The following is a 125,105-nucleotide window of genomic DNA, read 5'->3' on the forward strand; positions in this document are numbered from 1 at the left end:
TTTAGTATATTTACAGGGTTGTACAACCTACACCAGTATCTGGTTCCAGAACGTTTTCATCACCACCAGAAGAAGCCTTGTACACAGTAGCAGTCATTCCCATTCAGCTGCCCCCATTCCTTAAGCCCCTGGCAGCCGCTAGTCTTCTGCCTATTCTGGACATTTCATATGAATGAAGTCATACGATGTGTGGCCTTTTGTGACTGGCTGCTTTGACCTAGCATAATATTTTCAAGGTTCATTCAGGTTGTAGCATGGATGTATCAGTATTTCATTTCTTTTTATGGCTGAATAATATTCCTCGCATGGGTAGATAAGACATTTTGTTTATCTGCTCATCAGCGGATAGATATATGAGTTGTTTCCACTTTTTGGCTACTATAAATAATGTTGCTATGAATATGTACAAGTTTTTATGTAGATATACGATTTCACTTTTTTTTTTTAGAGACAGAGTCTCACTTTGTCACCCTCGGTAGAGTGTCGTGGCGTCACAGCTCACAACAACCTCCAGCTCTTGGGCTTAGATGATTCTCTTGCCTCAGCTTCCTGAGTAGCTGGGACTACAGGGACCCACCACGACACCCAGCTATTTTCTTTTTGTTGCAGTTTGGCTGGGGTCGAGTTTGAACCCGCCACCCTCGGTATATGGGGCTGGCGCCCTAGTCCCTGAGCTACTCTTTTGGATATATATATATATATATATATATATATATGTATATATATATATATATATACTTAGGAATGGAATTGCAGTGTCATAAGATAATTTTATGTTTATCTTGAGGATCTGCCAAACTATTTTTCAAAATGGCCGTACCACTTTACATTTTATCCAGCAATCTTTCCCCACTCTGTCCAACCTTTCTATGATTTGCCTTCTTTTATTACAACCAAATGGGTATGGAGTGGTATCTCATTGTGGGTATTGTTTGTTTGGTGGGAGTTTTGAGACAGTCTCTCTCTGTCACCCTGGCTACAGTGCAGTGGCATCTTCATAGCTCACTGTAACCTTAGACTTCTAGATTCAAGAGATCCTCCTGCCTCGTCCTCCTAAGTAACTACGACTATAGGTGCCCACCAACACACCTGAATAATTTTTCTATTTTTGTAGAGATGGGGGTCTCACTCTTGCTCAGGCTGGTCTCTAAGTCCTGACTTCTAGTGATCCTCCCACCTCAGCCTGGCAGAGTGTTAGGATTCAGGCATGAGCCACCCCATCCGGCCTGTAATAAGTTTTGATATAGGAATGTGTGAATCTCCCTACTTTATTCTTCCTTTTCAGGATTATTTTCACAATTCTGGGTCCTTTGTAATTCCATATGAATTTTAGGTAGCATCAGCTTTATTTATTTATTTTTAAATATATAAGTCTCACTTTATCACCCTCGGTAGAGTGCTGTGGCATCACAGCTCACAGCAACCTCCAGCTCTTGGGCTTAGGCAATTCTCTTGCCTCAGCCTCCCCAGTAGCTGGGACTACGGGCACCTGCCACAAGGCCTGGCTATTTTTTGTTGCAGTTTGGCTGGGGCCGGTTTGAACCCGCCACCCTCGGTATATGGGGCCGGTGCCCTGCTCACTGAGCCACAGGTACCACCCATAGCATCAGCTTTAAATTTCTTTTAAAAAGGCTGCTGGATTTTTTTTTTTTTTTGAGATAGTATCTCATTCCATGCTCTGGGTAGAGTGCTGTGGCATCATAGCCACAGTAACCTTAAACTCCTAGGCTCAAGTGATCCTCTTGCCTCAACCTCCTGAGTAGCTGGAGTTGTGTGCACCACAACACTTGGTTAGTCTTTAGTCTTTTTTCTATTTTTGGTAGAGATGGGGTCTCACCTTTGCTCAGGCTGGTCTCAAACTCCTGAGCTCAAGCAATCCACCCACCTTGGCTTTCCAGAGTGCTGGGATTACAGATGTGAGCCACCAAGCCCAGCCAGCCAGCTGGATTTTAATAGGGATTACGAATCTGTAGATCATTTTCAGGAATATTGCCATTTTTACAATGTCTTCCAATCTATGAACACAGGTGTCCTTCCATTTACTTACATCTTTAACTCCTTTTAATGATGTTTGTAGTTTGCAATATACAAGTGTCGAACTGCTTTCGTTACATTTACTCCTAAGTATTTTCTTTTTTCAATATAATTGTAAATAAAATTGTTTCTTTAATTTTTGTGTGATTATACTGTTTGAGGGAAATTAATTGATGAAAGTCTGCAAGCACAACTCTGGAATTGCTTAATTCCTGAAGTAAGCCCGAAGCAGCAGCAGGAAACAGGCTGCTAAAGCTGGACGCTAACCCCCCTAGATGGGCATATTTTCCAGAGGCCTCTTCAGATGTGCCCTGGAGGACAACAGATTAGGAAGAACTCACTAGAAGGCAGAACCAGGGGCCACAGAGAATGATGGGTAAAGGAAATACACCCTTCCCATTGGTCCCTAGGGACTTAGTACCTCGGAGGACAAGGAACCTTTGGAATTCTTGCCAGTGGGATCTGCAGATTGCTCTGTTCCTGTTCCATTCCTCCTTTCCAAATGGCAGTTTTAATTGTTGTCATCCTGTTCCTATCCCCTGTTGTATATTGCACGTGTATTGTTGGCTGGTGGAGGGGGGAAAATAGGTGACTTGTGTTTTAGTTTATATGTCACTGGACCATTATCTGACCTTCATATAAAGATCAGACCATCACCAAGAAGGCCTGGACTTTTATCTGGCTGCAGTAATAGATAGGACCTTGTGGGCTTCAGGCTTGGGAAAGGTATTAGCATGTTCCATGCATAGGAAGAGAGTGGGCATTTATTTGGGTGGGCAAAGGTTCAGTCTGTGGCAGAGATCACTAGCTTTTCCTCAATGTCCATTCTGTTCTTGCTCCAAAATGGTGGAATATTTACCTGGACACAGTTAACTGGCCAGTTAAAGACTCTACTTCCTCACTTCCCTTGCAATTAGGTATATGTTATGACCAAGTCTGAGGAAATGGAATGTGAGTGGATACGATGTATGCAACTTCCAGGCCAGGCCCTTCACTGGATGCTGACACATCTTCTTCCTCTTTTTCCTTTTCCTTTGGCCAGAAGATGAAAGTGCTGCCCCGGGCTGGCATAGAGGGAAGCCACAAGTTAAGGCTGGGAGAGCAACAGGTAGAGGCACCTGCTGCGTCACTTCTGTACTGCTGTCCTAGAATTCTCACGCAGGGGTTAATCTTCTACTTATTTGGAACACTGTGTTTGGGGAGCTCTTCATTCTAGCAGCCTAACTTTCATCCTAACTAATCAAAGTTAGTTTGTTTTTTGGATGGGCAAGACTAGCAGGGGTGTCCAACTTTTTTTCTTGTCTTCCATAAATTGGAAGAAGTGTTGCCTTGGGTTACACATTAAATACACAAACAATAATGAAAACTAATGAAGCAAAAGAAAAGGTCCATGCATACTTTTCCCAATATCCAACACCACAGATAAACAGAGCAGTCCTCAAATAATCAATATGTGACCCATGGGCCACAGGTTGGACAACCCTGATACAGCATGCTTATGTGCTAATGGAAACGAACCAGGACAGAGAGAGATTGAGGAGAAAAGAGAGCAAGGGGACAGCCAAGGGTACAAAGTCCTTGAGAAGACGAGAACAGATGGGAACTTTGACTGAAGAAACTGGGACACTTCTCCCATGGCGGGGGGAAGAATAAGACAAAATGAGTGTGGTCAGCAGGGAGAGTGTGCACTCCACCCTGGGACAGTGAGGGAGGGTCAGTGTATTTGCAAGAGAGTGATTTAATGGTAACTCACAGAATCTTTATTTTATTAGAACCCTCCCCCCAAATTGGTTCCCTGACACACTTCTTATTGATCCATGCATGGTTTCCTATTATTTAATTAGTTATTTGGGGTCTTTAATGATGTAATAGATACCTACAAAACCACCATCCAAACAAAAGCCTTGACAATGACCCACGTCTCCCACATGGTTTCTCCTCCCCCCGCCCCCGCCTCCTTTCACTCAAGGTGGCCTTAATCCTGAATTCCATGCATAACAGCCACAGTGGCGCCTGTGGCTCAAGGAGTAGGGTGCTGGTCCCATATGCCGGAGGTGGTGGGTTCAAACCCAGCCCTGGCCAAAAGAAAAAAAAAATATATATATATAGTTTTATTGCACCTATATATTTACCCAAAATTTATGTGTGTGTGTATATATATATATTCATATTAGTTGTTTTTACCCTCATTGAAAAAGTGTCACTCTATATATGATCTTTTAGGATTTACTGTGGCCAGGGAAGAGCAGACGAGGCAAGAAGCATATTATACAATCTTCTGGGACTTACAATTTTCACTTAACTGTACTTTGCTAAGATTCATCCACATCGTTTGAAATTACTGTGGCTTGTTTATTGGAGCTGCCTATAGATATTCCACTGTGTGAATATATCACAGTTTTTTCATTCATGAGCCACGAAATCTGCACTGGGAAAGGAGAGAAGTAAATGCAGAAGGGTTGATGGATGGAGAGAAACTGAAGGAACAAATGACTGGAGAATTCCATGAGGCCGGAGAGCTGCTGCCGGGACACTGGGGTCGTCAGGGAGCAGAAGGCTTGGAAGTGATGGATGGATAGTTGGAGGTGAGAACTTCTGATTTCAGAAGTGGTGAGGCTTTTTGGTGACCAGAAATTCTTATGGGATACAAACGGTAATGAATGAAGGCCAGAATTATTATTATTTATTTATTTTTTTTTTTTTTTTGAGATAGAGACTCACTATGTTGCCCTGGGTAGAGTGCCATGGTGTCACAGCTCACAGCAACTTCCAACTCTTGGGCTTAAGTGATTCTCTTGCCTCAGCCTCCCAAATAGTTGGGACTACAGGCATCAGTCACAATGCCTGGCTATTGTTTTTTTCTGGTTGTAGTTGTCGTTGTTTGGCAGGCCTGGGCTGGATTCGAACCCACCAGCTTTGGTGTATGTGGCTGGAGCTCTAGCCGCTGAGCTACAGGTGCCAAGAGGTGTGGTGAGGAAAAAGATGATGGGCCTAGAGCTGGAGTCTTCAGTCGGTGAGAGGCATGTCTAAGGGGCTGGTAGATGACAGCGACAAGGAGGTAAGTAGCATGGCTGGAAGCAGGAGTGTCAATGGTGCAGGGTTTTATAAATGGATGGGAGTAATGGGCTGGAAATGACATTGAGTAAGAACAAGGACAAAACTCCACCTTTTAGCCCTGAGGTGCAGAGAATGTGAGAGTCAACCGTCTCTGCTGGAGAGGACTGCAGGGTGGTGGGGTGGGGTTCAAGCCTGGAGGAAGAGGAAACCTTCCAAAAAGAGACAGAAAATACAAGGGAGTATATGGACAGTGGCGCAAGAGCTCCAGAGGGCATTGCTCAAGAGAAGAGGTGACACAGACCAGGTGAAGCAAGAAGCACATCAGGACTCAGCTGAGGCAGGCAAGCGAGCCAGGGCTGTCGTGGGCAAGCAGGTGATGGGAGGTCTCATGGATGGTCAAGCTGGGAGCCGCTGCATGTGTCTCAAAGTGGCCTGGGTGTGGGAGGGGTCACCTCTCAGCACCTTGCCCCCATGCTCCCATGTCACTAGCCCTGTTTGTCCCTTGGGCTTGATGTACCTCATGGGAAGGGGAACCAAAAAGTCCCAGTGCTGGTCTCAGGGAAAACCAGTGTGGAGAAAACTGTCTTGGTTAGAGGTGGGAACAGAAGTCAAGCCTGGGAACCCAACATGCTGGGTTAGTGGTGCTATTGGCTCCCATGGCCTGGGCTAGCCCAAAATGCCCTGTGAGAAGTCTTCTGACCTGAGTCTGAGAATAAAGACACCATCTTGGCTCTTAGGGAAGCCCCATCTCCAGCCCAGCCTCCTCCAGGGCAGAGCTTTGGAGGTAAAGAAGAAGGAGTGGAGCCAGTCACTTGGGAGCCAAGGAAGGCTCTAAGAGAGACTTGGGCCTGCCTGCCATTGTTCTGAAACACAATCAGCACAGAAAGAAAGGAAGAGCCCAGCCCAGCCTCAGCCTGTGCTTCTGTGGGCCAGGGCAATGCTTCCTTCTGCACTTCCCTAGTTGGGCTCCACTCAGTTTGGCTTCCTTAATTATGAAAGCTTGAGGGTGGGGAGTCATTAGACATAAGGTCATTCCGTCATTTTCAGTGCTCATCTCCTACACTGGCCTCTAACATGATACAGACAGTGCCTGTCCCTCACCCTAGGACCCACCAGGCTGTTGCTCTCACGGCCTCTGGTCCTTTATTTCCCCTCCTTCAGGACCACAGGCCATAGAAGATCTGGGTAGAAGCCTGGGAATGGAACATTTCCAGGTGTCAAGAGAAGAGCAGTTTCTCCTGAGTCCTTGGTTGCTCAGCTCTCAGTAACTACAGGCCTCCACTTTCCCGTCTCATGGGGAGATGGGCTGTTCACTGTGCTTGCCGGGACACTAACAAGAGGGGCACATTTGTGTCCTCAGGGGAGGAAGGAGCAATGGCTTTATATTTCTCTATGGCTCCAGCACCTAGGAGCCTCCAGCGTGATGAGAGAGCCACACCCTGCACTCCATGGGAACTCCTGAGCTGAAACAAGGACGGCTCTAACCTACATGCAAGATGCTTTGAATGCACCCAGTGAGATTGAGTCAGGACTTAGGGGGAAAAAATGAATTAACTTCTCAGGTTAAGGAGAGCAGATCCAGATCTGTGATGCGACTTCTCACAGTTTCAGCAGAGGGTGGGCTGGTCATAGGCAGGATTTTTCTGGGTTTTAATGTAAATATACACAGGCAAGGAACACATTTTGTCTTCGTACATAAAAGAGTTTTTAGCCTACACCAGTGGGTTCCAAGAGAAGCTTGGGTTAGTTGAAAGATATACTACTTAGGGTATAGAATGTGGCCGAAATAACAGGGACCTAAAATAAAAGTGGCTCAAACAAGATAGATGTTTCTTTCTTCTTGTGTGATAATCCAGACATAAATAACTTGGGGCCAAAATAGTTTCAGACACTGAGTCTTCTAACTTGCTGCTATGCCATCCCTATGGTCCTGTCCTCGCCAAGGTGATCCATGACTCAACCATCACCTAGGCTTCCTGTCCACACCAAGTGAAGGAAGGACGGCCATGGAGGCTGATTTCCTATGTTCAAGGGCACCATGAAGAAATCGCACACATAGCTTTTGCTCTCATCCCATTGGCCAGAACTCTCAGATACATAGCCATCCTTAGCTGCAAGGGAGCCTGGGAAATGTACTTTTTATTCCAGTAAACATCTTTTGGTGTATGAACAAAAAGAGAAAATTGGCTCGGCACCCGTAGCACTGTAGTTACGGTGCCAGCCACACACACCAAAGCTGGTGGGTTTGGGTTCAAGCCTGGCCTGGGCCACCTAACTGACAATGACAACTGCAACAAAAAAGTAGCCAGGCATTGTGGCAGGCGCCTGTAGTCCCAGCTAGAAAGAAAGAAAGAAAAGAGAAAATTGTTACCAGGCCAGGGGAAGGGCAGGGTGGGTGCACTTAGAAGTTCTGCCACCTGATACCCCCAGCAAATCAAGAGCTGTATTTCTCTGCCCTGAACCCCATTTCCCTTGGCCACGGGGTTGGGCAAGGAACTCAGTCTGGGAAGATTATAGTATCACATCTCTCTGGCCACTGCAATTGCCCAGAACTGGGCACAAATTTAAATGGACCCAATCACAGCTCTTCCTCAGAACTTTTTCTAACCAGACCTGGTAGTAGATGGCCATGAGACTATGTGGATGTAACCCTGAACTGACTATGGTTATTTTCCCTGCAGGAGAATAGGAAGGGGGTAGGGACACAAAGCCCATCTGTGGAAGAAAGGATGCTGCCAGCCTCTGAGAGGTGCAGAGCAGAGAGAGAAGACAGTCTGACTGATGAGTAGGCCTCCTTCCACACCCCTCTGGGACCTGCTCTATCCTTGACCTGGTTGAGCCAATAGCCGACAACCCCTTTTCACCAAGCTGCTTCACGCTGAGTTGGAGCCATTTGCAGTCCAGAATCCTGACTTAGTACCGCAAGTGTGTTTTCTTCTCTCTGGGGAAATAAGTGTGTTGCAAAGAATGCAGGAGGACACAGCTGAGATTGAAAACCTGAAAGAGAAGCCCAGGAGATCTCGTTGAGCTGTCTCTTTCTCCTGCAGTTTGCCCTGCGTCACCTCAAAGTTCCCACACAGCACCTCCTAGTGGAGGCTGCCGGGTTCCTCACACTCCCCCAGGTAGCCCCGTTGCCTCCTCTCAGGCTTGCTCCAGCCAGCCCAGCTGTGAGGAGGGGGCCGGAGGAGGGCCAGCCCTCACAAAGGACCCATTCTCAGCTCGTGGGGGCTGTTTGTTATCAGCCAAACCTAACTCTGAGTCACCTGCCTCTGTGGGCAGCGCTGTGGGTGAGGCCACTTGATTGGCCTCTGGGCCTCCCTTTGCCAGGACCTGTGAGTGGGGGTGGACTCTCAAAGGTTCATTGTTTTCCATCCCCTCAGCTGTCAAGATTCTCCTCAAGGCCTCCAAGAGCCCCATCCTCACCTCTTCTCTCAGCCTCCTCCTGGGCCCTGGATCTCTGGGCTCAATCCCCACCTTAACCTTGTCTATCAGCACTAGCTCCTCAGGGGAGCCAGCTGGTGGCTGGGAAGGTAGAACGTGGCCTGGGCTGTGCTTCCTGAGTGCAGGTGGGTGAAGAAGAATCTGAATCTCTGGCTGGCTCCTCCCTTCCCCAAACCTTCTCAGCCCCCTCCACCTACTGCAGATAGCAACCAACCTGGCCTATGCCAGGCCCACTGTATCTCCTGGTGGCCAGCCTTGGAACTTTCTGGGAGGTGGGGATCACATTCTAAGTTGGACAATTAAGTTCATGAACTCATCCTAGAAAAAGTGCTACATACCTCATTGTTGAATATCATTACAGTCACTTTCGAAATACTCCCTTTGGGAAGCTATGCACTAACACAAGTCCACCTTTCAAAGCAATTTTGAAACTCTTTTTCTGGAATGGCCATCAGAGCTGTCATCCTATTACTCTTAATATCCTGAATGTCATCAAAATGTCTTCCTTTCAATATTTCCTTTATGTCTGGGTAAAGAAAAAAGTCACTGGGGGACAGATCAGGTGAGTAGGGAGGGTATTCCAATACAGTTATTTGTTTACTGGCTAAAAACTCCCTCAGAGACAGTGCTGTGTGAGCTGGTGCATTGTCATGATGCAAGAGCCATGAATTGTTGGCCAAGATTTTCAGTTAAGATTTTCCCCCTAACTTTCTCTATCAATGTTTACCTGGTCTGCTATGCTTCTCACAGTCAGATGATGATTTTGAGTGCAGGTGAGTTTTGTGTTTTTGATGCACAATTTGACAAGTTTTTGCTATGTTTTTGTCAGTTCTGCTCTTTACTGGTTGTCCTGATTTCTCTCCATCAGTGCCGTTTTCTGTCCCCTCAGAAAATTTCTTCATCGTATTATTCCTGTAAACTTGGACTAACATGTCCCTGATTTCACTTCCACTCTTGCCAAGTTTAACAAGAAATTTAATGTTTGTTTGTTGCTCTAATTCAAGCTCTGATATTCTCACAAAAGCACACAAAAACATGGAACAACAATAATGAATGTCACTCAGCAAGACACTGCCACACATTGACATGAATACAGCTGTAAGACACTGATAGACCAAGGTAAAGAGACCTCACGGAGCTGTTTGTACCGTGCTGCCAACAAAAGTACATGGTGGCAAGTTCACAGACCTCATACATCCCATAATCCTCCCTTCTCCTCCCCTCTCCTCCTCTCCCATCTTCTCCCCTCTCCTTCCCTTCCCTCTCCTCCTCTCTCATCACCTCCCATCTCCTCCTCACCCCTCTCCTCCTCTCCCCACACCACCCCTCTCTCTTGTCAACTATGATTTATGGTAGTTCAGCTCATTCTTCCTCTTCATTCTTGCCATCTTGAAAACACAAATTACAAATCCTTGAACCTACTTCCTTCATTTCCATTCTTACAACTCTACCCTATTACCTCAGGAGGTCCTTTCCCCATGGTTTGTTTTGTCTACCCAACCAATATGGTGACTGAGATGGAGCCAGTCCTGCCCTGTGTCAAGAAAAAGGCAGACTGAAAGTCAGAGAGATAATTACAGTGGTGAAGAATAAAGGCTCTCAATCTGGGGAGCCCTTGGAAAGCACTGCGAGGTTTCCTTCAGGACGTACCACCCATTTCCACATACTCCTGTTGAGAAATCTGCTATCCTTCAGATTTGGTGGATAATTTCATACCCTACCAAACCAGCTTTCAAGAGAAAACAGTTTCTTCTAGATTGGCATTATTATTTTTCATTTCTACATATTTCTCTTGCAAGAGTTGGTTTGTTTTTTTTCTTCCGACATTGGTGTGTGGCAGCCCCAAGTCAAGATGGGTTTAATGGGCATTTATGGCCCAGTCTGGAAAACTGAGCCCCATTTATAACACCGAATTCTTGATTTTCTACTGGCTCATTGTGTGGAATACCAAACCGTGTCATAGAAACAATTTTGAAATATGACCCATGGGTAGGTCAGGACAGCCTGATTGTGAATATTTAAAGAAAAGGTGAGGACATACTTTCCAGGACAAGATGGTGGCTGCTTCTGCTGCTACTGCTGTTGTTGTTTTAAACAGGCCAGTATATAAGAACTGATTTCCCAAGAAATGAAAATTCTGATCCCTTCTAAAAGTATCAAGGCTTTCAAAACAAGGTGGGCCAGTGGCCTGAGGTTGGGGGTGTGTGTGGAGTGAAGAACATAGTGATACTGTAGGCACAAAGACTGGACAGAGAGGATGTGAAAGGGACAAGTTGAAGGGAGGGTCAGGACAGAAGTCTTAGGACTGAGAACTGGAGAGGCATACCCAACTGACACTTACTGAGCACCTTCGTCATGCCAGGAGGGGCACAAAGGAAACATGTGGGTTCCTCCAGGCAGGCAAATAGCTTTATATCCCACCGAACCAATATGTTTTTACCATGCTTCCACTTTAGTGTGGTGGCAATTGATCTCCGAGGAGGAATGAGTGAACAGAGAAGAAGATCCCCACTAGCGACCACTCCATCTCCTCTGAACAGTTCAGCTCTGACCCCAAACTTGCATCCCCCAATTAGGCCTCTCCCCACCCTCCTTAGAGACCAATTATTATTTTTTTTTTGAGACAGAGCCTCAAGCTGTTGCCCTGGGTAGAGTGCTGTGGCATCACAGCTCACAGTAACCTCCACCTCCTGGGCTTAAGCGATTCTCCTGCCTCCACCTCCCAAGTAGCTGGGACTACAGGCGCCTGCCACAACGCCTGGCTATTTTTTGGTTGCAGCCATTGTTTTTGTTTGGCGGGCCTGGGCTGGATTCGAACCCGCCAGCTCAGGTGTATGTGGCTGGCACCTTAGCCGCTTGAGCCACAGGTGCTGAGCCAGAGACCAACTATTATAATGCTATCCTGATCTTTTGGGGGTACACCTACCACCCTATTGCAAGTAGTTCATTAAAACATAACATACAAGGCTCAGCACCCGAAGCTTAGTGAGTAGGGCGCCAGCCACATACACCAAGGCTGGCGAGGCTGGAGGGTTCGAGACCGACCTGAGCCTGCTAAACAACAAAGACCATTGCAGCCAAAAATAGCCAGGCATTGTGGTGGGTGCCTGTAGTCCCAGCTACTTGGGAGGCTGAGGCAAGAGGATTGCTTAAACTCACGAGTTTGAGGTTGCTATGAGATGTGATACCACAGCACTCTACTGAGGGCAATATAATGACACTCTGTCTCAAAAAAAAAAAAAAAAAAACAAAACTTAACATGCAAGTAATTTGCAAGTAATTGTCCCTTAGAGGGGCTGTGGACATGGATTTTTTTGTCTCCTTTTATTTACATGATGTTGGAGTAGCTTGTAAAGATGGTACTCCCGGCAGCTGCCTGGTGCCAGGCACTGAGTGTGTTATGCCATGTAATCACCCTGCCATAGAAGTATCATGATCTCCATTTTACCTGCTGAAACTGAGACTGAGAGCAGTCAGGTCAGCTGCCCCAGAGGTCCAGAGCTGGCAAGTCAATCCCACTGTGAGCTGAGATCTGAATTCATCGTTATCTATCTTATTCCAAAGATCTTCATGTCTTCCTCCTCCTGCAGGAACAAAAGAAAGAACATGCCCTTGAGTGCAGGAGGGTAGGACCTGTGAGGGCTCATAGGAGGTGGAGGTTCAAACAGTGCTCAGCAGAGCTGCAAGTCAGCCCTATGGGGGTGAGGAGGTGAGAAGGAGCCAGTGGGAATAGTGGGGGGGGGCAGTCCTCCCTCCTCAGCAGGCATACTGGGAATGTCCACTGATGGGATAGGGTGTCCCAGGTCTCCCAAAAAGCCCGACGGAGATCTTTGCAGGAGAAATCTCTCCTTCCAGCTGGATTGGAGGCCTCAGAGAGTCCTGCGGGCCGGATGGAGGCATCAGTGCTGAGTTCTGCGAAGCTAGCCCCGGCTGGTCCCCTTCTGTCCTCATCTCCCTTCCCTCCAACCCCAGCGCGGTGGGCTCAGCTCCAGGGCAGAGGGCCTGACCACCCATTCCGGGCTTCACCAGCAGAGGTCCCCAGAGCAAAGCACAGGAGGGTTTGGGGTGGGGGAAGGAAAAGAAGGTTGTGTGGGGCCTTCTGCCCTGCTCCCCAGCTGGCCAGCATCCATGGCAGTCTTTACTCTTGCATAGGGGTATCTATATTTGTATGCATCTGTGTGGGTGTATGCGGTGCGTGAAGTGGACTTGTCTGCATTTGTGGATGCACAGATGTCTGGGTGTGTGTGCACGTTTGTGAGTGTGTTGGGTGACAGCTGTGCATCATTTTCTCTTTGCACACTTTGGCACTGTTTGTGGCTTTGTGTATACCGTGCATGCATGTGCCTGTGTGATCTGTGCATAGGTATGCTTGGGCTCATAAGGAAAGAGGAGAAAAATAAGTGACATGGGGCTGAGAAGAGGAGCTTTGAATCTCTACATACTCAGAGATAGGGATAGGGCACTCCCTGAAATGCCTTTTGTCCACACACACTGACCCTGCCTGGCCACCTCCTGCCCCTCACTCAGCACAGTCCCTGAGCTTGTTTCTTAAAACCCCATTTACTGCAGATGTTGCTGACTTCCAGTTCCCAGGGAGCAAGGCCTTCCGGAGCTCCGCGTGTGACTATGTTCTGATTCTCTTATTTGCAGCTTGTAAACATTATTCTTTCTGTTGAGAGGTAGGGGTGGCTAGAGAGTGGCAGTGGAGGGACAACATGCCTACGACTGGCTCATCCATGACCAAGGAAGGGCAATGGCCATGGGGAAAGGCCCTGGAAAGGCTTAGCTTGGCCCTGGCTGGAGGCCTTAGTTGGTGGGTGGCAGCTCCTCTTTGCCTCCTGGCTGTGGTCTGACTGGTGGTCAGCCAGGGGATGGGGGCAGCCAGACAGCAGGTTACTAACCCTGGTATCATGTTAAGAGTGCTTGCCGCAGGGAGCTGGAGCCCCCCCATGCAACTGGAAAACATGTTTATTTCCTGTGGCTGCTATAACAAATCACCATAAACTTAGTGGTTTAAAATAACACACATTTATTATTCTATAGCTCTGGAGGCCAGAAGTCCAAAATCAGCACCTCTGGACTAAAAACAAGGTGTTGGCAGGGCTGTGTTCCTTCCAGAGGCTCTAGGGCAGTGGTTCTCAACCCGTGGGTCACGACCCACAGGAACTGTATTAAAGAGCTATTGGGAAGGTTAAGAACCACTGCTCTAGGGGAAAATCCATTTCCTTGCCTTTTCTAGCTCCTAGAGGTCTCCCGCATTCCTTGGCTTGTGGTCCCTCCCTCCATCTTTCAAGTCAGCTGCAAGGAGCATCCTCACATCTCTCTTTGGACTGATCCCATCTGCCTTTTCTACTGCCTTTGACCTTCTTGTCTCCTTCTTACTTATGAAGACTCTTGTGATGACACTGAGTCCTCCCACATAATCCAGAATAATCTCCCCATCTCGAGATCTTTAACACAATCGCATCTAAGTTTCTTTACCTATAAGATAACGTATATACAGATCTGGGGATTAAGATGTAGACATCTTTAGGGGGCCATTATTCTGTCTAATAAAGAAGGCAAACACAGCTGGCAGAAGAGGGTGACATTCTCAGTTCTCTCACAGTCTCACTGAGGCTCTCAGTGGGGTCCCTCATCCTGCTGAGGAGACCTCTGTCCTGGCAGTCCTGTCAGAAGAATTGAACAATTCTAGGCCCCAGGAACTTGGGCTTGCTGGCTGGGTAAAGGGCCTTCCCTTCTTCCCACCCTCCCAGCAGCCCCTGGCCAGGCACCAGCTGTTGTACTAAGCTCAGACTGCCCCCAGGTTTCCTGAGCCTCCCTCACCCCCTCCCAGCTTGCTCCACATCCAGCCCTGGCCAGGCCTCAGGCCTAGGTCCTCTCTCCTCACCAGCTCTCTCTTATTGACTCCTAGATTCCTGTCCTGTCAGGGGACCCCACTCTCAGGCCCAGGGCAGTCTGCCACCTCCTGACTTTGGGCTCCAGCCTGCCAGCTTCAGCACCACCCTAGCCCTCTCCATATATGTGAGAACCACATCTCCCCACGGAAAGCCCAACCACAGGACCCAGAGTGAGTAGGACATGCACGCCGGCCAGGCCAGCGCTGGGGGTCGGAGGGGACTGCTGGCCTCCCAGATGCTTTCCAAGGCCACACTCCCCATTACCGTCAGCCCCACATCTGAGATTAGGCTAGAAATTCCAATTGCTCTCCACTGCTGAGAAATGTGTCAAATCCTCTCAGAGATTGGACGTGGGAAGCACTGTAGGGTGGGAGTGGGAGCACTCCCAGAGCTTTGGGGAAACCCAGATGTCACAACATGTTCACAGTGCTCTGGCTGCAGTTGGCCCCCCCGCTCCCCAGCCCAGAAGGACACCCACAGCCAGCAGTGCAGTTTGTCTCTCACTGGGACCTGCAAGTCTGTCTGTGCGTGTGAAACTCTTTTTTGATGGAGACTGAGTTATTTTTTCCTGGAGAGAAAAATGTTGACATGCCTTAGGAGGATTGTCTGCCAGGAAAATCCCCCGAAGCATGAAGAAGAGTGCTCCGTTCTCTCCACACACTCATGTTTCCTCAGGGCCTCGCCTGCGCTCCGTCTGCCCCAGCCCCATCCTGCGTGGGACGGGGCTGCAGAGAGCTGGGGCTTGGTGTCCCAGAGCAGACTCAGCCCCAGTGAATTCCGCCTTTCTAGGTAAGGGCATGCATTCCCTGCAGCTGCTGGGAAAGAGGGGCTTAAACAACAAATTTATTCTCTTAGGATTCAGGAAGCTCCAGGGGGGCACCCATGTCCTTGCCTTTTCCAGCTTTTAGTGGCCGCCTGTGTTACTTGCCTTGCAGCCTTGCTTCTGTCTTCAAAGGGCATCACTCTGATCCCTGCTTCCTTCATTACACCACCTTCTCTGGTTCTGACGGCTCCGCATCCCTCTTCTGGGGCTGTGATTAGATTGGGCCCACCTGGAAGACTCATAGCGCAAGATCCTTAACTTAATCATATTTACAGAATCCCTTTTTTTCATATTAAGATGACATGTTCACAGGTTCTGGGGACTAGGATGTGACCATATATGGGGGCTGCTGTTCAGCCTACCCCAGAAAGTGTCCCTCCCTGGGCCTCAACTTGTCCTCTGTAGCTTCAGAGCATCAGTCTTCCTGGCCAATCCCAGCTCTGATGCTAAGCTGTCACAAGGGTGGGTCCATTTGCCTTTTTTTTATCTCTCAGATGCTGCTGCTGCCAAGATGCTAAGGGTCCTGGGAGGTAGCAGTAGGCTTACTCTGCCCACCAGACCTCAGGCTAGGACAGAGCCAGAGCCAGCTGCATGCAGCTGGAATCCTTGTTTTCTCTCGTCAGATCATCTTGCAAGAGCTCAGGATCTTACCAAGACCCCCCGTAGGTGACTCCTTCTATGTTCCTTCTACCCACTCCCCACCAAAATGACTTTTCCCAGCCAGAACCTGGACTACAAATCCTGAAGTCCTGTTCCCAGCGATAATGGCATTTCAAGGGTTTCACATAGTGCTGAAGGTGAAGGTCAAAGATGGGGCAGAAGGATGTGTCAGCAAGGACCACGTGCTAGAATGCAGGCACCCAGGCAGTTGAGTGATCATGTCCTGCTTTAAGTGTGAATGAGCCCCCAGAGATCACCCAGTCCGGTCCCCATTTTGCACAGAAAGAGCACTGAGAACTCTGGGTGGTGGAGCTGAAACCAGAAGGCCGTCTCCTGTTTCCAGCTCCACCCCCTTTCCATGAATCACCTGCCCTGATGGTGGCTATGTCCTGATCACCTGTGTCCCCAGGCACATGGCCTCTGAAGGGGACTGAGCAGAGGGCCTCTGAAGCCCTGAAACAGAGAATCCCCCAGAGAAGAGTGTCCAGAAAGCAGAATGTGCTGGTGCCACGACCGGGTCATATACTGGCCTGACTCTCAAGTGGGGCCAGGGCTTCACATTATCCCTTCCATGGCAGAATAAAGAAAGAGCTGGGCCTGAATCCTCACTCTGCCTCCTCCTGGCTGAGTGTGTGGCCAGCTCATGTGCCCGTGACTGGTGACTGTCTTACTCTTCATCACTGCAGCCTCTCCCATCTCCTGCTCTCATCCTATGAGTGCAACCTTCTGGAATCAGGAAAGCAATCTGATTAATCGAATTCACACTGATTCCAGCCTAGCCGACCCAAAGAGATTCTGATTGATTAGGTCTATGAAGAGTTTGAAAACTCTTTGTTTTTATTAATATTTATCTTTAAATAAACATCCTGGGTGATCTTAACGTTTAATCAGGTTTCTGAGCCACTAGAAGAAGTGATGTTGGGATTTTAAAAAATAAAATCTAGCTTGTGGTATTGAAAATGGAGGTACAGTTTAAAGGTACCTTCCCATGGTGCCTGGAGCAAACCACAGCAGGTGGGGCCCTCTCCCTTCCCATGGGCAGCTCTAATGGAAGGGGTGGGGCTAGCACCAGCTGTGTCCCCTCCTGCAGCTGTTTCAGTGCCATGGCCCAGTGGAAAGCACCAAGAAATTAATTCTCCACATCTCCCAAAGCTGGGCCAGGTGGTAACTGGCTGGAGGAGCTGATCCCACCAGACATGAGGCTTCTGCGAGCCAAGGAAATATACTCTCCTGCCTCCATGCAGCACAAGGCTCCCCCAAATCCTGCCTTCCTGGGCAACGACTACCTTTTGTCCCAGATCAGTTCAACCCCCTTGACAGAGGGATGTCTTTGTCTGGCATCAGGAACAGCTCTTGCGCTTCTGCATGCTACTTGGGCTGTTGGTTTTAGGAGGTGGTCGGGGTACAGAGATGCTTTGGGAAAATGCAGTGGAGGAGGAAGTGAAGCTGTGGATTGGGACTTCACCCATCCCTAAGGATGACCGTGGGTGCGGCTTTCCTTGCTTTAGGTAACTCGACCTTTTTTTTTTTTTTTTTTTTGTAGAGACAGAGTCTCACTTTATGGCCCATGGTAGAGTGCGGTGGCCTCACACAGCTCACAGCAACCTCCAACTCCTGGGCTTAAGCGATTCTCTTGCCTCAGCCTCCCGAGTAGCTGGGACTACAGGTGCCCGCCACAACGCCCGGCTATTGGTAACTCGACCTTTTTATTAGCTGATGGGAGGTGCAGAAGCAGGAGTTTGGTGGAGGAAGAAGGGAAAGGCACAGAATGAGAGCACTGTCCTTTGCCAAGGACACAGGACTGTTGACATGGGAGAGATGGACACAGCCTCTGGACCTACTCCACCGTGAGGAGGAAATGGTTTTCACTGAAAAACAAAGTTGAAAAACAGTTTACCAAAGGGAAGAGAAAGAGGAGAGGGGAGAAAAACTAGCTGCCTCAAACTGTCTAATCATCAAAATCACCTGGGTAGCTTGTTAAAAATACAGATTCCAAAACTTGTTCCAAGTCAATAAAATATTATGCTTGGTAGTTTGGGGCTTCTTTTCCTTATGGTTTAAAAATGTAGATCCCAACTCACCCAGCTTGGGAGACCACTGGGCAAGTAGGTGCCAGGGCTGAGGGGAAGCAACACTTTACGAGATCAACACACCACATTGTGTTTCCAGTTTTCTAATTGGGTTTGGGGAATGTGGGAGGAAAGCAGACATTGGGGAATAAAAAATCCTAAAATCCACTTCCCTAGGGCCAGTCAAGATGGGTCTTGAATCCGCTTTCCTTTCTCATTCAAGTTTGCTGGGGGAATCCTGTCCACCCACCCTCTCCATGTCCTCTCCTTTCCCACCATCTGCCCTTTACCACTTGTGGAAGCCTGAATGCTGCTCCCCCTGCAACATTCATGTTTTAATCCCCAGAATCTATCTTTGTTACCTTACAGAGGATGTTCATCTGTGATTAAATTAAGGAACTTGCAATGCGGACAGTGTCGTGGCTTATCCAGGTGGGCCTAATGTAATCGCAGGGGTCCTTTTAAGAGGGGCACAGGAGTCAGAATTAGAGAAGGAGGTGATGTGATGAAGGAAGCATCACATCATTCCAATGAACGCTGAAGTGAGGATGCTCATTGAAAATGGAAGCTGGCGGTGGTGGCTCATGCCTGTAATCGTAGCATTCTGGGAGGCCAAAGCAGGTGGATCTCTTGAGCTCAGGACTTTGAGACCAGCCTGGGAAAGAGCAACACAATCATCTTAAAAAACAAACAAACAACAACAACAAAAAAAACTAGCTGGTCATTGTGGTAGACACATGTAGTCCTAGCCACTTAAGAAGCTGAGGCAAGAGGATCACTTGAACCTTAGAGTTTGAGGTTGCTGCATAGCACTCTACCCAGGGCAACAAAGTGAGACTCAGGAAAGAAAGGAAGAAAGGAAGAAAGAAAGAAAAAGAAAGAAAGAAAGAAAGAAAGAAAGAAAGAAAGAAAGAAAGAAAGAAAGAAAGAAAGAAAGAAAGAAAGAAAGAAAGAAAGAAAGAAAGAAAGAAAAGTGGAAGGGGCCACAAGCCAAGGAACACAGGCAGCACTTAGAAGCTGAAAAAGGATTCTCTCCATGAAGTCTAAAGAAGAAACCAGCCCGGCTGACACCTTGACCAAGGCCCCTTGAGAATGACTTTTGGACTTAGGCCTTCTAGTAAGAGAATAAATTTGTGGTATTTTAAGCCCTCATTTGGTGGTGATTTGTTACAGAAGCCACAGGCAACAAATACATCCCCAACCTCTACCCTCCCCAGTCCATGAACCCCCCTTCTTGGAAAGTATCCCCTCATGGAGCATCCGGTAATACAATTTAGCAATTATATATTGATCCCAGACATCAAGAACTTTGCGGGGATTCACACCCTTTTACTTGGTAATTTCATTCCTAGGACTTTAAGAAACAATGAGAGATGTATACAAATATGTATGTGTAAAGGTGTTTATTAAATTCTTTCTTAAACTAGCAAACAATTTGGAAACAGTCTATATGTCTAACACTAGGATACTGGCTTGATAATTAGCGTGCCATACAATGGGATACTATGCAGCCATTTAAAATTGTATTTTTAAAGAATAATTTAATGACCCAGAAAATTCTTATGATGTAATTTATATAGAAAAAATCATAATTTTATATGTAAGGTGTGTATATGCACACACATTATCTCAATTTTATTTAAATGTGTATGTATATGCTAACAGTGGTTGTCTCTATTGAATGTGATGATTATGGTACATTTTTATTGTATTCTTTAAACTTTTCTAGATTTTTTTCACACCTTTTTTTTTTTTTTTTGAGGCAGAGTCTCACTCTGTCACCCTGGGTGGAGTGCTATGACATCATAGCTCACAGTAACCCCAAACTTTCCTCCTGCCTCAGCCTCCCATTAGTTGGGACTACAGGTGCCTGCCACAACACCTGGCTAGTTTGATATTTCATACTTTTTGCAATGAGTGTATATTCCTTTTACAATCATTAAATGTTGCCAAATCAGAAGGTAATTCATTGATTACCCATTAGGTCTTCATTGAGGCGGAACATAGATGGAATAGGTGAAGAAAAGCTTGGGGATATCAAGCCAACTCATCTACTCTTAAAGTCTGGAGGCTTCTTGGGTCCTAAGAACCTCCTTATGTGTGAGGTGTCAGTCCTCTGAATTGAGTGCCTTGGCTTAAGGGTGTGCTGGAATATTTTTAATTATAATCCTGGACCAAGGGCTAGAGAACTGAAAGAGGAGGTCATTCTCATGATCAGGTACCTGAGGAAGAAATAAGTCTTTGAAAGTGGAAAGTGGACCTGGCAAGAAGATGGCAGAGGTTACAATGGGATAGAGAACTCAGTGGGGTCTCTGTCCCCTCATGGATCCCTGCATAGAATAGAACAGGAGCTGGGAGCTTTTGGAGGGAGCGTGGCTAAAGTAGGACCAGCCACCCTGCCTAAGGAGTCTGGTTGGTTTTATAGCTCTTCCAGACACTGTGTTCATGATCCTGTTGCCTTCGCTTCGGGTTTATAAATGCCATTAGGATGGTCTTCCCAGGTTTCTTAGTTATGCTCTGGTAAAAGAAGCCAAAGACTGGGTTTCTAGCTATGTTTGCTCCAAAGAATTGAAAAGGCAGTGGCTTCCCTGGGACCAGCCACAGAAAGGCCGTGGGGATGAAGAGAAGTGCCCAGAAAAGCAGAGCAAGGAGAGGAAGATGAAGTTAGGGCTGTTTGATCCAGCTGCTCTTCCCGCCTGGGGATTCTCACTCCTGCACTAAATCTTGGAGGTTCTGGTTTATGAAACAATAGCTTTTATTATTTTTGTCCTTTGTGCATAAATAAGTACATGGTTAGTCTAGTAAAAAATTAAAAATTCAAATAAGCAAAACGAAAATAAAAGCAAAGGAAAAGTAGGAATCTAAAATTATAACCTATTTCACCACCAATGTTTCACTATACAGCCTTCCAATGATTTTAGTAAATCAGTGTTTTTCAAATCAGATGATTTTATATAGTTATCAGTTTTTTATTTTTCTGCTCACTATGCTATAAACTTATTTCTGTGTCACTAAATATTCTTCTATAACACCCTGTTTTAAAGGCTGGATTGCATTTTATTTTCTACATGTTTGATAATTTAGTTAGTCAATCCCCAGTCATTGGACATTTATGTTGTTTTCAGTTTTTTAGGCTTATAAACAACACAGTGAAGAATCGCTTTGTAGCTAAATCTTTGTATGACATATATACATATGTATATATATATTCCCTTAGAAAAAGTCCCTGAAATCCACTCCTTGAATTAAAGGAACCTAGGCTTTGTTTCTATCCCTGAATAGGCCCCGAGGAAGGCTGGGTTATTCCAGAGGTCTTGGTGCTGAGGTCTGCACATCAAGCTCCAGGACCTAGCTGAGCCCCAAGTCTACATGTCCACACACCCCAAACCATCCTGCCTCTCCTCCCTCCACCTTCCCTCAGGCTTTGGACTCACCCAGGAGAATGAATTACACCTCCCAGCTGCACATGAAGCCATTTGTCTTGTGCTCTGGAATTCTGATTAGATAAAATCTGGACAGAACACGTTTATTTATTTAGTGTACTCCTGGGCGGGCAAGTCCTATACCCTGGGGATCACCGTCTCCAGATGGAGGTTAAGAGTTTAGAGGCAGGAGGAGCAGGTTGTATGGAGCAGAGCCCCCAGCTCAAGATCTGTGTGGGCCACGGCACCCCACTTTGCTCCACTCAGGCCCACCCAATCCCAGTTCCAGCCTCTGAAATCCTACCTCCCAACTTCAGGTGCAGGAAGCCTTAGGAGCTCGTTTCTCACATGGGGGAAGATAGCAGAAAGGACTCTGCTCCCCAGGTAAGGATTTGGGTATCTATGGATGTGCCCAAATCTCTCCTCTGGCGAGAGGTGGACTCTGTCTGACCCCAGTCTGGGGATTCTGGCTACTTCTGTAAGGCCTCTGTTCAGGTCTGAGCACAGCCAGCCCTGCCCTTCTCTGAGACTCTATCCCTTATTTTAGGCTCAAACTGTGCAAATGCCCCTTGAGATTCCCTGAGGATCCAGGGTTCTCTTGTCCTCAGATCACTGGACACATGTCCGAACCCCACCTCCACCTGTCCTATGTGGCCCCCATTTGATTCTCCTCAAGTATGGATAGTGTGCCCAGAGTGTGTCTGACCTCTATGCCACGGCATCCCAAATCTCATCCAATCAGCCGGGGAGCTCTGCAAACAGGCAGGTCCAGGGCTTCTCCCCCAGAGACACTCTGTAGGTCTGGAGAGATGCTTAGGACCTCATATTTTCTGAAAGGGTGGTCTTCCTGCCCCTTCCCAGAGAGCTACCTTCTTGTCCCTGACTCTGCTGATGTGGGGGAGTGGGGGGACAAGGTATTTGATCCCTCAAGACAAGCAGGCCCAAGGCAAGTGAGGCAATGAGAAATGGGCCAGGGGACCGACCTGCTTCCGCAGGTAACCTAAGTTCAGTAGCTTTGGGGACCAAACTGGCCTCTCTTGGCAGTGGGACTTGGCCAGGGGCAATTTGAGCAGCTGCACAAAGCCGTCCTCACAGCCTCTCTGGACAAGTCCCAGGATGCTTGCTTGCCAGGGATGTGCAGGCACGCCTCAGGTCTGCAGGGGGTTGTGGCTCAGCTGCAGAGAACACTTCTGCTAGAAGGCTCTGGTAACAGCACTCCCAGTTGGAGGAGAAAGGGCCTCTGTGGGCCAGAGGTGGTTCTATGTGGACAGAGGCCCACACACCAACTCCTGTCCTAACACCATCCCCGCCTGGCCCTAGGTCTCCAGCCAGCCCAGAAGTCTCAGGTAGGCCACACCCTTTCGTGGTGCTACCTCATGTCCTACACCGTAGGCAGGAAGCTGGATCTGCTGGGACGGCAGGACAGGGGTGGGCACTGTGATGGGCCCTAGGTCTCTGCAGGCAGTAACCCTCAGTAACCCTGAGCCCTGCTCAGTTCCAGGTGTGCCTGCTTTCCAGACTTTTAGCAACAAAATCCATTGCCTTTCTCAGTTAGTGGCAGCCCCCTCTTTTCAGTTGCTCAGGCCAAAACCCTAGAAAGTTGTCCTTGAGTCTGGTCTCTCCGACTCCACACCCAATCCATCAGGGAATCCCGTCAGCTGGAGTCTGACTTTCCCAGAGCCCACCACCTCTCACCACTTCTGCTCCGTCACCCAGATTATTGCTATAGTCCCTGCCTGTGCTCCCATTCTGTGGGGCTGCCAGTGGGGAGAACACCTGCTCTAGAAGGTTCTGATGGAGTAGGTGGTGATGGGAGGAGAGCTATGCCAGTGACCTGTCATGTGCTCAGGATACACCTGTCCGGACTATATTTCATCCTGGTTGTTCCTGTCAAGACAAGCAGTTCATTAGACATGACAAAATAAGATTCCTTTTGTATACCTTTACACGGTATCACAAATGCCAAAATTTCTTTTTCAGATCTCATGCCCTAATTTGAGGTCTATGAAATCCATCAATTGTGATAGGGACACCCCCTGGCATGGTGACTTTGGGCTGTGATTCAGAGCAAGATACTCAGCTACCTGGAGGCCCCTCTGAAAATGCTGAGACCAGGGCCAGGGGAGCCCCAGTGCTACAAGGCCCTCCTGGAATCTGCTAGGGGTGATCCTGCAGCAGATATGATGATGCAGCAGATGTCTGTGACTGACATGGGAAAGCTGGGCCCATCGCCTGTGGGGACTTACCCACCATGCTCTGTCAGCAGGAGAGGGGCTGTCTGGGAGCTGTGTTAGGACCCATCTTTGCGTGGGAATCCAGGCCCAGAGCTGGGTGGTGTGGGCAGAAATAGTTTTCTTGGACGTGTGTTTAGGGGTGTGTTTGTGTGTGTGTGTGTGCGATTACACACCCTGCCCCGCCTTCTTCAACACGGAGGTGAGTCTCTGGGCTCAGCCCATCTCCATTCAGGGCCAAGTCCTGTGGAGGCCCTGGTGGCTAGCGGGTGGAGGGGAGGATAGTTCTACCATGCTTGCTTTTGCATCACCTTGATTTCCAGACGACCCATCAGACTGGACTCCCAGGCTGCACCTGAATATCCCCAAATTAGTGAGGCTGTCTTGTTCAAGTGAGGATTGGAAGCTCAAAGAGAAGGCACCAAGCCTGTGCTACCTAGCAGCTCCATGCAGGAGGGTTACCGGAATCCACATCTGCTTTTCAGCCCTGGCCCAGCCTGCTGAAAAAGAGTGAGGGTCAGGGAAGACAGGAGTTGCAAGTGGCTCCTAGGTTGGATGCCACAGCCAGCAGCTCTCTTTACTCTGGGTTAGCCCTGAGGCCAGCTGGAGCCCACCCCTGCCAGCCTGAGCCTCTCTCTCCACGGCCCCCGGTGTCTGTTCCCCTTCTGCCATGTTACGTCTGTTCCCCTGCAATTCCTTCCCTCTCCTGGCTGCTTCTCTGCAGGCTCCGGGCAAGGGGAAAGGCTGATGGGGAGAAGGGTCTGTGCCGGGCTTGGCCAGACTTGCTCCCAGCCCTTGTGCCTGCCCCCTCCCCTCAGCAGACTGCCTGGAGACCAGGGAGCCCTCCACCCCACCCCCTACTGCCATGGGCTCTGACTCAGCCCATAAATTACCTAGGAATGATCTCGCTGACTCAGCCAGGAAGCCCAGAGCCCCCATCCCCACCCCCAGGCCTCAACTCCACAGCTGGCTCTCATTCCAGTGTGCTTGGCTCCACCTCTCAGGAAATTCCTGGAAAATATCAGGCTTCTTGGAGGGGAGCTCCAACCACAGCCCCAGCAGGGAAGGCAGCCACTATAGCCTCATCCATCACTCTGCCCACCTCCCCAAACTTGTGCGTTTGTACAGTGCCGAGCATGGAGATGTCAGACCCCATAAAGTGATGGGCACATGGCCCTGAGGTGAACGCAGGGGAGGGCGAAGGGAGAAGCGGCAGTGTGGAGTGGGGCATCATGTGGGCTACTGGGAGGTGAGGACAAGTCTTGGGCCAGGAAGGATAATGAAATGGGTACGTAGGTTGAGAAAAGGATGCTCCAGGCTCAGAGAATGGCATTAGCAGAGGCAGGGAGGTGAAACACAACAGTTTCTGTGTGGGGTGGGAAGGAATTTGGGAGTAAGAAGAGGGAGTGGGCTGCTGGACAGGAGAGCCTGGGCACATGAGGCCAGAGGGTCGGGGCCAGGGCAGGCTTGGGCTGTGCAGTGGGTCTCCAAAGCAAAGGCCTGAGAGACCCAGGCAGACCTGGAGCATTAAAGGGACAATGGGGAGGGCCCATGTATAGTTGAGGAGATGGACCTGGGACAAGATAAACCTTGGCCAGCAAGTCCCAAGGAACACTGTCCCTGCAATACCCTTGGAGCACCGTGGGCTTCCAGGCCCTCTGCGTCACCACTCCAGACAGATGAAGAGGCAGGCTCCCGCCTTCCACGAGCCAGAATGAGGGACATGGCCATGCCCCAGGGAGCTCCCAGTCCCAGGGGGAGACACAAAACCCAGACCTGTCCAGCCCCCCTGAGCTCCTCTGAGCCCCTTCCTCAGAAATCCCACTGGTTTATAAAGGAAGGCCAAATTCAGTCTTCAGATAAAACACATCTTTCCTTTTTGGCATCTTCCCCTCAGACAGTAAAAACTGTTTAAGGTATGAAAATTCCTGCCCCACCTGTCCCCAGGAAGGATGGCTGGGCGATCAGCTGTAGCCATAGCAACAGAGACACTGAACACAGAAACAGGGTGAACAAGCCGATCCAGGCGAGGCTGGGGGTGGGATACCAAGTCGGGGTGCTGCATTTCTAGGGGACACTCACCCTTCCTGGGAGCAGTGATCCTGCAGGGCTCAAGGAGAGGTGGGGTGGAGAAAGAGAGGAGCGTGGGGACACAACCAGCCAGACAAAGGGAAAAGAGAAAGAGGTGGAGAGGGAACAACACAGAATGGAAATTCCTTGAAAGCAAGGTTTCCCCATCCCCTGCCCCGGAGCCAGACAAACTGTTTAATAAACTGGTGTCCCCCGCAGGTGTTGCTCACCCCCAGGCAGGAGGGAGTGCATTTGCAGCCCTGGTGTCTGTCAAACTCCTTAAAACATTGTACTGAGAATTCTGGTTTGCATCTGGGACCCTGACGCCATCCTGGAGGCCCACAGACACCTGGTGGGGGCCCTGCCCTCACTGTCTGCTCAAGGTAAGAAAGAGAGAGGGCAGGACTGGCCAGAAGGTCTAGCCTCTGGAAAGACTCACCATCCTTTCCTGTCCTGCTCTAGTAGCCCAAGTTGTAGAGGGTAGGCCTGCCCTCCCCTCTGTGACAGGGCAGGAGGGTTACCTTAGTGGGCCTCAGCCCCTGAGGGGAGGTGAAAAGGGGAGGGCATCCTGCCCCATTGTCAGTGGCCAGCAGCATTTCCAGAAATTCTTCCTGCCAGTAAGAAGAGGAAAGAGAGTTGCCTCGCCAATTGGGAATAAGGTTTCCTGGAGCTCTCACGGCCTAGCCTGAGCTCAGGGGCCTCCTGCCTGAGCCAAAGGGCTGGCTCAGTCCTGCAACAGAGATGGGCCAGGAAGGACTGACCAGTGGAACTGGGGCTTGCTACTGTTATGCTGGGCTAGGCCATGTTTGTGTCTGCAGAACAGAGACAGGAAGAAAAGACCTAGAAATTACTAGACTTCCCAGAGGACTTATTTAACTCTGGCATCAGGACAGACTAAAGCTTGCATTCAATCCAGAGCATTTATTGCCTCCCCCCATTTTAGTGTCTTGCCTACTACTAGGTCTATCAGGGAGAGACGAAGGAAAAATAATGATAATAATTATTATTCTCCAATAAAACATTTCCCCAGTGCTGCTCTGCACAGCATCAGCCCACATGAATGATCATTCATGTAATAGGTAAGTCTATGGAACTTAGCACATCAGCTACCCTTTTAAAGACTCCTGATGCGAATACGCATGATATGACTATTAAAGCCTCCAAGAATCCTGAAGCAATTCCTTTTCCTGGTCCAGTGAAGGGTCTAGGCTGGCAAAGGCCTGGGCCCAGATAACAGCTAAACAACTGGCAGCAGAAGTCCGAGGCCAGGGCGTGAGAACCACCCAAGGTTATGGATAGAGGGGCCGGAAAAGGGAGGAGGAAATGGGGCAACTGGACAGGCAGACACATGGTCCCCAGCCCTGCCCTGGAAGCCCCACTCAGAGGTTGGTGGAAATCAGGCTGTTTCTCTTGGATGGTCCCTGCTGGGCCACTCATTCATTCAATAGCTATTTACTGGATACCTACTAGGTACTGGGCCCTGTGCCAGGAACAATTTTGGCCCTGGGGACTGTCACTTCCACTCTGCAAAAACATTCAGGGCTGTTGTCTCTGGACTCACCCCACACTCCTGTGTGGCAAGAAGGGCTGAAATCAATAATCTCTCTTGACAAATCAGAAGCTGATGTTCAACAAGCTGCTATGACTTCTGCAAGGGCACACAGCAAAATGGGCCTAGCCCCTCGGTCCCGGAGGCCCCTCTGCCTGGGAGTAAAATCCTCTAAACATCTTTCTTGAAGGTGGTTAATAGAGATCTCTCTGCCCCTCTCTCTCTTTCTCTGTCATTCTGTGGCCTCCAATGTGCTGGTGGAGACAGCCCTTACTGTGAACAGTTGTTCTGGAAGCTCCTGTTGCCTTTCAGCTAATTATCGCTTTTCTTAAACCTTCTTCACTATCACCAATGAAGTACTCCAAATCCACCATGGAAATTGCTCAACTTCCCAGTCAAAGGCCATTGGGAACATTTTCCCATCTTTGCTGAAGGGGATAAAAGGTCTGGAAAGTTTGATGAGCAATTTTTCTTGGAAACCGGAGTTTGCAAACGTTTTAATCAGGCTCTGAGAGCTTGCAGCTGGGTTTCCAGCGGACTCATGTCGCTTTCTGCGCGTGGGATTTCACAGAGTGTGTGAGGCAGCCCTCAGAAACTCCCGCCTTCCTCCTGAAAGAGCAAGACCAGAAACAGTGACAGGGCTCCACTGGGCGCTGTTACTTCACATCACTGCAGACCCCCCTCAAGGCCAGTGCCTCACAGAGCAAGGATACCACGTGCTTAGCAAAAGGATAGGCTTAAGTCTCCTGAGAGCGCATGTTGCGGCTCACCTGCACGTACGTGATCCACGCACATCCAACATACATTCGTGCCATGGCTACTTTTCTCTGTGTTTGCTGCATACGATAGGCACACCGTGTGTGCCCACACCACATGCAAGCATGCACTGCCCTGCTTCTTCCTACTGCATACCATGTTTACGTACTGAATGTTCACTCCGCATGCTACGTTCACACACACACACATGGACAGACACCCCCGAGACACACACATTTTTTATTTTCCAATTAAAGTTCTTCTCAAGACTTTAGGTTTAGATTTAAGCCCAACTATATACTCAACAATTTCCCTGGTTCTATTCTTTTCTTTCTTGACAATACTTACAGATTTTTCTCCCGTTTCAGTAAAAACCAAACAACCATCAAACTTTCCTTCTTATTAGCTATAAATAAATGCAGGTGGATACAAATTTCTCCACAGGTCAGAAAAAGAAATGGACCAAGAACTCTGATCTGGGGAAGTTTACTCTCCCTGCTTGTCCTTATGAAACCACGGCTCTGCCTGTGTCTCCATGAGACCAAGTGTTAGATGCTTAGAGACATTGGCCTTCCATCTTGATGTTTGGCCCTAGGGAAACACACCTAAGGTTTGTCACAAGTACTGGGAGAACCACTTCTCATAGAAGTTTGGTCCTCTGCCCACTCACGGAGCTCAGGATGTCACAAAGGATATTATAAAGATGGAAGAAAGGAGGCACAGATACCACTAGCCCACCACAGAAGGCCGCAGCAAACATCACTAATCCATCACAGCACCTTTCTCTCTGAGCCTGGCCTGGGCTCCAGCCAATGCTCCACCCAGACCTCCAGCCTTGCCAGTTAAGTTAATAAGGGCTGCCAAGTGAGGCAGGAACTATTTGTGATCCCACAGAACCCAGCTCCCTCAACCTGAAGCCCAGAGAGGGAAGCTGAGTTGTGTGAGGTCACACAGCACAATTCAAGCTGCTTAGTCACAATGAGGTGACCCTTCCACTCACCTCTGTGCTCCACAGATGTAGCTTGTGTGAGGGAAGAAGTTCCCTGGGAGCTGAAGAGGAGCCAAAGGGAGGATGGGCTTAAGTCTCCTGAGATGCACAGAGCCCCCAGTTTTCTGGTCCAAGCTAAGGCCATCTTTGCTGGGACAAGCTGTGGTCCCCTCTGGCCCCCAGCCCCTGGGCATCCGGCCATCATGATTAAGTGGGCATAAATGCCCATTCCACTGCTCTCCCCTCCTGTCCTTTCTCAGACCTCTCTGCCTCCCGAAGTCTTCCCAGCCCACCAGTCCTCATGAAGTTCCTCCCCCATAACTGCCATACCTCTCAAACAGATGTTTGTCCACGTGATGGCACACACTGGCCTCTTACCTGGGCACCAGCTTTGGTCCCCAAAATAAACCAGAAGTGCTTTAGGGTCATCACGCCCTTGCTTGTGCTGTACCTCTGCTGAGATTTCTCTCCCCACTTTCTTCTCTGCTTACCCCATCCTTTAACGTCCATCTCAGGTGTCACCCTGCCTCCCTGCCTGCTGAAAGCACAAATGTGTCTCACTCTGAACCACCGACTGTGTTCTCCAGCTTTTCCCCCAACCCTGATGAGGTCCTATGCGCCGTGGTCATGAGAGTTCACAGTGTCTGCTTTTTTTTTCTTTTTTTAAGAGACAGAGTCTTATTTTGTTACCCTCAATAGAGTGCTGTGGCATCACACAGCTCACAGCAACCTCCAGCTCTTGGGCTTAGGTGATTCTCTTGTCTCAGCCTCCAAGTAGCTGGGACTACAGGCACCCGCCACAAAGCCCGGCTATTTTTTTTTTTGTAGAGACAGAGTCTCACTTTATGGCCCTCAGTAGAGTGCCGTGGCGTCACACAGCTCACAGCAACCTCCAACTCCTGGGCTTAAGCTATTCTCTTGCCTCAGCCTCCCGAGTAGCTGGGACTACAGGCGCCCGCCACAACGCCCGGCTAAAAGCCCGGCTATTTTTTTTTTGCAGTTTGGCTGGGGCCAGGTTCGAACCTGCCACCCTTGATATATGGGACCAGTGCCCTAGTCACTGAGCCACAGGCGCCACCCACAGTGTCTGCTTTTTATCTTTTTAGTGCAGTGTGTTTAGGATTTCTAAGAGCCACAATATCCTTCAAGCAACACCAGACCACTTGAGTCTAGCATGGGAACCTCTGCACTGAAAACTCATTGGCTGGGCCCCAAATCTTATGTAGATGCTGAGGACATAATTATTGATGGGGTGCCTGCCTCCCAGGGGTTCCCAGCTAACCCCACTCCCCAGGACTGGGCCTGAGGCAGGACCCAACATGGGCTCCCACTATGCCTGCCCTCTAGGCACTTCCTCTTGGGTCAATTCTGTTCCTCATGATGACAGCTGCCACAGGCAGCAGTGATGGGGATTCTGGGGGGAGCTGTCCCAGGGCCAGCTGGACATGGTGCCTCCACCTATGTCACTGCTTCCAGCCTGGGGTGGGCATGGCAGCTGCCAGGAACATTCTTTCCCTGAGTGGGGGGGATACAGCTGCTGCTAGAGGGAGGGTTGGCGGGGGTGGGGGTGGTGAAGAAATGTGAGCCTCAGTATTTGAGTCACATCACACCCAGACAGATGCTTGCTTCACAGACAGGCAGACAGACAGATGTGACATGATGTGTACACACACACACACAGATATCCCCCTATGTGGTTAGACACCACACTGTGTCACCCTGCACAGCCACCTCCACCAGGAATTTGGGCACATCCAACACTGGGAGAGGCTGAAATTGTTTCAGACAAAAAAGGACGATGACACGTCAATCCAAGGCAGAATAGGGAACACTGTAGCTTGACCAGTGGGATAAACCTCAGATCCTGTTGTTTTCATCTCAGCTCAAACGCAAAGATTATAAAGATAGTCTTTATCTTCTCTGGACCCCAAAGCCCAAAGTCCAGAGCTCAGCTCAGCAGCAGCTCCATGACACACTCACGTGATGGGGACACAGGAAGTCTCAGTTCTCCAGGCCTAGTGAGGAGCAACCTTGGACCAGTCCCTTGATGTTTCTGCTTCCTGGTCTCTGAGCAAAGAGCAATTCCAAAGTCATTTTAGCCTTGAAGTTATCCAAAAGGGGGAGTGGGGTAGAGTGAGAAGAGGGGACAGTGGGGTCTGAGAGCCTAGAAAGGAGATCTTTTGATTGTGAAGCCTGGAAATCACTGAGTACATCATTGAAGACCCTTGAAGATCTCCTACAGAGAGGACAGGTGAGGATGGATGGAGGTTATGGGCTGAGAAGTCAACAACCTCTCAGTCCAGGGACAGAGGGTTGGATAGTGTGGCCTAAGAAAACATGCCCTCCCTCCACAATTGCCCTAAGAGGCCACTTCCTGCCTCTACCCTTCACAAGCCTCAGCTTAGATGAGCCACAGCATCAGTTCTTCCAGTGGGCATGTCTCTGTTTTAGAACCAGACTCCAAAACTTGTTACAATAATCGAATGAGATAATACATAGAGAGGGCTGAGGTGTGCAACTGGCGAGGTAATGTTAGCAATCATCACTGTTGCTATCATTGTTCTTACACCAGTTATTACGTGTCTCTCTTTTGTATTTCTGAGAACTTGCCTGTCCCTAACCAAAGCTGAGAATATCCTTATTTTAAAAACATGTCACTAATTAATACTAATTTCTTGCTTCTAGAATCTTTGAAATGAATGGTTTTTATGACCATTTTATCAGAAAACATATCTTCCCTGTGGCTCAGTGAGTAGGGCACTGGCCCCATATACCGAGGGTGGCGGGTTCAAACCCAGCCCCAGCCAAACTGCAACAAAAAATAGCCAGGCATTGTGGAAGGTGCCCATAGTCCCAGCTACTCGGAAGGCTGAGGCAAGAGAATCGCCTAGGCCCAGGAGTTGGAGGTTGCTGTGAGCTGTGACGCCACGGCACTCTGCCAAGGGTGACAAAGTGAGACTCTGTCTCTAAAAAAAAAAGAAAATATATCTTCCCTTTGTGTAAGTTAGCTTTTACTATCTAACATCCCACTCCAAAACTTAGTGAGTTAAGACAAGCATTTAGTAGCTCATAATTCTGTGCATTGACAATTTGAGTGGCGCTCAGCAGGTTGGTACTTCTGCTGGGCTCACTCATGCAGTTTGAGTCAGCTGGTGGGTCAGTTGGGGGCTGTTTAGGTAGAATGGTCTTACTCACACATCTGAGGCTAGGAACTAGATATAATCTGGTTATCTGCTAAGGTAATTAGAGTAACTGGGCTATGTCTCCAGTAGGCTAGCCTGTGCTTGTCCACATGATCACAATCATAAGAACAGCAAAGGAGGGCAAATGCAGTGTTCAAGCTCTTCAATTCTTTGCTTTCTTTGCACTTGCTAATTGGCCAAAACAAGTGAAGGGCTAAGCTTATATTTAAGGGGTGAGAAAATAAGCTCCACTTTTTTGGTGAGAGTAACTAAAGTCACAGTGGGAAGGGGGACTCTTGCAGGGATAAGAAAAAATATTGCTATTCGTGCTAACAGACACCTTTAACACCCTTTCTAATTTCTCTCCACATGCTTGCCTATAGAACTTCACTGCTAGGGTATAGAATTTAGAATTATACAGTATGTACTCTTGTGCACAATTTGTATGTAATTGTTTTTTGAGGTTCATTTATATAGTTCCATGAATCAGGAATTCATTCTTTTTAACTGGTGTATAGATTTCTATTTTATGAATATATATAATTTGTTTATCCACTTTCCCTATTGGCATAGATTTAGAAATGCAGATTAAAAACACAATGCAACACCTTTACACATTTGCTAGAAGAGCCAAAACAAAACAGGCCAACAATACTAAGTGTTGGCAAAGATGTTGGAGCAATCAGACCTCTCATAAACTAGTGAGTGTTCCTTGGAACAATCATTGTTGTGTGGCATCAATCCATATAAAACATACACAACCTTTGAACCCATCTTAGGTATATATACCCAAGAGAAAGGCATGCTTATGCCTGCAAAAATACATGTACTAGACTGGTCATGGCAGAGCATTATTGATAATTCCATCACTGTGTAAAAAGCTGCCAATCTCCTCTGTGTGAATGTGCCAGTTTCCCATTGACTGATATCAGTTCTAAAGAAGGCTGAGATAAGCAACCTTAAAACATTCTTTGTATGAACTTACTATTATTTCCTTAAGATGAATTCCCAGAAGTGGACTGCTGAGTCAGAATGCATGTACATCTTTAGGATTTGCAATCCACATTGCTAAGCTACCCCCAGGAGGCTTGCATAAGTTCTCCCTCCTGCCATTCACATGTACCTGTGGTTGGAGGCTTTCACAAACCTAAAAGTTATTCTTGTTTAGACGTGCCCTGCCCCCTCCTTGGAGCCCAGAGAGCTACAGCTTTCCTGACGTTGTGTGGAAGGAAGGTTTTGGGAAAACACACTAGACAACACAATGGCCACGATGGTCAGGGCCAGGCTGCTGGGGCTACAGGGCCATCACCCTCCTTCAGGTGGCTACTGGGGTCAGGATGTCCACTGGTGCTGGTGGCCCCTGACTTTGCAGCCTCCCTGCAGACTCAGCACAGGAAGTAGTGGCTGCAGTACATGAGTGACCAGTTGCACTGGCCTGGGGGTGCCAATGCAGGTCTGTCCAACAAGGGAATATGAATGGCTCAGCAAAATACCCAGCACTTCCTCCTCTTCAGCTGGGGCACCCAGCCTCTCCCCTAAGCCTCTTCCATATTTCCCTTCCTCAAATGCCCAGAGTGTGTCCTGCTGTTCAGGGAGACAGGGTTGTGTTCAGGGGTGTGAGGAGTTCTAGATGGCTTGAACTATCAAAGGCCTTCTTCTCCTTTGAGATCAGTGCAGGGTGTGATGTAGTAATGTGAAGGAACCCTGGAAGTCTTCTATTCTAAGAGATTCCCCACCTTCACCAATGAAATGCCTCTAATGTACTCCTGTCTTTGTGCCCAGGGAGGGGCAGAGTCAGCATGAGGAAGGAAATGACAAGGTGCCTACCTCCTAACAGGAAGGGGGAAGAAGGGTGCGGGAAGCCTGCTCCCCAACTTTACAAGCCAGCTGCCCACCGGGTGGATCAGGCCAGCGGCTCCAGCCATTCCAACTTGGCCAGGCCCTTTTCTCACACCAGGGGAAGACCCAGTGCTCAATTTCCCCTGAGTTCTGTCCTGCTGAAGGTCTGCCTTCTTCCTATGCCCAGGGCAGGGACTGGGTGACTGATCAGGAGCAGTGAGTGGGACATGGACTTTGGAGTCTGGAAGAGGCATTGAATTCACTGGGTCGCCTGAGGTTTAGAGAAGAGATGACTCTTGGCTGCCACATCTGAAAGAGAGGTCTATGATATATGGCTGTTAGAGGCCAGGCTTGGGGTGGGGCCAGAGGGAAAGGAGGAGAAAGGCTGGGAGGCCCGGCCCTCACCTTTTTCCCCAGCCCTGGCCCCAGCTCAGGCTCCCAAGCTCCCTGTCCTTTCCTCACCTACTCTGAGCTCCTGCAGCCAAGGACAATGCGTGTCTTCACCTGTGTCATCCCCAGATACATGCCCCTAAAGCCACATGACTGATCTTATGACCTTATGGGCTGCACCTGCCTTCTCAGGGAGGTTCCTGGAAGCAGAGCCGGAGACGGGGATCCCTGTGAACATGCTTTTGGGGAGTGCTCTCAGAGCAGGGCAGTGAGGGAAGCAGGATGTGGCCTGATCCCAGGGTCCTCTCCAGCACAATGGAATTAGTTTGCTCCAGCTGAAGGCAAAGGGCCTAGACTATGATCTCCTGGGTCAGGCATTAGTTTTGGGGGATGTGGATGGAGTTGGGGAATGGGCACCTAGGAGGGATATTCTCCCAGAATATTGGGCTAGGATAGTTCTCCAGAAAAGCAGGTAACAATGAGCCTTGGCAGCCAACTCCCACACAGAAGCTGGGGTCCTCATGGGAGGCTGGTAAAGGGTACTCATAGCAGCCACTAGACCTACCCACTAAGAGTAGGGAGTCCCCTTACCCATTAGCCAGCTAGGTGCCAGCCCACATGCTCACCCGCAGTCCTGGCTGAGAAGGGCAGGGACCCTGTCTCCAGCTGGGCAAATGGAGGCCCAGGGAACCGGGGATGAGGGAGCAGCCAAGCCAGGACCAGAACCCAGGCTGAACACCCTTGCTAGAGCAGGGCTCTGTCACTCCTGCAGTCTCATCATGGCTGTAGCCTGTGAATAAGGGGGTGATTCTGGGGACATGGTCTACAAGTACCACATACCCTGTTTCCCTGAAAATAAGACAGTGTCTTATTTTAAGGTGTGCTCCCAAAGATGTGCTAGGTCTTATTTTCAGGGTACGTCTTATCTTTCGTGTAAGTAGGTCTTATTTTCGGAGGATGTCTTATTTTCGGGAAAACAGGGTAGTCACAGGGCAAGAGGAACTGAGCACAGTCCTGGGTCTCACCTGGTCAGTACCAAGAATGAATCACTCCCAGGTAGTGTGACGGGGATTCTGGGCTCAAGAAGTACACAGGGAACCTGAGACAGGTTCCATACAGCCCCCATTCTGTCCTCCCCTGCTGGGCTTGGTGGGGGTAGCTTGTCTGAAGTCTTAAGAGTCTGGGAGCTTCTCCTTCTGGCACTTCCTCTCCTTACCTTGGAGGTGGGGCTAGGCAAAGCCAGGGGAACCCACTGCCAGAGACTCTAGGGCCAAACCCACAAGCTGCCAGAAGGCAGCTCAAGCACCTAGCCACCATTTACACACACGACACTTTTGTGCAAATTATAAAAAGGCACCCTCCCGAGGGGAAACAAACCACAAAAAAATACCTGGTCTAAGCCAGTGAACTTCAGAAAGGGCCCTTTCTTCAGGGTGGGCCTGCCCTGGCCCTCCCCACCACCCACTCCCCCCCAGGCCTCAGTGCTGCTAGGATTCAGCCAGCCAGCACTGCTCCCCTCCCACTCCCCATCCTCCTTATGGGGACAGCCCCACCACCCTCCCTGAGCCCCAGAAACTGAAACCTGTTTCCAGGGTGACAGAGAGAGCAAGAAAAGGCCGGGGTGGGTGCCTTAAGGTTCTGAAACCCTGAACTAGGGCAGAGCTGGGGCAGCATCTCAATGAAGCCGCTGACAAAGTCTAGGCTTCATGCCAGCTGCACAGCAGACCTGTGAGAGGGAACCCGGGCTGTGCCAGGCTGACAGAATCAGGGCTAGGAGCACACAAAGGCTCCCCAGCCACCCTGGCCATAGAGGGGCCCCAAAGGAGTGGGGGCTGAGGGACCAGAGGGTCCTGGAAGCAGAAAGCCTGAGCTTCCATTCAGTGCAGGGACATCCACTGAGGCCTGCTGTGGGCAGAGGGAGCTAGAGAGGCATCTGACTCCACCCTGCCCTGAGGGAGCTGGCACCATGTTACCTCCCCCTGTGGCCCCACCTGCCCACCTCAGCACACCTGTTCTGTGGGACTGGGAAAGGCGCTCATGGGGAGGGCACCCTCCATCAGGTGGAATTCCCCATCCTCAATCCTGGCTGCTCATTAGTCATTCGGGCAGCCTCAGAGCCCCACCCAGGTTCCATTAGTCTGCAGCGGGGTCCAGCAGCTTTTTTTTTTTTAAGGTGTGATTCTACAGTGCAGCCAGCCAAGGTAGAGAACTACTGAACTGATCATCAGCATTGAGAGAAGCTCCTCTCTCAATCCAAAAAAAAAAGTGTTCCAGAAGCTGCGGGTGATGGGGTGGGGGGGTTGGGGAACACCTATTTTACTTAGTATAAATGAGACTCAGGAGGTTAAGGAATTTGCCTGCTGTTGTCACCACAATCGAGGGCAGAATATGGATTCAGACACAGGGCTCTCTCCATTTCACTCCCCACAACACACTCAACACATCCTGAACATCTCCAGAAAGGGGATCCTTGCAACTCCTCCTGGGGAGTCATCACAGGCTCCTCTCCCAGCTGGACTGTTGCCTCTCCCGCAGCCGGCTCCCTGTCCCCCTGGGGCAGCCCCTAATTCTTCTTGCCCAGACCCTCTCCATCCCTGCCTCTGTCTCCCCTAAGCAGGTGGAAGGAGGGAAATGGATTCTATTTCCTGCAGGTTAAATGCATCCACGTGGCTTTCCCAGCATGAAGTGGGTCCTTCTTCCAGGGCAGTGCTGAGACTGGAGGCAGCAGGGACGGCTCAGCAAGAACTGCTGCTGCCTGGGTGACCATTTGTAAGTAGCCCTGAAGCTCAGGCTGCTCCTACTGCTCCCCACCTCACTGGGGACTAGCTCCCCATTTAGAAGGCCCCCGTACCCCTGGGGAGTTTCAGTGCCTGCCTGGCTTTGAAACGCTCCAGTGAGGAGGCACGTGTGGGAAAGACTCTTAGAGCATCTTCATTTTTCTGTGGCAACTCTAACTAAGACAAAACTTTAGCTTCCTTGGCGGTGTCTCTGCTTTCTGTGGCAAGACCTACTCGTGTGGTATCCCACACTCTCTGGACCAACAAAATCCACGTCTTCCCACAGGATGTGAGAATGATAAGGTTTCTGTTTCCCAGTGAAGTTTATGAACTAAAGGTTCCCCCCACCCACCCATCAGTGCACTACCCCCCACTGTGGGCTCTCTACCTCCACCTGACAACTATCTCCTAATTCCCTAACAACCCAGCCAAGAGGAAGTCAGAAGGGTAGTCAGAGTCGGAGAGGACAGGGGAGCAGGGCCAGGAGTGTCATGGGAGTGAGCAAAACAGGCGTCATAGGCTGAGCTTGGCACCAGCAGGAAGAAGGGTAGCCTATGGTCTGAGGAGGCAGGCTGCTAGCACCAGGAAGTCTGGCTGGGGCCCCCAGGGGCCAGGTAAGGGTTATCTTCAATGGTTCTTAACTGGTGGGGGTCACCACAACATGAGGAACTGTATTAAAGGGTCACGGCATTAGGAAGGTTGAGAACCACTGTCTTAGATGACAGAGGGCCCAGCAGGCCATGCCCATAGAACCCAGGAGATACGGCCCCTTGGCTTGGCACAATAATCGTGCACATTCTGGGTGCATTTCTACGTGCTTTATTTATTTAATCTTCCCAACAATTCTATAATTATCTACTATCATCTCCATTTTATAGATGTAGTAACTGAGGCACAGAGAGACCTGATAGTTTGCTTAGAGTCATACAATCGATATGTGGTGGAGTCAGGATTTGAACCCAGGCGCCATGGCTCCAGATTCCATGCACTAAACCACAGCACCACACCTACAGCACACAGAGGAGGAGCAGGGTGCTGTGGCTCTGTATTGCCAAACTTGGTGGCTTAAAACATCAATAACCATTGACTTAGCTTACAAATCTACAGTTTGGGCAGGGCATGGTAGGAAAGATGGCAGCTTGGGCACCTCACCTGGAGACCAGAGAACCTACTTGCAAGATGCTTTGCATAGTTGGAGAGAGCTGGCTGCTGGCTGGGAGCAGCCAGGGCTGAGAGCGGGAAGCCTCTGTTGTCCTCCACCTGGGTCTCTTCCACAGATGGCTCAGGCTTCCTTTCAAGATGGTGGTTGGGTTCCAAGAACGAGAATCAAGAGACAGAAAGTAGAAGATGAAGACGTTCTAAAGCCTGGGCCCAGAAACTGGCAACAGCTTCATTTTGCCATATTCTATTGGCTGAAGCAGTCATATCTTCCAGTTTCAACAGGAGCTGATATGGACCTCACCTCTAGATGGAAAGAGTGTCAAATTTGTGGACCATGTTTAAATCTACCACAGTGAGCCTGGGATCCAGAGGCAGGACTGAATCCCACAAATGAGGGATAAGTGGCTGCTGTTAGATCATGCTCACAGATAGACCAAAGGGAAGGGGAATTGACTGGGAATGATCTCAATTCACCTTTGCCACAACCCTCTGACACAAGTTTTCTTTACCACTCATTATAGATGCCCACTTTCTGAGGCTCAGAGAGAGCATCAGCTCTATCCAAGGTCACACAGCTGATGAGTAGCAGAGCTTTTCTGATTCCAGAGCTAACCCATTGCCCTCTCTGCTGGGTTGCCCCAGAGGAGGAGCAGGGCTGACCCAAAGGACTAACAGGAGGACAAGGTGAAAGGCCGTGACTCCCCACCTACTCGCCTCTTCCAGAAGCCCTCCCAGATCAAGACACCCTGTCCTGAGGATACTTTCCCTCTACCACCTCTTCTCGGACTGAGGCATGGACAAAGCTTCCTCCTCAACCCTATATTTCTCAACTCTTGGCACTTGCCAGAATCCTCTCTGAACTTCCTTGAAACCCTCTAAAGCAGTGATTTTCAACCGGTGTGCCGTGAAAACTTTTAAAGACCATTAATTCAATTACTTTTGAAAGAAGTTCAAAGCAAAGTAAGTATATTCTTTTTGTACTCTTTTTTTGATCAACATAATTTAAGTACGCCACGGAAGTTTAACTATAGGTTCAAATGTGCCGTGAGATTAAAAAAAGGTTGAAAAACACTGGTCTAGAGGCGTTCTCCCAATTCCACCTGTCTCGGCCATAAGCTGTACATAATTACCAACATAAGGCCTTCAATTTTTTACTAAAGAATATTTTCATTTTAGAAAAGGTTTAAATTTAAAGAAAAAATTGCAGTGAATGGTATAGACAGTTCCCATATTCTCTATGACCAATTTCCCCTGCTATTGTCTTCTTACATTAGTATGATACAATTGCCTCAATTAATAAGCCAGTATTCAAAGTAGAAGTCCATACTTTACTCAGATTTCCTTAGTTTTCTCCCTCACGTCCTTTTCTGTTCTAGGAACTACATTACATTTAGTCATCAAGTCTCCTTCGGCCTCTCTCGGCTGCGGCAGTTTCTCAGACTTTCCTTGTGTTTGGTGATCTTGACGGTCTTGCGGAGCACTGGTCAGATATTTTGCAGACTGTCCCTCAGTTGGGTGTTGTCTGATATTTTACTCATGGCCAGACTGTAGTTATGGGTTTGGGGGAGGAAGACCGCAGAGGTAAAGTGCCACGTTGATCACTTGGCTGCAGTAGAGTTTGTCAGGTTTCTCCTCCTTAAAGTTACTTCTCGCCCCTTTCCGTAGTGTACTGTTTGGAAGTAAGTCACTGGGCACGGCCCACTTTTAAGGACAGGTGAGCTAGGCGCCTCCTTGAGTATCTACATAAATCATCTGGAATTCCTCTGTACAGTTGAGCCTCTTCTCCCCCACTTCCCTATGTAGTCACTTGTCATTTATTTAAGTATGGACTCATGAATATTTATTTTATACTTTGAGTAATAATCGAATAATCTGCTGTATTTATTTTATTGTTCAAATTGCTTCGGCTTCAGCCGCAGGCGTTCTGTGTCCCTTTGCCGTACTCCCATCATTTCTTAGTGCTTCCTTATTTGCCGGCACTATGGGATGCCCCAGGTTCATCTTGCACATCTCAATCCTGGAATCAGGAAGTTGGAGGATCCCATGATGGAATGCCGATCCTCATTCCAGCCTTCTTTCCTTGCTTCTCTGTACTCCCGCTTCCCCAGGTAGAAACCTGTCTCTTCCTCCATCGTGCATTTGCATAATTGTTCAATTTCAATGTACATGTATTGAACTGGAACTGTTCACCATCCTTCGTGGGAAAGAACTTCATCAACCAGAATAGTCCTTAGGCACAGTTCTTTTGCCTTTAGTCTTATAGACCACTAATTTCCAAAGTTGCTTAGATCAGAAATTCTCCCCCAGCCCACCTCAGTGAGGTTGTTTCAGACATGTGTAATGCAGTTAGACAGTTTTGTCACATTCGGCATTCCATCATGGGATCCTCCAACTTCCTAAAAGACTTTTTTTTTTTTATTTTGCTCTCTTTGTGCTGTGAATTTCTGTGAGCCTTCTCAAACACATAGAATCATACAACCATTATTCTAATACTATACAGAAGAATTTCACCCTCCTAAGAAAACCCCAGGCTTCCCCTACCCTCAAGAACCCTTCAAGTTTGAAGTATTTCAATATATTTAAATGTTTTCTTCAAAATGCTTTTTATGCAAATTATCTCATTTAATCTGCAAAGCAACCCTATGTGTTGGGAAGAGCAGTTTTAAAAGATCATTCTCATTCTATGGAGGAGAAGACTGAGACTCAGAAGTATTAACAGGCTTGCCTTTGATCGCATGGCTGGTGTGTGCAGACTCTCAACTGATCCTGCCGCTCTATTCCTACTCTGCGTAGGCCAGGGATGCTTCCCAGACTCGGGAGGCAGAGGGAAGGGAGGGGTGGGTTTATAGTCAGGCAGAAAATGAGGCTGACAGAGCGATATCTGAGCTTTGGTTCTGATTCTGCCACTTGGGCAAACTTTGAATAAATCACTTTCCTTGGCTGGACCTCAGCTTCCCCTTAACCCAAGTGAGGGACAAAGTGACCCCTATGGTCTCATCCAAGTCTAGCTGGCTATGTATGACCTTTGCATGAGGTTGAATGCGGTCAGTAAGGAGGTTTGAAGGGTGGCAGGGGAAATGGCTGGAGAAGAGGCTCAAGTCAAACACAGAGAAGCAGGTCGGGCCGTGCTGGGGTCAGGGTAGGAATGCCCAGGGTGGCAGCTCCCAAGGCCATCCACATCCTTCTTCCAGAAAGCTCTCCAAGTGGTTAAACCACAAATGCTTTTATTAACATATTTTATTCCATGGTTTATGGCAGTGTTTATGGCAGTGTTTTTCAACTATAGTTTAAGAATCAATGGGTCATGGCCTGCAATTTAAAAAAAAAAAAAAGAATGAAATAGAGTAGGATAGAACAGATCGATGCATTCAACATAATATGATTAGATAAGCATAAACTTTTGTTTCAATTATATGTGTGAGTAATGGGTCAAATTTATAAGTAGTGGTCAATAAAAGCCTGGAAGTCACTGGCTAACAATACATTTTACAACCTTATTTATCCTTACTGTAACCTTGCCAAAAGGAACCATTATTACTATTATCCCTATTCTATAAGTGAGGAAACTGAGGCTAGGAGAGGTCAAATGGGCACTTGTGGTCCCCCAGTTAGTGAAGGGCAGGGTCATAAAGGAAACTCTCTGCTCCCAGACCCAGCTGGGGTGTCCTGCATTTAGCCCTAACAGAATTGTGGCGCTTGTGCGCTTCAAAAGTTCCAAGAAGCACAGCCCATGGAAGAAGGTCTGGGTTTGAGAATGTCTGTCCCCTTTCTGGCAGAATGAGGGGCCACTTAGACTCAGAGGTAGTTCAGCCAGGACCAGGCTTTGCAAGGTGGGGCAATGAGAGCAGAGGAACAAGCTGGTGGGAAAGGTTGAGAAAGGTCACGTGGCCCCCCTCCATCCTCCCACATGCCACACACACCACAGTTACCCAATCCATTCCCAGTAGGACCCCCTGGTTGGGGCTCCCAAGCCCCCCAGAGCCCTAAATCCAGCCCCAAGCAATTGTGGGTCTATGGTGTTCCCATGTGTCCTACCTCTTTAGTTTCCACCTTCTTCTGCTCTGTCGGAGGCCAAGATGAGCCCATTAGCAGGTGTATTTTTCTCTTTTATTTCATCTTTCCCCCCACCTCCAATCTGAATACCAACACCACTGGGTTGTTTTGTGATTTTTTTTTTTTGAGATAGAGTCTCAAGCTATTGTCCTGGTAGGTAGAGTGCCATGGTGTCACAGTTCACAGCGACCTCCAACTCTTGGGCTTAAGCAATTCTCTTGCCTCAGCCTCCCAGGTAGCTGGGACTACAGGAGCCCCCCACAATGCCCAGCTTTTTTTTTTTTTTTTTTTATTGTAGTTGCCATCATTGTTGTTTTGCAGTTCCAGCCAGCTCTGTTGTATGTGGCTGGTGCCCTAGCCGCTTGAGCTACAGGTGCTGAGCCTGTTTTGTGAGCTCACAAAACTCACTAATCCTTTTCCCTCAATTACCTCCATGTAAAAACGTCCTTGGTTTCTCTGCAGGCAGGAGGATCCTACTTCTCCCTGGGACATGGACCACCAGCCCTTGGCCAAGACACTCCCATGGGGCTATGTAGTTTATTTGTGGTCTGTTCATTCAAAGGTCGTTATTGTCAGAAAATCCCTGACAATGGTGAGGAAAAAGCAAGAAAAATGAGGGGTAGGAATTTTCTTGAAGCCCAGATTCAACCAATCTCCTCCTGGTCACTGTGCTGTAGTGAGATGGGTCCCTCCAGCATCTCCCAGGGATTGGGGCCTGAGGACACTGGCAAGAGTCACCTGGCAGCTGTGGGTGGAACTTACCCAGTCACTGCCCTGGAAGAACACCCTGACCTGAACAGGTCTCTCTTCAGGTCTCTGCTCAAATGTCACTGACCCAGGGAAGCCACTTTTGACCCCCTCCCAACATCCCCTCCTGGTTTTGCATTTTTCCTTACACCTTCCCACAACAGTCTGTTTTTTTTTTATCTGTTCACTCAGGGCCTCCCCTCCCAGAATGCAGTGCAAAGATCTTCATTCTGCTAATGGCTTTCTCCTTGCTGCTGAGAATAGCTTCTGAAACATAATAAACATTCAGTAAACATTTGTTGAGAAAATAAATGAATGAGTGGATTTCTTGGGACCTCAAAGTGACCAAAAGGACCTATTCCATGGTCTGCCTGGCACCCTGTGGATGTGTACTCCCAGTGAATTCTAGAAGACAGATGTCCAGGCTCCACTGTGGCTGGTCCATAATCAGCCAAACACAACCTAGACCTCCTCCTTGGGCAACATGTTGAGGCTGGTGGCTATTCCCAAGGCTAAAATGTCTTCAGAGTGCTCCCCTTTCTGGCCTAGCCACGTGATGCCAGGAGCTGACCTGCTACTGGAGACCTCTTTTCCCTGGCCCAGCACTGGACACCTACAGGCACCTTTCACTGCTTTGGAACTGCCCCTAAATGAGTTCAAGAGGCATGGCCTCGCCCCGGAGTTACCTCGGTTTCCTTACAAGGGGCCAGGACCCAGGGGTTCCCAGTAGGGAGAGAAAGCAGGGTCTGGCGTCGCTGGGCCAGGGCCTCTGAGGCTTAGCTTGGCCCAGTGAGGGGCAGGCTGAACCCTGGCTGTAGGAGAGACACACAGACAGAAAGCCTGGAGTAGACAGGCAGAGGACAGAACACTTGGAGAGACAGATTAAAAAGACAGGGAGGGAGAGGGATGGACACGGAAAGAATCAGGGAGAGAGAAATAGCTGGTTGGTGGACGCCCCGGAGACAGGCAGAAGGACCGAGGACCGGACTGCGGAGAGCGGCACAAGTCGCGCCGCAGTCGCACAGGGCGGCAGAGGGGCTGGCGGCCCCGGAGGGCGCGGCCGCTGAATCGCGCTCTGTCCTGGCGCCGCACTGAGGGGCTTTCTTCGCGGCCGTGGGAAAGTGGTGGGCGAGCGCGCGCCGGCCGCCGTGTGGACGGTAATTAGCCGGATTAGGGCGGGGGCCGCGCAGCCCGGACGGGCCTGGCCCGGGAACAAAAGGCCCCTCTTTGCCCGCGCAAACGGCGAGGTCGCGAGGTCACCAGGCAGGGTACCCCAGGAACGGGCCAGGGGTCTCGCGGCAGGAGAATGGGGCCTCTGTGCACCTGGCGGGCACGCGAGGCCGGGGACCCCAGGGAGGCAGCCGGGGTCCAGGCTTGGAGGCGCGGGAGGACAGCAGGGAGGAAGAGGGAGAGGGACAGGGGCCGAGAAGGGAGGCCAGGGACCTAGAGACACCAACTGAGCACACGGGCCTGAGCGGTCTTATTACTAATAGTGCCTGTGACCTGGATAACATCTCTTGAGCGCCTGCTGTATACCGGCTCCATGCCCGCAGGGGAAACATACATTATCTCATTTAATCCTCTGAGTTGATCAGAGGACATCTGGTTAACATCTGGTTTTAAAGATAAATGAGGTGGGTGCAGGGATTGTGGCTTGCCTAAGTTCACACAGTAAGAAGGGGTGCCTCACATTTGCTGGCACACAGTAGGCATCTAAGTATTGTGTGATGAATGAATGACAAAGTTGGTGGTGTGGAAAAGGCAGTCACAGAGAGCCCCCGACCTCTCCCTTAAGACCATCAACAACCTTGGAGAGGTTTGGGAAGTGGTTGCTCCCGGCCTGGCATGGAGGTCCACCCCCTCAAAGGAAGCTGTGCCGGGAGATTTACACAGTGGGGGTACCAGCATTGACACCCCCCCACACACACACACTTAGGGCAGGGCAGGGGACTCTGGTCACCAGGGTCAGGGGCTGGAAGAGTGAGAATGGAATCGTTTTGTTTCTTTTTCAGCAGCTGCAGCAGAACTGCACCTCCCTCAGGGCTCTTGCTTGCTGGCCTGGGTCCTTCCAAAGCATGAGGCAGCCTGAAGGGCTGATGGTGCCTCACAGGAGTGGGAAGAGGAGGACCTGGTGCCTTACCCTGCCCCCAGCTCTCACCAGCCACCTGAGGGTCAGAAATGCTCTTTCAATGAATACCATTTTCAGGCTATAGGTGTCACGCTCCAGCTGACCAAGCATCTCTCCTCATAAGAGAGGTCATTAGAGACTACACACTCCTGCCCACAGCATCCAGCAGGGGATGGGAATGAAAAGAGGGGACAGGTAGGCCTGGTATGGAGTGTTGGGGTCATGGGGCCTTTGGCAAAGCCTGCTGTAAACGTGGCAGTTGCTGGTCATTCTGGCTTCTTAGTGCCATAAGGGTTAAACTGGCCAGGCCTAAGCTTTTGAACAGAATTAAGAAACCCCACTTTTCAATTGGGACTTCCAAGTTTTAAAGCAAGGTGTGGGCCACACTAACACAGGTTCACATTCAGCCCGCAGGCTGGCAGTTCACAACCTTCTTCCTGGTACCCTATACCTCAGGAAGAAGGAATGCCCTGTCCCCTCCCTTCAAACTCTCTTCCTCCAGCTTCTCCAGGGTCAGTGAATGAAGAGAGGGGGCTGGGGTGCATGCTGCTCCAATACCTGTGCCCTGCTCCAGGCTGTGCCTGTCACAGGGACGCTGTACCTGCCCTGGGATCTGCAGGCTACACAGGCTCAGGCAGGAAATCTGCAGGCCACTGGGATCTGGGTGACCAGGCACATAGCCAGGAAATGGAGATTGTCACACCAGCTCAGCTGGGGGAAGCTCAGTAAACCATTAAATGAGAGTTTCCTTCTGGGATCCAGCACAAGAGTGTGAAAGCTGCAGCCCGGGAGGAGAAGAGTCCCTTCCACCCATTGTCTTCACACCTCACCTCCACCTATCCTTACAGGCTTCTTCTCAAGTGTGGGACTAATCTTATCCCACTTCTCATCTGAAAAAACTGAGGAATGGGTGGTGCCTGTGGCTCAAGGAGTAGGGCACCGGGGTGGTGGGTTCAAACCCAGCCCCGGCCAAAAAACTGCAAAAAAACAAGACAAAACAAAAAACTGAAGAACAGAGGGCAGAGGGGTGGGGCAGTGGACCACAAGCAGCTGGGAGCATAGCTTGAAGGCACTGCAAGGTTAAGATTTGTTTGAAAAATGCTATTTTCTTAAAAATCAAAATATATTGTTCCTTTTTCAGTGTAAAAATTATGGTAGTTTTTCTTCCCATTATCTGGTAAATCTGAAGCTTGCAGGGATGAGCCATGTTTGTCCTACGGCACTTCACTTTGGACCCACAGCCGTCCACATCTGTGAAACAGAAGGCAGGCGTGGCCCTCGACTTTCTTGGGGACATGCTATCTGTGAAGGTGGTTCTGCCCATGCTTTTCCTTAGGCTCCCCTTATGGGACATTGGGGAGGGTCCACTCCTGCTTCCAAAGGCCAGGCACCACTGTGACTCCAAGCCTAGTCCCTGAGGAGCTATGCCAGCAAAGCTACCTTTTCTTTTGGCTACCTCCACGCTCTCTCCTTTTTTAGGCCAAAACTTCTACCAAAGCAGCTACTTCTAGCTCCCAAGAGTGGCAAGCCTGTATGACAAGGCACCCCCAACTGCAGCATGGGCTGGAGCATAGGGAGGCCTCAGACTAATGGCCAAGTGGTGAAGAGTGAGAGGTCAGGCTGCTCTCTCCCTGGCCCCCGAAAGAGCAGGCATCAAGGAGTGGACAGCCAGAGAAAGGGAGGCCTGGACTCTCAGGTGGCTGTCCTCTGAGAGTATGAGAGTTCCACTCAGCTTGAACTCAGCACATGAGCTTCAGAGCCAAAGAAGCAGAAAGAACCTTGATTGTTGGCCCTTAGCAGCCCAGTGGCATGGCCTGGGAGACCTGGGGGGTCTTGTACCTTTTTCCGAGGCTCCCCCACTTTTCCCTTCCAGTAGCTGATGCTGGTTTCAGAGACAACCAACCCAGAATCCCTAATGGCATGGTAAATGCTTGCTTCCTGCCTACCAGCCCACCCCGGTAGGGTGGGGGGACAGGCTTAGGGGGAAGGATTACTCAAAAGAAACCCAAGTCCTGGTGCGAAGGCCCTCCAAGAAATGTGGGAAAAGTCTGGAGCTGTTTTAGACCTGGATCAAATTTCCAAGCTCAGGGTTTCCAGCCAGGCCCAGAGCATTTCAGTGGCAGAGTCCCCTCTTCCCTGCTTTTCCCACTTTGCACTCAGCCAGCTCAGGGGTTCAGCTCAGGGGTTCAAATTCCCTCCCGGGAAGCAGAGGCAGCAGCTCAGCCCTTTCCACCAGTGGGAAGGGAGGAATTTCATTCCAAGACTTATGGCCAGAGTTACATTGATCACTCATTCAAACCTCCAGCCTTGAGGAAAACCAAATTCCCACAAGTGTGTCCTCTCCTCCCAACACACACCTCTCTCCATTTTCTGGGTCACGAGTATGTGGACAGGTCTCCTGGCCTAAAGGTTGCCCAACTGTGGTGTGGACACTGAGGAGATCTGATTCTCAGGAAGGGACATAGTGAGAAAACTGCTCTGCCTGGACAGAGCAGTTTTTGATTCTGGACATGCACTGTGAAAAAATGAGCTTGTGCATCAAAGTGCTGTAAGCCATGAGTTCAGGGTCTGATCCAGGTGTCCTGCTGACAGAATGAGGGAGGACTCTGGAATGAGCAGCCCTGTAGCTGGATCTCAGCAGTCCTTTCATTGCATCTTTTCCTATGGACACCTGAATGGTTCAGGTTGAAACACGTGTGAGTGCTTAGGTCATGGACCTCGTGGCCCATGGCAGTGGGGAGAGAGCTTCTGACACAGCCTTGGTCCTGGCTCGTTGGTCCGTGTTTACCAGGGCTTGGATGAAGATGTAGGCAGTAGAATTCTCAAATTTGCAGACCATCACAGCTAAGAAGAGTAGGAAATACACTGAATAATAAAATTGGGGCCCAAAAAGTTTTGGTGGGGCTGGGAGGATAGGCCATATTTAAAGAGATGAGTCTAGTGGGGGCTTCAGTGTAAGGATCTGCTCATGGAATCCAAAAATTAGACTGCCTCCCCACACATTAAAACAAAATCTAAAACTGAAGGATTTTAGGTCTTCAGCTTAGTGCCAAAATACTGCGTGACGAATGTGAACAAAACAGTGGTGTGATCTTTAGATACATTAAGGGAAGTCTCGTTTCATGTTAATTTCTTCTCAGTCCTCTGACCATTCACATCAAAAACGTCGGAGTTTGTTAACAAGTCAGACTTTTGGGCCCACCTCAGACCATTCGGTCAGACTCTATAAGGAAGGGGCCCCAGAATATGCATTTTCAGTAACCTCCTGGGTGATTTTTGAGGATATTTCCCTCTCTTCTTCCACGCTGGGCCCTCTTGCCAAGATTGTCCTCCCTCTCAGCAAAGTGAGAGGGCCCCTGCCCAGCAAAACTCCCCTCCCTGCTAGAAATTCCACTCCAGAGCATTGCTCCGTGGGGTTAGGATCCAGCCCCTACAAATAGCCTTGTCAGCGAAGATTTTAGGAGATAAAGACAGCTGGCTTGTAGCCAAATTGTGGTGGAGGCTCTGGGTGGGGACATAGACTAAACTTCCCAGATGAAGAACAAGGCTTAATCATGTCGCCCAAGGGCCGTGATCCAGCTCAGCCTGGAGCTGTGGAGAGACTGAGAAATAAGCCACTTGTTCCTCACTGGCATGGGAAGAGCTTGAGCTTTGGAGAAGCAGCCTGAACGTTGAAGTGTGACCCTGAATGTTGACTTCAACTTCTCTGAGGCTCAACTTCCTCCTCTGAGATAATGACACATTCCTCACACAGCTGCTGTGAGTAGATGAAATAATAATGTATGTAAAGCTTCCCAGGGCTTTGGCATACAGTAGATGCTCACTGTTGCTTGTTGAATATAAGTAAACAGCAGGCGAACACATGGTTGGATGGACGGACAGACAGCTTCTGAGAATTCTTTCTTACTCCCAATCAGCCTGCGTTTATCCCCACAGTTTCCCCTCTCCAGTGTAACTCCCTGATGGCTCACAGATGTCTTGATTTGGGGTCCAAGTTGCAAGTCCAAGTAAAAGCCCTTTCCCTGTCTGCCTTCTCGCAGCATCCCTCTCTCAGCCTCTATACAACTGTCAGGGCATTCCTGGCTGGCACTCGGTCTCGAATTTAGAGCATGGGCACACCTCAGGCACAAGCCCCTTCCCAGATTCCCCTAAGGCAGGCTTGTAGCACACTACTGATCTAGCTCAGAGCTCCGTCCAGGCGGGCTCCTCACTGCAGGCTGGCTGGGACTAACGGAGGAAAATTAGCTGCGTGGGGCACAGATCCTGTCCTCTTGTTACGTGGAGTCAGGAGGACAAATAAAAGGTGTTAAAAGGTGGTCATTGCTGAGTGTAAGAAAGCTTTTCTAGCTGGCAGAATTATGAAAGATTTCATGAAGGGGCGATGTTTGGGCCTTCAAGAATGGATACATCTGGGCATGCAGAATTAGACAAAGAGCATTCCAAGGAGAAGGACCAGCCTAACAAAGGCAGAGATGGCAAAGGAGAGGGGATGTGGTGTCAGGCAGGAGCACAGGCAAGGGGGAAGTGGAAGAGGAGAACTGAGATCAGTTGGGGAAGACATTGTGCAAGGCCAAGAATGCCAAACTGAGCTGTTTACTTGACTCCCTGGGTGCCAATCCAAGTGGGAGCAGAGGCTGTGGTCTAGACGTGGCCTCTCTCACTCTCCCCTTAAGGATCCAGCCACAACTTCTTTGTGTACTGAGCTACCTGCTGTCCCAGGAGGCATCTGTGAGCTCCAGCCTGGGTGCCCAGGAAAAGGGTCATTCGCTGGGCCTTCAGGGATTCACAGCAGCTTTGTGGGCCTCTCCTGGGGGGCATCTGCATTTATTTACAAAGCTGCACAGACTCTGCCCATCGCTTGTCCTGAAGGAATGATTGGGGGAAGTTCAGGTCTTACCCAGGCTGTGGAGTCTGCTGATACCTGTGTGGGAATGAGGGGCTTCTCAGCCCCAGGCACATGCAGCTGCTGCTCCTTTGGCTGCAGATCACCCCCACCCCCTGCAGCCTGCAAGCGGCAGGTCTGGCCCCTGCATTTTCCCCAGCTAATCCAAGCCACACAGAAAGCAGCCAGCCCGCCAGCCGGTCTTGTTTCACTGGAATGTTGGCATCAAACTTGAGATCGGAAATGAACTCATTATCTGATTATTTTTATTTATGAAAATATAACTGCTCTGGGAGAGGCTGTTCTAGAACAGTCCTCTGAGTGGATGAGTAATTCTCTCCCTTTTGCACACACGCTCAGACCCATATGTTCAGACACTCACACACTCAGAAACTCAGATATTCAGACCTCCATTCAGACACACAGACACACACACACAGGCAGTCATGTGTTCCAGTAGATACATACCTTCAGGTACACCCATCACATGGAGATGTGTATTCTGGGTCTGATAAGCTCCTTTGAGGGCAGGGACTTTGTCTCTTTTATTCACTGTGGAATCCCCAGTGGCACATAGTAGGCGATCAGTAAATATTACAGAATGAATGAATGGCTGAGCAGTGGACACATACATGCACATCACACACGTGTACCAAGCCTCCCTCCCTTCCTGGAACAAAGCTAGAGAACCCCTAATCCCACAGCCCAAAGTCTTCACACCATGAATGTACCATCTAGACTCCTCCAGTGGAAATACCCATGGCCGGTTCCCAGGGGCCAACGCAACTCTCCCACGGCCCACTAAGGCCTCACCAGATGCTCACAGCCATCCCAGGCCTTGCCAACCTGAGACCAAATGTACTAGTCTGGCCAAGAAAGCCTGAGAGGTTACTCAGGACAAACCGTGTTCCAGTAATGGTCTCTGAGAGCTGCCCCCACTCACCCATGGCTGGCTCACTGACAGGTCCTGGCATGGGGTCTTAGGTAATACAAGCCTCCAGGCTGTGTCTCTCTCCTCTAGCTCATGACTCAGGCTGTCCAAGGCCTGGGAATGTCTCCTTAGGAGGGGACTGGGCCAAAGGCAGGGCTAGTATCCAGGTAGGAGTGGGGAGCCCAAGAAACGGTTGCCTGGAGGCTGATCTCAGGGCAGATCCACAGCCCTGAGCACTGGCTGACCCTTCTAGCCTCCCCCATAGACAGGGCAGCCTGATGTGGTAGAAAGAACTCCAAGGTTAGAAGGAGACTCACCTGAGTTGACATCTCTGCTGGCTACCATGTGACTTTGGACAGGTCACTAATGCTGGAGCTTCAGCTGCCTCTGGCACCTCAGGCATCCTTCCTGCACTGCTGCCCTGAGCACACACACTCCTGACCTCCCTTCCTGCCCCAGAGGAAGAGCCCTCAACTCCTTCTGTAGAATTTTAGGCCTCTTCAAGTGTTTTTTAAAGGCAGGGACCCTCCAGGATGGGTCATTCAGTTCCTCCCACCCAGCAATGTGAAAGAGCCACCTAACCTTCCCAAGAAGCTGCACTGGGGTGGGGGAGGGGGGATAGCACTGACAGGTGGGGACAACTGTTTCACCAACATTGTTATGCCCCAAAACCTAGCTAGTGGGAAGGGAGGACTGAGACCTCTAAAACTTCCAAGCTACCCAGTAATTCCACTCCTACCTATCCACCCAAGAGAGACAAATGCACATGTTGGTAACTAAGTATGCGCATGAATGCTTTATTCATAGTTCCCCCAACAGTAGCAACCCAAATACCCATCAACAGGAGAATGGTTAAACAAATCATGGAATGCTCTTATAATGGAACACTGCATTAAACACACTGCATCTAATCACACTGCTTGTGTGATTAAAACGCAAGCAAAAAGCATCTGCTACACACAACTGCATGGGTGAATCTCAACAATTTATGTTGAGCAAAATAAGCCAGACATGAAGAAACTGTGTGATACCACTTGTGTGAAGGTCAAGAATAGGTGAAATGAATCTAGGACAACAGAAGTCAGTCCAGCAGTCGCCGCTGGGGTGGTTTTTACTGGGGAGAGGCACAGAGGGACCGTCTGTAGAGCTGGATGGTGTATAGATGCTTCAGTCTGGTAGTCACAATCACATGGGGACAGACACATGTGTCAATCCATCGAGCTATACACATAAGGTCTGATAACTGTATTGCATGTGAGTTATACAAGGGGAAGGATCCAAGTCACAAAGGATCTAACGGACATAGGTTTGGAGGAGTGAAGCCAAGAATGGAAAAGAGAAGACCAAGAACATTGTCCCCAGATAGGCTGAATGACTTGACCAAGCCTGGGTTGCCAGGAAGGACAGGGCAGGGCCTGACCCTCTAGCAGACCCTGTCTGTGCCAGACCAGGTTTGGCTGCCCTTCAGTAGGTCTCCTGCACAGAGCTGGTGCCGTGGGGCTGGACACCCAAGTAGAGTAGATCTCAGTTGTACACATTCACCTTTCTTCCCTGCCCACAGCTGTGGGGCCGAAAAGGGGCTGAGCCCTGAGTCCCTTCTAGCTCCAGTTAATAGCTAAGCTCAGTCTGCCCAAACATGCTTGAATAAAAAGGGTAAAGAGGAGAGACTTGCTTTAGTCCAAACTGGACTCCCAGACAGAGTCTCTTATGAGCGACTATTCCAGAAACCTGCACACTGGCCCGCCACTCTAAACTGTTTGATGGTGGTCTCTGGGCCTGTGAGTGGGCAAGGATGCCTGCCTAGATATGTAGTGTTTCCTCATGATGGGCAGCTTGGCTTCATCCTCTCATGCCCCAGCCCGCCCCATTCTGCTCTCTCAGCCTTGTTCAACACCCCAGTCCCCGTCCATGGAGACCACCAGTCTTCTGCTGCCCTGGGCTCTCCTGCTTTGACAATGGGGTCTGATGGCCTCTTCACAATCATGCAGAGACCAAACCATTATGCTTCTTAGGCATTTTTTCAAGGAAACTTGGGCATTGCTTTCAAGTGCCATGACAGAAAACTCAAAATTCCATTATGCTGTGGACCCAGCAGGTGGATCATGGGCTGCTGGGGCATTCTGAGGGACTGGGAGTTGAGGGCACTCCCCCACCCTGGAGCTCTCATGAGGGGCAGAATGGCTGGTTCCCTAGTATCTGTATGAGGGACCAGATGAGTCCTGTGAAGAGAGGCTACCAACTGCAGGCAGCTCCGGACAAATCTGCCACATCTGCCTCTCTGGACTGACAAAGGACACCAGGGCTGATAGTCCTAGCCCTGGCGCTCTCTTCCCCTGGCCCACCCTTGTCCTCTGCTTCCCTGGGCAGCCCCTGCTCCAGCCCGGCCTTCTCCTCATTACACCCTCAACTAGCCATCCCCAGACCTCCTCCCTCAATCCCTATCCAGTGACAGACGCATATTGCACATTCATTGTGGTGTGAAGTCGGTCAGGTTCCTATGAGGTAGATGCCTGTGCTCACTCAACACGTGAGGAAACCTCAGTTGAGAAATCGAGTGACTTCCCTGAAGTCACACAGCTGTAATCGGTGGAGTCAGGATTTGAACCCAGGCAGTCAGACTCCAAACTGGGTGCTACCAATCCCTGACAGGCTGCTAACTCCTGCTCTGGAGCCCAGTGCAGCTTACCCTTTCGTGAGAGGCTGTGGAATGTGATGGTCAAAGGCACAACCAAGGAGCCTGGTTGCCTAGGTTCATCTCCCAGCTCCTCTTCCTGTGTGGATGCTTGAGCATGTCACATGTCACCTGACCGCTCTGTACTCACTTCCCTCATCTGTATCAGTGAATGGGGATGGACTGAGTGGTCGCCCTGGCCACTGTACTGAAGGCCACCTGTGGCTCTAGGCCCACACTCGGTCTGGTCTATTGAGGCCAAGAGCAGGTCAATGATACTTAATATGATGTAAGGCCCCCATTTGTCATCCCTGCTCCAAAAAGGGCCATGGGACTCAGGAGGGCTGAGTTAGGAGACTCACAGAGCCCTCCCCAACACAGTAGCCAGCACATATGAAGCCCTGTGCTGAAACTCCGGAGCTCACCACCCACACCCTTCCAGCCCACTCCAAGCACCCTCACCAGTGCAGCTACTGCCCCCTAACATGCCCTGTCTAATACGTTCCCCTGGAACTATTTCCCCAATTAAACTGTGAGTAGCCACACTCTATCTCCCTGAAAGCCCCAGATAAAGGCTGGTGCAGACATCAGGTCCTCGAAACACACTTGAAATGGAGAGAACTGGGCTTGGGGGCTTAGATACTACAGTTTTGGAGCCACTCCTAAATATTCAGTCTTACTAGAGGTGGAAAAAGGAAGAGTAAGAGAGAGTGGAGGTGGACTTGGATGCAAACGTGTGCAAACCACTGTGCAACAATATGCAGATGTGCACCCTGGCTCTGTGGGAAAGAGTCCTTTGCCTTCTGAATCCTGGTTCTGGCGGGCTTCACTCTCCGAGGGCTCTGCGCCTGCTGCCACCTTGCGCGGCAGTGCTGGAGATGACCTCTGCAAGGCATTCTGGCGCCAGCAGAAACCATTTAGGGATCCAGGTCGTCTTCCGATCTCTGTGAAGTTACTCCCCACACCAAGGCAGACCAGCTGAAGGAGGCTGTAAAGACAGAGGCCTGCCCTGAGAAAGCGCTGGGTTGTAGCCAGAGCCAGGGACTCTTGGGAATCAGGCGACACACAGAGTGCTGGACCAGGAAGGAAAGACCACACCTGGTATCATTTCCAGGTTTTCAGACGCTCCCTGCTCTCTGCTGTGACCACCACTGGGGAGCTCCTGCCTGCCACTCCCCACCCCACTCCTGCCCTATGCTGTGCTGCTCGCCAGGCCTTAGCCCATACCCCAATGGTAACTGGGAGACCTAGGGTATCCCCAGTGCTGACAGCCGCGATGTTGAGCACCCTCTCTGGCTGGGCACTGTGACCACACCATTTCACCATATAATACCACTCAGTTTTTGAGAGCCCTACCAGGTAGGCAGTGCAGTTGTAAGCCCTACTTTATGGACAAAGAAACAAAGGTCAAGGTCTCCCAATCTGCAAATGGTAGAGCTGGGGTTCAAACCCAAATCTGTCAGACTCCAAAAGTGGTCCTCTAAACTGCCACTGTCTGCCTCCTCTCCCATGCCACAGTGGTCACTGTGTGCCCAGCTCCCCTGGGGGCACTTGGGGAGGGGAAGAGTCTCGATGGGGAAAGCTGCAGCGGGTTGACTGGAGTACCCACCCCTCAAGGTAAGGCAAGCTGGCTGCCATCTAAGTGAAATGCACACACCTCTCCACACCCAACCCCACCTGGAATGTCTCATTCAGCTACCACAGCACCTGTGGCTCTACTAGCAGAATGTCATGTCTTTGGGACAAGCATTGCTTTCTTTAGTCTCCTATTTTAGAAGATGTATCCTCTTGGAAAGCAGAAGACACAAAGATCAGCAGGGAGGTCCTGGTGCCCATGAATAGTGGGGTGAAATGATACAAAAGGTGGGAGAATCCCAAAGACAGATTCTGTGATCAAATTCAGTGTTGGCTATGCCCCTGGGATGATAATGGCAGTGACCATGACCTGAGGCACCCTTGCCAGAGCACCAACCAGGTGCACATCATATTTCATACTCAGCAGACCCTAAATAAATGTTCTGATTAGTAATGGGAGAGTAGCCCCAAGAAAGGTAGTAGAACTGGAAGTATCACCCCCTTTTACAGTCAAGGAAACTGATGACCAAAGAGATAGTGAGTAGCTCAAAGCTGACAATGGGTCAGAGCAGAAACAGATCAGTACCCAGGTGTCAAGAGCTGGTGAGGGGAGTGAGATGAGAGTCTGAATGGCGGGCCCGGTTGGGGGTGGGGTGTCCCATGTGGCAACGCAGCCCTGGAGGCCCCACCTCCTTCAGAGAAGTCACAGTGAGGAGGTCAAAGGAGACGTGGCAAGGGGGGAGCCAGGTGGCCTGGCAGTCTTCAGGGGCTTTGCGAGGCAGCCCAAAGCTGGGTTTCCCACAGCAGCAGGTGGGCATCGAGCAGGCTGGACAGGGCTGGCACTGACTCGAGCAGGGGTGGAGGTGCCAGCTCTCACCCGCCAGCCGGCCTGCCAGCTGGGGAAGCTTAATTAGAATTCCTCAGCCCTCCAACCCATGTCCTTCCTGGTGAACAGGATAGCTAATGGCTCCTGTCACTGGCTGCCAGGGTGAGGTGGGCCGGCCTGGCAGCTTTAGGCAGGCGGGGGTGGGGGTGACCTCCGACAACCTGGGAAACCTGCCTCTCCTTTGCCTTGGAGTGAGTGGGGAACAGCCCCCAGTGGGACCCCAAATTTCCCTAAGTCAGAGACCATCTGCCTGACTGTCTATTCATCCCCCCAGGGCTCAGAGGGCTGGTGAGTGTGGATGGATAGACACAGGCTGTGAGAAGCCTCACTCAGTGATTACTGGGTGATGAAAACCAGACTCCGTCAGGAAGGGGTGGGAACAGAGAGGCTGTCTGTTTTGTGCTTGGCTCAGCTCTGAGCCCACAGCCCTGGGGAGGAGGGTGGAGGCAGCTGAGGGCAGTGCAGGGCCTTGCCTCAAAGGCTCAGCCTGAGCAGAGGGCCCCACTTCACGGACCCCCACTAGCAGCTCCTTCAGCCTCTGCCCTGGAAGGCAGTCCCGGGAGGAACCAGTTTTACCCCCAACACCCAGGGACTTGGAATAGCCTTCAAATACCCTCCTTCCCAGAACACCCTGAAAGTCTCAGGGAACGGCAGAAAAGACACAGCCTCCCACTCCCACCCTCTATCCTTCTTGCCATGGGGCCAACTGTCCCAACAGTTCCTCTTACATCTCACCCCACCCCCATGCATGACAACTCCCACAGCCTCCACACAACCCCAGTCTCTGTCTTGAAAAAGGTTGAAATCAAGCAGACTCTTCTCATTTGTCAAGGACGGCAAAAGCTACATCTAGCTTAGATCAAACTTCCAGACCTGCAAACACACAGTCAGGAGAAACCCAAGAAGAGGGAGGGAGGCTGCACAGTCGGGTGCTGGGTCCCACGCTGGCCTGTCTGCCCCAGTGCCCGGTGCGCACCCACACGAATGCTGAACTTTAAGAGTCTTCCCCAGGCTTCCCAGTGTCCCCCCACCCCCACCCCACAAGGGCCCTGAGATCTGGCCAGGCAGGGGCTGAAAGAAGGAAACAGGACACAGAAAGAGGAAGTGGCTTGGGGAGGGTGGAGCACAGAGGCAAACTTTGCTGACAGAAGACTTTTGCTGCTGACTGACCGGGCCTGCCTGTCATGAGAAAGATTATTTTCCGGTTATCAGGAAAAAAAAAATCTCCAAGGTAGTTCTTAGTTGTAAGGCTGGCAGATGAGGAAAGCAATAAATACCTTGTGTGTATTTGTTGGCTTACTGTGGTAGCTTAGAGACTGTCTTTCTGAAGAAACCGAGGCTTGGGGAGACTCTTCCCTGCACCCTCCCCCGGGGACAGGTGACATTGCTGAGGTCGCAGGTCCAGCAGATGCCAAACTCTCCTACTTTCTGAATCCCCACCCTGGCCACCATCTGGGAAGAATTAGGGATTTTTAGAAAATCCTCACGTGGGAATGAGAAAATCCTCATTAGAACTTTGTAATCAATAAAGCAGGAACAAAACCTTCCTCCTTGCAAACATTATGGACTCCCAGGAGATACCTAAGTGCCTGAACAAATTATTAAGGAGAGCAAGCATAACATTCAAAAACTCTCCACCCAAACAAGTCGGAGAATACTTTTTACTGGCTGTGGGGGAGGGGAAGCTGAACTTTATTGCTCCTTGGATCCCAGTTCCTGTCTCTTGCCTTAATAGAGCCCAGACTTGTCATCTGAGAGGAAGAGGGAGGCTGAGGTCACTGCCCTTCTCTTGTTTCTGCCCAGAGCTCTGGTCTGCTCCAGGGTGGTGGCTGGGCTGGCAGCTGCGGAGGTGGCCCCAGGAAGGGGCAGTGTGAGATGCAGGCCCCCCACCTCTGGGCTGGGAAGACCAGACACCCTTGGCTAAGGCTGAGTGCCTGTACTTCTCGTGTGACGATTCAGGTGGGAGAAGTGTTTGTGATGCAAAAACTCAGCAGACCCAATCCTGAGCCCCAGCTGGACACACTTGCATGCAGAACACCTCCCCATAGCCGACCCCAACTGCAAAATCGGAGTCATGGCACACCCCCCACCCTTCTCAGGATGAGCTGAGAAAGTGGGAGTGTGGTTTTCTATGGCTGCGTAACAACTCCTCGGAGAGTCAGCAGCTTAAAACAACACCCATTTATTATTTCACTGTTCTGCAGATCGAAAGTCCAGGTGGGCTCAACAGTCTTCTCTGTCTAGGGTCTCACAAGGCCAAAGATCAGAGTGTGAGATGGGTCAGCTCTGGGAAAGAAGCTGCTTGCAAGCTCATTCGGGCTATGGCAGAACTCTGCCTCTGCGGTTGTAGGATTGAGGGGGCCATTTCCCTGCAGGTTGGAAGCTGCTCTCTCAGGTCCTCTTCACATGGTTCCCTCCTTCCTCTGGTTACCAAAGGTACGACAAGTCCTCCCTGATGCTTCCAATCTGACTTAGTCTCCTGCCACCAGCCAGGGAAAACCCTCTGCTGCTAAAGGCTTGGGTGATTAGATCAGGGCCACCTGCCATGTGAACACCCTTTGATTAACTCAGAGTCAGCTGACTCATACCTTGAATATTGTCTTTGAAACTGCTTCTGCCATATAATGTTACAGAACCATGGGCTTGATGTTTCATCATATTCAGGGATTCAGATGAGAAATCTTGGGAGTCATATTTAGAATTCTACCTGCTATGGGGAGCAAAGGTGCTCTGTCACCTCTAAAGTGCTGGACTTGGACTCTGATCACAGGGCTACTCTGCCCAGGAGCACAGTGGAAATAGTGGCTCAGGGCTGGGAAGGCTGCCTGTGACCCTCCCCTTCCTCCTCTCCCCTTCTGTGCCTACCTCTGGGCTTTTCACGGGCTGAGAAGGGACCCTTGGGACTCACCAGAGCTTCAGCATCCCCGCCCATGTCCCTACCCAGAGTCTGCCCCTCCTTAATGCCCTCTTAGCACTGCACCATCACCAAGATCTGTGGTGGCCATCGACACCCACCTGTTCCCTTCTGTGCCCACCAGAATCTGGCCCCAACTGGTCCCTACTCCCTCCATCTGGTCCCACCTTATTCCACTGGGCACCTCCTAGGCTATAGTTCCCAGGCCTTACTGTGGTGGCAACCATGGAGTCTGGCTTGTTCCCTATTGCCAGCACCTGGCTCAGTGCCAGGGGCGTAGCAAACACTCTAACAAACACTTCTGTGGTTTCTCTGCGCTTGTGTAACTATGGGGTCCTCTGCTAAAGTGCTCTTCTTCCTGCCCCAAACTCAAGCATGTGTTCCCGCCTGTCACCCCCTTAGCAAGTGACACCCAAGTTACTTGTGCCCTCAGCCGGAGGGCGTGCCCAAATAGAGGAGTTGAGTGTGTGGGTCTATCAGGATAAAAAGCCACCACTGACTCTGGTCTGTTACACATCCATACACACCTGCACACCCCCACAAACACACACATACATCAGAGGCTGTGCATTCCCCTCAGCCCAGGGCTGGCGAGGGCCAGAGCCACCACCCACATGCTTCGCCCCTCACCATACCTGGGCCTCGGCTCAGCTGACACCTCGAGCAGTTACTTGTGCTGGCCCTAATCTTTTCATTCCGTCCCTGAATTTAGGCCTATGTTCTCTTCCCCCAGGATCCCACCCACTTCCTTTTGGGAGTCCAGCCGAGGACAGTGTGGTTTGAAGAACGTTCTAATCCCAGCCCTGAAGCTCTAAGAGAAAAAATGACTAAAAACCCTGGAATGTGGAGCCTGCTGCTTCCTGCAAAGCATTTTGAATGAAACACGTAACCAACAGCTGCAGCACAGAGAATGGAAACTCTGAGGGACGTCACGGCTCCACGTCCCAAATAGCAGGGTTGCAAGCCGAACAAGCTTTTTATTTTAGACCAACCCAGACACTCTTGGCATCCAGTCCCTCCCTGCCCTCCTTCCAGGAACCAGGCCTGTCATGCCAAGGATGTGCTCCTGTTGCTCACTTATTCCAAATGCCCCTGGCCCCCAACAGCCCCAGGGGCCATCTTTGTGTATGTGGAAACCCCCTTCCCACTCATCAGCCCCCCAAGGCATCCAGGACCCCACAGCTGCTCTGCCCTCCCAGGAACAGGTCAGCACACCCCTAACCCTGCCCCCAGCCTGGAGCTCAGGACCAGCCAGTACATGCAAAGCAGAAAGATCTCAATGCCAAAGGCTGCTCTAGAGCAGACTGGGGTGGGAGGCAGGACAGAGAGCCCAGGGGGAGCAAACAGCCTGGGAATTCCTGAAGATCGCTCCTGCGTGGAAGGAGGACACACTAACATTCCTTCGCCTTCTTTAGGGAGATACAACACACTCAGAAAAGCGCATGCATCATAAGGGTATGGTTGGTTGAAACAGTATGGCTTTTATATACACCACCTGGATGAAACAAAGAACATTTTAATCACCCCCCGAGGTTCTGTGGAGCCAGTCATGTCTACCCACCTCAGAGGTGATGATGCATATAAATTTCTTTCACCATCAATTAATTTTGCTACCTTTTGAACTTCACTTACCTGGAAGCACATATAGATGTGCTGCTGTTACTGGCTCATGGAGCTCCACATCACAAATGTAAGATTCCCCCATGCCGCAGAGAGGCTGGCAGTCCTTCACACCCGCTGTGTTCCAAGGGCTGAAGACTTGATTTTGAACCCATTTTACAGATAAAGAGGTTGGTTAAATCAGCAGTTCATTGCCACATAGTCAGGACATGGAGGGCTGGAATTCAAAACAAGAGAGATCAACTCTACAGCTGATTCTCTCTTCTCTTTTTCACAAACATAATGAGACCTGCTCTCACCACACCAAGAATTGCAAAAACTTTGCCCTAGAGATCCACGGCCTAGAATTTCCTCACAAAAGACACTTTTTTTTCGCACGCTTTTGGGTACTAAAGAGCCCAACAGGAGCATCCTGGGACTGATTGACAATAAATAACAATAAGTTAGTATCATTCATGGTTTCTTCAGGTCAGCTGGGAAGTTCTGACTTGCAGCCCATGAGGGAAGCTGCGTCATCTTAAAGCTTTACTTACATGTCTGGTGCCTAGGCTGGGAGGACGCAACCAAGTCAGAGCTGGAATAGCTGGGGTTTCTCAGGCATCTTTATCTCTATGGGGCCTCTTCACATGACCTCTCCAGAGTGGCAGCCCCCAAACAGCTGGGCTTTATTCACATAGCAATTTAGGGATCTAGAAGTATGGAGCATGAGAGAGAGAGGGAGAAAGACAGAATCTGTGTCACTTTTTCTAGCCCAGCCCAGGAAATTAGGCAGTGTCATTTCTGTCACACTCTGCTGGTGAAGGCAGTTGCAGAGACGTGCCCAGGTACGGGGGTGGGAGGGGAAGCATCAAGTTCACTTCTTGATAGGAAATGTGTCAACAAATTGGAGCCATATTTAAAACCACCACAGTCTATCTTCTGAAGATAAATTATTTACATTCCTCTCACATACAAAATATACTCACCCCTTTCCAGTGATCACCAAAAGTCTCATCTATTGTGGCATCATATTAAGGTTAGAAGAATAGGATCCCATTATTGAAAACATCTAGGTATGGAGACAATTCTTCAGCTGCAATACCTCAGGTATAGCTCCTTAAGTACTATTCCTCCTTATCTATTCCTCCCCCTCGTGAACTAAGGAGACAACTTAACTGCTTCATATACACACAACATATAATGATGAGATAGGTATTAGGATAACCACTATAAACACTTTTGTTCAAAAGGAGGGAAACAGGAAGCAGTCACTGGTCCATAGCAATTTTGAAATCCATCCAGGCACATACTGTGTTACCAATTTCTTGATTAGGACTCAGTCCTAGTGCCTGGGAATGATTCTCCATGGCTCTTGGCTCTGTCCTGTGGACTCTCAGTTCCACCTTCTGAAACATCTTTTCTTTTCTATTAAAAATGAGGGGCTGGCATTTATATCCATGCCTGGTTTTATTTTGCTTCCCTCTCACAGAATTTTGGGGATCTAGAGGCCTTTTTTCATTTTGTAGTATTCTGTCCCTTTTAGAACAAGCAGATGGTACTTCTGACAATGTAATTTTATTAAAAACTTTGTGGGTTTCCCATGGATCCTATTGGGGCTCACTCTATTAGTCAAGAGATATACCCACAAATTGTAGCGGAATATACATTCTCTGCCTTGAGCTTCGTATGAGGTTTTTCTGAGACAATTCACTTAAGATTCTTAGAAACTCTGTTGTTTAATAAAGGGGATCTGTGAGGCACACTCTTGAAACACATAGAAGGCTTTTGCATATCTAAAAGATTTTGTGAAGCCTTGGATATTTTTTAGGTGTTAGCAAAGGTTCTTAGAGTTCCACTCTGGATTTTATCTTAGTTCTGAAGTCCTTTCATACTTTGAGAACTTTTTGCTATCTGGGAAGCAAAGAATGAGAGATTTATTTGCAAACCCAGAAATTCCCTGGGTCTTTTCTATTTTCTATAAAATTTGCTTGAAAGTTAAAATTTCATTTTTAACTCATCTTTCTCTGTCTTTATCGCATGTAGCAGCTAAAATAACCCAGTTGGCCTTTTCAACAGTCTACTTAAAAATCCTCTTAGCCCAAGCCCTTAGTTCATTACCCACTTTTTCCATTGCCCACATAACTTTGAGTAACAATGTTGCTAAACTTTCTTCTACTACATAATAAGGGTCCCTTTTCCTCCTGATAGTATTTTTTCTCTTTCCTTTTTAAACTCTCATCCCCAACCTCCCTGAGGGCCAACAAACTTTCACTAACAATATCCTCAAAGCCCTTATGAATTTTGCCCACAGCCTAAACCTAAAGCCGCACGATTTAGGTTTTTCTAACCACAGCACTCCACCTCCAGGTAATAAAAGAGTCTGTATCCACTATCTATTTTAATTCCAAAACCGTGATCTTAAAACAATAGCTATCTGTTAGTTGCTCATGAATCTGAGGAATTAACAGGACTCACTCAGGATCTCTCAAAAGTCTGCAGTAGGTTGGTGATAGGGGCGGGAGTCCAGCTGGACTGCTTCTTCATTCCCATGTCTGGGGCCTAGGCTAGAAGGCTCCAACAGCGTGGGGCTTGATGGCTGGGGCTCCTCAGGCATCTCCAGTTTGAAGGTGGTCTCTCCACAAGGCAGCCTCATAGTAGCTGAAGGTTCCCAACGTGACTGTCTCAAAAAGAACCAGCATAAGGAGCAGGGTCTTTCCTAATCTAGCCTTGGAAATTACACAGTATCGCTTTTGCCCCATTCTATTTGTCTAGGCACTCCCAAATTCCCACCTAGGTTCACAGGGAGGGGACAGACTCCACCTCTTGAAGAGAGGAAAGTCAAGGATTGTGTACAGGATTTTAAACACATAAGAGGTTAAGTAATATCCTCAAAGCCACAAAGCTGGAAAGTGAGGTTTAAACCCAGGCATCCTGATTCTAAACTCATGTCCTTAACTGCAAGTCTACCCTGCCTCCTGCGGTTCTGGACACAGATGGTCTACATGATGCAGACGCCGAGGCAGGGGGTGAAGGCTGTACCTTGGCTTGGGAAAGCTTCTGACTCGCTTTTCTCGGCTTTGTCTCAGAAAGGTGGTAAAACTCACCTTAGCTGCAAGTACCCAGCAGGTCAGGCTGACTGTGAAATGAATTATCAGAGCTGGAATAGCCTCCTCTCCAGGCATTTTCCTCCTTGAGATCATTTTCTTCCCATGACCATCAGTGCTTCCGATGTGGTTTCCATGTCACTCTTGCTGTGGCCTGCAGACACCGCTTTGTCAACTCCTGTGATCTTGCTCTCATTTTCTCACTAGTTTTGTTCACAGAGGGAAAGAAGAGTCTCCTTTGACATTTCAAGAACATCTGCCGGACTGTTTGGAGGAAGGCTTCCTGAAAGCCTGAAGATTATTCACCAGAAGACAAGGTTTCTGTGGACTTTACCAGGCCACAGAGTTTTTCTAAATTTCCTTTAAGGTTTGACTTTGAACAAATGCACATGCACAGAGAAAGTTATGCCTTTGTCATGTGCGTTAAAATCCTGAACAGGGCTTGCATGATTGACATTTTCGGTCAATCTTATCCAGAATAACACTTCATATTCTGAATGATACCTTGATGCAGAAGATGGATAATCAAAGAAACAGATGGTGGACAAGCACGGCTGCCACAATGGGGATGTAGCCTGTGCAATGCACAAAGGAGCCTGGCCGAGAAAGTGAGTGGCTCAGGGCTGGATCCCAACCCCACATTCCACTGGCCGAACCTTTCACCCTGATGAGGGACTGTGCTGCCCCGAGAAAGAACAGCTTTTTCTAATTTGTCCTCCCAGAGGGCGACACCTTTTTTTAACTCAATAAAGGTATCATACATATTAACGGCAATGCTAGGGGAAGGCTGGAAGATAATAAGATATTAACCTACCCTACAGGACAAGAAAAGAAATTGACACTAAAAAATAATAATAATCACTTAATTAAATTTCACAAAAAGATTGAATGGAGAATTAGGAAAGGCTAGAACCATGGCCGTTCCAAAGACCTAAGTACCTTGAGTCCATGGATCCCCTCACTAGAACATTCCCATTACAGTAACCTCATTCCAAGAATCTGATTGGCCCAGCTTGGTTCAAACATTCCCTCCATAACAATCAGCTGTGGCCAGGCCTGCAATCCCTCCCTTGAGTGTCAGGGTGCCTCCCAGAAAGAGGCTCTAACTGTGAGCTGGGTAGCCCTTCAAGAGTTGTCTACAGCTGTTGTATACAATTGTCTAGGATTTGTCACACCCAGGAAGGACTACAGCTAATTGATGATCTTCCCACAAAGTCCTAGAAGGCAGTTGTAATCAGAATGAGTCTGAACAAAACATTCCTGTAGCTGTTCATCCATTTGACCTCATCCTATACGCATCAGGCAATGCCATTTTCCATTTTCCACGTTTTTCAAAGACTTTATTTATCCATGTTTTTAGCATCAATACAAAGTCAAATTCTTCATATTCTTCTCCTTGTTGGGATTGTGTCACTGAAGACCAGAGCAGTCATTTGGCTGGGGAAAACCATCCAGAGGCCAATCTATCATCAGAAATGAATTCTGACAAAAGTCACAAAGTCACATTGCAACATCTGGTTTCACAATCTCTTAAAAATATTTTTAAAATTACAATAATGTAGTCATGCACCTCATATCTTTCAGTCTTTCAGTCAATAGCAGGCCACGTATACAACAGTGTTCCCATAAGACCATAATACTGTATTTTGATTGTACCACGTACCTCTTCTATGTTTATGTACACACATACTCAGCTTTGAGCTGCACTGCCTATAGTATTCAGTATAGTAGCGTGCTGTACAGGTTTGTAGCCTAGGAGCAGCAGGCTATGCCATATAGCTTTGGTGTTTGTAAGTACACCCTGCAACGGTCACACAATAACAAAATCACCTAACAATGCATTTCTTATGCACTTCTAAGAACTTATGTCTGTCTTTAGGTGCTGTATGACTGTATTTAAAATTTATACAAGATGATTTAGCAGGCTAGACATGGTGGCTCACGCCTATAATTCTAGTACTCTGGGAAGCCGAGGTGGGTAGATTGCCTGAGCTCAGGAGTTCAAGACCAGCCTGAGCAAGAACAAGACCCTCTCTCTCCTAAAACTAGAAAAATCATCCACGCCTGAGCTCAGGAGTTCAGGACCAGACTGAGCAAAAGTGAGGCCCCGTCTCTCCTAAAAATAGAAAAACCAGCCAGGTGTTGTGGCAGGTGCCTGGAGTCCCAGCTACTCAGGAGGCTGAGGCAAAAGGATCGCTAAGCCCAAGAGTTTGAGATTGCTGTGAGCTGTGACGCTATGGTACATTACCCAGGTGACAGAATGAGACTCTGTCTCAGAAAAAACAACAACGGTTTAACAGAAACCCACTAGCCACTCCCCAGATTCAACAGATCTTAACATTTTACTGTTTTGCTTTAGATTACCTTATCTTTTCTAAAGGAATAAAACATTGCAGCTACAATCCCTGCCCTATGTCCCTTCTACCCCCCACCCCACCCCAACCCCCGACACCCACACAGATGTGAGTGCTATCCTAAAGCTGGTAGCATCATTGCCAAGGACGATTTTGGTTTTGACTTCTCTTTTTGTTTGGCCCTCAGGTGCAGGAGTTAATTATTCTCGATGGCACCCTGTCATCACTGCTCTGCCCAAAGGCCCTCTCTTGTTTGTTTATTTGTTCCTTTAATCTCTGTTCTCCACTTCAGCCCCTACCAATCCTGATTTAAGCAACCAATTAATGTGTTTGACATCGCTTCTTTGCATGTGTCTCTGTAAAACATGCGTGGCCTTCCTGTGTGCAAGTATTTTGTGTTTACATAAATGGCGTGCTGTAGATTTCATTCTCTGTCTTGGCTTCTTCAGTCAGCACCATGTTTTTAAGGCTACCTGCATTCTTTAGTGTATATAATGTGGTGTATCGATCCCATTTTACTTATTCCATTCTTGTTGCATTGCCCAGGTGAGAGGGGAGAGAGAGGGGGAAACTGAGAGATGGTTAGAAATGGATTTGTCCTTGAGACTCCATCCCAGGACAGGGATATACCAATATCCCTCCCCAACCCCCCCCCCCCCCACACACACACAACTTCAGCTGGGGACCCAGCAAGGGGTGGGGGAAGAAAGAAACGAAGAGTTTTCTCAGAAGAGGACCTGTCCTAGAGCTCTAGTACTATTAAATCCAAGTCCTTGCCTCCTCCAGGAAGCCTGCCCTGACCATCCACTCCATGCACTTCTCTCCCCATTCTGGGACTGTGTATCTCATTTAATCATATACTAGTCTGTTCTAGTCTTGCTCTTACTATCTCCTGAATCAGACTGAAATACCATTAAAGGAAAAGATCATCGGGCCAGGTGTGGTGGCTCAAGCCTGTCATCCTAGCAGCCTGGGAAGCTGAGGCAGCTGGATTGCCTAAGCTCAGGAGTTTGAGACCAGCCTCAGCCAGAGCCCAAGAGTTTGAGGTTGCTGTGAGTTATGACACTATGGCACTCTACCGAGGGCAACAAAGTAAGACTCTGTCTCAAAAAAAAAAAAAAGACCATCTCTTTTTCCTCTTGTCTCTCTTGCTCAAGGCCTCGCCTAGAGGAAACAAGAGCAAAGAGTGGAAAGTTGAATTTGCTTAATTCAGGCTCTACCCCTCTGTTTTAGGGATATACCATCTTTCAACAAATACTTACATGCCAGGTTCTTAGATGTCTAGAGAGGAAACACACACTGTGCCAGCCTTCAGAGGAAACTTTGTATGAGGACTGCAAATATCTAAATGTGAAGTTGAAGGACAGAGTGGAGAGTACAAAGATCTGAGCATGTATTCAGGGAACTGGGGGAGGTCAGGGAGGACTGCTAACAGAGGTGAAATCCATGCGGACCCTGAGAGAAGAGTTAAGTTTAGAACCAGAAAGGGAGTATATTAACATGGGAGAGTGCAGGAAATGTTGCTGTTATGGCTACATAATAAATTATCATAATATTGGCATAAAACAACCATTTATTATGTTTGGGTTCCATTCAGGGTCAGGAATCCCAACAGGGCACAGCAGGAAGGGCTTATCCCTGCTCTCTGTTGTCTGGGACCTCTGCTGGAAGCATGGAAGGCTGGGGTCTGGAATTGTCTGGGGTTCATTCCCTCAGAAATCTAGTGGTTGGTTCTGGCCATAGGTCGAGGGGCTTAGTTCCCCTCCACATGGATCTTTCCATGTGGGCTAGTTTGGGCTTCTCCACCTCATGGTATCTAGGTTCCTAGGTTGAACATCTCACAAAATAGAGAGAATAGGGAGAAGTTCTATCCTTTATGTAACTTAGCATCAAAAAATCATTACTTCTAGGCCAGGTGCGATGGCTCATGCCTGTAATCCTAGCGCTCTGGGAGGCTGAGGCAGGAGGATAGCTTGAGCTCAGGAGTTCCAAACCAGCCAGAGCAACAGTGAGACCCTGTCTCTACTAAAAAAAGAGAGAGAGAGAGAGAGAGAGAGAGAGAGAGAACTATCCAGGGGCACTGTGGCAAGTGTCTGTAATCCCAGTTACTTGGGAGGCTAAGACAGGAGGATCTCTTGAGCTCAAGAGTTTGAGGTTGCTATGAGCTATGATGATGTCGTGGCACTCTACTCAGGACAACAGAGTGAGACTCTGTCTAAAAAAAAAAACATCACTTCTGCCACTTCTATCTGTGAGTCAGAGGAGCTACAGCCCCCAACCAAATTCTATGAAAGGAAATGTAGACACCACCCCCCACTTCTCAGCAGGAGGAATGTCAGTCACATTGCAAGAAGAGCACGTGGCTCGTGCCTATGTTCCAGCACTTTGAAAGACTGAAGTGGGAGGATCACTTGAGGCCAAGAGTTTGAGACCAGCCTGGGCAACATAGTGAGACCCCAGTCTCTACAGAAAGTAAAGAAATAATTAGCTGAGCATGGTTGTGTGTACCTATACTCCCAGCTACTCACTAGGCTAAGGCAGAAGGATCATTCCAGCCCAGGAATTTGAAGTTTCAGTGAACTATGATCAGGCCACCAATCATCCAGCCTGGACAACGGAGTGAGACCTTGACTCTAAAATAAAAAGAAGAAGAAGAAGAGCACATGGTTTAGGATAAGGGGGTCAACAATAATGGATGCACTAGTGCTAGATGACAGTGGACAAGATAAAGGCAGCCAAATGAAGCTACAAAGATAAGTCAGGCCAGGCTTCCTAGAGAGTCTTAAAAACCACACTTAGGGTAATGCTTATAGGCAGGGAGGACTTTGGAAGCCCCAGGACTTCTGCCCCCTCATTCCTACTTTGCAGCATCCCCTCCATGTTTGATCAGCAAACAGCCAAGGCCCTCTATGGGAAACTGAAACAGAGGTACTCTGAGAGTTGGGTTGGTCGGTGTCTGTAGAGTTAGAGTCATGGGCAGCTGCCCACCAGGTCCTCACCCTCCTGTTTCTATGCATGCACATGCTTGTACCTGGCTGGGCCCCATCTGTCAACCCAACTCCCATAGATGCTGCTGCTTGGGTGGCAAGCAGGGACTCCTCAGAAGTACCCTTCCATGGTCCTAGACAGAGCAAGACCTACGCTTCTTCACACACACACACACACACACACACACACACACACACACACACACACATAGGCTCATGAACTGTAGGCCAAAGGGGCTGCATGATGTCAAGAACAGAGCACTTGGTTGGTAGTCAGGAGACCTGTGTTCTCAACCAGATACTGCCCAACCACTATGGGCCTTAAAGATGACATTACCCCTGCTAGACCTTGCAGGCAAATGCAAGAATTGGCCTAGACAGGAGTTTTCTCCAAGTATAGTCCTTGGAAATCATGCATTAAAATCTTAAAATCACCTGGCCACAGTGAGATACCACCTCACATCTACTGGAATGCTAACATCAAAAAAGTTGATAATACAAAGTGCTGACATGATGTAGAGAAACTAGAACCCTCATACATTCCTGGTGAGGATGCAAAATTTTACAGCTACTTTAGAAAACAGGGTCAGCAGTATCTACTAAAGCTAAATACCTTCCTTATGATCCAGCAGTTCTACTCCTAGATATTTACCCAGAAGACATAAAAACGTATTCACAAAGAAGACTCATACAAAATGATCACAGCAAACCTAAAATGAGAAACAGTCCTGGTGTCCATCAACAGGTGAACAGATTTAAGAAACCGTTTAGTAAAAAGAAATCAACCATTAATATACACAACATGGATGGAATTCAAAAGCATTATGCTGAGTGAACTAAAGTCAAACTAAATCAGTGTATGTGTTCTGTATGATTCCATTTACCATAAAGTCCCCAAAACTTAACGAATGACGATAGAGATCACAGCAGCCCTGGCCTGGAAGGGTGAGAAACAGGGCGGAGGAACTGGAGGGGGGACTCATGGAAGTTTCTAGAGTGATGGAAATGTTCTATATCTTGATGGAATGTGGATGACACAGAGGCATTCACTTGATAAAATGCATGGAATGTACACTTAAGATCTGTGCATTTCATGTCAGTGTTAAACTCCAATTTTTAAAACAAAATATCTAGGCTGTTAAGATGCAGCTTCCTGGGCATCCTGGACCCACTGACTCGGAGTCCTCTGCGGTGGGGCCCAGGAGTCTGCATACTGAAGAGGCTCCGGCTTTGGAGAGAGCAGTGGACTGGAGGGCCTTGTCCCCAGGGGCGACACCCGCACACTCCTTCTCCCACCCCGGGACACCCCCACACCCCCTCACCCCCAGCACTGGGCTCTGCCCCGAGCCCCCGGCCCTCTGCCCAGTAGCCCCTGGTAACCAAGAAAAGGCTTGAAAATCCTCAAAGTGCAGCCGCTCGGGGAGGGGCCGTCCACAGTGTCAGCGAGACAAGGGCATATACAAAATGCAGGGTAATTGCCGGTTTTCTAATTCGCGGCCCTTTGTGCGGCGGCGCGGAGCGGCGGCCGCGCTGCCCAGCCCGGGCCTTTCAGCCGCGCAGGGGGAGCCGGGCGGCCGCGCTCCCGCGCTCCGCCGCGCATAATTAATCGGGCTTCACAGGGCCCGGGACAAAGGCGCCCATTCACCCCGCCGCTCCTCCCCCCGGGGATATTGTTATTTCTGAAAACTGCAGCCAGCTGGGCCGCAGAGAAACGTCAGCTCTGTGGGAGAATGAACGCCCGGCCGGGAGGAGAAGGGAGCTCTGTCTCTGCCCCCCGCGCGGGATTAGAGCGCGGGGAGCCGGGGTGGGCAGGGGGCCCTGGATCTTTTCTGAAGTCTGCACGACTCCTCCGAGGGCCTCGTGATTTCCATGGGGCCCTGGAGAAGGACGCCATGGAAATGGAAATGCAGGGCCTTGAGGCTGGCTCCCCGGGAAGGAGGAGGGGGTGGCCCGGCTCCCGTGGGAGGGGGCGGGGGCGCTGGACGGCCTAGTAGCTCCGGCCGGGGTGCCCCCACCTGCACCAGGCCCTCCCGGACACCAGGGAAAACGCGTCAAGGAATAAACACCTGAGTCTGGGTCTGCGGAAGGGATATGAAGACTCTGGAGTTGCCCAGCTTCTGCTCCAAGGGCCGCCTTGGAGAGCTTGGGATACCTACCCGTGCCTGGGCCTCTCCATAGTCAGGCCGGGGCCCTGGCATACGTATTTTCATAAGCTCCCCAAGCACCTCTCTAGCTCACCAACATTTTATTACCACTCAGCACTGCTCCAGGGAGATGGCTCAGGTGCTGGGCATGACATTCCACAAGTGAGAAAACAGGCCCAAGGAGGAAAACTGACTGTCCAAGGTCACAGTGGAGCTGGAATTGGCTGCTGGTGTGTTGGTGGTGCCTGAAAGCAGAAGGGAGGAAGGGAGAGGATGTTGGGAGAGGAGGCCCAGGCCTTACTTCCTCCCCTAAGCATTCTGTGGCTGTCAAGCTGGGTCTGAGTTCTTTCTTCCATGGCCTGTCCTGGCGGGAGACTGGTTTGCCCCGTTAAATGCCTCCAGTGCCTTCTGTCTCCTGGGTTCACTGGAAGTTCTCCTGCCGGCTCCATCAGCGGTGTGGTTGGGTACAGGTCCAGAAGCCCCGGGGTTTTGTGTCCGGGCACGTGCCCAGATCTGTAGCCAGGGCTCAATGGATAGGGACAGTGTTTATGATTCCAGGGCCCCCTGGCCTTCTAAGTTGTGTTTCTCTTCAAAGCCCAGCATTCTCCTGAAGCCCAGCAGAGGCCCAGGTCCCAAGTCGGCAGTGCTGGGCTTCAACTTTGCCACTGAACCCAAGGAAATGGGCACCCGTCTGTTCCTCCTCCCCAAGCTGGGAGCAGTTCTGAAGAGCCACCATGGATTTCCAAACCTCAGCACCCTGAACACCTCCCAGAACAAGCAGGGGCCTTTCCAGAACCCTGCCCATCCCAACCCATCTCACTGAGACGTTCTGTCCCTCAGCTGTACTCTGGAAAATGTTCCCTCAGTCTAAGACTGCCAGTCCTGAGCAGGACCACAGGCCTCAGAGCCAGACCACAGCACACAGCTCTGCTCCTTTGGGCGAGTCAGGGAAAAGGAAGCCACCTGAATTTTCACAGGAGCCCAGGCTGGCCTCCAAGGCCCAGTGAGGGTGCCCAACCTAACTTATTTCTGCTTCCACACCATGCTGGGCACTGAAAAGCCCATGTCAGGCAACATTCACATCTGTGGGTGGGAGAATGTGTAGAAAACTCCAGGAGAACAGAGTGGAAGGAAAGAGAGCACGGAGTTCAGCCAGTGCCTGGCCAGACCAGCTGTCCAGAAACAAGCAGACTCAAGCATAGCCACTGAAGCCAGCAGAGTTTCCCAGGGGGGACCTGGTGACCTAGTCAGCCCCATCAGCATGGCATCAAACAGAAAAACAATCTAGCTGTCTCCTATTAAATAAGCTTTATTTAAGATACAGAATGATCCAATACCATATGAAAATGAGAGGACTAAGGCTCAGCTAAAAGGAAACCAGACTACTAAAAGAATGCTCTTGAAGTATAAACTAAAGTATTTAGGGGTAAAAAGGCGAGATGTCTCTAACTTTTTCTAAAATGATTTCTGAAGTATACATCTTTTGGTGAACCTGAAAAAAGGTATACAGGAATTCCTTGTACATTCTTACAATTTTTCTGAAGTTTGAAATTTTAAAAATAGAACAATAGGTAGTGCGTACACACACACAAACATAGCATCAATATTCCAACTCCTGTACCTAGGGAAGGGACCCAACTCTCCTGTTCATACACAGACACACACACACACACACACACACCTTTCATTGACGTCTATTAGAGCAATTTGTAACCCAAATTGGTTTAAAGATCCCTAGGGGTAAAGACTTTTGTTTATCTCTGAATCCTACAGCTAGCACTGTGCTTTGCAAATGGTGGGCATTCAATCAAACCTGAATCATTTGCCATGGAAGGTTTCCAAGGTGAAAGAAAGAGGAAAAGAAGAAGGTCAATGGGAAGAAGGAACCAAGAAAGATGGCAGGGTCCATATGGATTTTCTGGTCCAATGCACTCATGTCAGAAGAGCATCTGGGCTCCACAAAGACTCCAGGTGCCACAGGGCAAGAACTGTGTTTGGTTTGTTCTCTCTACAGTCCCAGCACCTAGCATAGCAAATGCTCTGAGAGTCATACTTCTGACCTCAGATGCTGGGCCACAATGTCAGAACTAATGCCAAGCTCCCCTCTCTGCTTTAACTCCCACTTACAGAGCAGGTCCCTCTGACTGCTGATGCTACCATGTCCCTGAGAAAAGGTGGCACTGTGTCTATGGCCAGTATAACAAGATCAGAGTTAGGGTCATATCTCCTGTGCAAGGTTACCTTGGGAAGAGGAGCTTCCTTGAAGCCATTTCTGTGGGGGAGGGCAGGATCTTCTATAAGAGAGCTATGGGTTGAAGTTCTAGTGCCCTCCCCCCACCTCTACCACCCCTCACTCCATCCCCATATACACAGGTAGGGATGAGGCTCAGGGATGGAGGGCAGCAGAGAGTAGCACCCTGCAGGTGCCAGAGATAGGGAGAGCAGCTGGCCTGGGGGAAGCAGAGAGGCTGGGACTCAGAGTGGTTGGCAGAAGCTCCATTTTCCTCCCTGTTGCGTGGGGCACCTGTTACAGTGCAGAGGGCTACTTCTTCCATTTGCCAGCAGGAATAGAAGCCTGAGACATGGGGGCTCTCTGAGACCTTCCACACTTCGGACCCCAGGGCTAGGAGCTTTCCGTAGTAGTCTCCTGCTGCTACTAATGGTCGTGTATGTTCTCTCTATGTGTCTGCATGTATGTGCCTGGACAGGCTCACTCAAAAGGTCCAAGTGAGGCCCCAGCTGCACTGAGTGTGGCCTGTACAGATGCCACTGGGGCCACACCATGTTGTAGAGAAGAGCCTTTGAATCATTCATTAATTCAACAAACATGTATTAGGGGGTGGGGCAGGGAACAAAAAGCCCTGAGCCCCAGGTCAGCCCAGGGGAGAGTTGGATGGATTCCTGGCCCTGGGAGTTAGATACCTCAGGATGCCCAGATGACAATGTCCCCCCAAAATTCATATCTTAAAATCTGCACTCCCAAGGTGATGATGTTCAGAGGTGGAGCCTTTAAGGAATGATTAAATCCTGGGTGTGGAGTCCTCATGAATGAAATTAATACCCTTATAAAAGAGGCCAGAGAGAGCTTCCTGGCCCCTTCTGCCACGTGAAGTTAGCACGAGAAGGTGCGGTCTCTCAAGAAGATGTCCTCACCAGGCACTGAATCTGCAACACTTTCATGTCAGACTTCCAGCCTCCAGAAAAGCAAGAAATGTCTGTTTTTCATAAGCCAGCCAGTCTACAGTATTTTGTTGTAGCAGCCCTCATGCACTAAGGCACCAGAGAAATCGCTGCAAGTCTTGGGGAAGGGGAGCTCCTCCTCTAGCCCCTCTGAGCATGGGGCTGGCCATCATGACAAAGCATCTCCTCCAGTACCCTCACCATTTCCCTGCTCTCCTTTAGAGGAAATCACTTCCTGGGCCTTTGGGCCAGGCTGGGCATGCTCCCAACACGCTCTGTGTTTGCTTCCAACCTAAGAAAAAGCCAAGCAAGCTGGCTGAGAACTCGGTCCTCTCCCCTTTCTTCTCTTTCTGCCTCCCCCTGTCACTCTCCCCTACTCTCCACCTGCCCCAACCCCAAGAGCTTCCAAAGTAACAACATGTGGGCCCAAGGCAAAGCCTTGTCCTTAGCCTGAGTCCCCCCAGGATCACGAACTTCCTCCACCAGCTCCCCAGCCTTACCCCACCCCCGCCATTCCTCTTTGTGGACAACTTTCTAAATACAGCCGTACTTCCCCTTTCAGTCCACAAGGCCTATAAAACAACTGCAGAAAGTCAGCAGCTCTGCGAAAGCTCTTGCCAAGTTTAGCTGAGACCAACCTTTCACTAGCTCTTGCTTCCCCATCCCAGGTGCTGGAAGACCAGGCTCTTCTTCCAATTAAGGGTGGAAGAAGTCTCCCAAACATCCTAATTAAAGGGAATTTGTGAGGGTCCCAGCCAGTGCAGGCAGTGGGAGGAGGCCACCCAGAGACTAACCTGGTTTCTGCCTGACCCTGGGGGACCCGGCAGTCTTCTCTTTCCACACACAGTCCTCTAATTTGGAGCAGGAAGGGATAGCTTGATTGGCTTTCCTATTGCCTTCCAAGTGTAAAATTTCACATATCAGTCATTTCTCCTTGGGGTGCTCCTGCCCAGCGACTAGAGAGAGAAGGGGCTTTGCCCAAGGATGCACCACTACCTGAGGGTTGTCCTGACATGAGCCCAGGTCTCCTGACCTGCCTTCAGTGCTCGCTCTGTGACACTCTGACCTCAGTAAAACAGAAGCTCTCAATCCTGGCCACACAGGATCATCAGAATCACCTAAAGAGATTTTACTCTCCCCACCCCCCAGCCACACTCCAGACTAATGAAAGCAGAATCTGGGGCTGGGACCTGGGAGTCAGTCTGTTCAGAAAATTACCCAGGTGATTCTTTGTGCACTGTCAGGGTTGGGCACCATTGTGGAAAAGGCTTTTAGAAACTGAAGATGAAGCTCTAAGCCAGAGGCAATGCGTTTCTGTCCCACGTACTCTACTGAGAGGATCTTGAGGCTGGTGGGAGGAGATCTCTGAAGAACCAGCATTTTATCAGTCAGGGGTGGGTGGGGAGTGGCTGTGGCCCGTACCAGGCACCTGTCATCCAGCCGTGGGGGCTCAGGGTTGCGAGGATGCAGTGCAGGGCCAGCCTCCAGATGCTGACTCCCTGGCCAGTGGCTCCCTACCAGGGCCCAGAGGTTCCCCCATGGTCTTCAGATGGCCCCAGGGCTGCTGTCCGAACTCGAAACCAACCTCAGCCTGAGACAGGAGGCCCCAGGTCAGTCCCAGATCTCCCAGGGCTTTGTGCAGATTGAGAAAAGGAAAATAGAGAAGGGAAACCAAAGCAGGGCAGAATGCAGTGAAGGAGAACAGGACAAGAGAAAGGGGAAGGGCCCTGAGGTCAGTGAGTCATGCGAATGGCATCTAGAAAACAAAGCCCCCTCCACTGTGCCCGCCCGGCTCCCGCCATCCATCATCCCCTGGGCCTAGAGAGAGGCACAGAGGGTACTGCTGCCCATGGAAGCCCAGGACAGAAAGTCCAAATCCAGAAATTTGCCAATTGTGAGTCTGTGAGCCCTGTGCATCCTCTCCTGAGCACTCCCAGATCCTGCTCTCTGACCAGAGCCAAGGTCTCTTGTTAGACATCAAAGCAAAATCACTTGGTCATTCCTAGACCAAAGGAAATGTTAAATCTGATTCCCAAGACATTTGGCGCTCCATCAAGGTGATCTGATCCAGATGATACTGCTGACAAGGTGTGTGACCTTGAAAAAATCACTTCCCTCTCCAGCCGGAACCGCAGGGCCTGACCTTGTCTGCCTTTCTGTGCAATCGTATTTGGATGGAAGGGTTGCCAACATGGCCCAGGGCCCCAGAACCTGAGCTCTGGAGACAGAGGCCTGGGCCTGGCTCCGTCACTTGCTAGCACCGTGAGTGTTGGCAGTGATAGCTCTGCACCCCTATTTCCCCACTGGACGGCGAGAGTTAGTAGACTGATGGCGGAAAGAGAGAAGACAACACATATCCAAACAACACGGGACTCCTGTCTACAACCCACGGGATCTACCCTTTCTAAATCCAAAAAAGATGGCAACTCCAATAGCAAAGAATGTGTACAGGCAATTAACAGAGCAATAAGGATGTTTGCAAACAGGAAGGTACTCTGCATTCAAGAGTTTTCCATCAGAAGGGGAGAGGAGTGAGGAATGGGATGCACAGGATGGTGGTTCTTAACCTGGGGCAACTTTGCTCCCTCCCCCTGTGGGACATTTGGCAATGTCTGGAGACATTTTTGATTGTCACAGTGAGGGTGGAAAGGTGCTACTGCCATGTAGTGGGAAGAGACCAAGGATGCTGCAGAACACCCTCCAATGTACAGGGCAGCCCCCAGAAAAAGAATGACCTGGCCTGAAATGTCAACAGTGCTAAGAGTGAGAAACTGTGGACCAGAGAGATGAACAGACAAAGGGGCCTGGCAAGGACCAATGATGAACCTGTGCCATGAACTGAGGCATAGGATTAATTTAAATAAAATATAGTCACAGTAATAATGGGTGGTTCTTCAGCAGCACAAGGTAGAAAGCTCAGCTCATATGTTTGCTGCTCTGTTGCTACCCTTTCATTGAGATCCGAACTGCTCTGGCAGCAAAATGGGCCTCGGGCCAGAGGGACTCCCGTCTCACCCAGAGATGGGAAAACAGTCCCAGTGAGCAGCCCAGCTCACACCCCCGTGCTGGCATTCAGATGGAGGGAAGGGGTAAAAGGTGGTTTGTTCAAAAAAACAAAAAAGGGTGGGTGGGGGTGACTGGGTTGGGAGAGAAGAGGAAGAGAAAAGAGACGCTATAAGTTTCAGTGTTTCACAACGTCACAAAAATACCCAGAAAGCCTGGGAGGCTGCGGGGAGAAGTGCAAATTGAGCAATGGCTGAGGTTCTCTTTTCAAATTCATGGAATATCCTCTTTTCACACCCCCTGAGCCAGAGAAGCCAGACTCTCCACCACCAGCACAATGGCCTAGAAAGGGACATTTGTCCTGCAGCCACCAGGGCTCTTACCATGTCTCCCCCTCACTGCTGCCTCCTCCTTCTCCTGCTACTCACCGGCCAATTCCCCATCCCCTCCTCTCCAGGACATAGATTACATTTCCTTACTCCCACTCTGGTCCCATTTGAGCCCTGAAGCGATTGACAAGATACATACAAAATAAGGATTATAACCCCATCTGTTAGAAATCAGCATCTGGAAAGTAATTATCTCCCTCCCTTAAATAACAGGCCAAGAAATCCTCTAAGATTCTTAAAGCTGAGCACCAAATTTGGCCCTGAGCTTCCTGGCAACCCAAGAAAAATGGGAATTGGGGTCAGTTTTGTGAGTCACATTGCCCATAAGTCAGAAGCCCACCGGTTCGTCTGAGGATGCAGAGTTTTGCTGGAAACTGGAAACTAAAATATATTCCGCTCACGGGGCTTCCAGAGAACACTAGCCGAGGCAATGAATAATAACGACAGCAGGTCCCAAAATAAACACAACAGCAGGACTGCTCTGGCTCATTTTCCTTAAAGTCTCCACTGTAAGGGAAGGACATACGATTCTGTGGTGACTAAATACTGTAGTCCAAGCTTCGTGAGAGCGACTTGGTTGGGGGCTAAGTCTCAGCTGGAAGAATGGATGGAATGCATGGCCTTTAAATAACCCCCTTGAACTTTATTTCTCTCAACTGAGCTTTTGATAAAACTCAGGCAGCAAGAGGCAGTTGGAGGTTGTAACCGCTGACAAGGGCCTGGCAGGCGCACCGGGCTGGGTGAGGGTGGAGCTGTGGGTCCCTGGCACCTGCAGAGGCATCATTCATGAATTCAGCTTGTCACAGGCTCCCCTAAAGGCTCAGAACAAGCAGGGCTTTAGTATTTTGCTCTGGACTGGGCTGGAAGGCTGGTGAGAGTGGGAGAGCTGAGAGGCCCTCGCTTCTGTTTATCATGCAGGGCAGTAATAGCTCTCATTTATTTCAGGCCCAGGAATTACATCACTACCTCACTTAATCTTCACAACCAAGCTATGAGGTAGATAGCATGACTATCCTCATTTTACAGATGAATCACCCGAGACTCAGAGGACTTGCCTGCAGGTAACACAGCTAGTGAGAGCAGAGGCTACGAAGCCCACTCCAATCTGTCCGATTCCACCGTTCACACACGTCTAACCTCTGCACTGGGAGACCTTGTGGCACAAGAGAGATAAAACCTGTGGGAAAAGTGAAAAGGCAGTTAATCTGTGGCATGAGACCACAGGAAACACATAACTCTTAAGAAAACACAACTCGGGAGAAAGCCGGAAGCCCACACCAACATTTTGAATGTAAGACTTGGGGGGGTCTTAGGCAGGTCTGTGGACAGAGCCCTCTCAGACACTGAGAGCCTGTGGGGCGGAAAATGTCAGCTGCATCCAAGCTTCTGTAAAAGTCAGGGGGCAAGTAGTCTCGCAGGAAAGGGCCCAGCTTAAACAAAAGCCGCAGGGTAGTGGGTGAGGGCACCCCACAACCAAGCCCAAGATGCTCTCCAGAAGATACTGGGGGTCTCTCCTGATGTCAATGAAAAAGCAGTGCAGAGCCCACCAGTCTCCACCTGAGTACAAGGCCAAGCTGATTTGGGCACAGCCATAAGTGCATCCTGTCACTTCCCCAGGGAGCCAGCAGGCAGGCATATCAGGGACAAAACAGAACCTGTAAACTTATCTTACAGCTGTGCTCCTGAGCACTTCACAGCAGGTCCAGGAGTCCCTGTGACTCTCTCAGCTCAGGACATGGAAGTCCCATTTCCTTTGATTGGGTACACAAAGAAGTTCTCTTTAGAAGGGGGGCAGGAGTGTCTAGACCACACCAATCTTTTCTCATCACAAGCAATGTGCTGCCAAGCAGGACCAGGCTCAGCCCCATGAAATCTGAGGACTCAGGACACAGACAGGTTTAACCGGGCACTGGAGACAAGCTGTCCTGAGTCAGCTGTGCAGGAGAGGAGGGAATCGGGCCCAGACCCTGCCCTCATGGGGCAACAGTCTACAAAAGGCCACAGAGGTGGACACGTCTCCATGTGTCTTTACAATTCCCTTCTAGAAAACCAGGAAAGGAAGGAAGAGAAGGAAGTTTCCTGTTGGCTTTCATGGCTCACCCAGAAGTGGCTCTCCATCAGCCAGTGCACTGGGATCAAGCTAGGCTCTTCAATCTGCTGACCCCAAGGCTGGTCCTCTCCCCTCCTAGAGAAATCCCAGCAGAGCTTGGATAGCCCTTCCTTCCCCTTCCTCTCCCTCCTGACCAAGAGGCATAGTCTCAGATGGACCCTGGGGCCTGCCCTAGAGTAGTCTGTGTTCCTGTCCAGTTGGATGTATCTTTCTTTACCAGAGTATGATATTTGGGGTGTGGAAATCAGCTGTGACCTGTTCTAGCGGGACCAAGTAGCTAGTCACCGAAACTCACTTTCTCCTCTTCTTGGGGCACCCACCCAAGCTACGAGTCCAGCTTCTTTGGCCTCAAGGGTGGCCAGTCCAGCATAAGCAGAAGGCATGTGTCTCATTCTCTTCTCTTTCCCTGTCTGCCATGACCTCATGGCCTGCAGATGGCAAAGCCATGAGATGGAAGGAGCCTGGGTGCCTGAGTGCTCAGAGGAAGGTCCACAGACTAGACCTTCACATGAACGAAAAATAAACTTCATGGGAACCCCAAATGTGGGAACGAAAGGAACTTGGTGTTTTTCTGTTTGTTTGTTTGTTTTTTGAGACAAAGAGTCTCACTATGTTACCCTCAGTAGAGTGCTGTGGCATCACAGCTCACAGCAACCTCAGACTCTTGGGCTCAAACGATTCTCTTGCCTTAGTCTCCCAAGGAGCTGGGAGTACAGGCACCCACCACAACGCCCAGCTATTTTTTGGTTGTAGCTGTCATTGTTGTTTGACAGGCCTGGGCTGGGTTCAAACCTGCCAGCTCTGGTGTATGTGGCTGGCGCCCTAGCAGCTAAGCTGCAGGCGCGGGGCCTGAACTTGGTGTTTAATTTCATCCCCTCCCCGCCCCCCGCCTCCACTCTAACTCTGCTCTGGCCCCTCCTCTAATTGAATTTCCTACCTGGACTATATCTCCTCCTTCCAACCCATACCAGGCCTCCAGTTATGGCTGACCAGCTCATGAGTAAATAATTTCTGCTCTGGGATCTATGAGCTAAAGGCAGCCTGGCAGAGAGGGAAGGCTTCCCACTACCTCCCTGCAGGTCTGGATCCAGCAGTGTGAGGCTTTGGGCAAGACTCCAAACTTACAGAGATTCCACTTCCTCATCCTTTAAGTTAGAACAATAGCATCTGCCCATGCCATCTCACAGAGAAAAAGATTGAAAGCCTTTATATGCAGGGGCAGCTACTCCAAGCTGGACCCTCTACAAATATCACTTCACTGATACCACCTATCTCAGATGGGGAAACTGAAATATACACAGGCTTAAAAGTAAGTTGCCACGTTCACCCAATTAGTAAGTAGCTACTGCCATACAACTCCAAACAACTCTCCTCCTCTCCACATGCTCACCACTCAGCAGCCAGGGGCACCTTTTGGAATTGCAAATCTGACCATACCCACTCCTAGGGTAAGATGGCTCAATGGCTTTCTGTTGCTTTGTGACAAAGCCATACCATGGTCTGTCCAGCCTGTGAGATCCAGCCTGTTCTTGAACCATCCACTCTGCTACTTCTCCCCCTTCCAGTCCTCTGAATGCCCACCAGCTCCCTCCTTGGTGAAAGCATTCTTTGCACATGCCGTTCCCTCTGCATGGAACACAATCTCCCCCCCTTCTGCACCTAGCTTACTCTTAATTACCTTCATATCTCAGGTCTGGTGTCCCTTCTTCAAAAACCTTTCCCTGACCTCTTTGACTAGGTGACATCCTCCATAGCACTTGTCCCTGTTATTAGCTCATGCTATTGAGTGATTATTTGATGAATGTGCATCTCCATTACATGATTTTAAGCTCCTTAAGGATAGCAACCACATCTGTTTTGCTCACCACTGAAATCCAGTGTCTGATGCAGTGTTCAACACATAGTAGAACTAAAATACTGGCTAAACAAATAAATCAGTGAAAGCCAGAATTGAAATCTAAGTCCTCATGTCTTAGCTTCATGACTCCTCACTTACAAATTGTTGTAGGGGAAAAAAAATTAATTAATTAAAAAAAAAGTTATTGTGGAGAATTAGTCTTCTCAGGTTGCCATAACAAAAATACCATGGCTTGGGTGGCTTAAACAACAGGAATTTACTTTCTCACAGTTCTGGAGGCTGGAGGTCCAAGATCAAGAAGCCAACAAGGTTGGTTTCTAATAAGGAGTCTCTCCTTGAATTGCAGATTCACCTCCTTGTGTTGCCACATGGCCTTTTCTCTGCATGCGTGCATGCAGAGAGAGATTGATGGTGCCTCTTCCTCATCTAAAGGGACTCTAGTTTTATTAGATTAGGACCCCATCCTATGAATTCATTTAACCTTAAAGGCCTTAATGCCAAATGTAGTTGGGAGTTACAGCTTCAACATAGGAATTGTGGAGTGGGGGCCACATTTATGTCCATACCATTCAGCCCTCTGGGCCCCCAAAATGTATGTTCTTCTCACATGCAAAATCTGTGGAATTGATGGTTCCAACAGCCCCAGAGGTCTTAACCTATTCTGGCATCAATTCCAAGTCCAAAGTCTAACTAAATGACATCTAAACCAGATGGAGGTGAGACTTGAGCTATGATTCATCCTGAGACAAAATTCCTTCCTAGCTGTGAACCTATAAAACCAGACAAGTTATGTGCTTTCAGAATATGATGGTGAGCCAGGAACAGGATAGACATTCCCATTCCAAAAGGGAGAAATTGGAAGGAGGAAAGGGGCAATGGACCCAAACAAGCCCAAAACCTAGCAAGGCAAATTCCATCAGAATTTAAGACTCAAGAATAATTTAAGGCTCACACCTCTTTGGTGTGATGCTCTGCCCAACAGGGCAGCAGCTTCACTCCCACCACCCTAGGTGGACCCACCTGGAGCTCTGCTGGTCGGCCTTACCCCCTGACGCACTGGGCAGAAGCATTCTGCCCACTGAGACCAGGAGGAGGTGGCCCTACCCTCTGAAAACAGGAGGAAACAACCATCTCACCTGGGCTTTTGATGGATATGGCAGCCTTCCTAGTCTCTGATCAGTCTTAAGGGGTCAACCTTCCCTTTTCTTGAAGGATAACAGGTGTTCAAACCCAGCTAGCTCTGTTGTCCTGCACTGTAGAATTCCAGAAGTCCAACAGCCTTCCTTCATGCCATCCCATTTTTTCTTGCCCCCTTTAGGCCCAGCTGGAAATATTCCTTCTGGAATTCTATACTGGGCTTCAGCTGAGATGGCTGATTCAGTTTGTGAGTGTTCTCTTTGTTCTCTTCATGAGTTGAAAGTCCAGCCACACTACGGTGTTTTCACCAAGCACAAAAACATGTTTTGTTTTTATTTTTTACAATATAGATAAGCTGATAATTTTCAAAATCTTTAAGTTCTGTTTATTTTTTGCTTAACGGTGACTTCAATATATCTCTCTCCTCTGGCATTCTACCATAAGCAATAAAGAGAAACCAGGCCACATTTGCAACACTTTGCTTAGAAATCTACTCTACTGAATACCCAAGGTCATCACTCCCATGTTCTACCTTACACGAAACACTATAACACAATTCAGCCAAGATCTTTGCCACTTTATAACAAGGATAGCCTTTCCTCCAGTTTCTAGTATGTTCCTCGTTTCTGTCTGGGACTTCACCATAAGCACCTCAATGTTCATATTTCTACCAACATTCTGTTCATGATGATATGTGTATTCTCTCAGGAGATAGAAACTTTCTCTTCAGCTCTCCTCTTTTCTTTCTGAGCCTTCACAGGAATTGCCTTTAATGTTCATATTTCTATGAACAGTCTTCAAGGCAATCTAGGCTTCTTGCAGCATACACTACAAAACTCTTCTAGCCTCTGTCCAGTACCCTATTCCAAAGCCACTTTCACATTTTTAGGTATCTGCTACAGAGTCATCCAACTCTCAGTACCAAAATCTGTATTAAGGTTCTCCAGAAAAACAGAACTTATAGGAGATATATATACACACACAATCCCAAACTTATGATGGTTCAATTTGTGATTTTAGACCTTATGATGGTGCAAAAGTGATACACATTTAATAGACATCATACTTCAAGTTTTGGATTTTGAGCTTTTCCTGGGCTAGTGATATGCAGTACAATAATCTGTCCTGACACTGGGCGACAGCAATGAGCTGAAGCTCCCTGTCAGCCACACGATCATGAGGGCAAACAGCTAATATTCTGTAGTGCACTGTGCTGCCAAATGGTTTTGCCTAACTGTGGTCTAATGCAAGAGCTCCAAGCATATTTAAGGTAGGGGAGGCTAAGCCATGATGTTTGGTAAGCTAGGTATACCAAATGCATTTTACACTCACACATACAGAAATATATATATGAGATATTGGGTCAAGCAGTTATGGAGGGTGGCAAACTCAAAATCTAAAGAGCCAATGTCCTAGTTTTTGTCTGAAGGCCAGGGGGCTGCTGCAGGATAAAAAAAATCTTATGTCCCAGTTTGAAGCTTGTGAGCAGGAAAATTCTCTCTTACTCAGGGAAGGGTCCATCTCTTGTTCTGTTTAGACCTTCAACTGATTAGATGAGGCCCACCCACATTATGGAGGGCAGTCTGCTTTACTCAGTCTATAGATATAAATGTTAATCCCATTCAAAAACACCCTCACAGAAACCCTCAGAATAATGTCTGACCAAATATCTTGGCAACCTGTGACCCAGTCAAACTGACATACAAGATTAATCTTCACAGAAATCGTGCTAGAAAGTAGATGTGATGGAGGCTTAATGAGCATACAAGACCAATGTAGGATATTAGCATCAGAACTAGAAATGCGAATTTCCATCACTCATTTCAGGCACATTTATTACACACCTGCTGTAAGTATCCCAGTTATCTATTGCTGTATAACAAACCACTCCAATACTTAGTGGCTTAAAACAGCCATGACGTATTATTTCTCATGATCTTGTGGGTGAGGAATCGGGCGGGACTCAGCTGATTGGTTCTTCTGCTCCAGTGGTATCAGCTAGTGTCACTCATTCATTTGGACTAACCTGGAACGTTCAAGAAGCCTACACTAAGATATCTGATAGCTTCTCTCTCTCCTGTCCTGTCTCATCACTCATGAATCTACATAAGCTTCTTTTCAGCTAGGTGGCTGGCTTCCCTGAGATTATTCTAAGAGTACAAGCCCCAAAAGGAGAAGCCAGTGCCATCAGATCTACATTTCTGCTGTGCTTGCTAATGTTGCTAATGTCACCTTGTCAAAAGCAAGTCATAGGGCAGTGCCTGTGGCTCAGTGGGTAGGGCTCCAGCCCCATACACCGAGGGTGGCAGGTTCGAACCCGGCCCCAGCCAGCTAAAACAGCAGCGGCAACTGCAACAAAAAATAGCTGGGTGTTGTGGTGGGTGCCTGTAGTCCCAGCTACTTGGGAGGCTAAAGAAAGAGAATCACTTAAGCCCAAGAGTTGGAGGTTGCTGTGAGCTATGACACCAACAGCACTCTACCGAGGATGACAGAATGAGACTCTGTCTCAAAAACAAAACAAAACAGAAGCAAGTGATATACCCAAGCCCATGTTTGGTAGAGAACTATACACAAGGGCATGAATACCAGAAGGTGTGGGTTCATGGGGGCCACCCTTAATGATATGGAGGATCAGTGGTCCTGACTCTTCTCCTCAAGATGCTCACAGTCCAATACAGCATTTCTAAAACACATTTGTTCACAGAATCTTAACATCACCCATGCATTGAGCAAGCTCCAATACAAATTCCTGGCATCTTCTGATAGAGTGTCCCACTCTGTAAAGGTAGGTTAAAAATAGATTTTTAAAGAAAAATGTCACTGTTTTTGTATGTTTGTGGAATAATACTTTATTAAATTCCGTGGTATGCTGATGCTGCTCAGAAGATAGTTTTGGAAATGTTGCCCTGGTAACTCATAGTAGGAATTTAAAACTTGATGGAGAAGGCCTATGGGTTTCTCAGGCCACAGATGCAAGTGGCCCACAGTGGATCAAACACAGCTCGTCCCAGAGGAATGGAAAGGCTTGGCTCTCTGTGGGACTACCTGTTTCCCTAATGTCCATTCCCATGAGTCAGAGGAGGTCAGGGTGTATCATTCCTATTCCACTTAAGGAGTGGCTGGGACAGGATGCATCAGCTGACCCCCCAAACCTCATTCTGTGTTACTCTTTACCCTCTGTCATCTGGTACCAGAAGGCATCGTGTGTTTCACACACTGAGCAACACCCATCCCGCCCTACACCACCACACCTCACCCCACGTCAGAATGATTCAGACTGTCAAAAGGCAGTTTTCGAAAGCTCAAAAGTTCAGTCCTGAAGGAGAGTCTCTGAAGCACTGCATGAGAAGCCCCCAACTCCGACTGTCTCCCGGAGCTCACTGAGCAAGCCGCCGGCCAGGGGTAGGCTGCTCAGAGCAGGCCTCAGGGACCATCCCCAGCACCTGCCAGGAGAGGGCAATTCATCGGGGCAGATGGGGCCCAGGAATCTGCATTCTCAGGCTCTACTGTGATGACCCACCGCCACAAGTCACAAGATGTTAGTTCCTCCCCCAAGGTCCCATGTGGTTATTTCTGAAAGATCCCCCATGAGCTAGGGCCACTTTGGGACAGGAAAGAGCAGGGGAGGGACCCTGAGCCTGAGAGGTGGCCCTAGCTAGTGCCCACCACAGGCAGGATGCAGCTGGCCAGCCACCAGAGAAGCAAGTCGCTGTACGTGCCAAGTGGACTTCTTGTTTTCTACGCGTGTGTATACATTCACTTACAACTTCAGAGATAGCGTGCTTCCACAGGTTCTCCGCACAGAACAGTTCTCTAAGATTCGATCTGTTTTGAGTTATAATTTGAACAAAGAGGAAATTGATCCTGGTTTCAGGCAGGAGGAGGGGAGAGACAGAGGAAGTTCAGGAAGGAGGAAAAAGTTACAGATTTCCAGAAAGTTCCTCATGGTTTCATCCCCCATGCATCTCATCCTGTGTACTTCCTGCCCTCCAGACACACCCCAGCTCTGACTTCCATGCAGCACTCCCTCCCTGCCACCCCAGAGCTTCCCATAGCTATTCTCAGAACCAGGGCCTCTGATCTCACCTGGTCACCTGCTGGAGGCCCTCCACTCAGAACCTTCTCTCCAGAACACCCAGGTCCCCAGCCTCAGTGCCCCTGGTGTCTGCTCAGGAAGGACAGAGTGACCACACACTCCATAGCCAGTGGCAAGGACCCTGGAGAGCAGGGCTTCACCCTAGGACCACAGTGCCGGCCCAGGCAGTGGGTGTCTTTCCTCGGATCCTGTCCTGTGGGCAGCCATGGAGTCCACATGTGCCCAGCTGCCATCATGCTCCCATCTGATTTCTCCTTGTGTCTGAGTACAGATGACTCTTGCCTGTACTCATTTATAATCCTCTTATGGGCTGGAGTTCTTCTCTAGAGCAGGTACTCTTATCCTGGAGTCCACAAACTCCCTCTCTGCCCTAGAGATCTGTACAATATATATACTTCCATCGATGTGGATGTTGGAAAAATCTATAGTAGTATTTGCAGAACCTGAAGCTTTGTTGTCAGAAGTATACTCATCACCACTTTAAAACGATCACCATGAACGTGTCAGTACAGAAGCACATCCAGTACTATAACATAGAGCTGTTCCCTGAATTATTTTTTCTTTGTTTGTTTAGAGATAGAGTCTAACTCTTTTGGTCCAGGCTAGAGTGCCAAGGAGTCAGCCTGGCTCGCAGAAACCTCAGACTCATTGGCTCAAGCGATCCTCCTGCTCAGCCTCCCGAGTTGCCGGCACTACAGACGTGCACGGCGATGCCCAGCTAATTTTTCTATCTTTAGTAGAGATGGGTCTTGCTCTTGCTCAGGCTGGTCTCCAACTCCTGAGCTCAAGGGATCCTCTCATCTCGGCTTCCCAGAGTGACAGCATAACAGGCATGAGCCACCTTGCCTGGCCTGTTTCCTCAATGTTCTGATAACTGTGTGAGAGTGTCATTGGTTTCTTTTTACAGTCCTGGGGAATTGATTTTACACATTTGAAAACATCATTCCAAGAGGGAGTCCATAGGCTTCACCAGATGTTCAGGGGGTCCATGGTACGAAAGGTCAAGTCCTAGAATTCTCACACTCTATCAGTATGGAAAGACACACTTCCCAGAATTGTCCCTCTTCACCAGTAATTATATTTTTGGTATTCTCTTGATTGATTAAAAAGCTTTAATAGCCAAAAGCTATTATGTAATGCTTGCCTTGGAACAAATGTGCATTTTATTCATCACAATAGTATCTCTTGATATTTGAAAAACAGCAGCCACATCAGTAGGAAAGCTGTCATAGGCCAGTCTGACTTCCAGAACCCCATGGAGTCATTCCGACCCACCCCTTGAGTCCACCAAGTTAGACCATGTGGAACTACCAGGCAGAGGCTGAGGGCTTCAAGGGAAGTCAACCCTATGCTCCTGGCACAAGGGCAAGTCCCCCATTTTTCCATCAGCCCCTTAGCTTATCTGGCACTAAGTTGCCAGACTGAGCAAATTAAAGCAAGGATGCTCAGTTAAATTTGAATTTTCAGGCAAATACTGAATAATTTTTTAGTATAAGAATGTCACAAGTATTGCATGCAACATATTTATACTAAAAACTTAGTCATTGTTTATTGGGGACCCTGCCTTCCAGGGGCCTGTTCTAGAGAAGTCTGTGCCCAGGCCCAGCTGAAGCCTGTACCTGAGCCTGGATTCTCTGCTGAGGCTTCTACCCCTGTCCAGGGCCTGGCCCAGGAGAGGTACTGTTCAGGGCAGAGAGTCGGGCCGGGGAGTTTCCCAACAGCAGCCAAGGCCATGCCTCAGTCCATTCCCTGTCACTGGCTAGGTCTTGAACCCCCTATATGTAAAATGAGAAAACTAATCTCCCTACTGGCCTGGAGTTTGATGTAATAAGGATACAGCATTCACTGCAGAAGAGAAGAATCCTTAGCTTCCACTTGCATGGAAAGCATGTCTCCAGATGCAGCCCTGGAGACCCCAATCAACTGAAGCTCCCATAAACCAACCTACCAGGACATCTAGAGAGGACCCAATATCCAGGTATTGCACAAACACAGCAGCTAAAGCACAGATGCACTCACATGGGGAACAGTGAGGCAGGGACACCAGAGCACAGACACATAGGGTGACCCTCACTCCCACATGGCACGTGCCCAGCACACACAAACCCCACCCAGAGTACACATACACGCCACACATTCTCTCACACACCCAACCACACTGTGTGCCTTACACACTCACCACACATACATGCTTCCTGAAGGCAGTGCAAACACAGCCAGCTTCAGCTTCGTCCCCAGCCCCCCCACATCTCCGGTCCTCATTCTGTACCCCAAGTATCCAAGGTGTTCCTTGACTCTTGCCTCTGCAAGCTGCTTAAGAAAAAAAAGCCTGACTATGCTTTGTTCTTCGTATCAGGCAGAAGCCATAGTCACCCAAAAGTTGGATTCTGGAAACCAAGATGATGATGACGACAGCAGTGCAAAACCCATCGTTGCCAGCAGTTTTGGGGTGCTGCCTATACCCTAGGAGTTATGCTAAATGCTTTCCACATGTTTCCTATTTGACCTTCACAACAATCTGCAAGGCAGGGACTGTTACTGTGCCCATTTAGAGATGAGCACGCTGAAGCCCAGAGGAGTGAAATGATCGTCTCAGTGGAAATTCCCTACATCTGGCCCAGGGCCAACTCCAAAATGTAGCCTCACCTGCAAAGAGCCACATGGTAAGACCCATGATGCTCCCGCCCTGTCCCCTCACAGTGTACGCGCACACACACCCCACTCTCAGGAAGAGCTGCTGAAATTGGCACAGAGGTTTCCAGATAATTCTGCCTTTTGCTTATTCTCCTCAAAGACCAATCCCTTTCCTGGTTAGGCTTGGACCCTGGGCAGAGGTCACGCTCCGTAAGGCAGTTCTGTGAGGTCTGGAGAAGGAGTTGCTCAGGGTTCCCTCAATAATTAGAGACCAGGGCTCCTCGGGGGTAAAAGGGCTAGCAGGGCTCACTTTCCCGTGCGGGGTTGGGGGGAAGGAGACTTCGTGGACCCCTGCCCAGGGGACTACAGCCAGGCCCCTGGCAGTGAAAGAACACTTCATTAAAGGAGAGCAGTGCCTCTACCCAGCTGCCAAGAGCCCCACCCAAGGAGGACCCAGAGAAAGGTCTTGAAGAGCCCCCAAAGAGAGCTGTCTCAAGGTGACCAGCCTCTGGGACATTCTCAACCCCACCCTTTGTAGCTTCTACCTCTGCACTGGGACTGGCCAACAGCTGCTCCCAACTGTCCCACCCACCCAGTCATTCCCCAGGAGCCATGGAAGAAGCCTTGATGACGCCGATCAAAGCGTTCTTAGTCTTAACAGCTGTCTCTTGGGAGGGCGGCGTGGCCACGGTGACCCCCACGTGGAAGTACTAGAAGCCACAGTGCTCCACCTGCAGTCCTGCTGGAGGGAGCCTGCCCCTAGCAGAGGGGAAATGACGTGCACATCTGAGACACAGTTTTGGACATTTGGCCTTTAGGACTGAAAGACGCCACCCCATCCCCATTTAAGAGAGAACTAAACTGAGGCCAAGCCACCCCCTGCTCCCAAATGGCATCCCACACAGAGGCCACTCCCCACACTCTCTGGGCAGACTCTGGCTCTTCCCTTTCTAGCTCAGGTCTGTCTCCACTTGCACAGACCTCCCAGCACCCTAAAAAAGTTTGGGAGGCAGCTGGGATTGTAAAGGTCAGGTGGAAGGGACGCTGGTGTCTGCTCTGAGGCTCCTGCTCTGCCTCCTTTGGTGGAATGAACAGTCTCCTGCGTGTGCTCTCGCCCTTCTTGACCACTATATGAATGTCCCAACCTATGGGTTCGTTTAAATCAGACTTTCTCAACCTGGGCAATGTTTACATATTGGACAAGTCGGTTTTTTGTTTGAGGGACTGCTCTGCGTGCTGTAAGATGCTATAGCATCCCTGACTTCTACCCACTAGATGCCAGTAGCACCTTCCCCTGCCGGTTGTGACAACCAAAATTAACTCCAGACATTGACAAATGTCCCCTGGGGGCAAAACTGTGCCAAATTGAAACTCACTGACTTAAATGGACTTAAACAAGCATGTACGCACTGTCCCCTGGGTGTTGCTAGGTGTGCAGTGAAGGAGGTGGTGTAGGTCGTTCCTCCTGAGTCCTGGAGCATCAGTGAAGCAGGTAGGACAATGAATGGACCCAGGACAAAGCAAAAGTCTAAAGCTGGGGACATTCAGAGGCTGGGGTCCATCCAGGGAGACATCCTAGAGGAAGAGGAATTCCGTCTGAGAGCGGGAAGGCAGTTGGAGGAGGAGCCAGCTGAGGGGGGCAGGTAGGTGGCCACAGCTGGCTGGCTTTTAATCAGGGACTTGTCTGTTCGCCACAGCTGCCCTCCTCCAGGACAGGCTGCAGAGCCCAAGCAGCAAGAAAGACACAAGGGGTGAAGTGGGGCTAGTGACGATTTGGGGGGACAGTCAGGAGCTTGCTCTTCTCTGAATCCCTAACACCCAACACAGAATGAGGCTAAGGGAAGGCGGAGATAATGAAGCCAGCTGATGCAGAGGAGAGGTCCGGCAGGGAGGAAGGTGGGCCTGGGCTGGGGGGCTGGAGGAACATCACCGGATGCGAGGGGTGCTGATGAGAGGCCCAGCCCAGGGCAAGCAAGCGAGCTGGCCAGCCTCACCCTGATTTCCCAGGGTCTGCTGGTGCCCGATGTCTATGTGGGATGGGCAGGGGGCATAGCCCAAATCCGTGGGCAGCTACTGGGCGTGGAACAGACCACCGGCTTCCTACCGGGCAGACCTTTCTCTCCTGAGAAAGATTTCAGAAGAAGAATGGTGGATCCTTGGCCTAGGAAGCTCCCTTCACAGAAACAAGTCTTGGCTCCCAGCCTGGGCTTCCTAAGGCACGGGTGCAAGTCCACCCTCAGACCAGGCTCCCTGAGGGCAGGGGCGACTCCTTCCCAGTGGACGTGGTGGGAAAGTGTAGAGTGCGAGGCTGGTGCTGCCCACAGGGAGCTTCTGGGCTGACTCCCCAGCAGGGGGTGCTGTGGGCTCAGGCACCGGGCTCCAGCAGCTGCAGGGGAGGTGGCTGTCCTGATACAGCCTTCCTGCGTGGAAAGGGACTACATTATATCCCCTATCCAGGTAGGCTCCTTGCAAGGTCCCAGCCTCACTTCATTCTTCTCCCCGCTTCTCTGGCTGAGGAAGTAAAAGCAATAATCATACCCATTTTTCAGATGAGGAGACTGAGGTCAGAAAGATGTAAAAAAAGGTGGAGCCCAGTAAACAGGCTTAGACCTATAGTCCCAGCTACTTGGGAGGCTTAGTCAGGAGGATCGCTTGAATCCCAGGAATTCCAATCAATGGTCATGCTACTGCACTCCCAACTGGGCAACAGAGCAAGACCCTGTCTCTTAAACTAGCAGTTCTCAACCTGTGGATCAGGACCCCTTTGGGGGTCAAATGACCCTTTCACAGGGGGTCGCCTAAGACCATCGAAAAACATATTCCCCATGGTCTTAGGAACCAAGACACTGCTCCCGTATCTGTCTCCAGGTGGGTCCGCCCACATGCAGATACGCCTACATACCAGTACCCGGTATGATGACATCATCTGTATTAAAGGGTTGCAGCATTAGGAAGGTTGAGAACCACTGTCTTAAACAAAATAATAAATAACTAAATAAAGAGTGGTGGGGCAAAAGGCTAGAGTCTGGGCTTTAGAGCTAGAAGACACAGGTCATCAATGTGCTAAGTGTGCCAGTTCAGCATCTCAGTCCCTGTGTGGTTGGGGACAACCCTGGGGGCCTTGCTAAGGAAAGCGCTGCAACTGCAGTCAGGGAGAGGAGTGTGGTAGCCCACACTGACCCCAGGCTGAGGACAACGATTCTGACACTGGACATTGCAGCCCCACATGAACAGCACTGGGTCCAGGGAGGGGCTGGCAAAGGGGAAGAGACGACTCTGCCCAAGCCTTTGTCTGGGTGGAGAGAGCAGACAATCAGAAAGGGGAAGTATGGACAGGCAAGTACGTACAAGACAGAGGGGTTGAGGAGCTGTGCAGAGCAAGGCCCTGGGCTATCTGCACTTTCTCCTGGGTCCTACCAATTTGTAACAACAGTCGGTGCTATATGGATGCCATTTCTCATAGTGGCCCAGCTACCCATCCTGGGAAGCAGGTAACATTATTATCGCATTTGACAGATGAGGAAAGGAAAGCTCAGATAGACAAAGTAACTTGTCTGGGGTCTCCAGCAGGAAGCAGTAAAACTAGATACCCCCACACTTGCCTGGCACTCAGCCACCACATTTTGGGGGGTCTAGGTGGAGACAGAATGAAGGCCCTGTCTGTGGGCCCCAGTTGGCCGCTGGGGAGGCACTGCGGGGAGGTATAGGCTCAGTGTGGAGTAGACAGAGCATAGGAACCAAGAAAGGGTCTTCAGCTATATATGTCCAGTCAGAGAGGCCTTCTAGAGGAAGAAAATAAGGAGGAAGGGAGAAGGAGGAAGAGGAGGCTCTCCCTGGGCTGACAGGAGGGGAAGAACTGTCACAGCAGCCTGAGCGAATGGACCAAAGCAATCTCAGCCCAGCTATCTCCAGCATGCACACGGCCTTTGTCCAGTAGTGTCAAGGCACAAAATTGGACAGGCAGTCAGGGAGCCACCAAGAAGGGAGCACACCCTGGTGTCCCCAGCAGCTGGTGGGAGGGTGGCCCAGGAGGTCTGATTGGTTTCACTAGCAGCTCTTAAGGAAAGAGATGAGGACCTACACTAGCATAGAAACTGAGGCTGGGGGGATGAAAATAGGGGATGGAACCTTAAGACACTACAGTGTTAGAATCCACCAGATGAGATGGCTAACAGATGTAGTGGACAGAAGGCAGTGGTCAAGCATGACTCAGTCTCTGGCTTGGGTGATGGGGCATGTGACCACAAATTAAGATCTAGCATTCAAGTGGAGGAATGGCTGATGAGTGAAAGTTAAGTTCAGTCTGGGATAAATGAGTGTGAGATACACGTGGGCTATGTGAGTGGAGGTGAGATTTGGGCTCAACCTTAGAAGAGAATAAGGGTTCAAATGATAGCCAAAGTCAGGCTATATGCTCCAACTGAAGAAAACAGTCAGGATTCTAGGAGACTAGAATTTGAACTTAGTCTGTGACTAAGGAGGGAAGTAAACAGCAGAAACATCCATTAGACCTGGCCAGGTTGTCTATTAGAACTTGGAAAAGAAGCCAGGGGTCTGAGCAGACCACAAGCCAAGTTCAGTAATGGTGCCAATCACTTTCAAGGCGTGCACCTCACTAGAAGCATTAATAAGAACTCAACTGACAACTTAAAGGGAGCCTAACAGGTGAAGTGAACTGACCTTAAAGCACGAGATGGGGCCTCTTCTCTGAAATCCTCTCTAACTCCCTTCCCTTCACTATAGGACTCTAGCCTCGTGAATAGTCCAACCACTTTCACACTTGTTATTTTAATGTTTTATCAATAGTTCCTCCATCTGACAGGTAAGGAAACAGACTGGTGTGTGGTACTGAACCCAGGCTTGCTCCTCCAACCAGTGTTTGCATGCAGAATGGCAAAGCAGAACCCTGACGTCTTTCTCCTGGGGAGTGTGGGGCGGAAGAACTTGCCCTGGCCTAGGTGTGCTATCCACTCTCAGGATTTATTTAGCAGTGATGGGGTAATAGGCATGACCTCCATGGTGAGGGGGTTTAGCTTTTGTGGTGGTGTTTTTTTTTTTTTTTTCTTTTTCCTTCTAAGGAACAATTTGTTTTGGTCACATAACTAGAGTAAAAGTGACTGGTGTTTAGAAACCTCCCTCTTCCCTGGCCTCTGGCAGTGATATTTGAGGAACTGTCTACTGCGGGTCACAGAGGGTGTTCAAAGAGTTGGCTCTTCTCCCTGCCCAGCTTCACCCACTTCCCCTCGCTGCCTCCCTCGCATGCCAAGCCCAGGCAGCTTTCTATCCTGGACCGGGGTTAGCCAAGGAGGCCAGGATGGAGCCTTTCCCAGGGGCCTCTTAGTCTCATGCCCTTTACTGACCAGCTTAAATGGGATGGGGGGCAAGCAGGCAGGGTGGGGAGAGGCACTGAATTCCTCCCTCATCCCTCCTGGTTGCAGAGGAGGAGACCAGGCTGAGATGGAATGGCACACATCTCTGGTCACCTTTGTCACTGCTCTACTGATCCCATGGCACCTTCTATGTGCCACTATAGCAGGCGTCCTCAAACTTTTTAAACAGGGGGCCAGTTCACTGTCCTTCAGACCGCTGGAGGGTCAGACTATAGTTTAAAAAAAAAACAAAACTATGAACAAATTCCTATGCACACTGCACATATCTTATTTTGAAGTAAAAAACAAAATGGAAACAAATACAATTCACACCACTTCATGTGGCCCGAGGGCCGCAGTTTGAGGACGCCTGCACTATAGGTCAACATGAAAAAGAATGACAAGGTTGGGGGGGAGGTAAGAGGGAATGCCTGGTGATGACAAAGGGCTGTCTAGCCTCCCAGGAGGTTGCCGGGCCATGGGGGGGGAAGAAAGAGTGCTGGATCCCAGGACAGAGTGGTTGGACAGAGAGGTGGGCAGAAGCCAGCAAGACCCTCAGGCTAACCTGAGGAAGCCTGGGACCCAAAAGCCCATCCCAATGGCTGGGAGGCTGCTGTGCCTGCTCTAGACAGAACTTGGGAGCAATGACCCGGGGTCGTCAGAGGACTGACTTGGTGACTGCAATCCAAGGATACAGATGGACGCACCGAAGGGCAAGCAGTGTGGCCTACGTAAAGGCCTCCGCCCAGCAGGAAACTCCAACTGAACAAGGAGAGAGGGAATGAGTGTGGAGCATGGGTGGGAAAGGATCTCTCAGGACTTGATGCCAAGGAATTTCTCTTGGGAGGTAAACTGAGGACCTGTGTGCAAAACAAGACACCAGGCCAAACCTCTTGGGGCTAAAGGCCAAGCAACTGAAGGTCCCTGTTTTCCTACACTCGTAGTTTCTGGCGAGAGACCTCCACCACCTTCTCTTCCAGGATATGCCGGGCTGCAGGCTACAGTGCCGAGAAGGAGAAGACGGAGGCGGTGGTGATGTCAACCAAGGAATTAAGTAAGCAGGGGAGGCGATAACATCGCCCAGCTAGGCTCGCTGTGGGCAAGGTGACTCATCGGAGACAGGCCGCAATCACAGGGTGATTGTTGTTGTGCCCAGCCTGTTGAACTGGGGAAGAGGAAGGGGACCAGGCTGCCGCAACTGTGACAGGTTCCTCACTCGATTCTCTGCTCGAGGAGAGACCTCAGAACACAGTGTCCTCCGCCTCCAAGCCCGCGGCTGGCTCAGGAAACAGCCCTCCCTCCCCCCTGGTGCGATTATCTTTGTCCACAGTGTTTGGTGTGTGTTTGTGGGGTGTGTCAGGGTGATTTCCCTACCCACGGCCGGCTGGGCGCTCCAGGTACTACAGATTGCTAACAGCAGAACAGCTGCCCCCCACCCCCAGTTGGACAACTGTCTTTGGAGACAACACCGGATAGCAAACTGCTAACCGCGACCACGTGGCGTCCTCATGGAGGGTACAGCCTGTTCCTCCTGCTACAGACACCTGTAGATCTGTCTCACTCATTGCTCCCCTGCTCCCTCAGGCCCTGCCGAGGAGGTCAAACAGCTTGATCCTTCCTCCTCCTGGGAGGTGCCACCCACTGTTGTCAAACTTGAGCACTGTACAACTGGAAGGGGCACCATTTACTTTGCAGTCAGAGTGCCAGACCACGTGGCTGTACATGGGGCCCTGGCTGCCCTTTTCTAAATTACTCTTTACTCTCCTCTTCCACCTAGGATTACCTATTTGGCTTGCACTTAATACATTTATTTTCATACCAAACTTTGCCCCACTTACTCTTGTTCCTTTATCACCTGACTCTACCCACTCATTCATTCATTCTACAAAAATTGAGTTTGTGCCAGGTGCTGTTCTACAAGACAGATCCTCCTTGAACTCACATAGCTCACATTCTAGCTCAGGGAAGAAACGATCAATAAATAATTCGATACATAAAACTGGAAGTGACAGAAAGTGCCATGAAGAAAACTAAAGTCAACCTGGGGTAGGGCTGGGACTTCTAGAAAGACTTCTCTCGGGGAAGGGCCTCTGAGTGCAGAGCTGGAGGCAGTGAAGGAGGAATCCTTCCCAGCAGAACCCCTCCCTTAAAGCCCCCAGTGCCAAGAAAAAAGTTCTAAACCCAGCCTGGTTCTGCCAGGAGCCCACAGCATGGCCCGGGGCACTCGCTTCCCAGTGCTGGGTGTCCACTTCCTCCTTGACAAACAAGAGGCCTAGTCGCACAGGTTCTCCAACAACGACGCTCTTCCAGCACAAATCCACTTATTCACAGGCATGAGGGCCATAGACAGGAACCTGAGCTGGAAGGCTGGCTCAGCTACTTACAAGCTATATAACCTGGAGCAGGTTACACAGACCCTCTGAGCCACTTTTCTGACCTGTGAAATGTCAGGATGTGTGGAGGATTAAATGAAGTTGTGAATATGAAACTAGCACACCATAGGTGCTTAAAAGCTATTTTCTAGGGCTGAACCTGGGTGAGGTGGGGTGTTGGGAGTGGGATGAAGAGGTGTCGTTAGGGAGAGGGCGATGCTGACCTAGGACACGAAGCTCTGTTGGCTGCAGGAATGCAGTGGCATAGCTCACAGTCCAGAGAGCTGGCCCAGACTGGATTGTCTCTCACGCACTCCCCACTGACGTCAGCCAGTGGGGTGGGCAGGGGGCTGTGGCGGGGCCCCGGAGAACTGTCATACCATGGTCTTGCGTTCAGCTTCCTCTGGGGCCGCAGCCGCTCAGCTTGTCCCCTCTTCCTTCCTCCTTCACTCAGGCTGTTTGTGGTGAGCACTGTGCTCCCTCTCAGCTTGCAGGACCCAAAGCATGGAGGCAGAATGTTTACTGGAGCCCACCCTGGTCAACAAGTCTGTCCCAAGACCTGATGTGAATCTGGGCTCATAGACCCTGATGGAAGCCCCAGAAGAAGAGGCAGGTGCTCGCCACATGTGGGGTACAGGCAGTTAAAGGAATGAAAGTCAGCTTGGTGTTGGCTGCAGGCCAGCCACTTTTCATCCATGAGCTCATTGACATTAGTCCTGTGATGTGGGAGTTTTTATGCCCTTTCATACTTGTGGAAACTGAGGCTCCAGGAAGTAGGGGCTTTGGGGGCTCTATGTAGCAGGGCCTGTGGGCATTCTTCCTACAAGAAAGGAGCCTTGCAATGCAGAGGGGCCTTGGAGGGGCAGGAGGAACCAGCCTATGGATGGGACAAGGGACTTGCAGGATAGTCCTGTCCCACAGATGATTGCAGGCTGAGTTGCTAGCCTCCAGCCTACCCCACACCTGCTGTATTAAGACCTGCAGAGTGCCCTAGGACTCTAAGTCTCCGGAAAGCTCCTAGGTGACCTGAGAGCAGCTGGCTCAGTCTGGAAGGGCACAGCTGGGCTACAAAGCCCGGACAAGTCCATTTCTCAGGCCCCTCTAACTCAGAGGCAGGAGACAATAATTGTAGCAGCTAATATTTATTGACAGCTTTCCTCCACAGCAGGTGTTGTGCTAGGTCGTTTGCATATATGAACCTATTTAACCCTCACAGTAGTTCTGCCTGGGAGGAAACTGGGGCACAGAGAGGCTAAATGCCTTGCCTAAGTCATGAAGAGGTGGCACTGAACCTGGGCATCCAGCTCCAGACCACACTCTTCCCTCACCTCAAGCAAACTATCTGGACTGGAGAGGCAGCAGTGATGGCTTGAGGGTGGGCCAGAGGGCTGAGCTGCAACTGGCAGGCCCCGGGCAGCCAGGGCAGGTTCTGAGCAAGGACCCAGCATGTTTCCCAAGGCCAACCACTCTGTGTGCATGAGAGATCACTGGGACAGACAACCCTGACCCCATGATTGCTGAATGTGGCACCTGTCCCCAGGGATGTGGTTCTGACATGGAAGACGAAAGAGAAAGAACTGACAGACGAAGCTGGGTGCCCATGCGTCAGGCACTGAGCACCGAAGGGGAAGTTCAGATGCTAGGAAGAGAGCTGGCAGCCACTTCCTCTGCCTCCGCCTCCCCCAGCCGCCACAGCAAGGCCTAGTACAGACAGCTGCACAGCTCCTGTGCCCGAGGTCTAAGGACAGCCCCCCGGGGAGATACTGGTCCATCTGTCAGTCTGTGTGCACATGTATGTGTGTGCAAGAAGGGTGTGGGGAAGGGGCTCTGCACTTGTTTTCAGTGGGAACCATCCCAGCCCTACCTGCTGCTGCGGCCACAGAAGACACATGCCCTGACTCTAATCTGCACCTCTGGGGCCTCAAAACCACAGCCTCGTCAGCAGCGCGTGCAGAGGAGCTGGGTGGGAGGTGGAGCCACGTATGCAGGGTGCGCGGGTGTGTACCAACATACGTGTGCAGGAAGGGATCACTCCAGGGAGAAGGCAGGTGGGGGAGGAGGGGGCTGGACCTCCCCACCATTGCCATCCATAGGTCCAGAGGTCTAGTGACCACCCTAACCCCTCTCCTTCCCCTGAAGGAGCAGCCATGGTTTGGAGGAGGGGAGGGTTTGGAGGAGGGGAGGACTCTCATCTCTCCCACCAGGTCCCCTCTTCTCTTGGCTCCAGTCACACCAACAACCAAAATAAATATCTATGGAACACCTAAAATGGCCAAACAAGTTCTGGGAAACGTCAGTGGGCAAAGTGATGTCCCTGCCTGCAGAGCCACCTTTCTGTTGGGGAGACACAGGAGCCAGAACATGCACATTCCACAGTGTGTATGCAGGCAGTGGGCAGTGGGGCAGTGCTGTGGGGTGCGGAGTGCTGGGGGACAGCAGGGTCGGTGTGTGGCACAGGCTCAGGCAGATCACAATGGGGTGGTCCAGGTAGGCCCCACTGAGAACGGCATTTCAACAGATGCTTGGAGGTAGGGAGCCAAGCAGGGAGTGAGGGAGAACATTCCAGAAAGAGGAAACAGCTAGAACAAAGGCCCTAAGACAGGAGCAAGCCTGGCCAGGACTGGAGAAGGGTAGGCTGGCCTGGGGATGGGGACCGAGCTGGCCATGACAGGCTAGTGAGATGCTGGACTAAAAGGATTCTAACACTAGCTGGGCAATTCAGGCTAAAAGCAAAGGCTCAATTTCCAATAGGTTAAAGAAATTTCCTCTGGTACCTATAGGAGAGGCCAAAGGGTTCACAGAGGCACCAGTGTCATGGGAAGGAGACAAAAGGCAAAAGGGTTTGCTCTGGGGCCTGAGCTCAGGGAGGAAGCCCCTATCCTGGGGGCTCATGAGAGCAAAGGATGGGCCCCAGGCTGCCAGAGGCCTCTAAGGGGGACAAGTCCCTGGGTGCAGGGCCCCAACAAGCCTGCCCTGGAAGTTGGTGGAGAGAATAGGGCGTTCTCCCCTACTGCTGGAGGCTCAGCTGCCACCCACAGGTAGGGAGGTAGCCTGGGGCACAGCTACCTCTGCCCACTAGACCCTCTGGCACCAGTGCCCCTCCCCCACCAAGCACCCACTAAAGCATCCATGGTAGTTTGTGGGGGGAGGCCGTTGACCTTGGGAGATCGGCTGTGGTTAAATGGGGAGGTGGGTGTGCAGGGGAAGGAAGGGTGCACACATGCTCACCATGCCCTGCAGTTTGTGGGCAGCCAGTGCTCCCTGAGACAGATCCATTCTACAGCAGCTGAAGCCCCGAGTGTGCAGTTCTCACCAACGGGCAGTGGGAGGCTGTCAGGGGAGGACTCTTACCTAGAAAAGTGAGGAAGGAGCCTTCTTGGAGGAGTGGGCTTGACCTGGGCCTTTCAGGATGGAGGCAGATTTGAATGGGTAGAGAGGAGAGCAGATACCTCCATGTACTTACACATTTGCACACACATTCACACACACGTCCAGTCTCTTAAGCTCCTCCATGAGTAGGTGCTCTCAGCCAGTCATATGCACGTACACCTCATACACACACACACACACCCACACACACACACATTGGGGAACACACGCTCCCACAGGCGAGCTGGTGTAACAGTGGTCACACACACACTAACACGCTCTCAGAGTAGATCCCCCAGGCACCAGAAACACTTTAGAAACGGGCTTAGGAGGAGTTGAAGTATCTGCAAATCGTAAGAAGTGGAAGGTGAAAGTTTGGGGTTGGGCGATGGAGATGGGGTGACAGCAGATAAGGAGACCCAGAGCAAGGCAGAACACACAGACGTGCTGCCTGCAGTCAGCCTCAGACAGACCCCGCCATCTTCCTGCCTTCTGAGCGACACCACCTATAACTATAAACACCACGCAAGTCACTCGGCCTTGCCAACATTTGAGGCTCTCTCCTCCATGTATAGAATGAGGATTTGCTAACACCTGCTAAATCAATTCACTGTGAGTTGACAGGACGGTAAACTCTGTGCACTCTAACTCCAAAACGCTGGGAATCCAGCCACTTCTCCCACCTCCTCTGTGGCCCCTGGGCAGGCCACACTCCCTGCCTCCTCTCTTGCTCAGGCTGCAGTATCTGGTCCCCGCCGAGCCTGCTGCTTCCCTCCCTCCTCCATGCCTATGTTTTCATGTCACTCATGCTAAAGTCCTTCTGGGGGCCCACCAAGCCGGCCCTCCCAGCTCCCTTATCTCTCCCCTCCTGCTCCCCTCCAGCCACCTGGGCCCCTCACTATTCCTTAAACGCCTGCAACGTGCTCCCCTCCCAAAGCCTTTGCACCACCCATTCCCCCTCAGGACTCTCCTTCAAGATCCACTCCAATGACATCCTTGGTGGGGCCTTCCCTGGCCACCCTGGGTCATACTGAGCTGCCATGTCAACGTTCTCGAGCCTCCTGCACTGTTTTTCTTCTTAGCACACTTCACGCTCCAACACCCCATGTATGTTATTGGTTGGCCTTAGTTATTGGCCGTCTCTCTTATCAAAATGAACTCTGTGGCAGACAAAACTTTTGTCTGGTCTATTCTCTGATCTCCAGCTCCTAGAATAGTGCCTGGCTCATAGGACTCAGTGAATATTGAACGAATGTATGAAATGAGATAGGAAATCGGTAATTTACATCTATAAGGCAAGGTTAAAGGGTGGAAGGTCAGGGACAAACTTTGAGGGAGACATCACCATGTTCTGGGAATCACAACCATGATATTCCTTTATTCTTGAACAACCTGGGGGTAAATAGAATCATTTCCATTTTATAGATGAGAGGATGAGATCAGAAAGGTTATAACCAAATAGCTGGGCTCCGTGTCTCTCAGCTACTCAGGAGGCTGAGGCAGAAATTTGAGGCTGCCGTGAGCTATGGCGATACCACTGCACTCCAGCCTAGGCAACAGAGTAAGACTCTGTCTAAAAAAGAGAGAGAGAGAGAAAAGAAAGGAAAAGCTTTATATATTTGTACCTCTACAACATTTTTTTTCTTGCTTGCTTTTTGGGGATGTTTTGTTTTGTTTTGAAGAGAAAGTCTCACTCTGTCTCCTAGGCTAGGGTACAGTGACAAAATCATAGCTTACTACAGACTCAAATTCCTGAGCTCAAGTGATCCTCCCTCCTCAGCCTTCTGAGAACCTGGAACTACAGAGGTGTGCCACCATGTCCAGCTAATTTTTTCATTTTTGTAGAGACAGGGTCTTACTGTGTTGCCCAGGCTGGTCTCAAATTTCTAGGCTTAAGCACAATCCTCCTACCTCAGCCTCCCAAAGTGCTAGAATTACAGACATGGGCTACCATACCTGGTCACTTTCTCCTTTCTTTGATAGTCCCTCTCTCAACTTACCGTGGTTTTTTTAATTTGCTATTTAACGTTATTCTAAGAAAAAACTAAAATTTTTAAACATTAGCATGAATTTTATTGTTTAGCCTTATATGGTGCAATGCCAGTTAAAAGAGCATTTAACTCATGTAGCATCACCAAAATTGTGCAATTCATTTTATAGCTCATATATGCCTATATATTTCATTCTTACAAGAACAGTAAAAACACCGTACAAAACTAACTTAATTTTTATTTCTCTTACATACATATGCATACATTTTACCAACACTCTCTACCTTTGGGAGATGAAGGAACATCTACACAGGGACAGGAGGTGAGGGACAGGGTGGACATGCATCTTGCACGATCTCCTCTGCTCATGTCCATACACCACTGTCGTATCAGACTTAACTTAAAAAAAGAAATCACTATGGGCTCAGCGCCCGTAGCACAGTGGTTATGGCGCTGTGGGTTATATATACCAAGGCTAGAGGGTTCAAATCCTGCCCGAGCCTGCTAAACAACAATGACAACTGCAACAAAAAAATAGCCGGGCGTTGTAGTAAGCACCTGTAGTCCAAGCTACTTGGGAGGCTGAGGCAAGAGAATCCCTTAAGCCAAAGAATTTGAGGTTGCTCTGAGTGGTGATGCCATGGCACTCTACTGAGGGCAACATAGTGAGACTCTGTCTCAAAAAAAAAAAAAAAAAATCACTACGCAGAGAATAAATGAGCTGTCCCATCATGCCCTGCCCTAATTTAGAACTGTGAGCAAATCCCAGGTGTCCAACACAGGCCACATGGTAATTCTGTGAGGACTTTTTTGTTTACCTGTGGTGTCAGATATCATGAACTTTATTTTGTTCATCAGCCTTCCTTAGTTAGTGTTTGTGTATTGAACCTGTGGCCCAAGGCAACTCTTATTCTTTCAATGTGTGATTGGGGGTGGGGGGGTTAGACACCTTTAATCAGCACTGTTGTTTTGAGTCCCTAGATTTGCGGTGGCTTGCTCTAGAGCTGTTGGAGGTGGACAACAGCTCCAATGGCTAGTAAGAGACCAGGCTGAGGTTGAACCCACATTGGTGTGTCAAGTCCCCACTCCTCTTTACCCCACACAGGTTTCCTTACAAATAGTCCTCCTGTTCTTCTCCTGGGTGAGCTGGTAAGTTTAGGGTTGAACTAGGAGGTGAAGGTTTCCTACCTACAACTAATCAAAATCGTTGTGAGAACTTGGAGGAAGCCACATCTGGACTTGATGTGGGGAACAGGGGGTTTCATAGACGGGTCAGGTCTGAGAACAGGCCCAGCCCCTGTCCAGGGTGAGCCTGGGCCCAGTGGGGTACTTGGACATCTGTTTTCTATCCTGATTCAGTAAATAAAACTGCCTTCCTCTGCCTACCCCTCTCTCCCTCTCCACTGACCCCACAGGAAATGGGAGTCAGAAGTCTGGCTGGCTGGAGTGGGCTCTCTGATGGGCGCTTTCCACTGACATGTAAGGAGAAGACACAGGGGGGCAGGACTCAGCCCACCCCTGCTTGTGCTTTCTCTTCTTCTCCTCCTGCTCTGAACCAGCAGGGAGAGGAATTTGCAGGGCCTGCCCTGGTCAAGGAATCAGATTTTCCTCAGTTAACTGATGGCTGGTATTCCTGCCTTGCAGTTATAGCATATCAAATTAGTAAAGATGTTTTAGCACAAGAAACAGAGAACCTCTATTCCATTGGGTTAGACAAGAAGGGAAGTGTAGGCTGGGCATGTGGCTCAAGCCTGTAATCCTACCACTTTGGGAGGCCGAGGCGGGTGGATCACCCGAGCTTAGGAGTTCAAGACCATTCCGAGCAAGAGTGAGACACCATCTCTAAAAAATAGCCAGGCGTTGTGGTGGGCGCCTATAGTCCCAGCTACTTGGGAGGCTGAGGCAAGAGAATTGCTTTAGCCCGAGTTTGAAGTTGCTGTGATCTGTGACACCACAGCCTCTACCAAGGGTAACAAAGTGAGACTCTGTCTCAAAAAAAAAAAAAGAAGGGAAGTTTATTATCTCAAAGAACAAGTCAAAAGGAAGGGCAGTTTCAGAAGTTGTTCCTACAGCCCAGCATCACCAGGACCAGGCTGTTTTCTCTTTCTCTTCCCCTCTGCCACTCTCAGCACTCTGCCTTGTCCTTGGCTAGCTCACCACATGGTCACAAGATGACTGCCACTACCCCAGAGACTGCGTCATCGCCCAACAATGTCCACAAGCAGCAAAAGCAAACAAATAACAAGAACTATCTTATCCTGGTGTCCCATTTTAAGATCAAGAAAAATCTTTCCCAGAAGCCCATAGGGATTGGCCCTCACTGATCATTGACCAGAATTGTGCCACTTCTCATGCCTGAATCCAATCTGAGCAAGGGGGTATTGGTACCATAACTGCCTCAGAACTAACCTTGAGCCCACAAGGAGAGGCATGCCCGGAACAAACCTGGGCTCAGTGGGCACTGAGGAGAGAGTGGTGGGAGGGAAAGGGGGCACCGGGTACGCATTGCTGGGTACACATCTGACCTGTGTGCTGGGGCTCATTTTTTGGGCTGTGTTTTTTACAGGTGGGGGAAGAGAAGGGAGGGTTGATATTTACAGAGTGAGCCAGGACCCTCCAGTCTGTTACTCAACTATAATATATTTGCATCACAAAGTACTAAGAGGGATTATATTTTACTTAAAGTACTCATAGGAAGTATAGTCATCCCTCAATATCCACGGGGGATTCGTTTTAGGACCCCGAGGATACCAAAATCCAATAAGATGCTGCGGTATTTGCAGGTAACCTATGCACATCTTCCCACATACTTTAAATTATCTCTGGATTACTTATAATACCTAATACAACACAAATATGTGTTGCTATACAGTATTGTTTAGAGAATAATACAAGTAAAAAAGTTTGTATGTTCAGTATAGACCCAAGTTTTTTTTCAAGTATTTTCAATTGCAGCTGGTTGAATCAGGTGAGGAACCCAGAAACATGGAGGGCTGACTGTATGTATGTAAAAACTCAGAACTTGGCTGGGGGCTGTGGTTCATGCCTCTAATCCTAGCACTCTGGGAGGTTGAGGCACATGGATCACTTGAGTTCACGAGTTTGAGACCAGCCTGAGCCAGAGAAAGACCCTATCTCTAAAAATAGTGGGTATCTTGGCAGGTGCCTGTACTCCCAGCTACTTGGGAGGCTGAGGCACAAGGATTGCGTAAGCCTAAGAGCTTGAAGTTGCCCTGAGCTATGACACCACAGCACTCTACTCAGGTGGACAGAGTTAAGATTCTGTCTCAAAAAAAAAAAACAACAACAACAAAAAATCAAGGTTTGAAGAAGAGACTTAGTTTTCTCATCTGAGCATCTGTTAAGGTTCTTTTTTCTTTTTTTTTAATCTGTTAAGGTTCTTAAAAACATCATATTGGAATTGATAGACTGAGGTTTGAATTCAGACCTGTCCCTTTCTGCTTTATGATCTTGTACAAGTTATTTAATTCTTCTGTATCACATTTTCTTTATTTGTAAAATGAGGATCTTAATACAAATCCCCGTACTGTTTTATTAACCAAAATACTGCCTGGCATATAGAAAAGAGACAAAAATTATTTTGGGCCAGTGTAATCCTGTGACCCAGCCCAGCTATCTCCTCCTTGAGCTAACCTCCATCATCCCAACTCAATTCTCAGTACCCAACTCCAGATTCTCCCCTCCTCCTACCCCTCACCCATAGGACTTCCTGTCTGGGCTTCCCAGCCTAGCCTTCAGACAGGGTGCTCCATTCACATTTCACATGAGGCCACTAGATTCCTCCATGGGTGCCCATCCCTCAGAATCACTGCTCATCAAGGCCAGATGTGTCACACTCCAGGCCTCTGTTCTTGGCCACTCCCACTAATACTTTGTGGGATTTCTTTGTATTTACTGGTCAGGGTTCTTGGTCGCAAGCAACAGCAAGCTCATGGACTCCTCAGGCTGGCTGGACAGTCAGGCTCAGGAACCAAGGACCGGACTGTAGCCAGAACCCCAGCCCAAATCACATCTTGAGGACAGACCAGGGAGGACGACAGAAAAACTGACCTTGGGACTGGCCCTAAGGATCCACTGCCCAGGAAAACTCCCTCCTGCTACTTCTGCTGTTGCTTCCACTCAGGTTGGTCAATCACATTCCATCTTTGCTTCTTTGTATCACCTGCTTAAGAGTCAGAGTTCCTAAAAGGGTGTGTCTGATTGGCTGAGCCAGGTCACATGCTTGTGCCACGGCTGCAAGGGAGGCTGGGAAAGTGAGATTGGTTTGGGAGGGGGAACACTCTTTGGGATCTCTACAAAAGACGTCTAAGGACTGACATAAGGCCTCCTACTTTTTATTTTGTGAAATAGGAATATCAGAAATAAATAACAAACCACTTTCTACTCTCACCATCATTTCACCAAAAAAGAGACATCTTAAACACCAATAACAATAAAAGAGAGAAGGATTTAGAATAAAGCATAATCCTTTAATTTAAATACATGTTGTCTTTAAGAAAAAATGACGACTTTTTCTTGATCTTTTTTCAGGACTTTCTCTGAAAATCTATGAGAAGATGACACAGCTGAATTTGAACATGGACTGTGGATTAGATAATAGTATTGTATCAATGCTGGGTTTCCTGATGCTGTTAACTGTGCAGGGATTATGTAAGTCTCGCATTGTAAGAGAGCATCCTTGTTCTTAGGAAATGCATCCTAAAGTATTTAGAGGTAAAGGGGCACGATGTCTCCAACTTAGTCTTAAATTGGGAAATTTGGGGAAAGGTTATACATACATATCTATAAAGAGAGAAATAAGTAAAGCAAGACAGTCAAAATGTATAAACAATGGGTAAATTTGAGTAAAGCTAATACCAGAGTCTTTGTACTATTTTTGTAATTTTATTGTAAATTTAAAATTATATCAGAATTTAAAGTTATCTGGAAAAAAGTTAGCAGTAAGTTAACAGTAATTCTCAATTATGGTTGGTTTTCCTTGGATACATCAACTAGTTTTGGCACTGTTTGAATTTCTACAAACATGTATGATGTTTGTCATGAGAAGGAAGAAAGACAAAAATTAAAAAGAAAAAGGAAAGGTCATGACAACTTCTATCTAGCATTTGACATTGATCTGGCCTAAGTTCCCATTCTACAGAGAAGGAAACTGAAGCTGGGACAGGGGGGTTGTGACTTGCTCAGTGACACCCAGTGGACATCATCCTGGTCGGGACTCAATCAGGCCTGTTCCCAACACAGTTTCCTTCCATGCCAGGATGCCACCCTCGGAAGCTGAGTTTAGGCCCCAAGGATAGGGAGGGCCAGGCAGACTGACGCATTCCTTCTACTTTTATTCCCATGAGGTCCCTTCAAGCCAAGGAAAGGGATGGAGAATCTCTCCCTACACATTTGCTCATTTCTCCTAAGAGAAACCCGAGACCCTGAGAGGTTCTGGGACTTGCCATGATCATACTGCAAGTTCAAGACTCTGAAGTTGAGGGACAAAGTAATTGGCCAACTCTGGCTACGTCTCAGTCTCAAATTAGAAAGGAACAAAGGGGCTGGCTGCAGTGGCTCCTGCCTGTAGTCCCAGCACTCTGGGAGGCCAAGGTGGGTGGATCTCCTGAGCTCAGGAGTTCAAGACCAGCCTGAGCAAGAGCCAGACCTGGTCTCTAAAAATAGCTGGGTGTTGTGGTGGGCTCCCTTAATCTCAGCTATTTGGGAGGCAGAGGCAAGAGGATCACTTGAGTCCAAGAGTTTGAGGCTGCTGTGAACTGCGACACCACGGCACTCTACCAAGGGCGACAAAGTGAGACTCTGTCTCAAAAAAAAAAAAAAAAAGGAACAAAGGAAGCAGGGCCTTAGGAACTGGAGAGGAAAGGGAGGGGAAATCCTTGAGCCCTTGAGCCATCAGGGTTAGGAGAGTCTCTTTCCCTCACTTCTTCCACCCCTGATGGAGCTTCAGTTCTCCTGAGCTTAGAGGAAGAAACAATGATTTGCAGGTGCACCATATTCCACGTCAGGAGAAATCACTCACATGCCAGTCTATAAAGATGGTGACTCCTGGAGTTGTGCAGTGAACAACCTGCATAGCTGTATATGACAACGCTAAAAAGTCATTTGTTGTTGGGGGAGGGTGTTTGAAGAGGAAACAGGAGTGACTAACCCTGGGGCCTGGATTAACTAGTGACTGATTCCATCTATCTATTCAGTCAACAAGTATGTATTCTAACAAATTATATGCCAGTTACCATGCTAGACTTCCGGGGCTTGAAATACACTCTAGAGAGAAACTGGGGGTAGGGACAGGGGTGGAGAGCAGCCCTCCTACAACAAACCTTCCCCTACCATCCTTCCTTCTCCTCTGCTCAGCTTCCTCCATCCTTCAGGCCTCTGGGAAGAAGCTCTCCTGCCTCCTCCTCCCTCTCCTCCACAGCTACACGGGCCATCAGGCTCTCCGCCCCTCTGTGTGTCTACACTACCAGGTGGTGGGAGCCTCTTGGGCTCCAAGCTGCAGTGCCCTTCCTTCTCCACATTTGGCAACTAAAACTCTTTCATCCATTCATTTATTCATTCATTCATTTTTTACTTCTTTTAATTTAATTTTATTTTTTTAAGAGTCGGGGGTCTCACTCTTTTGGTTAGGCTGGAGTAGAGTGGCATGATCATAGCTTGCTCATTATAACCTCCAAATTCTGGGCTGAGGTAATCTCTCTCCTCGGTCTCCTAAGTATCTAGAACTACACATGTGTGTCATCATGCCCAGCTAATTTATTTTATTGTATTTGTAGAGATGGGGGTCTTGCAGTATTACCCAGGCTGGTCTTGAACTCCTGGACTCAACCAGTCTTCCCACCTTAGCCCCACAAAGTGGGATTATAAGTGTCAACAACCTAGCCTGGCCTGTCTTAATTCTTTTATTCCATAAGCATTTGTCTATTTGTTAACTAGATATTTTAATGAAAAAAAAAAGATACATATGTATGGTTGAAAATAACAATATTAAATAGAGCAAAAGCACAAAGTAATTCTCCATCCTCCTAGATTCCCTCTCGGACACAACCATTTGTCTCAATTTCTAAGTCTCCTTCCAAATATTTCTAGGCATTTCCTAGTATATAAATATAGATAAACATAAACCTATGTGTAAGATGTATATGGCTTTCTTTTTTCTACAAAAGAAATCATGCATCACACACTGTCCTGCACCTTAAATTGCCTTCACTTAGTGCCGTATTGATGTATTTGTTCCACATTAACATGTACACATGTTCTTCCATGGCTGTGGACCATTTCAGAATGGGGTATCTCACCATTTATTTCAGTCCTGTATTGCCAACGCAGGTTTTCAGGGCAGTGAAAATCCTTCCACGTGTCTTCATACTCTGTATGTGTATCTGAAGCCTCGCTTTCTTGTAATTGCTGGGGCAAAGGATGCACACTTTGCATTTAAGGGTTAACCTCCCATAGTCCTCCAAAAGATTGCCCCAAATTGTACCAAAACCCATCTTCTGATCTTTACCAATCCGAGATATGAAAAAAAAAATGGTATCACATTTTCACTTGCATTCTTTCTTATGAAGGATGTCAGCATTTTCTTTTCATCTTTCCAAATCATTTCTGTTTCTCTCTATTTTACCTCTCTTCAATAGTATAGGAGCCACCGTAGGCCAGGCTGTTCATTTTCTTTGTCCCATAGGCAAAGTGTCTGGAGTCTATGAAGATTTCAAGGTCTTACAGAAAGATTTGAGACCAGAGCAAGGTGGGAAGGGGGGCAGAGGGGAGATGTATTGACTCCCAAATATCTTTAAAAGAACAGAAAATTAAAACTAAAATTATGTCATTTAATGTCAACACACCATAATCTTACGGCAACTTCATAAACTAGAAAATCTGGAAATCATGAATATGTCACTACATTTGAAAGCAATTGGTTGTTTTAAATGTTCTCCTTTCAAAGAATTCCCAAGTATGCATGATGCTTTTCAGAAATTGGAGTTAAGCCAATAAACTATAGTTAGATAATTTCACAATCATTATTTAAAAACTCTTTGAAAGTTTTTACTATAAAATTACATGTAATCCGAGTGCATTTTAAGATGTTTCATGTGCCTTGGGTAGGGGCTTCAAAAGTAAGTGTGTCAAGGCCTCTGGTGGTTCATTTGAAGCCTGTAAACCTATGAAGCGGACAGATATGGTCTCTGCCCTCACAAGGCTTCCAGTTCTCAAACAAACCAGACTTTCAACAGAAGTGGGAGATGGAGAAGGGGATCAGATCTGAGTTCTGGGCTAGCCAAAGACCCCTGAGCTCTCTCCCAACTCCTGACTGTCGCCTACAGACAGTGGCTCAGCGTAGGACATAGGGATTTGGGGAATCCCAGTGGCAACGGCCCCATGCAGAGAAGGATGGGGTGGAGGAAAGGGACAAATTGTCCCCAAAGGACAACTTGAAACTGCAAAACAAAATGTGTTTTTTCTCTTTCATACTCTCCCCCGACCCTTTTAAAGCAAAATGGAGATCATTCCTTGAAAGGGACCATCTGGGGGTTGAAGTCACAAGTGTGAAGATTTTAAAACTGGGAGGTGAGTAATTCAGCACCTACCCCCTCCTCTCTGTCTTTCCTCCCCATCTGAAATTGAGAAGAGAAAGGGCAGAGAGAACCACAGGATGTCCCACCACCCTTCAACGGGAAGTGGTATCAGAGCCGTGTGCGAACGTGTGTGGCTGTGTATGTGTGTGTATGCACGTGTGCGCGTGTGTCTTTGTTACCCACCTTTGCTATCACTCTCTCTGATCCCAGATTTTGTCAGGTTTGGCACTGAGTTACACTCAATGAAGATCTGTCAAATGCAATTGAACTTCACCACACAGTGAAATCGAGCCTGTCTGCGTTCTTCACTAGCTGTGTGACCAAGCCCTATCTGAGCTTAGTTTCTTCATTTATTAAAAAGAGCATAAGAATGGCAGCGCCTGTGGCTCAGTGAGTAGGGTGCCAGCCCCACATACCGAGTAGGGTGGTGGGTTCAAACCCAGCCCCAGCCAAACTGCAACAAAAAAATAGCCGGGCTTTGTGGCGGGCGCCTGTAGTCCCAGCTGCTTGGGGGGCTGAGGTAAGAGAATCATGTAAGCCCAAGAACTGGAGGTTGCTGTGAGTCCTGTGATGTCATGGCACTCTACCGAGGGTGGTACAGTGAGACTCTGTCTCTACAAAAAAAAGAAAGAGCATAAGAAAACCTAGCTCTGGCTGAGTGTGGTAGCCCATGCCTATAAACCAGCACTCTGGGGGCCAAGGTGGGCCAAGGTGGGTACTTAAGCTCAGGACTTCAGAGACCAGCCTGAGCAAGAGTAAGACCTCATCTCTACTAAAAATAGAAAAATTAGCCTGGTGTTGTGGCACACACTTGAAATCCCAGCTACTCGGGAGGCTGAGGCAGGAGGATGGCTAGAGCCTGAGAGTTTGAGGTTGCAATGAGCTGTGATGACACCACTGTACTCTAGCTGGGTCAACAAAGTGAGACTCTGTCCCCACCAAAAAGAAAGGGAAAAAACCTCGCTCATAGGGACATTACACAGATTGAATGAAATGAAGTGGGCAAGACACTTAGCTTGGGGTCATGGCTGTTTTACTCTAACCCTTAAGCTGCCCCAGCAGGAGAGCAGCCCGAGGTGACGGGCAGGAGGAGTGTCTGCCTGGGTGAGAGGGTGCTTGTGTGGAGGAGGAGACAGCAAAGGTAGTTCAGGAAAGGCTACACACCAGACTAAAAGGACTTTGAGCTTGTCCTGGTAACCTGCAGGGAGCCATTGAAGGTTCTGCAGCAGGGGAGGTGGCTGGGATCACATGTCTGCCACCATCTTCCATGGGCACGGCACAGATCCCAGATGGGCCTATGGCTCCCTCTTCCCTCCGAGCACACCTTCCCTCAATCCAGGGAGGGGCTCCTGAGTCACCCTCAGCACCCACTGAGACGGTGTCTGGGATGACAGCCGAGCATGAGCCCATGGCTGTAGTATAGCTCAGGACTCTCCCTGCCTGGGCAGGAACCCCAGTTCTGTCCCCTTCTTTGCTGGGTGATCTGGATGCCTCTCAGCCTTGGCTTTTTCCCTGCAAGTGCAATGACAGTGCTGACCTCACAGGGTCCTTCCGAGGGTTGGAGGAAAAAATACTGTAGAGCACTTAGCTTCATGCCTGCCGTATGATTGGTGCTCAGTGCACATTATAAACTCTTAGAGAAATGAGCAGGGTGAGAGAAGATAAAAACAAACAGAAGAGAAACGAGGAGGTGTCAGATCAGGGGAGGGTGACACCCAGGCCACCCTAGCTCCTGTCTCTCTGGATGGTCTACCTGTACCCAGGAAAGAAGCTCCCTTCAAAGGGAGGCAATGGAGGGGTCCAGATATTTGCTAAGCCCAGAGACAACCCCTGCCCCACTTCTCTCCTCTCCTCTCACCTTCAGCCCAGCATGGCCCACTCCCCAAAGCGATCAGCCTGGGCCTGGTGGGCTGCTGAGCCCTAAGGGATTCTAGAGCTGAGCCCATAACAGAGTCCATGCCAGGAGACAGGAGGTAGGGCTGCAGGTGGGAGGCTCAGGAGCTGGGATTCCCCACGGATCGCTGGGGCCCCAGGCCCAGCCCACCCTGCTTAACTGGAGGTCAGAGGCTGCTCCGTTTGAAGTGTGGGCTGAGGGCTAGAGGCACAGGCTGAGACAGGTTCCCTCCTCAGGCAGTCCATTCAGGCCCTCCCCAATGGCTGGGCACCTGCACAGGTGTTTGGGGGATCTACAGGCTGTCACTTCTAAAAATAAAGCCCCACAGCCTGGGAGTCAGCCAGGTGTGACTGATAGGCACACATCAGGGCTGGGCCTGCACAGACACACAGGTTCCCAGGCACAGACCCCCAAAGACACACACTTTAGTTCATATACGTGCATCCTGACTTGGGCTGGCCCTGTCCATGCACAGCCCTGTCCATCCACAGGCTCTGGCCACCCTCACACTTACCTGTGCCCTGACTGGTTGGTTTCATTCCCTGCTGCCTCTCCAATACCTGTAACAGTGCCCAGCACATGCTGGGACTCAGGAAATGCTCACTTTGTACATGAGTGCCACACACACACATTCTGTGTTGATTGCCCACCCTCACCCTACCCCGCCCTGGTGCTCTGCATTCTAAGAGCCCCCGACAGACCAGCACCAGGAGGCCCGCCAGCCCCTCACACCCAGAGTCTAAGCAGAGTCCCGGGGGAGCTGCACTTTGGGAAGCAGCAGCTTTGAGCCTCTCTTTGGGAGGCAAGTAGGGCAAGAAAATCCTCAGATTTTCTCCAGAAAAAAACCTCCCTAGGGGAGCCACAATGCTGTGGAACACACTGAGACCTAAGGACGGGTGAGTGGAGTGTAGGTGGGTGGCCAGGAGGGCTCCCTGGAGGACAGGAGCCTTGTACAGGTGAGAGATGAGAGGACCTTCTGGGAAGAGGGCAGGAAGAGACAGAGAAGCAGGTACTATGACCGCTTTTGACTCCAGTTCTATGCTGGGACCTTGTGACACCCATGGAGTGAAGAGCAGGCTGACTGGACAGGTCTAAGCACCAGCAGTAAGGAGGATGCTGTGACCATGGGGGCTATTGAGGGACCAGGGTGAGGACCTGGTTGCTGCCTGTATCAGAGAAGTTGAGAATGAGGTGCCCAAGGAGAGGACCAGGTGCCAATAGATGGCCAAATGGCTAGACTAACAGATGGCCTGAAAGATGGAGGAGCCTGGATGGGCAGCGGAAAGGAAGAAGTGAGTGGGTGGAGGAGGGTGGGGCAGATGGGGGTGGCGCAGCAGGGAGTCATTCCAAGAGGGCTGCTGAACCTCTGTCTCTGCGGTCACCCTAGGAAGCCCATGGGGACCTGGGGACTCAGCTACTCCAACCCCAGACCCTTTGGCCTCTGGCCCATTCCACTTCTTCCCAGGCCAGGCTCCAAGGAAGCCAGCACCTGCTTGGCCTGGTGCCCAGAGACACACCTTCCAGCCAGGTACAGTCCTGATGTTACTGCCACAAGCCCAGCTATGGAATCACCTCCAGGTGTTCTCACCTGAGCAGGTGTGCATAGGACAGGCTAAACCCCTCCAGCCCTCCAGCACCTGGGAGTCCTGCAGTCGTGGCAGGCACGTGCAGGTGCACAAACATCCCCATTGGCTGAAGCACAGCAGCACAGACACCCCCAACACACACAAGTGGGCACATAGTCATGGATGCCCAGGCACCAGGCCCCCAGATGCCACAGAGCCACCATGTTGCACAAACCCAGAATGAGCCAATCATGTGGACCCTCAGACCCACCCAGCACCCATAATGTCGTTAGTCAGCAAAGGCTCATTGGCTCCTGGACCCAGCCTTGAGGACAGCAGGAAAACTGTCTTCAACTTCTGAGTATTTGAAGTCACGTCTTCAATGGCTCCTTTAGAGAAAGCAGGTCTATGAGCTGCCTCATAGGCCCTTCTTGATCTGCCGCAACCCTGTCTCCTGCTACCCTCCTCACATCTGCCCTCCCTCCAGCTGCATTTCACCCCCTGGGGAGGCTTTGCCCTTCCATTAGCTCTTAGCTCACCTTATGCCTGAAGCTGCGAAGCTCTTTCCCATCACAATGGCCCTATCATTGGGATGAAAGACCCCTGTATACCTCCAGTTTAATAGTAAGACACACAATAGGCCTCGATAAATGTTTGTTGACCGACTGACTAGCTGGATGAAATCATTAGAAATATAGGCTGGGGCGGCGCCTGTGGCTCAGTCGGTAAGGCGCCGGCCCCATATACCGAGGGTGGCAGGTTCAAACCTGGCCCCGGCTGAACTGCAACCAAAAAATAGCCGGGCGTTGTGGCGGGCGCCTGTAGTCCCAGCTACTTGGGAGGTTGAGGCAAGAGAATCGCTTAAGCCCAGGAGTTGGAGGTTGCTGTGAGCTGTGTGATGCCATGGCACTCTACCGAGGGCCATAAAGTGAGACTCTGTCTCTACAAAAAAAAAAGAAAGAAATATAGGCTGGGTGTGGTGGCTTACACCTATATCCCAGAACTTTGAGAGGCAAAGGCAGAAGGATCACTTAAGCCCAGGATTTCAAGACCAGCCTGAGCAATGTAGTGAGCTCCTGCCTCTACAAAAGCATGTAAAAGTTATCTGGGTGTGGCAGCATGCATCTGTAGTCCCAGCTATTCGGGAGGCTGAGGAAGGAGGATCACTTAGGCTGAAGAGTTCAAGGCTACAGTAAGCAATGATCGTGCCACTGCACTCCAACCTGGGCAAAAGAGCAGGTTCCTGTCTCAAAAAATAAAAAAAAGAAAGAAAATGAAAATGAAATATAAATCAGCAGAGAATTAGTGCCAGATGGGCTGGCATAGACTGGCTACTAGGGGGCCACCCCTGGCCTAGAGGATTCTGAGCCCACAAAAGCACACACTTGTGACTACAGCCCCCACAGAGTACACTTGATCTTAGCCAAAAGGCCAAGAAGTGATACCCCACAGAGTACAGAGTGAGTCCTGCACCCTCATAGCCTCTGCTTCCATGAAAAGATGTCCAACTGACCCATCAACCAGGTCCAGCCACATGGCAAGGTCAGGGAAAGGGCCTTCAGCCAAGGCAAAAGCATCCCAATGCCCTGTTCTTGGCACCCATCAAGAACAAACTTTAGTAGTGATAAATCTAGTAGAAAGCCCAGGCACTTCTCTAGGATGGTCTCTGGGGCTGGGGAGTGCCAGGGCAGGCCCTCGGCCAATTCAGCACTTCAGGAGACTTTGGATATGCTGATGCTGGCTGCCCTGCCATGCCCCTTTGTGGGCCCCGATGGCCAGAGCTCTGCCCTGCCCTAGGCCTGGGACTGGCAATTGTTGATTGACTGACATGGAATTTCATTCCTTCAGCAATGACCAGTCACACATGTATAGTGTGAGGCCCATTCCTAAGCACTTTATTTATATTTGTTCACTTAATTCTTGTAATGACCCTGTGAGAGCAATACTGTTTGGATGTCCATTTTACAGCTTTGGACACTGAGACAGAGACAGATGAAGACCTTTCCTGCTATCACAGCAGCTAGGAGTGAGTAGTCAGGGTTCACACCAGGCTGCCAGGCTCTTGGCCACCACCCTGTATCTCTACACACCTCAGCATGTTATTGATACATGCCATGGACATACATATAGATCCTTTAACTTATTTTTTAAAAAGAAAAAAATGACCTTACTTGGCCTAGGCACCCTTTGGCACTCCGGACACAGACACATGACATTTCAGGTCATTTCCAGCCTTGTGTGTCTGACATTTGCCTGGTATTGCCAGGTACACCCCTGTGACCTCCTGGTTCTTCCACAACCAGTCATAGGGCCTGTAGGAACACTGTGCCCTGGATCCAAGTCTATTCTAGAACATCCCACCCCCATGTCCATCCCCTGCCCTGCCTCCCCAGCCCCACCCCAGGCCAGCATTCCTAGAAAGCTCAAAGGTAGCTTTGTTCAGGGAAGATTTTGTTACAGTTTCTGCAGCTGGACTTGGGATAAACTGAGAAGGGTCCCACACACAGTTCCACAGAGGCTGTATCTTGGGACCAGAAAACTTAGAGTGGGCTGGATGCAGTGGCTCAAGTTTGTAGCACTCTGGGAGGCCAAGGCAGGTAGATAGCCTGAGCAAGAGTGAGACCTCCATCTCTAAAAATAGCTGGGTGTTGTGGTGGGAGCCTATGGTCCCAGTTACTGGGGAGCCTGAGGCAGAAGAATCACTTGAGCTCAAGAGTTTGAGGTTATTGTGAGCTGTGACACCACAGCACTCTACTGAGGGCAACTTAGTGAGATTCTGTCTCAAAAAATAAATAATAAATAAATAAAAAGAAAACTTAGAGTGCCCTGGGGGCTCAGGGCCATTCCTTTCCTCCATGGCAGAGGCCATGGCAGCCACAGGACCCAGCATGTCCCTCCCTAACGTGGTGTGTCTGTCTGCAGGAACTGCACCAGCTTTGCTCCCGCCCCATTGCCAAGGACTGTGTTTACTGTGCTCCTAGACTTGTGCTAGGGGCCGCAGGGCCTGTCCTGCTGCTCACCACACCAGCTATGCAGTCACAACCTTCCCAGTGACTCAGTGTCACACCAAATCCCCACAGACCTTCCTGGGCCCATGTAGGGTGTCAGCCCTGGATTTACCTCAGGGCCTCCAGAGCCTCTGCCTGCTGCTGTGGGGGGTGCTGGTGTGGGGTCAGAACCAGTCCTGTCTGGCCTCCATGCCTGTTCCCCAGTAAACACAGACCTAAGCTGCCTGTTGTTTTGGTGGCAAGAAAGCCCCAGCAGCACTGCCCCACCCCAGGCGACGTGCAGACTTGCCTGCCACTCAGCAGGTGACTGCCTGGCTCCTCCTTGCCTAGCCTGACTCAGAGGCCTGTAAGCTGTCACTGCTCCCAAGGCCCAGCAGCTTTGGGTGGGAGGGATGCCCCTCACTGACCTGACCTTTAGAAGGGCCTCTGAGCATACTCTCTCCTGCAGCTGCCGCAGGCGCACACGTACATGCACACACATGAACAGCCACACACTCACACCCAGCTCCGCTCTGACCAGATGAAACAGTCCAGGTGTAGGTGTGGAGCTGAGACAGAGCAGGGAGGGGAGCTGGGTGTGGAGGGCAGCCTCGGCCTCTCCTGCGGAGTCCCTGAGCTTCCTGGTACTGGAGAGCAAAGCAGTCCTCCCCAGAAGGGCCATAAATTCTGGCTGTCCTTTGACATATGCCCCCAGCCCTACAATTCTCTCTCTCTCTCATACACACACACACCTGAATTCACCTTTCTCCTGAAACCCTCTCAAGGTCTCCTCCCACCATCCCTCACCCCATAGAAAGAAGATCAAAGCCCCAGTAACCTGGGGCCTCCCTCAGGCCCTGGGAGCCAGGATCAGGCCTTGCTGGCCTACTCTAAGGGACACCTCCTACCCCAGATCTGCCCCTTTGTACCCACTGCCCTGGCTGGAACCTGAGTGGCCCACCTCACACCCAGGCCATGCCTGATTGCCCCGCATCCCACAGAAGCTCATGTGGCAGCTCCACGCTGCTCCCGGGCCCAGCTGGACTGCTGTGTCCATGCTGTCCACTCTGCCTGAAACTCAGTTCCCATCACCTTCCTGACCTCGACGTCAACCATCCACAGTCAGCACCTGAGCACTTGCTACCAGCGCGGCCCGTGAAGAGGGGCCATTAATTACATCCACTTTTCAGAGGAGGAAGTTGGAGCTGAGAGAGGTTGAGGAGTGATGCTTTTCTCCGCATCTTTCAAGATTAGCATTAGATACCCCCTTCCTCGGATGCCCCTTCTCCCCAGTATACTCCCTGCCCCAGGCTAGAGCCACTGCCCTTTGTGTGACTGCTGCTGAGGCTGAGGCTATGGCTTCAATCCACAGGCACTGGGTTTTGCCCTCCTCCCTCTGCTGTGTGGCCTGTGAGAGCGAGTGGCCTGGCCTGGGCCTGCATCTCCGCCTGGCCTTGCCTGCCCAGCACCGAGCCTGGCAAGCTGCCATGCAGAGAACTGCTGCCCAGAGGAGTAGGCTATGGGGAGGGTGGTCGGGGCCTTGCTCCCTCTTCTGCCTCCACTCACCTGTTCCCTGGCCACTCTCTTTCCCCTCTTTACCCTGGCATCTCCCCCTGCCCAACCGTGTCCACACCTTTCCTACCAGTTCCTAGGAAGAGAGACAGACCCTTGCCCTGCATGCTCGGACTGGACCTTGCTGACGGGAGGTGGAATCTGGGAGAGGATTGGGACTGGGACCCCCAGCCACTGCCCCAGCACCTGGGGTTCCTGTGGGTGGCACACCAGTGTGTGTGTATGTGAAGGGGCCAGGGGAAGCATGCAGGGCAGGGAAGGGAGATGGTCCATTGGGCCCCAAGGCCACGTTTATTTAATGGGCACCAAGTTAAAAATAAACCCTGAGTGCCCCAGAAGCAAGCAGCAGACAGATAGAGCGGGGAGAGGGATCCCAGGAGCCCTGGGAACTGTCTGCACCTCAGAGCCCTCCACATGACCTGCCTCTCCCTGAAGGATGGGTCTGAGATTCTGTCTAGTGTCACGCCCACCCCTGCATGGCTGGGTGGCACCAGGGGTATGTTTTGTGCCCTTCACAGACTGCAGTGTTTTGTAGTAGACAAAGCATGAACTTTAAACCTAGACAGGACCCAAGCACGGGATTACTATGTAACTGCCCCATTTCTACCCCACACCCTCTATTACAGGGAGGAAGACTGAGATGCAGAGAGAAATGACTGGCTCAAGGTCATACAGAGCAAGGCTGGAACCAGGTCACCTGGAACCCAATTCAGGACTCTCTCTACTGTGTTACATCAGGCCAATCGTGTTAGATTGCACAACTTTGGAATATATTTTATTTCATGCTGTGTTATGTAACATAACGTAGGCATCGGGGTGGGAGTGGAGAGGTGGAAAGTGGTTGGAAGAAGGTGACACAAGGCAGTAGGCCAAGGTCTAGGTGGCCAGCTTGCCTGCTCCCCACCCTAAGATCTCTTGTCAGGTGGAGTGGGAGTGGCTCAGCACCCAGTGCCCTAATTAGCTCCGGGTGACAGTTTCTGGTTAGTGTGTTATCACCTCAAGCTGCTTATCTTTATCAGAGCCAAAGGTTGATTGGAGCATTCTGGCTGGGGCTCAAAGCAGCTCCACTCCAATTTCACAGGGCATTTATGACCCCTGTGAATAATAACCCTCTTTCCTCAAGGTAGCAGCCTGATTTGCCCAAGAACTGCCCTGGGGAGGCCTTGGCTTGATCCTTCCCATACCCACGGAGAAGTAGCGGGGAGGAAGCTGGCACGCAGGCCCAGGGTGAGCTGGGCCTGGAACCTCATCCTCAGCACTCAGTAACCACACCCAGATGCTGGACCCTGCCAGAGTGAGATCTCCCTCCCAGGGCCACAGCCCCTCCTCCTCTAGCCTCTCACTGGGACAAAGGTTCCTGGGCATTATTGGCTGAGGAGGTAGAATATTAATCTGGCCATCTATGCCCTAGCCCTGACCCCTCACAGCCAGGCCTCAGCTCTCTAGGTGGGTGGGGGTATCTATCTACACATCAGGACAGAGTGAGATGAGGCTGTGCAACGGGGCTCTATGAGGACAGTGGCTCTGCAGGTGGCCTTGATGGTCTCCAGAAGTGCTCACCCTTGGTTTTTCTTAACATCAGCCTTTGAGCCAGGCCCTTGGGTTCCCAAGCTCCCCTCTGAGCCACAGGGGAGATATCTTCTCTGAGAAGTGACCCAAACCCTCCCCAATCCCTGAAATTCCTACCTGGACCCTCTCAGGGGCAGTGAACTCAGGATTCGTTGCTGTTGGAGGCCCTGGGTCCTACTTCCAGCTAGTGGCCATCTCCATTCTTGGTACCCTGGGTATATGCACACACAGACCTCAGCTGGATCTCCTGTAAAATGAGAATGGACTTTGAGCTATCCTAGAATACCCACTGAACCTGGGACCCGAGCCTGGGTAACGATCCCCCCCCTCCACGGATCCACCTGGAGCAGGCTCCAAGACCCTGGATGCAGCGCTTTTGTGCTGTGCACCTCCTGGGGTCCTATTTATTAGCCAAGACCCCTTAGTTCCCAGGCCAAGTCTTCAGGGACTGCCCAGGAGAGATGGAAGTGCTTTTGGAGGATGTCCTCAGAGTCCTCAGTGGGGACAGGCCCCTGCCTGGTGTGTGTGTGTGTGTGTGTGTGTGTGTGTGTGTGTGTGTATACGCCCACCCTCCTGAGGCATTGTCTGGAGGGGGCATTGTCCAGAGGCCTGGGCGGTTTTCTTTATGGCCAGGCATAAAAGGTAATCATTGACCACATCAATGCCACCCTGCGCGTCAGTGCCCGCCCAGGCTCAACACTGCCAGGCCCCGGATTACTTTACAGTCACATAAAAGGAGCCTCCAGATTGGCCCCTCGGGACTTTGGCCCTCAAGGGAGGAATGGGAGGGGAGCCGTTCCCTGGAGACAGCCTTTTCTTCTAATATTTACTTGGCCAGAGAAGAGTCCCCGCCTTTTATCAACCACCACTGGGATGTCTCAGCCCAACCTGCCTAAGCCACAGAGTCCCTGCCACCAGGTGCCACCCCTCCTCTGCTCTCCTATCAGGACCCACCAGCATCCTGGGCACATTCAACAAGGCCCTCCTGGGGCTAGAACTCAGGCACATCTGGGAGGTGCCATTTCCTTCACCAGCTTGATCTCATTGAGCCCTCGCTAGCTCTGTGGGACATGAAGATCATTCCCACTTTACACACAAGAAGACGGGGCTCAGAGAGGCTGAGTGACTTACCCCAGTCACACAGCCTGTGAACAGCCCACCTCAACAACTCCTGTGATCCATACGGCAGTGGTCTCTGGACTTGTCTGATTGTGTGCTGCTATCAGTAAGAAACAACTCTTAGCACACACCTTCAATATGCTCCCATAAAAAAACTCTGTGTATTGAATATTAGCAAACCAGATCAAACAGGCTGAACACATTCCCAAGTGTCCATTCCATCAGGACCCTCTGGGCAAAGGGACAAGGTGGGAATTGGGTTTTGGAGGAAAGATAGCTCTCAGGCAGGTGAATACATTGGGAAAGGGCATTCCAAGCAGAAGAAACAACTTGAGCAAAACTGAAGAGGCAGAAAATGTCCCATGCAGATAAGAACTCTGGGAACATGACTGGGTATAGGCAGAGACAACACTAGAAAGGTTGGGAGAGGCCCAGAGTAGCCAACCTGAGGCTGCCAGACCTATTCTAGGATGCAGTGGGGAGCCACAGAGGGTTCATGAGCAGAGGTGTGACTTAACCAGATCTAAATTTTAGAAATCCCTCTTAGGCCACAGAGAGGGGCATGGATGATAATCTCAGCCTGATATCCCTGCAGTTGTGTAATGCAGCCCTTTTGGAAGGCACTAGACTGAAGGCCAGTTAGGAGTTGCTGTACCTGCATGTTGGGCACCCACTTTGCCAATTGCCAGCTGTCCATACCTGGGTGAGTTCCACAACCTCAATGGCCTCAGTTTTGTTATCTCTAAAATGGAGATGACAATAGTACGCACATCCTAGATCCTGTGGCTCTGACAATAGAGGCGAATAGGAGACATACCTAATTCAATAGTGGGCACATAGCAGATGCTCAGTTAATGGCAGCTGCTCTCATTACTAGAATGCTCTATTCTCTTTCCTCTGCCTGAAGAACTCAAAGCAACCCTTCAACATCTAGTTCAGGCTTCACTTTTGAGGATCCAAATAATCTTATTACCCGCTCCCCTGGGCTTACCTAGTTATGGGCTCGCAGTGGTGATACAGCACTCAGCACATCACACGACTGTTACTCACATCTGTATCTGTCACCCCCGCCATCTCTGTGCTTCTGAACCACACACTTAAGTGGGCCTGAATAAATTGTTGTGACTTGGTTTATAATGGCATAAAAGGCAAGATAACATTAGAAGAGAAAGAAAGGGGGCAGGAGGAGGAAGCCGTGTAGTTAGGGGCACATGCTGCACTCCCCACATGCTTTACTGAGTGGATCTTCTCGTCAACCCTGTAAGGTGGTGCAGCAGGCAGGAAGGCTAGTTTAGGCTGCAGGCCAGAGTGTGCCAAAAATATCCATACACACTCTAAGCAAGAGAAAATGGCATTCAAATCGTAACAAAACCCAGGGTAGCCATAAAGTTCGCGTGCAATTTAAAATAGGTAACTTGGCTTGGCGCCTATAGCTCAAGTGGCTAAGGTGCCTGCCACATACGCCAGAGCTGGCAGGTTCGAATCCAGCCCGGGCCTGCCAAACAACAATGACAACTACAACCAAAAAATAGGCAAGTATTGTGGTGGGTGCCTGTATTCCCAGCTACTTGGGAGGCTGAGGTAAGAGAATCGCTTAAACCCAGGAGTTGGAGGTTGCTGTGAGCTGTGATGCCACAGCACTCTACCCAGGGTGACAGCTTGAGGCTCTGTCTCAAAAATAAATAAATAAATAAATAAAATAGATAACTTTTTTTTGTCACCCTTGGTAGAGTGATGTGCTGTCATAGCTCACAGCAACCTCAAACTCTCGGGCTCAAGCGATTCTCTTGCCTCATCTTTCTGAGTAGCTGGGACTACAGGTGCCAGCCACAATGCTTGGATATTTTTTTATTAGAGACCGGGGCCTGCTCTAGCTCAGGTTGGTCTCAAACTCGTGAGCTCAGGTGAACCATCTGCCTCAGCTTCCCAGAATGCGGGGATTACAGGCATGAGCCACCGTGCCCGGCCTAGAGAACTATTTTAAAATAGATAACAGGCAGGTGAGCATAGATAACTATTTTATATCGCACATGAACTTTATGGCCACCTAGTGTACCCATAACAAAAGATAAATACAAGTCACATTGCACACCTCTTGTAATTGCAGAAGTCAAATGTGACTTGCATATTATAAATTTAATACAGTTTTTTCCTCTCTATAAAATGTGGATACATTTTTTGGCACCCTCTGTGTTTTGGTGGTATATATCCATATTACTCACATTTCATTGGCTGCAGCAAGTCACATGGCCATACTCACTCCAAGGGGCTAGTGAAATACAACCCTACTAACCTGTGTCCCCAACTCTGTGTCAGAAGGCCACCATCCCCAGCTATGCTAACAGCCACCGTTGTGGCAAAGGGTTGACCCCACCCCTCCAGTAACTATCCAGCGTCCCCCCTCCCCGGAACACAACCCCCTCAGCATCAACACATAAGAATCTGGGTTGTTCTTTATCTTCCAGCAAAACTGAACTCATTGAGGAACCCAGCCTTGACACGAAAATCACAACCATATTTCATGCCTGACCCTGAGATATCATGGGTCTGGCAAGGAGCTAGGAAGAGCGGAAAAAACCAGGGGCAGCTGGCTTAGGGTTGGTATGTGATATATTACCAAACAATGACATGCGATGTGAGGGCTGGGATCACATTGTGCCACAAAGACAGTCTGCCCCGTATATTCCCAGCACCCATTACCTGTTTTACCCATCATCATTTGTGACTAGGATTTTGTAGGTTCTGAAAGCAAGTCAGCTCCGAGGTGTGTGTGAGGATTTGTGTGCATGTGAGAGACAAGGAGCCAGGAGGACAGGTACAAACAGCCAAGGGCAGTCTTCTGGGAGCACAGCCCCTGCTGATGCCAGGAGAGGGAAGGACAGGTCTCTGTCCAAGCCTTCTGCATCCAAAAGTGTGTGCTAAGACTTGCTCCTTCAGGGATGCAATGCACAGAAATGCCCTCCCTCCTGGGCC

The 125,105-nt window shown here is 49.7% G+C and overlaps 2 long non-coding RNA genes across 4 annotated transcripts; both read right to left on the bottom strand.

Moving 5' to 3' along the window:
- Positions 1–51,794: 51,794 nt before the first annotated feature.
- Positions 51,795–65,393, bottom strand: LOC128584750 (uncharacterized). 2 transcript variants are annotated; one of them, XR_008379724.1, is made up of 6 exons: positions 63,840–65,393; positions 63,211–63,412; positions 61,722–61,804; positions 61,290–61,419; positions 60,769–60,973; positions 51,795–54,749 (listed from the first exon to the last, which is right to left on the bottom strand). It is a non-coding gene; the product is annotated as an uncharacterized LOC128584750 (long non-coding RNA). The 2 variants fall into 2 exon arrangements; XR_008379725.1 differs by lacking the exon at positions 61,722–61,804 and having other exon boundaries at positions 51,796–54,749.
- Positions 65,394–68,642: 3,249 nt separating this feature from the next.
- On the bottom strand, positions 68,643–121,513 carry LOC128584751 (uncharacterized). Of its 2 annotated transcripts, XR_008379727.1 has the most exons (4): positions 121,355–121,513; positions 121,131–121,260; positions 71,433–71,569; positions 68,643–68,826 (listed from the first exon to the last, which is right to left on the bottom strand). It is a non-coding gene; the product is annotated as an uncharacterized LOC128584751 (long non-coding RNA). The 2 variants fall into 2 exon arrangements; XR_008379726.1 differs by having other exon boundaries at positions 121,131–121,513.
- Positions 121,514–125,105: the final 3,592 nt, after the last annotated feature.

This window comes from Nycticebus coucang, chromosome 4 (assembly GCF_027406575.1).
Source record: "Nycticebus coucang isolate mNycCou1 chromosome 4, mNycCou1.pri, whole genome shotgun sequence".
Classification (NCBI taxonomy): domain Eukaryota; kingdom Metazoa; phylum Chordata; class Mammalia; order Primates; family Lorisidae; genus Nycticebus; species Nycticebus coucang.